The sequence below is a fragment of the Ochotona curzoniae genome, unplaced genomic scaffold (assembly GCF_017591425.1).
Source record: "Ochotona curzoniae isolate NIBS_2020 unplaced genomic scaffold, NIBS_Ocur_1.0 contig_908, whole genome shotgun sequence".
NCBI classification, from domain to species: Eukaryota; Metazoa; Chordata; class Mammalia; order Lagomorpha; family Ochotonidae; genus Ochotona; species Ochotona curzoniae.
Window position 1 is genome coordinate 21,934,212 of NW_024466607.1, and position 132,028 is coordinate 22,066,239.

The following is a 132,028-nucleotide window of genomic DNA, read 5'->3' on the forward strand; positions in this document are numbered from 1 at the left end:
TGGGGCTTGTATGCTTTGACACATTCACAAGGGGATGAGAGGTCAGCAGTGGGCCTCTGGGCAAGGGTGGCAAATTCTAGGGATGGCACTAAGAGCTGTGTGGAGGTGTGAAAGCAGAGGAGGGTAACGGCCACTGCCGCGGGCTTGTTCATTCAGGCTCATAGAGCCGCACAGTGTGTCAGGGAAGTCCTTCTCTGGCCTGGGTAGAGGACGCTGCTCCCCAGAGAACCTGCTCACGGCCCCTCCCCTCCTGTAGTTACACCTCCTCCCCGGATTCCTGCTTCAGATCATGAGCACCCCAGTGGCATAGTCCTTTTTTTTTTTTTTTTAATGATTCATTTATTTGAAAGAGTTACAAAGGGAAAGGTGGGGAGACAGAGATCTTCCATTTGCTGGCTCACTCCCCAAATGACCATGATGACTAGGGCTGGCCTAGGCTAAAACCAGGAGCCAGAAGCTTTCTCCTGGCCTCGTATGTGGGTACAGGGACCCCAGGCCTTGGGACATCTTCTGCTGATTTTCCAGGCGCATTATCAGGAAGCTGGAGCTGAAGTGGAGTGATTGGGATTCAATCCAGCACCCATATGGGATACCAGCACTGCAGGTGGCAGCTTTATTTGTTAAGCCATAGCAGCAGCCCCCAGAGAGGCATATTCTGAGATGGCATGTCATTAACTCCTTTGATAGGAAGTGTAGATATTGAGATTTTAGGCGGGGATGGCCATGGGGGTGTGATTTAGAAGGAGCATGCTAGCAAGATCTTGGGGCTGGTGTTGTAGCACAGTGGGTTATGGCCACTGCCTGGGATGCTGGCATCTCATGTGATCGCCGCTTGCTGCTCCACTTCTGATTCAGCTCCCTGCTATTGCGCCCGGGAAAGCAGATGTCACCTTTACAGGAGACCTCGATGGAGTTCCAGGTTCCTGGCTTCAGCCTGGGTCAGCTGCACCATGGCGGCTATTTAGGAAATGAAACCAATGGATGGAAGATCTTTTTCTCTGTATCTCTCTCCCTTTCTCTGTCACTCTGCCTTTGAAATAAGCAAAATCTTTAAGAAAAAAGAAAAGATCTGAAGAAAATAAAGGATGTCACATTACATTGTGGAGCCGGTGGTTCTCTGATGAAGTCAAGTTAACTCCTTTAGCCGAGGAGTTTAGAGGTGCACAGGTGCTGGGGGAGGGAGGTGGTGTGTGTGTGCCTGGGGAGTTGAGGGGGCCAGATCCCCTGCAGCTGTGTGAATAAGGGGCGATCCTGGGCAGGAGTTCACAGGTTATAAGGGAGCAGTGCTCCGAGGACTTGCGATGTGGCAGGAGACATACTGGGAGCTTGTGCAAAGCAGCCCATCCTGGCTGCTGTGGTGGGTGTAGGCTCAGGGGACAGGGGCAGCCCATGGCAGGGGTCCAGCTGGTGGTCTGGCATTTTGTTCTAAGCCATGCCCTGACAAGGAACAGGTTTCCTGTGCAGAGCAGGCACACTCTCTCCAAGTGCTTGTTGAATGGTGTGTTAGAGAAGGTTCAGGAAAGCAGACCCCGGTCCTACTGCTCCCGAATCCCAGCCCCTTCAGTTTCTGAGATCTGAATTTGCAGTGTGGTCTGCAAAGCCGTTTCTGGGCAGTCAGGGCTGGTCTTCTGCACCTGTAGGAGTGCAAGTAGGGGACTGACCAATGGGAGTTTAAAACAAAGAGCCATTTATTTTTATTTACAAGAATTCTGGAGGATAACTGCTGGCACCGACTTGGTCAGATGATTGGGTTATGGTCGCTAGGCTTTCTTTTTTTTTTTTTTTTTCCACATAACAAAATGGCTGCTGTGGCTGCAGGCATCACTTCCTCACTCAAGGCAGGAGGAAAGAAGGGACTGGGAGGTGTTCGCCATGCCTCTTTCATCAGGAAAGCACACGTTTCCCAGAAGCCCCTGCGGATTTCTCTCTGGTTTCATTGGCCATGCTTGATCACATGGTCATGCCCAACTTTAAAGAAGGCTGGGCTAGTGAGAATTTGGATTTACAACCTTCGTAGCAGGAAGTAGCTAGAGAGTGAACCTAGGGGCTGCCATGGCTCGCCTAAGGGCTGGCTGTCCCTTCTACCGCTGGGTTTTCCTATCCGTGACCTGCCGCCTCCAAGGAACACCTGTGGGCACCATCCAGGAGAACCCCCTGGGAAGGGGCTGCTTACTTCCAGACACCCCATCTGGTTTGTCTTCAGGTAGGCCTCTCGGGGAACGGGAACCGGGAAGCCTTTATTTGGGGATCGTCCATCTTCAGCATAAGCCCCACCTGGCCAACACTTACACCGCGGCCTGGGCACGTCACATTACATTCTGGAGCCTTCCGAACTCCACTTACTGCACATGCGCACACAACATCCACACCTTATACTAGGATGGCGCACAGGGAGGGGACGCAACCTGGATCTCCGTCAGCCCACCCAGGAAGGGGTGAGAAAGGGCATCTGGCAGTGGTTCCCGCTGGAGGTGCTGGTGATGCGCCTGCTTGCCCAGCAGCCTCTCACCGTCAGCACTGTGGGTTTACAGAGCCACAGGTAGGGGCCCACTCCTCAAGCAGGAAGACGTGGTTTATTCCATGGATTCTTGAAAATGGAGCAAGTGGGAGCAGGAGGTTAGACTATCTGGGGTCTGTGAAGGAAAGGTTTTTTTTTGTTTGTTTTGTTTTTTGTTTTTTTAAGGAGACAGGTAAATTGCAGGCACTGAGCTGGCTGAGGCAGGAGTAGGGGTGGGGTCCCGGTGAGAGGTGGGGAAGAGGCAGGGGGGCCTGTGCGTGAACGATGAGGCCATGGGACCACAGCGTCTAATTGTTTTCCAAAGGTGAGAGAAAAAAGGTGAAAGTGTTTGCTCCTTTTGGCTAGAGTTGTATGGAGGGGTCTCAGCGGTAGGAAACGCAGATTGGCAATTACCCCCAATCTCTGGGGAAAACACTCGCCCCGTTGGGTAGGAGTGGAGGGATGGCCGAAGTGGGGGTGGGGGGTGCTGCACAGAGGGGCTGGGAGAAGTCCAAGCTTTCAATATGGACCACCCTGGTGGGTTCTAGCCTTGCCTCCTCCTTGGGCGCTCAACGGCCAGGCCGACTCAGGAGCCCTGTTGCAATAAGAGCCCTCGTGACTCCTAGCACGAGAAAGTTTGCGGCATGCTAGATGCAGGTGTGGTTAGGTGGGCGGGGAGAGGGGAAAAGCCGAGCCTAGGCGTGGAGGGGCGGGGATGCGTGCAAGCCCTCCGAGGCCTCCGGGAGCACCCTTCCCTGCCACTGCGGGGAGGGGAGGGGGGGACTCGTCCTGTTGCGACCCTCAAAGCGGACCCCTCTCTCCTCTTGGTGGCTTTCAAAGCAGGTGACTTGGAAGCTGAGCTCTGCTTAGCTGTCCTCACCTGACTGCTGATGCAACCCCAGGTGAGTGAAGTTCTCCGGGAGTTGGGCTGCTTTAGGCCTGCAGGGCTCCAGGTGGGAAGGCCTGGACAGAACAGCAAGCCAGAGGGGCACAGGTCCCAGTTCTGCAGGGGTGCGCGCACCTACGTGAAGGGTTACCGGCAGTGACTTCCCTTTGGGACGGGAGGAGTGCAAGCTCAGAAGGGAACAGCTGGGGCGTTCAGGGGTGGTCAGCTAAGAGGACCAGGCTGTGTGCTGGCGTGTTCTCCGGGGAGCTGGTGTGACCGCCACCGGATGCCCAAGGCTGCGGGGCCCGCCATCGCTCTACAGTGCCCGCTCTTCGCTGGTCAGCGTGGCAATCCTCCGCAGGTTTTCCTTGACTTTAATAAACTCGGGTGGATGCTCCTCTTCCTGTTCCAGGGGCTTTTCCAGCTGCGAGGGAGAGAGAAGCAGCAGTGGAAAAGTGGGTTTTTAGGACCCTGGGGTTTGTTCTAAGCCATGAGACGGAACGGGCTGGGAGGGCGCAGTGAGGTTCAGCTTGTGAAGCCTAGTACACTCCACTGACCTCATCCTATCCTCGCCCCCCCCCCCCCAGGTGGCAGCCACCTGGCTCCTCAGGGGCTGTTGTGAGTGTGACATCAGAAGTGCCTTGTGGCACCTTGGGCCAAAGAGGAAATTAAGGTTCAGAGAGGGAAAAGCACTGCTCCAAGGTTCAAGTGGCAGAGCTGGAGCGTTGTGCTCCTTTTGCTAACCCCTCCCCCTCACTTGCCGGCTCTGGGGGGGTGGGGGGGCCATGCACAGGTGCACTCAGGCCTGGGGCCTGCCCCTCCCCGCCCCTCCCCATCTCTCTCACCTGGTTCAGCCTCTGCTGCCTTCTCAGCAGCTCCTGCTCGAAGGGGCACTGCAGCCGCTTGGCCTCCTGCTCCTCCTTCTTCTTCTTGATGAGCTGGTTCCGCCGGCGATGCTCCAGCACCCGCTGCAGCTCGGGCTTGCTGTCCACACCCAGGCCCCTGCGGGGTGGGGGCAGAGCGTCAGGAGACCCTCCCCCCCCCCCAGCTTTGCCCTCCTGCCTTGCCCAGGCTCAAAGCTACACCTGGGAGTGGATGCCAGCTCCACCACGGTCTCATGCCATCCTCCTGGCAGGCCTCGGGGGTGGAACTTTTCACTGTCCTGTGTTAGAGAAGGGAAGAGGGGCTGGCTCAGCTGAAGACACAGGTCTGAGCCCCCGCCACCGAGGGGCTCAGGGATTGTTTGAACCCATCTGTTTGACTGCAGAGACGAGGCTTGAAGTGACAGGCCGAGAAAGAGAGCACTCCCCTTCACAGATTCACTCCCAACATGTCTGTGATGGCCAGGACTGGACACGGGATCCAAATCTCCCATGCGGGGGCCAGAGCTGTCACCTGCAGTCTCCCAGGGGCTGTGCTAGCAGGAAGCTGAGTCAGAAGCCACTACTGTGGGCATCCTCTCCATTGAGCCAAACATACGACACTGGTTACCTTTTCTAATACATCTCGGGCGGGCTGGCGTCTTTTAGAAGATTTTGGTTACTTGTTTCTACCTAACCCTTGGCAGCCTGTGCAGGCTCTACTTCTGTCAGCAGCGGACAAGAGCTTCTGCTTCTCCCTTCCTACCACTAGCCAGTCTTTTATCTTTTGGAGTCTGGTAGCTAAGGAACAGCACGGGTGTGGGGGGTGTGCTGCATTGTGGCCCAGGGCGTTAGGCGGCTGCTTGTGACATTGTCATTCCATGTTAGGCTGCTGGTTCGAGGCCCAGCTGCTCTACTTCGGAGGCAGCTCCCTGCTGAGTGCCTGGATGAGTGCTTGGGGTCCTGGCACCTGTCTTCCCATTGGGGAGACCCTGAAGATGCTGCAGGCCCCTGGCTTTGGCCTGGCCCAGTCCTGCCTATTGCAGCCATTCGATGAGCAAACCAGCCAATGGAAGAGCTTTCCTGTCTTTCAGCCAAATAAATTAAGTCTTAAGTATTTGATTTTCATTTATTTCTTCACAAAGAATAGGCTTTGGAAGGTTCAGGGACTACTAGTGCTTGCTCTTTTGTGACTCAACTGTACATGCTTTCTGTTTATTTGTATTTTCCTTGTGCACCTTTTTAAGGCTTTATTTTTACCTGAAAAGTGGAGTCTGAGGAGACAGAGTAAAATCTTCCATCTGCTGGTTCACTCCCCAGTGATCCCACCAGCCAGAGCTGAGCCCATCTGAAGCCAGGAGCCTGACATTTCATCCAGGTCTTCCACGTGTGTGCAGAGGCCCAAACACTTAGGCTATGTTTTGCTGGTTTCTCAGGCTATTACTAGGGCGCTAGATCAGAAGTAGAGCAACTGGGACTCGAACCACTGCCCATATTGGATGCTGACGCTGCAGGTGGAGGCTTAACTTGCTGTGCCATGATGCTAGCCCATCATGTATTTTTAAGAGATCTGGTTTTACTACTTTTATTTCCCTGCATATATAACTTTTCAATGTAATCTATTTATATTGCTTCTGAATTTGATAATGGGAATAATTTTGATATTAAAGAGGATGCCTCTGAAAGGCAACCAGAGGAAATTCTCATGTAATAATGCTGAGTGAAGAAAACTGCAACCAACAGGGTCCAAAGGGATGTCCACTACAACATTGGCCACAACTGAAAACATAACAGATCTCAACCGGCTCCAGTACCACAACCGGCCAGCAGAGGGAGCAGCAAAGACGCTGCTGCGTTCCTCCTGGTTCTGCAGCGCCCAGGCCACCCTTTCCAACAGTTGCAGAGTCCCTGCCCTGCTGCCACTTCTTTGCCCCTGGAGCTCCTCTTTCTGCTCTTAATCTGGGCCTTCTGCTTCCTGCTTTCACCTTCCAGTTCGGCAAGTGCACCCCTCCCAAGCCAAATCTAACCATATCATGTGCTGCTTCTGCTGAAAGCTTTTCCCACTCCAGAGTTCTCCCAGGCTGTCCCCTCAGCCTCTCCCCAGGCCTCACTGAACTGCTTGTGTGTCCTGCCCGTTGCTCATGCTAGTCCCTATGCCATGCAATGCCCACCTCCTAGCCTGGCTCACTCTTCTCTTGCATGACATTATTTTGGATTGCTCTGGGGTTCCAGGCCTAGTTGTGCCCTGTCAAAGCCCCACTTGATGCAGACCCCATAGAGGAGCAGTCGGCAGTCCTGGCTCCCCTCCTGATTCTGCCTTCCTGTCAGTGTGCAGCCCAGGAGCTAGCAGGTGATGATTTATGTACTCCGGTCCCTGTCACTCCTGTGGGACTCCTGGGTTGAGTTCCTGGCTCCTGGTTTCGGCCTGGTCCATCTCCGGCTGTTGTGGGCATTTGGGTTTCTATCACTCACTCTGCCCCCGATATAAGTTAAGAAGCTCTTATCTCCTGCCCGCTTGTGCATGCAGCTCCTCTGTAGATGCAGGAACTGAGTCCTACTCCTTGTTGTGCTGCTAGGCCTGGGTGCTCTCTGAGTGCTCGGGATGGTTGGGTGGGCATCCGGGGCTTGGTGGGCCTCTCGGAGTCTGTGCTGACCACTAGGGGCGTCCTTTCCCACCCTGAGCCTGGATGAACCCAGAGTGAAGCTGGGCTGCCTTGCATTGGGGCACCTGTTCCAGCCCAGCCAGGGCAGCCCAGTGCTGTCCCCACCTTCTGTGGTTCATGAGCAGCTCTCGGTGCAGCTCCTGGTGACTCCGCGATGCCTTCACGGGGTTCAGCAGCTTCTTGGGCTTGATGAGCTCTGGGTTCCACTCTCTGTAATCAGGCCGGGACATTAGGCCCCCGATGTCTGCCCGCTCCCGCTGGATCTCAGAGTACATGGAGGCTGTAGAGATGGTCAGAGGAATCTGTTAGTACTGGGTGTCCCGGTCCCGCCCAGGCCTACCACAAGTAGTTGAAGGGGATTTCATGTCACAGGGTCCTTGGACACCTGCCTCCATGTAGACCTGGACAAGTCACTTGACTTCCTAAACGTAGATGGACTCTTCTGTAAAATGGAGATGATAATCGGACCGATGCCCAAGGTAATAAGGATCAGAGATGGTGTTTGTGAAAAACCCGGGGCAGAGAAGCGAGTGACACCAGGTCACAGCGTGTGGGTTGGCACCCACATGATCTTGGCCTGGTTACAAAAATCAGTTTCTTCCACCAGAAGAACTCTATTGGGGTTCCTGTGTTTCAATGAACTTGGTAACAGAAAAGGGAAGTGATATGCACTTGTTAAAGATACTTTGGGCACATGCAGTGATGGAATGAAAATGTTAATCCCTGTTGTGCAACTTCTCCATCCACAGGTCCAAGTCTTGTGGTTGCAGCATCTGAATTTTCACTTTCTGCACATCGAAGAGGAGAAGAGCCAGGGGCTGTGCCACTAATCACAAGGACACAGACGTCATCATAAATGCCAGCGTTTGCCTGCTGAGCTGGTGAGTGGCTTATTCACTTCTATCATAGCAGTTTGAAATGTGTCCATTTGCTTGAAATTCAGGTGGAATGGTTCTCAGCTCTACAAGATGGTTCATGTTTCCTTGGAATGTCCAACAGCAAGAGAGAAGGTGGAGGAGGAGAGAAAATAGTTCTGTGAATTTTTTAAAAAGGTTGTGATGTATTTGAGAGACAGAGCCCCCATCTGCCAACCCCTCTGCTGGTATCTGCAGTTTCTGGGGGAAGGTCCAGAGTTGGGGTCCAGTGGCTCCAATCCAGGCCCTCCCCACAGGTGCAGGACCGGAGCTGCCTGGGCCACTGCCAGTGCCTCCAGGGGCTGCTTCAGCAGGAAGCTGGAGAGGGGGCTTGAGCCCCAGACACTCTGACATGCAGTGGGAGCATCCCAGCCACAGGTAGACCACCCAGCCCAAGGCTTCCTTTCAAGAACAATTTCAAGTGGGTAGACATTGCCTGACCATGACCTCCTTCTGGGGAGTTCAGCGAAAGCTGATGTATTAGCTCTGTGCCCTATCCAGCCCAGCTGCGTGCTGTGCTAGGCACTGCAGGTGTCTGATCGGATATACACAAGGCTCTCCATCGATTGTCTGTTGATGTTAGACAACAAAGCTTTGGAGGTTTGGTCTTGGGGAAATGGTATTCTCCAAAACTTGTGGTCGCCATGTGGCTCCTAGAGGGAGCTGGTTCTCCCATCATGCACTGGGCTGCTGAGAGGCTCGCACTTCCAGCCTGGGCAACAGGACCACAGCTGCCTCCCGCCTGGAGCAGGCGTGCGGGGGGCACAGGAGTTCTCTGTGTCAACTAGCCAGGTGTGGTGGTCTGCGCGGTGACCTGGAGGTGGTCGCTGTGCTCAGGTGACACAAAGGCAGCTGTCTGAGGGGCTGTGACTTGTGAGGGGATGTGTTGGTCGCGGGGGCATCTGAGGGGAGGCTGCCTCACACACACGAACAGACATCTGGCATTTCTGTTGCTGCCCATGGCCGGGCTGTGAGCAGCTCAGAGTTGAGACCCCGTGCGTAAACTGGAAAAGTGTTACTTATTGTAAGCTATTGTGGATGCAGTCTGTTAAAGTGTCAAAGCATAAACACCTCCATGCTAATGTTTTCATGAATTTGCATTCTCAGACCCATTTCTAAAGTGGGAATTCCAAATAACTATCTTCTCCTTATCTCTTTATAATGTTTGTTTTCAGTTTATAGCCTTTTGAATTTTTTGGTACTTAGCAAGTAACCATGATACTGTTGGGTAGTTGCTTAAAAAGGGGTACTTGACAAAATAGATAGTTGGCTAACCAGAGCAACCTCCTTAAAAAATTAGTCTAATTTGCTTGAGAGGCAGAAATACAGAGAGAACTCCCATCCTCTGGTACGGCCCCACGTGCCTGCCTGCACCCTGCGCCAGGGACTCCGTCGTGTCTCCCATGCACACAGTAGGCACGCCAACACTTGCACACCTGCTCACTTCTAGGGTCTGCACTAGCAGGAAGATGCAATCAGAAGCAGAACTGGGACTTGAACCAGGCACTCCGATGTAGGATGTGGCCATCCCAAGTGGCACCTCTGCCCCAGATGCAGACCTAACTTTTTTTTTTCGAGGCGGGGGAGTGTGGGCATTTTCTTGCTCTGTGGGACCAAGTTATCTGGGAACCAAGGCCTCAAAAAGCACTGAATCACATTGGAATGGGTTTCTCCTCCTTTGCTGCCTGTTACTAAATTCCACCAACCCTTGAACAGAATATCCCTTAGCTGTGCCCTTTCCGTCCATGTCCTCAGTTCTTGTCCTATTGCTGTGACCGCACACTAAAGTACCGAAGCTGCCTGGTGATAAGGCAGAAAGCTGAAATAATTTGTGTAAGTTTAGGAAATGAGAAGGCAGAAGTCATCATTGCAAAGGATTAGCAGTATCGCCCAGATTTCAAAATGATTAGCAGAAAAGCATTTGGAACCCAAGATGGAATTCATGAGCAACGTGGCCAGATACAGAGTAAGCACAGGGGGCTGGTGTATGGCACAGTGAGCGAAGACATTGCCTGCAACAGCCACATCTTGATTTAGAGCCCTGGTTCGAGGTGGTTCTGATCCACCTTCCTTCTAATGCACCTGGGAAAGCAACAGAGCACCCGAGTGCCTGGGCCCCTGCCACCACGTGGGGGACCCAAGATAAACTTGCAGATTTCTGAGCTTGGCTGGTCCAGCCCTGACTTGTGAACCAGAGGGTGGGATATACATTTCTGTCTGTCCCCATCACTCTGTGTGTATAAATCAATCTTTAAAAAGGCAAGTCCCTAAAACCAGGAGCACCTACCTGACAGCGATGACCACGAAGAAGCTAACACTAAGAAAAAGGTCATGCACTTTGTAAATGTTCATTTGGTAGACCTTGAAGGGTCCTGCGGTACATCCAGGACATACAGAGGTGACCGGACAGGCAAGGGGCCTGTTCTTATGGAGTGGACACTCTACGAACCTAGCCAATGCATTGCTAAACACGAGCATAAAGCAGTTAGAAGCACCTGATAACAAATGGTGATGCACTTGATGAGGGAAGCAGGCTGCTCTGCAAGCGACTACTGAAGGACCTACCTTTGGCCAGCTGGGTGCAGGAGAGGGCCTTGCCGAGGTCTGACGATTGGAGGGGAGGGAGAAGCTGCTGGTGAGGGGTTGGGGTGGCTATGGACTGGCCAGTGTGACTCATGCACCTTGAACAAGCTGGGTCTGTTCGGGGCACACAGAGGCACTGTGTGCGGCCCAGGCATCCACGGTGCCCTGTGAGGGTGTCTGCTGTGAGGGTGGCCGGTGGGCCTGGGGTGTGTGGGGCGGGGAGAGCACGTCTCAGTGCTGAAAAGGTCATTCTGGCTGCTGTGTAGGGAATGTGGTCAGCAAGTTTGGGGAATTTTTATAACTTGAGTTTCATTCACTTCCAATGGGCAGACTCTGTGTCTATCCCGCTTCCCCGCCCCATTAAATTCCAGAAGAAAACCCTCTGATTGGCCTGGCTGAGATCCTTCTTCCATGGGTCACCAGGCACGGCCACGGGGTTGACTGCATCAGGTCCCATGCACACTGGCCTGCCAGGGTCACAAGGGGGGACCCTATGCAGTTTAAACCCGTCCTGTTGCCGTGACATTCTTTGCATCTCTCCAATGAGTGGCCTTTTGCTGAAGGTCCTGTGGATAACAGAGCCTGTCCTGGGTCAGACTGAAGCCAGGAGCCCAGAACTCCAAGCAGGGCTCCTATGTGGGTGGCAGGGACCCACACACTCAAGCACTGCCCCCAAGGGTGCCTGTTGGCAGGAAGCTGCAATCAGAAGCCGGAAGCTGGACCTACACGCAGGCTCTCTGATGCAGGATTTGGTGGTCTTCATCCCTGGGACAGATGCCTGCCCCTTTAGTGAGGCCTCGTGTAGGGAGGAGTGTCCCACAGGGCGTGGGACAACAGAGGCAGCTCTGCAAAGCACAGAGCCAGGCCCAAGGAGTTGGTGCTGTCCTGGGGGGCAGCTGAGCCTTCAGGGGCAGATGTCTGGGGTCCTTCCTAGAGGGGCTGGGGGTCCCTGAGAGGTTGAAGCCCCAGCACCTCTGGAGAAGTGGCTGCAGGAGGCGAGGTGGGCATCTCCCCAAGGAAAAGACAACAGACTCCAGGGGAGAGCTGGCCGAGGGGAGGATGTGGCTGTTGAACCTTCCAGAACGGCTCTGAGTTTTAGCTGTTTCCCTTCCTTAGCTTAGCAAGTTAGCAGCTGCCTTCTGGAGCTGCAGTCTGACAACTTCAGCTTTGGACCAAACTCCAGCTCCTTGGCTCACAGCCACACCCACTCCTCACTCACTAGCTGGGGCTGCTTTCCGGCTCAGAGCAGGGCTGAGGAGGAGGGAGAGCTGCTTCCGATCTGCTGTTTTCTGCTCTCTAAAGCAGGCCTTCTAGTAGAGCCGCTTTTCATAGGCTTTTGTAGAACAAATGAGGGGAGGCTTGCCAAGGCATTTGGCAAATACCTGGTACAGGGTTGAGATCTCAGTGCTGGCTGGCTGGCTGGCTGGCAGGGCTGCCACACTCGGCAAGGGAGGTTGTGCACTGCACAACTCCAAGCCTTGAATTCCTGTAGATTAAACCATGAAGGAATACCTGGTATTGCTGTTAACAGTTCCTATCAAAGAAATCTCTGTGTTAGTTCCGGACTGAACTTTCTCATTCTCCTTAAAAACCACATGGGTTAAATCAGTGGCTCTTAGCCTTGATTTCCATCTCGTCATCACCAGGGGAAATTTTAAAGACATCAGCCTCTGACCTTGATCCTGGGAATTCTGATTTAATTGGCTTTGGGGGCATCTTGGCATCAGGAGTGATAAAGGCTCCTTGGCATTTCTAGCCTCATCTGCCAAATCAGCCAGATTTGCTCACCATGGAGTTAAAAACAACAGGAACAACAAAAGAACAGAATAAAAGCAGCCAGCTTCTAGGTGTTCGCCTGTTTTCAGCTGACTGCATTTGGCTTGGCTGTTGTAAGTGGGTCTGTTGAAGGTCACAGTTGATGGCAGGTGCATGACTGTGGCAGGTCTGTAACTTCTGAGATCCTTTCTAGAGAGCCACGATGCTATGGGCCTGGTAACATCCTGGGAACAGGGTAGAAGAAACAGTGGCCAGGAGCTAAACCGATCCATTGATAGACGATGGCACATAATTCTCATTAATATGTGGATACAGGGCAGAGCTCATCTTTCAAGGGTTGGGAGCCCCTTGTTTGGTTTTTGCCTCACAGGACAGGGGCCCCATGCCAGGCAGGGCAGGTGTGTGCTCAGCTCGCTGTCCTGCAGGGTGTGCTCAGCAGGCTGTGGAGGTGTGTCAATGTTTGGGGGGTCAGCTTTGATGCTAAACAATAGTGGACCATGGCTGCAGGTCATTTAGGAGAGATGAAACAGGAGCATTGGGGGAGTACCAGGTCCCAGCTTATCCCAAGAATGGCCATGGGACCCCTGGCTGACCATGGCTTTAGTGTCCCCTCCATCAGCTTCTCCCTCACTGTGGTACGCTGGTTCTTTCCTTGATGTGAGAGATGACAAGTGACACACGGGCGAGTGCAGCAAAGTGGTAGAAGCAGCTTCTTCAGAGGAGATGCTGGGTTTGAGTGACAGGGACTGCTCTTCCCAGCTGGGCGGCCTTGAGCAAATAGTTGACCTCTCTGGGCATCATAAAGTGGGGACATCGGTCGTGCTTATTCACAGGGCCATTTGGAATGTGGATGATAGGATGTATGTGGTATGCCTGACCGAGTTTTGCTCACTGAAGGTAAACTGTGTCCTCCTATCCAGAAGGGGCATTCGAGCTGGGTCTCACAGTTGCCCTGGGAAGCAGCCAGAGCATGCCATTTGTTGGCTGAGAAAACCAAGGCTGAGAAAAGCCAAGCTCCTTGCCCCCCGACACACAGAAAGGAAATGACAATGCTACTGCAAATGTAGTGCTCTTTCTACCAGGATACTGTCTTCCAGGTGCAAAATGTCATTCAGTGGCTTACATGTCTTTGTATTTCTCTGGATGCTCAAGAAACCCCAAGAAAGGGGCAGTTTGAGCCTCTTTTAGAGATGAGAAAATGGAGGTCTCTTAACTAGAGGATGATCTATAAGTCAAACTGGCACTGGCAATTGGCAGCCTGTCGAGACAGAGGCCGCCTTCCCTCCTCAGGGCTGTGGGTCTCTCCTTTGCGCCCTGTTGCTCTTCGTGCTGCAGGGGCCTCTCAGTTTGCATTTATTTAAGGGGTGGCAGGGCACAGAGAGGAAGAGATGCTTTGCAAATCACAGCTGGCAAAGGAGAAAGAAGCATTCAGCAGAAGTGACAAGCGTGGCCTCCAAATTTCCCCACACTTCTTGCTGGCTTCCTCCCATTGGAAAGAATGCCTGTTTCTATCTCCGGGGTCAGCAATCCAAGAGCAGTGTGTTTGGGGGCTGATGTCTGAACCCCCTGTCAGAGCTGCGTGCCTGCCTATCTGGATGCAACAGCTCCAGGACAAACTTCCCACACCTTTGGCCCTAACTGCCCCATTTGTGAGGAGCAGGCGTGAGCAGGCAAACTCTTGGGAGTTTAAAATCCATTCTATGGGAAAGTCTGGAGCTAGCCACGGCAGTGGGGTCCTTAGCGAGGCTGCTGGAGCATGTTTTGCAGTTGATTGGGGAACAAGCATCAGCAGACCAGAGGTACCTGCTGGCCCACCAGTGGCATCATGCCAGACGCTGCATCCACAGACAGCTCTAGGGGGAAGATGGCTGCAGGTGCTTGATGGCACAGAGCTAAGAGAGCCACCCGGATCTAAGCAGCACATGGCCACCTGGGTGCCACGACTGCCTCATAGCCAAAAAGCTACCTGCCCTAGCAGTTCCAGAAGGCAACTCACCCTGACTCATAGCCCAATTCCAGACTTGCCATGGACCATAGGGTGCTAGAGCCAAAGTCATCTGAAAGGCAGGCAGGGGTGGCATGGCCATTGCTCTCTGGTGTGGAGGAATCCAGGAGGCTGAGAGGGACCATCTTGTCTCCCCAGATTACAGAGCCGGGGAAGGAATGGGCTAGAGTCTGAGTTGAGCTCTGTGTGTATCTGGAACTCGGGTTCTCTCAGCTGTGCCACCTGCTGCACTTGGGCCTCTGTGTACCAGTTTATGCGGAGAGCCCCTGTTTTATGTAACAGTGGACTTAGGTGAGGCCAGATCACACATTAATTCCATTCACATGAGAACTTGGGAGGAAAAAAGATGAGCCATGATTCAGGGCTGATTGGGAGGGATGTTATTTTGTCTCTCCTTTTTTTTTTTTCAAACCCAGCATGCTGGGAGGCAGCCCCTGGATAACATCCCAGACGAAACAGACCCCTGCCCCCAAATTCCAAGTGCTCAGGGCCTGCCTGATAGCCCACCACAGGGCTCAACAACTGCCCTCCTGTCCCTCGACCCCCCCCCCCCGCCCTCCCGGGGCAGCACCCAGTTCAGCAACAAGTGAGACAAAATTGAAAGGCTCTTACTTTTCAGGCCGAGTCCTCAGGGAGCCAAGTCAGGAGAGGTGTTTCTGCGATCCTTGCTCCACGGGGAAGTCCCAGGCTAGCATGGAGGGCCGCCTCCACAGGGCGGTTCTTAAACCCCCAGGGATGGGAGGCCCCCAAAATGTGCCAACAAGTGAGGCAGCTTGCATTCCTGTTTATTCTGGTATCAATAAAAAAGAACTGTTGCTATAGCAACAAGTATTTCACTTGGTGCGTGGCCACTTCTGCGACACAGAACACCGTGTCCAGGCCACCCGCTTGCGTGGCACAAATAAATACGGATTTTGTCAGACGGGTGAGGACGCAAACATGCCAAGCTTTGTCCTGAGCAAGGCGGTTCCACGGAAAGGAATTTCCCTTGTTTCAAGTGGGAGGGTCAGGCAAGAATTCCGGCACTCCCCGATGGAAAGGGAAGCCACACTTCCTGCTGGAGCCAGGGAGCCTTGAAGGAGCAATGGCTCTTGGGGTATAAGAGGATGGGGAATAATGACATCCTTGGGTCATTCTGGGTTACCCTTTAATGAAGTGAAAACTGTCAGCACAGAATATGCTCTGTACTCTGAACTGCATCTGAACCTCAGGGAGGAGCTCTCAGAAAATGGCCCAGGGCAGAGAGTGGGGGACTCGGAGATGACCATGCAGGTCCATGGGAAAGCTCTGGCTCTGGCCCTAGTCCTTCTGGCAGCTACTCAACACCTCTGAGCCTTGGCTTCTGCAAATATCAAATGTGGAGGAGACTGGGAGAGAACATAGGGTCAGGTGATGTTACTGAAAGCATGCAGACCGCATCAGCATGTGCAACCTCCTGAGCAGAGAGAACTGAGCTTGTTGTGACCAAAGGCTCAGCGCCAGCACACAACACTACCTCTGGCAGAATCTGTATTCTGTATTGTGGATCCCTAACACCAGGCTGGGGTTTTGCCTTCTCATTTCAGAATCAACTCTCATTCAAAGATTTACAAGTGTTTTCTAGCTCACAGCATGGGCCTAAGTGCCCCAGTGAGGAAGTTGACCTTGACTGGTCAAATGAGGCCTTTGTACCAACTTTACTTTCTCATAGTCTTGGTTGGTTGGAAGGTGCTGATGAGTCACAAGACACACGTCAAACGTGAAATAAGGTGTTATAAACTCAAGTGTGTGGCCTCTTTGGCTTAGAACATTCGTTCATGTAACAAACATTTTAGTATCCACTGTGTTCCCCGCACTGTTGAGACTATAGTGTGAAAGTGACAGACACGAAGATGCTTGTCCTTGGAGAATCTGCATTTAAATGGGCAACTTGGGCCTACATTATGGTATTGTGAGGTAAGCCTCTGCCTGTGAAACCAAAATTCCACATGGCCTTTGGTTCAAGTCCTGGCTGCTCCACTTCCATGCCAGCTCCCTGCTAATGCACGTAGGAAAAGCAACAGAGAATGCTCACGTTCTGGATCCCTCAACCCACATGGGAGGTCTGGAAGAAGCTTCTGACTCTTGGATTCAGCCTGGTCCAGCCCTGGCCATTGCCATTTGGGGGAGTAGAGCAGCAGATAGAAAATATTTATTTCTTTGTAACTCTGCCTTAAAATCATTTTCAAAATGGAACGAGGTATTCAGACAGTGAATAAGGAGACATGCAAGAAATATATGCGATAAATGCTGTGATGCCAGTAGGAAAGCTCAGGTGAAAGGTGCTGATGGGAGCTTGGGAAAGGTGGACCCAGAGGATGTAACATTGGAGTTGCCCACGTAAGGAACAGTCACATGGGAGAGTTTTCTAGAGAGCAGTGGTGGGGGAGCCCCAGGGTGGAAATAAGCTGGGTCCTGAGGCCTCCGGGGCTGCAGTGTTGGGGAGTCAGGCAGGGGCGGCCTGTGAAGGTCTGGGGGACATTGGCCAAAGCAGCCATTTGACAGTCATGCCGACCTAGAGGGTGACATGTTCTTAGGTATAAAAGGATGTTCCGGAAATAAAGCATGGCTCCTTTTTCTTTGTCTTAAATTCTACCTCTCTTGATTTGCCTTAGAAGCCTCCCTTCACTTCCTACCCTGCTGTGCCTTCACTTTGTTAAGCTCTCTCACTGCCCCTGGTTCCTTCCCATGTACTGTCCTGCTCTGAAAATGAGCATTTTCCCGAAAATGGGCATTTCCCCGGCTGGTAGGAACCAATTTCAGGGCCTCTTGACAGCAGGAGGAGTAAGAGGGAATCCAGAGGTGGGGACTTCTGGCACCTTACACTTAGGGCCTACAGAACACTAGGATCCAGGGGCACATGTTTGATGCAGTGCTGTGGTGTCCCTTAGAATGCCTGCATTCTGTATTAGAGTGGCTCCCAGCTGGTTAATGTGCACCCAGGGAGGCAGCGGATGAGGGCTGGGTCTCTACCACCCTGGATTGAGCACAGGGCTCCAATTTAGCCTGGCCCAACACTGGCTGGTTGCAGGCATTTGGGGGAGTGAACCAGTGCACGCAAGATGTCTCTCTGCCTTTCAAATAAAAACAAAGCGCATATTCCTCTGTCCCGCTCACTCAGAGGAGGGATCTCTGTGAGTCTCTGGGGTAGCAGTGGCCTTCAGCTCCATCTTTATTGTGTTAACTTTATTGCGATGAATGCTATGATGCCAATGAGGCAGGGTGAGGTAAAAGGGGGTGGTCAGGAGCTTGGGAAGCCAATGACAGCTAGTCCAGGACAGCTGCGAGTCAAGGAGTGTTGGGCAGCAATTGCCCAAGGTTGGATGCCATTTGCCCTAGGCAGTTGGGTCTTTATTGTATTTCTTGCATTAATGCTCTTCTGTAAATCCAACTTGCACACAGTCTCGTGAGACTGCCACCAGCCTGCCAGCCTGAGGGCAGAGGCCTCACCTTAGTCTTCCTGGTACTGTTATTCCAGGAATAAGGTACCTTGTGACAGGTATTAAACACAAACATGAGATGACTGGTCAACAGCCACTCTGTCCTTGGCACTTTCTCTTTTTTAAAAGATTTATTTTTATTGGAAAGGCAAATTTACAGAGAGAAGGACATAGAGAAAGATCTTTCATCTGTTGATTCACTCCCCAAGTGGCTGCAACAGCCAGAGCTGAGCCGATCTAAAGCCAGGAGCCTGGAACTTCTTCCAGGTCTCCACGCAGGTACGGGATCCTGACTGCTTTCCCAGTCTACAATCAGGGAGCTAGAAAGGAAGTGGAGCAGCTGGGATATGAACTGGCACCCATATGGGATCCTGGTGCATCAAGGTAAGGACTTTAGCCACTAGGCTATTACACTGGGTCTGCCACAACCCCATCTGGAAGGAATTATGCCTCTGACCTGTTTATTGAGCTAGGAAAGGTGCCCCTGACACATGTAGTGGAAGATCAAACTGTGAAAATCAGAAAGCTTGATCCTCCACCCCTCCCTACTCCATCCTATCTTTTTGGAAAGATAAAACTGTTAGTATGGGTGGTTCACGATTCACAATGGTTTGATTTACAATTTCTGACCCTCTGGTGGTATAAAAGTAGGAAGCCTATTTCTGGTTTTAAGATCGGCTGCTTTCCTGGGGTGGTCCTATCCTCTCTTGATGGTCACAGACATCCCCGTGGTCACAGGTGAACAGCGAGACTGTACAGCAGCCTGTGCTGCCAAGCTTGTACATAAGGTAGGTTATGCCTTAAGATAGTTTCAATGTGTGACAGACTCATTGGGATGCAATCCTATTGTAAGTCAAGGAGCATCTGTATATATATATATATATATATATATGAAGAGAGTACCAACTCTTTTGTTTGCAGAGTTCATTTTGAAATCACCATATCACAAATATCACCTCTAGACGTTATCTGCAAGGAGTGTTGTGATGCAGCAGGTATAGCATTTGCTTGACAGGCCCACATCTCACATCAGAGCACCTAGGTTTGAGTCCTTACTAAGCTTCCAATCCACCTTTTTCTTGATGCATACCCCGGGAGGCAGCAGCTGATGGCTTAAGTACTTAGGGCCCTGTTACTCATGTGGGAGACACCAGTGGATGCCTGGGTTGGTCCAGGCATTTGAGGGAGTGAACCAGCAACCCTCTCTCTTTTTCCCTTCTTCCTCTTATCCTGCCTCTGACTCTATCTCTTGGTCTCATCAAAGTGTTCTGCCTTCTAGATAGATAGATAGATAAAATTTTCCCCTAAAAAGAAAGGAATGCTCAAAATGAAATTGGATGGGGCATGGTGTTGAATCTCTGTATCAGAGCCTTTGAGAGGGGTTTGGGAATCTGGATTTTAAGTGAATGCTTCCCTGAAGATTCACTTACATGAAAGGGTTTGAGCGTCACTGTTCTGCAGCATAACCTTACAGGGCCTCCTCTTCAGTCTCCTCTCAAACACTTCTGCAATGTTCATAACTTAAGAAAACTCCCAAGCATATATTGCTATTGTTACTAGAAAAAAAAAAAGCAAGCTTAAAATGGGAGAAAAAGCGTCCTTTTCCAACCTGTTAGAGCTGGTCATGTGTGGTCCAGTTATTGCTCACTTGAAAGACACAGATCTATAGTGAGACAGAGATCTCCCATCTGCTGCTTCTCTTCCCAAACGCAACAGCCAGGGCTGGGCCAGGATGAAGGTGGGACTTGGGAACTCAGACCTCCCAGGTGTGGGGCACCTCAGCCACCTGTGCCATCACCACTGCTTGTCAGGGTGCCCATTAGCAGGAGGCTGCACTGGAAACAAGGGAACTGGGACTTGAACCTGGCACTCTGATGAGGGATGCATGGCATCCCTAGTGACACCTTACGGCACGGAGTTCCCGTACTGCCACCAGTTTGAATGTGGCACTCTGAACGAATGAGTCTCCCAGGAGCTCCCTCCAGGTAATGGCCGGATTCCAGCTCAGCAGCTTTGCTGCCTCTTCCTCCAGTGCCTTCCAGTTTTTCAAAAAAGAAGGCCTCTGCAATACCAGGAGCTTGGGGATCAGAATTCTTGCTCTGTCCCTGGGCAGACAGGGAGATTGAAGCACACCTTTCCCTCACTCCCCATCTTCTGGCCTTGGTAGGTCTAATTTCTTGGAAACCAGGGATGCCAAAAGGTGGGAATGTGGGGGATACGGAGGAAAGGGTGGGAATGCAGAAGACCCTGGGAAGGCAGTCAGGAGGCAGAGATGGAGGTGAAGAAATTTCCTGCATCCATGGTGGGCTAGGCTGGGCTAGGCTATAACTTGCAGGGGAAAATAACAACAAACAACCCTAACGGCTTCCTTTTCATTGTTGCCTCCTTTTCTGCAAACTTCTGGGTGCCAGGGGCAGCATGTATGGGCCCCACACACAGCCTGACCAGAAGTTTCCATGACAACCCAAAACTTCCTCCTGGGCTCTGTTATTCAGTCCGAGTCTCCCAGGCCTCAATGAGGTTTCTGAGAAACCACCCACAGAACAACCCCAGGATCAAACAGCGGCTCCCCGCCCCGTTGTCCCCTAAACATGGTCAGCTGAAAGGACATGGGGGCGGGCAAGAAGCTTTTCTGGCAGAAAAACACGTCCCAGGGTCAGTGGGGAGAGCTGTCTTTACAACAGTTTTGAACCAGGAAGAATGGACTCAGTGGAGGGATGTGAAGCATGAAGATAGAAAAGTGAGAGGGGTGGGGGAGGGCAGCCGGTCGTGTTAAAGCAAGCTGGCCCCTAGCGCAGCTGCAATTAGCCATGGCTCACTGGGTCTCTATGCTCTAGAAGGACTCGGGAGTGCCCTCAACCCCAGCACATTTGAATTCCCTTGTAGCCAAATAAATAGGTCCTAGTGGTTGTAGAGGTGGGGAGATTGTGCGAATGTGTGCGCGTGCAGACAGGAACCTGGGCATGTCTTAACTTGTCAAGCCAAGCAGACTTCTGGGATTCCTGCTAGTATGGTTTCTAGATGCAGCAAATGAAGCTGCAGCATGTCCAGTTTAATCTCAGATAAGCAATGCATTGTTTTTACAGTGTAAGTCTGCCCCCATTGCAGTGTTTGGGGCACATATCCATTAAGCTATGGTTCACTGTTTCTCTGAGATTCAAATGTGATTGGATATCCTGCATTTCACTTGGCCACCTGACCCGGCAGAGGGAGGGACGGAGACCCAGGCTTAGTCCTCTGGCTGCAGGGAGAAGTACGAGCTACCCTTTTGTTCATGCTTTAGAGAGATGCTCCCTTCCCTCCAGGTGCCTGGCCTGCGTTGCAGGTGGGATGCAGGTAGCACCCCTCTCCTTCACTAAACAGGACTAGGTAGCTTTCTAAGTATGGCCATGCAGCAGGTACTCCACAGAGGTGACCCTTCCAGCCCAGTGCTTAAGAGTGTAGGCTCTGGGACCAACTCAGATGCCAGTCCTGGCTAGGCAACTAGGTGATCTTTGACCTTGTATTCCAGAACATAGGTACGGAAAGCCCTTCACACAGTGTGTGTCACAGAGTCAGGACCCCATAAGGGGGCGGCAGTTATCTTCACAAGCCATTTAAGGGCTTGTCATTCAAGTGAAAAAAGTGGAATTTAAGAACAGGGTCCATATCATCTTGGCACTACATCTTTCTCTCTGTATGAAGAGACTCACCCACAGTGCCACCAGTGGCTGCCTGTGGTTAGTGGGGGTTTCCTAGTAGGCTTCCTCCCTTTATTCTCAATTTCCCACAGATAGCCGTGGGGAGCTATGTAATACTTTACTGGTAAGGTATTATTTGGGACAAGCACTTTTCCAAAAGTATTTGGTACTTGGTGCAGAAATTGGGGCTGCTATGGATGAAAGCAGCCCACCCTCTTGGGTTGGGGCTTTCCTAAAGGAAAGCAGTGTTTGCCTTTTCACCCAGTGAGGGAACTGGCTTTTCCCTCCCACACTCACTTTCCCTGCTCCTTGAGGGACACAGCCTGAGTAGTGGCTCCATAAGCACATGGTTCCGAGCTTGAACCTCCGCAATGCCCCACCTGGCCATGTGACTTTAGACAAGTCATGTTGTCATCTGCATGCAATTTCCTTGGGTTGCCATTGGGTGTTAGAATTACCTCCAGGAGGGGAGGCTCATATCTGATTTGTGAATATATCCCTGTGCCACACACGGGGCCCAGTGTATAAGAGGGCAAGAACTATTAGCTGAGGGAGCCAGTGAATGGAGCTGAGATGACAGGTACAGCATGTGGCGGAAGGGTAATCCTGGGTGATCAACAGTCATTGGCTGTTATTGCTGTTTTCAGAGGGGTGCGGACTTTGGCATGGAGGAGCCCTTTGTGGGGGAGGAAAGGTCCCTTAGGTTACTGTGCTTGGGCTCCCTGAGCTTCAGTTCCCTCTGTCCCTGCCTGGCCTGCAGCTGTGTGAGGTGCAGTGGTGGGACAAAGATCCTGTGGCCCCTGCCCCTCGGAATGCATTGGAAGCTGACAACTTCTGATTAGAAGGGAACTCAGGACTTCAGATCAGGGGCCACCTCTCTGCAGCCCCGTTCCGGAGAAGAGAAGCCCGGAGTGGACCCTTAGACACAGTGGGGGAAGTAGCTCCAGCGGGTGTTTGAAATCCGATTCCTGGGATTGTAAAGTTCCACACTTTGGCCTCCCCTGACTCAGCCAGATTTGAGAGCCTCCCCCACAGGATGGCGGCGCCAGCAGTCCTGCAGTCCTTGGCAGTTCTGGCTTAGAGACTTAGAGATTCGTTGTTCTAAAAGTTCCCATCCAGGAACTGGGGGCGGGATCTCCCAGAGGGAGCGGGAGGAAACTGGAATAAGAAAGATGGTCCGTGCTGGAGAATAGCACTCCAGTACTGGTAGCAGGGTGCCTGGCTTTGCCCTCTCTGGTACAGGGTTTGATGGGTGGGTTGTGCAAAGGGTAGCTGGCCCTTGAGCCCAAGTCCCTGATCACTTTCTAAATAATGCCCGTAACTGACAGAGACCTGGATCTGCCTTCCTCAAAGGGCCCTCTCCAAGCTCAGAATCCAGCATCCTGAACACTTACTGGGTGGGCTGAAGGGAGAGTGTGGTGGGAATAAGGGGGCATTTCTGTTCTTTTCCCTCTCATATCTATGTTTTCCAGTTTTCACTGATTCCGTATGACGTTGATGGCATTTTTCTAATCTGGAAAGCCTTTCATTGCCCTAAAATAGACAAGTAATAGGTGTGGACTATAAACCAGCAATCAGAAAGACTAGAGAAAAACACCTGCTAGCCCAAAGTCCGGTCATCTGATAAGTAAAGCCGCCGATGACGCTGACTCTCCCATCCCGCAGCACACGCAAGCAGAGGAAGGCGGCTCCTCACACACTTGGCACTGCTCTCTGCTGTGCTCAGCAGCCGGGACGCTGTCAGGGTCCTGCCCAGCCGCTGCCAGCTCAGGTCCTCTCTGCCCCACCGCCTGCTTCTTGGCTGTGCCTATTTTCCACTCTCTTGCCCTGAACTGCGCGCTCCCGAATGCCTCGGCTTGGGGGACCCGCCAGGAAGTGGACCTCGCAGGACTTCTGTAGGCGAGAGCCCGAGCGAGAAGGAGAAACTGAGTGTAAAGGCTTGAGTGTGAGAGCGAATGAGTGTGAATGTGTGTGAGCTTAAACACGGGAGCAGCACGGCATAGTCAAGTGTGGATGCCTGAGAGGATGAATGGGAGAGAAAAGAGGAAATGAAAGAAGACAAGAGAAAGTGATTGAAAAGAATTTCAAAGGGATGGAAAGGAGGAAAACTCCGCCATGAAGGATGCTGCGCCCACCGCGCGCTCTTCCCGCCCTGCACATGGCACGGTGGCTTGGCGCCCGCTTACCTGACCTGAGCAGCACTGCTCGGTAGAGCCCTGTGGCCTCGGCAGGTCCCCGTGCCCACTCGCCCAGCCTCTGCGCCATGCCCTGCGCACCGGCTGACTTGGGAGCTGGCACTGCAAGCCAGAGCAGAGTGCCCAGCTAGAGCGGCTGCAGCCGCTGGAGAGCAGTCCCCAACAAAGCGCCTGGGGCTCGGCGACTCGGCCCAGCCTCCCAAACCCCACTGCGGATCTGGTTACAGTGGAGCTGGTGGCCCGAGGGACGGACGTTGGGGCGCCAGGAGGGAAGGCGGGCAGGGGCAAGACCAGGAGTCAAGGACGGGGTGGGGGGCAGGCAAGGCACTGGGGGCGTCAGGAGTGAGGACTGCTAGCTAGCCCCGAGGTGCCAGGGTCAAGGCGAGAACACAGTGTTCTGACTCCTACTGTCTGTCGCCCGCCTACTGTTTTCCATTCTTGGATGCTGCAGGTCTGTGTGGCCATACCTGGGAAGTGCTGTACCTGGGATCAGATCCCAGCGACATGAAATCACAGCTAGGTGACTCCATGCTTTAGTTTCGGCAAAAGCTCAGTTAAACTCATTTGTAAAGTGGAAGTGGCCCTAGTATTTCTCTTACAAGGGAATGAGTGCTTAGAACAGCCCCTGGCAGAGCACACACCCCACCGACCTAGCAGTTAAGACATTCAGAGTCACACGCTTGACTCCCTGCTTCCTACGCCAGCTGCTTGGCCACCCGGGAGGCCACAGTGATGGGTCAAGTCATTGCTGTCCCTGCCGCCCACGCGGGAGACCTGAATTGAGCGCTCGGCTCCAGCTGCTGAAGACATTTGGAGAGTGAACCAGTGGGTGGAAGATCTTGTCTCTCTCTGTCTCAAGAAAAAAAAAAAGTGGTTCCAAGGTATCCCAGGACACAAGAAGGCTGAGGGTGCAGGCTTGTAGGACCCTGAAAAACTGATTTTTCTAGCTTTGTGGAGATGGGAGGTTCAATGGGAGAGTAACCATGGGGTCAAAGTCCGACAGCATATGGGTTGGGAGAAATGAGAGGCTAACAATTTTGGTGATCTTCTCTGTGTCTGGTGAGGTGCTATTTTTCTTTTTTTAATTTTTTGACATTTATTGAATGCTTCATGTCTGTTTTGTCTAATCTCTTAAACCCTTTGAACTGGGATTCATTGGCTTTCAGTTTCTCAAATGAGAGAAAATTGAGGCTCAGAGAGGTTAAGCATCTTCTGTATAGTCACACAGCATGGAACTAGGGTATGAATTCAGGGGGCCTAGAGATCAACTGCTCTGCTCTGTTAGCTCTCCGGCTCCCCATTTACTCTTCACAACAGCCTAAAGGGTAGCGATCACCTCCAGTAAAGAGGGGAGGTTCCTGGGACTCAGGAAAGTAGGGTGGCTCCCTCATGGCTGCAGGGCCAACACCCACCCCAGTTTGCCACCCACAGAACCAGGACCCAAACTTGGATGGCCACTCTTCAAAACTGCCTCAGTGGTCAAGGAATCAGCCTTAGTCATGCAGTACCATCTCCCTCTGCCTTTGCATCCTGCCAGTCTTGGAGCTTCCTAGGCCAGCTGCCGGCCAAGCCCTCTTTGGTTGGTCCTTGGCCACTGCCTAGGCCCAGCCTCTGTTCACACTCAGAGGTTTCTGTGTCCTGAGGATTCATATGATATTCCTCAAACCTCACCCAGGGTCCTGATGTGATGCTTCATTTTTGGAGACCTTGCTAGTTGGCCAGACTGACCATCGGCAATCAGCCTTCAGGGACACCAGGCATGATGCCAAGTATTGGGCGTTCACTATCTCACTTCTTTCTCCAGAGGATGTCGTCCTATCCAATTCATAGTTGATCTCATTTAGCCCACTCAGTCATTCTTTGGGGAAGGTAATGGTATGTCTCTTTTAGAGGTAAGGAGAATAAGGCTTGAGTGATTTGCACAAGATCACATCGCTAGAATTTGGACCCAGATGGTGGCAAATCTGGGGTCAGGGAGGGCCGGGCTCTGGAAAGGCAGCCAGGGAGCTGCTGTGCCAAGTGAGAATCAGGAAAGGTGTGGCTCAGGGGACTGCTGCTGGGGAGTGTGGAAAGGAGGAACTCCGACTGTACCCACAAGGAGCTCTATCTGGCCTGAATTACTTGAGCCAGATTGACTCTGCTGCTCATTTTCACTCGGAAGTCTGACCTGGGGAGGGATTCTCTCCGTGAACAGAAAGAAAGCGGGTGGAGGTGAAGACCTCTGCCTGGGATTGGGTGCTGAAATGGTCCTCGGATCCCTAAGTCTATTGGCTATAGAAGGGGGTTGGATTCTCTGCTGAGAAGCAAATCCCTGCAGTCCTTGGCATGTGTGTATATATGAAAGCAAGAGAGAGGGAGGGAGGGAAGGAGAGGTAGGTCAGATCAGATCATGTTCTCTTTACAAATATTTTCTTTGAACAGTTTTAGATTTAGAGCAAACATAGCAAGCTGGGAATACATTCTCCTGATACTGCACACACTGGATTTGCCTGTGGTTGATATCCTTCCATGTGGGAAGATGGACAGCTTTGGAGGACAGTGCTTTTGTTAGAATTAATGAACTGCTATTGATACATGATTACTAACTGAAGTTCATGCTTTATTCAGATTTTCTTAGATTTTGCTCTATGCCCCTTTTCTGTTCCTGGTGTTCCAAGACCCCATCTAAGATCCCATCTGACATTGAGCCATCCTGTCTCCTTAGGCCCACCCCATGACTGTTGCATATTGTCTTTGTTTTTGGTGACCTTCACAGTACTGAAGCGTAGCCCATGCTCTCTCCTGCTGAGTTCATGTCCATGCCGTCCTGTGGACCTCAACTGCCTTCTTCCCATCTTCCTGGGAAAGTCCTTTTTCTTCAAGGACCAATCCAGAATGTTCCAGTGGTTGGTGTTTAGGATCAGCTCCTGGACTTTTCTTTTTCCTCTATGCTCTGAGGTCTTTGAAACCAAATCTAAATGCAGACTGTTCCTTAGCCATGACCATGGTCAGTCACTTGACATCTCCACTTGAAATTCACTGTGGCCCAAATAGGATTCTTGTCCACCTCAGTCCCCAATCCATTCTTCCTCTGTGTTTTCCATCTCAGCAAGTGGCTTGTCTCTGAAACTGGGACTCTGTCTTGCCAGAACCCCGGAAGCCTGGTACCACTTAGATGTGGCAAGCCCGCTGCCTAGCCAGTCTTCTTGAATTCTTCTTCTGTCCACCAGCCCAGGTACTTCTACCATGTCTCTGGAAACCTACAGCAGCTGCTCTCCTTCAAGCCATTCCCCATACAGACATTAGACTAAGATTAAAAAAAAAGATTTGCAAACCCTGACCCTACCCAATTCATCAGCTTGAGCCTATGAGTCAAACCCTGCTGCCCAGGGGGTTCTCCCTAGTGAAGGAGAGGTGAGTGCAGCTCTTAGGATTTGGGGAGTTAGCTGCTCAGGGAGGATGTCAATAGAGCACTGGGGTTGGGTATGCCTGGCCTGTTCAGGAAACAATGAGGAAGCTGGGGCAGATGGAGCCAAAGGTCAAGAAACAGTGAACTAAGAGGAGTTCATTGCGGAAATGGGGGCAGCCTCACTATCACCCACAGTCCAATCACTCAGAGCCTTTGGACACCTTACAAACAGAGCTTTCTCTCACCTCTCAGGTTTTGCACAACTCTTTCTTCCACCCAGGACATACCTTCAACCCTGCCTAAAACTCCTTCTCCTTAAGGTCTTTGCCAGAAGCCCACTTGCTCAGGGAGGACTCCTGGTGATCCTGGGCTCCCACTGCACCCCAGACTCCCCTTGTGTTACCAGTCCCCACAGATGGTGATTCATTCAGCACTGTGTCCCCTACCACACTGTCCTCACCTTGGTTGGGGGGGCAGGGGTGGAAGGTGTCATCTTCATAGTGGTGTCCCCATGGCGTCATCTGGAGCTGGACCTGGTGTGGATACCCAATAAAGGTTCATTAAAGGAATGAATGAATGAATGAATGAACGAATGTGCCCACAGAAGGAGTTCTGGGCTGTATTAGGAAAGTGGGTAATTTCAAAGAGAATAAAGCCAGGGTCAGACCCAAGGGAGGCCCCACCTGCTGTTTGCCCAGGGATTATCTTAGTGGAAGGAGAGGCCTGGAGTCCTAATGTTTCCCCTAGAGGTTCTTCCTTTAAAGCACTGCCAGCAAGGAGGGCCTGGAGAAGGAGGGTGTTTGGGGTTGAGCCAGGTCTCTCTGTGTGTGTGTTTTAAACAAAAGCATTGATGGGCCAAGTAACCTTATCTGTGGAAGAAAATTCTAGGACCTAGGAAAAAAGACCTATCCCAGAGGGTTTGGGGATCTGAGCTGCTTGTATGTCCTGGCTTGGGGGCTGGGCAGGTGACGCAGGGTCTTTGGCACCATTAGCATTACAAAGCCAGGATGTCTTAAGGAGTGGCTCCCAGACCTGGGGTTCAAAGAAATGTCCCTTTGCATACCTGCCAAGCCCCTTTTAGTGAAAGACTTGTGGGAAAATCAGGTCATTCTGTGTTCAGTGACACCTCAGTGACCAAGGGATTGGGGTTTTGCAAATGACAAAAGCTGTTTGTACAGACCAGTGGTTTGCAAAGCCACCTCAGTCTTTGCTTGTTATTGCAGGGAACTGATCATTTCCAAGAACTGTGGTGATACCTGGAGCCAGCTCCTTCTTGGCACACCATTTAGTGTTGGAAAGGCTGCCTTGGTTATAGTTTGGTTAATGAAAGTTAGCAAATATAACCTCCAAAAGGAATGCAAGAGTGCTTCAAGAAGTACATGGAGAAATGGAATTAAGACAAATTTATTTTGGTGCAAAGAAAATTTGAAACCCATGCGTAGTTTTTTCATTACACACATTTTCACAAGTTTTTGGAAGACCCCTTGTACTATTGCATGGTGTTCAATATACTCAAATATAATGATGGAACGTTAGCCTTGGCAGAAATCCTAGACCTTCACATCTCATCCTTCTGTGACCACCTGCTTCCTGGTCATGCCCTGGTTGTTGAGAAAAACCTCTTGGGGTGGGTCACCGGATGATCTTACATCCAAAGTCTCCTCTTCCCACTGCTTCCCCTAGAGATTGATGCCTTGATTAGAAGTGCCAGCAACACTAACGACTGGATCATGCATTCTCTGTAACCCTCCCCGGATGCCATGTCACTCGCAAGGGACCTTGCTTTGCTTGTTTGTAAACTTCTAAAGCACACCAGTCTAAAATGTGCAGCTGAATGAAGATTTTCCACCCTCGTAAGAGCAAGAAATGAGACATTTCACAAACGCCAGAAAGCTTTTTTGTGCTTCTTTGGTGATCTCCCCTCTACCCCCCGTGTGAGCAGTATTCTGGCTGCATGTACCTATGGATTGGTTTCTCTTGTTCTACAGAAATGGAATCCTGAAATTCGCTCTCTGGGGCCTGACATCCCTCAGTCAGAGTGTGTTTTAGATCCACCAATGTTGTTATCCATACTTCATCTTTCATTCTGTGGAATGGTTGTCTGCTTTCCAAGCGTATCACACTTGGGTTGTACTTTACTCTGTGAGCGGACATTGGGATGGTTTGCAGTTTGGGAAATAAGCTGCTAGGCGAGTCTTTCTTGAATTTTTGGGTAGATACAAGTCTTAGCTTTCGTTGGGCAGATACCCAGCATTAAGACTGAAGGGGGTGAATGTGTAGCTATAGTAGGTACTACCAACTACCAGTAGTGATTGTATTAATTTAGATGTTCTGTTTTTGATGTTTTCACAACTGAAGAGTATTATTTTTTGACAAATTGAGGTCACTTCTAGATGCAGTGTTTTGGAAGGCAGAACATTTTTTTTCCCTCTCTTTTCATCTACCTGAAAAGTAGTGTGATGGAAAGAGAGTACGGGGCTGGGGTGATGACTCAACTGATTAATCCTCTGCCTGCATCCCATATGGATGCTGGTTTGTGTACTGGTTGCACCACTTCCCATCCTTCTCCCTGCCCATGGCCTGGGAAAGCAGTAAAGGATGGCCCAAAGCTTTGGGACCCTGCACCCCCTTGGGAGATCTAAAAGAAACTCCTGGCTCCTAGCTTTGGATTGGCTCAGCTTTGGTCATTGTGGACACTTGAGGAGTGACTCAGCAGATGGAAGACCTTTTTCTCTGTCTTTCCTTATTTCTGTAAATCTTCCATTTCAATAAAAATAAATAAATTTAAAAAGAGAGAGTAAGGCACAGTGTGGTAGCCTAGTGGCTAAAGTCTTTGCCTTGCATGCACAAAGATTCCATATGGGTGCCAGTTTGTGTCCTGGTGGCCCCACTTCCCATCCAGCTCCCTGCTTGTGGCCTGGCAAAGCAGTGAAGGATGGCCCAAAGCCTTGGGACTCTGCTTCTGTGTGGGAGATCAAGAAGAGGCTCCTGGCTTCAGGTTGGCTCAGCTCTGACTATACAGCTGCTTGGGGAGTGAATTAATGGACAGAAGATCTTCCTTCCTCTCCATCTCTTGTCCTCTCTATATATTTGACTTTCTAATAAAAAAAAAATAAACAATAAATCTTAGGAGTGAGAATGGGTGAGAGAGAAAGAGGTCTTCTATACACGGATTCTCTCCACAAATGCCCACAGCTGGCTGGGTCAGACCAAAGCCAGGATCCAAAAACTCCACCCGAACCAACCATGTGAGTGACAGACACTGATGTGTTTGAGTCATCATGTCCTCTTAGTCACATTTGCATGAAGCTTGATCAGAAGTGGAGCAGTCAGGACTCAAACCAGGTTCTCTGATATGAGTATTTCAAGCAATGACTTAACTGCTGTACCACAGGCCCACCTCAGGCTAATTTTTAAAGCTTGAATCTGTTCCTTAGTCAAAGAGTACTTTGTCTTGATTGTAGTAGTCTTTATTATTACATTTTTAAGTTTTCTTTTTAATTTTCTTTACATAATTGAGAGAGATGCATGCCTACTCAGGGCTCTGAATAGAGTGGAGGCCGGGAGGCTGCAGTATGGCGGCAGGTGCGTGGGACAAATGTTTCTTTTTCTTTCTTTCTTCTATGTTTTCTGTGTTGTTTTTTAAAGATTTATTTTTATTTCTATTGCAAAGTCAGATATGCAGAGAGGAGGAAAGAGAGAAAGAGCTTCCGTCCGATGATTCACTCCCCAAGTGACTTCAATGGCTGGCACTGTGCCGATTCGAAGCCAGGAGCCAGGAACTGTTCCAGCTCTCCCATGCGGGTGCAGGGTTCCAATGCTTTGGGTTGTCCTTGACTGCTTTCCCAGGCTACAAGCAGGGAGCTGGATGGGAAGTAGAGCTGCTGGGAGAACTGGCGCCCATATGGGATCCTGGTGCATTCAAGGCGAGGACCTTAGCTGCTAGGCCACCATGCTGAGCCTATATTTGTTGTTGTTGTTGTTGTTGTTGTTATTCTGTGTCTGCAAGGGAGGAGTAAGAGTGGTCAAACTACCTTAGCTCCTAGGGATGGGGAATGGTCATTTGATGACGCCTTAGAGGCCCTGATGTGGGGAAGAGTGTTCTGAGGGTATTGCTTAGGTGGTTTTAATAGCTCTGAGACATTGTTGGTTTCATTGCTCCAACAGGATAGAGAAAATCATTCCAAGGTCTATTGGTTGACACAGTCTACCTTAGTGCATTCACAGACCCAGGAACATGGTGCAAAACTTGGTCAGGAGAATTGCCCAACCTGTTCTGCTTTCCATCCTTTTAGGAGGTAGTTGACATCTAGGCCTGCTGGCCTAGATGAGCTGGACATTATGTTAACTGTGTGCATCTGGACATGTTGTCCACTGCACCATACATCAGTAACTGAGGAGGCCTAGTCCCAACATATGCACTCCAAGGTTAGACCACACAACCTGTGATTTTTTCCTCTGTGGCTAGAGCGTGAGTCCAGCCATCTAGTTGAGGAGTCTTCCAAGAGACCACACTTGGGCTGGTCTCAGACTGAACTGTTGTATGTACCAGCCAGTGTATGGTCAGGTGTGGTCCCTCACCTGTACCAGCCAATGCACAAATCTATGGGTGCTGCAGCCTAACCCAGCCAGTCACCATAGACCTGTTCCTCAAGTATCTCAGTGGGTGCCATGGCCTAGTCAAGGCAGTCCCCAATAATCCTCACTAGACCAGCCCTTGTTTTTGGTTTTTATACATGCCAGCCTTTACTGCAGCCTAGCCTGACCAAGCCCACATCTCATCTAGCTCTTGTGCACACCCATGGGTGTTGTAGTATATTTCAGCCTGCCCCCCTCCCAGACCCATCCCTCATGTATGCTGACAGGTGCTGCTGCTTTGTCCAGCCTTGCCCACCCCAGTCCTGGTTCTCATACTCACCAGTAGTAGGTACAGTCTAGCAGGGGAGTGTGATTATGGTAGTCCTTATAATAATAAGTCTTCTGTCCTCCAATTTTCTTTAATATTCTGCTGCTTTTGCTTCTCCATATAAACTTCACAATCAGTTTTTCAATATCCTCAGAATAACTTGCTGGGATTTTGACTGGGATTGTGTTGAATTAGTAGGTCAAATTGGGCAGAGCTGATATCTTGATAATACTAGCTAAAGTTCACATTATTAAGATCTTTGATTTAAAAAAAAATCTCTGATTTCTTTCCTCAAATTTTGTAGTTTGTCATTGAGATCTTGTGCCAATATTTTTAAAGCTTAGGAATGAAAAATTTATTGTTTGACAATTAAAAACTGAAACAGACTTAAGAATTATATATGTTAGTGGGGATACCGTGTGGCATTTTAAAAAAGATGTATTTATTTTTTTTATTGAAAATTCAGGCACACAGAGAGGAGGAGAGACAGAGAGGAAAATCTTCTGTCTGCTGATTTACTCCCCAAGTGGCTCCAATGGCTGGAGCTGAGCCAATCTGAAGCCAGGAGCCAGAAGCCAGAAGCCAGAACCCTCTTCCAGGTCTCCCATGTGGGTGACCTGGGCCGTTGTTGACTGCTTTCCAAGGCCACAGTAGTGAGCTGAATGGGAAGCAGGGTGGCATTAGAGCCTGCGCCAACATAGGATTCTGGCACATGCAAAGCAAGGCTATCATACCATCACCACCTTCCCCCCCCCCCCCCGTGGTATTTTGATACACACATATATTGAATGATTTTCAGTTAGGATAAATGTACCTGTCTCCTCCAAGGTATAACATGTTTTTAGGGTGAATATTTTTAGGGCAGAACTCGTTGCCCTTGCCCTTGAGCTTGCAGCCACTGGATGTCACACTGACCACGCTTAGCTGCTGCTGGTTGTCTCATTCTCACAGAGCAACTCCTGCTACCACTCTTTTCTCCAGGGATGGAGAGAATCAAACTGGCCAGTCCTTCCTTTAACAAGCTGGCCACTATCTGCAGCAGGTGCCCAGCCCTGGGACTTGTTCCTTTCTAAGGGTTCACTTAGACCACACTGGTGTTGAGTTCTCAGCCAAGGTGCTGCTCACGAGGGTCTTCTCCTCTTTCCATTCATTCAGCTCCTCAAGGCCCCAGAGGCCCAGAAAACTGCCTCCTGGAGCCCAAGCTGAGGCCTTGAGTGAGAAACTGCCTGCTCTGGTTGGAAGGCACCAGGCAGTTGTCTTCTCCATACCTGGTTGGTGGTTAGGGATTTGATTTTCCCCCTTAAAAGATTGCAAATGGCTCACACAATAATAGTTATGTCCAGTTTTTGCTTCACCTCATTTGCACAAATATTTTAAAAACCAACATTTTTCCTTTTGGTCCTTACTGTCCCAGTTGAGCTTTGATCTTCACTCCTTCTTATAGTTCCCAGTGTTTTTGATGCTGTGAACATGTTTTTGTTATTTTTCTGTGCTTTGCTCTTATTTTGCTTTGTCTATTTATTTGAAATTAGAGTTTACAGAGAGGAAGCAGAGGAGAGAGAAGAAGAGGAAGAGAAAGAGAACAAGAATGAATGAATCTTCTATCTAAAGGTTCACTCCCCAGTTGGCTGCCATGGCCAGGGCTGAGCCAGGAACTGCTTCCAGGTCTCCCACATAGGTGGCAGGGACCCAAGCACTTACACTGTCCTTTGCTGCTTTTTCCAGATCATTAACAGGGAACTGGGTCAGAAGTAGGATAACCAAATGGAATGTTGGTGTGGCAGATGGTGGCCAGTTTGGTTTTTAAACTTTACAAATGTCTTAGAGATACTTCTATGTCAATACTCATAGATCTACCTCACCTTCTTGACCTACGAATAATAAACATGATAGTGCGTTGCTGCATCATTTTGCTGTTTTGAAACTGGTTCCCTTTTGTTGAACACTGAGGGTGCTTCCAGTTATTTTTTTTTTCTTTAAGATGTATTTTATTTTTATTGGAAAGTCAGATCCACAGTGAGGAGAGGCAGAGAAAGATCCTCTGTCTGTCAGCTCACTCCGCATGTGGCAGTAATGGCTGGAACTGAGCTGATCCAAAGCCAAAAGCCAAGAGCCATTCCTGGGCCTTCCACTTGGGCATAGGGTTCCCAAAACTTTGGGCCATCCTTCTCTGCTTTTCCAGGTCACAGGCAGGGAGCCGGAAGAGGAAATGGAGCAGCTAGGACATGAACCGGCACCTACATGGGATAACAGTCATTGCAAGGCGAGGATTTTAGCCTCTAGGCCATCTGCTTGACTCAATTGCTTCCAGTTTTTACCATGCAAAAAATTCTGTTCTGAGCATCCTTGTATTTGCCTCTGAGGCAGACACTGATTTGAAATGCTTACTGAGAAGTGTTTGTGCTTCGTTCATTTATTTCTGACTTTCTTCCTTTTAAACAATTTCTACTTACTTATTTGCTTATTTGAAAGGCAGAGTGACGAGGAAGGAGATATATAGAGAGACATCTTCCATTCTCTGGTTTACTCCCCAAATGCCTGTAACTGCTGGCACTGGGCTAGTCCTAAACCTGGAGCCCAGAGTTCTATCCATGTCTCCTGCTTGAGTAGCTGAGATCCAAGTGCTTTGAACCACAGCCTGCTGCTTCTTAAGTGCGCTTTGGCAGGAAGCTGGAGGCAGGAGCCGAGCCAGGGCCTCCAACCCAGATATCCTGCTATGGAATATGGGCATTCTAAGCAATTTCTTTAACCACCGTGACCAAATGTCTGCTCCTGTGAGTTTAATGCTGTAACATAATGTTGCCAAATTACCCTCCACAATGGTAGCACTACTTCACATATCCATCATTAGTATTTGAGAGTATTAGATTGTCTGTACCCTCACTAACATCTAGGTTTGTCTACTGAAAATGGGTTAGTGGTGTTAGAGTAGTGGTTGCACTTCTGGGGACAATGTTGGATGCAAGGGACCCCAGATGGCTTCTGGGTGCTGTTGGCTCCTTGGTTCTAGACCAGAGTGCTGGTTACACAGGTTTCCGGTTTCTCTAAATCTGTTCAATATTATGCTTATGACAGGGGCCTTCCTCCATGTGTGCAAGGGGACTGCAGGAAGATCATGGAAAATGTGCATTGCAAATGTGGTACATTTCAAATTTTTTTCACCAAAACAGACTTATCATTTAATTCCATTTTCCATAAACTTCCTGAAGTGCCCTAGTACACTGTTCTTTAGTAAAATGTTCAGACTCGCCTTCTGCACTCTGTGTGGGTGATACAGCCTTACACGATTAATTTATTTTGCACATTGAGCCCTCTTTGTTGACATGTTGGTCTTCTGGACTTCCTTTTTTCCAAGTATTTTACTCCAGGGTCTTGTCAGTGCTTTGCCCGACAGAGCAAATCCCTTGAAGGAGGGGGAGGGGGACTTGGTGACTAACTTAACCACAAGCTCCCAGTGGATGATTTTAAAAGAGCACGTGAAAGAGAAATGTGGGACTTTTGCACTGATTTCTGAGGGGGTCTCCACTATTACCCGCATTCTTCCCTGGGGAGTATCTCTGGGATGTCAGTCCCAAATTCCTCTAGAAGCCACAGTTCATTCTGGTGAACCCTGGGGCATAAGTTTCCTTGCTGTTAAGGGGAGGCCTGCATTTGGGCTTCCGCACCTGGCATGGCCTGGGAACCCCATGGAAGTCCTTGGCCAGGTGTTTGGGGTCTGCGTCTTTTCCTCTTCCTCGGAGACAGGGTCTTACCTGGTTTAGCACTGAGGCCACTGCACCTTGGCAGGCCTTGGAGAGAACCTGCCAGAATCCAGGTTGGCCCCAGTGGGGCTGTTGTGTCACAGGTGGGGCGCAAGTTGGACTTCCTCCCCAAAACTCCATGCAGCCAAGAGCAAGCCTGTTGTCATAGGTTGTGCTGTTGTGCAAGGTGTCAGAGAACACCTTATACATGCCTTTCTGTCCAGTTGCACCCACTCAGCGGGTAAGTCCTGATCAGGGGCTGTCCTGGGTCAGTGGCTGGGCTGTTCTCAACTGTCGCAGGCCTTGAGACAGCACAATATCATATTAAGCCTCTGGAGAGCTGGGCTTTGAGAGAATGTTCTGGTAAATCCTTCTGAAAAGATCTTTAGGGTCATGCTAATAATCACTTCTGGAATGTCTTTGCTGGGCAGGTTTGGAATGTTGGAGAAAACAGTTTTTTTTTTTTTTTCCTTTAAACAGATCTAGTTTCTAAAGTTTCCACTGCATGGGTGTAGAGGGGGCCAAGGTGAAGTTTTGGCAGGGGGACCCCTGGAGTTCAAGGAATTGGATCCCCTCTATTCCCAACTCAAGTTGGCTGATGGGCAGAGGGCAAAACCCCAGCCTTCCCAGGAAGCCAATTTTGTAGGAAGCAGAGCTTTTTGAGAGCCTATGAAATAACACACCGCGGGGCTGAGGGCAGGGAAGGGGAGGAGTGGAGACACCCAGAAGGGACTTGCCAACAACCGGACAAGGGCAGTGCTCAGCAGATGAAATCCAAGCGGCCCACAAACGTAAGGAGATGCTTGGCCTCGCCAAGAGCCAAAGAAAACGTGCACCCAAGCCACAATGGAGCACTGTATTATCTTTCGTCTATCAGATTGGCAGAGCTGAAAGCTTGAGACCTGGTGTTGGAGAGGGTTCAGGGAAACGGGCTCTCTGTTCTACTCCTGGAGGCCTGGCTGAGAGTGCTGTGATACCATGGCAAGACACGTGGTACGAAGGCCCACGGACCGTGCCTCCCTGTATCTGGGCTATGCTGTATGTCTGGTGTTTTAAGGAAGTGACTGAACAGATGCACAAAGATGCATGGTCCAGGATGTGTATTCACCAGCATTCTACATTAGCAAAGACTGGTGAGAAGGTCACCCTCCAGAGAGGACTGGCAAAATAAACTGTTGTCTCCACTCAATGTAAGACCAATGGCTAGGGTCTGGCACAGTAGCCTAGTGGTTAAAATGCTTGCCTCACACGCCCAGGATCCCTTATGGGTGCTGGTTTGTATCCCGACTGCTCTGCTCCGCTTCCAGTTTCCAGCTTGTGCCCTGGGAAAGCAGTGGAGGACAGCCCAAAGCCTTGACACTCTGCACCCACGTGAGAGATCCAGAAGCTTTTGGCTCCTGGCCACTGCAGCCCACTTGGGGAATATACCAGCAGGTGGAAGATCTTTCTCTCTGTCTCTCCTTGATGCTATAATTCTTACTTAACAAAACAAAACAAAAAAAAGAATTTTTAAAAAAGAGGTCTGTGGTTAAAATTATTGCTGTAGACCTAGGTTTATAAATATGGAAGATGTTTCTGCACTGTGAAAAATGACTGAAAAGAGTTGTGAAATTCTGTGTACATATAATGATATACATAGTGTTATATATTTAAGATCATTTAAAAATATTTGTGTTTATGGATACACATCCATAAATATATGTATTTTATATAATTTATGCATCTGTTTATATGTGTAGACAACTGTATATATGTGTTTGAATTTATGTGGAAAATATCTGGAAGGATATGGTTTTTAAAAATGTCTTCAGTGGTTATACTCTAGTGGTGGGAATTTTTTTTTTTAAGATTTATTTTTATTGGAAAGACAGATATACAGATAAGAGGAGAGACAGGAAAATCTTCCATCCATTGATTGGCTCCCCATGCAGTCGGAACGGCCAGAACTGCACTGATCCAATGCCAGGAGCCCGGATCCTCTTCTGGGTCTCCCATGTGGGTGCAGGGTCCCAAGGCTTTGGCTGTCCTTGACTGCTTTCCCAGGCCACAAGCAGGGAGCTGGATGGGAAGCAGGGCTGCTGGGATTAGAACCCCTGCCCTTATGGGATCCCGGTGCATGTGAGGTGAAGATTTTAGGCGCTAGGCTACCACGCTGGGCCCAGGGAATTTCAGTTGTTCATGCACACATATTTGTGATTCTCTACCTTTCTTGATTTTTTTTTTTTTCTATTTTACTGTATTTGAAGGACAAGGGGAGGGAGAACCCAAGTGAGTAAGAGATCTTCTACTGATCCAGCCCCAAATGGCTGCAACAGCCAGAGCTGAGTCATGCTGAAGCCAAGAGCCAGAACCCAATCTGGGTCTCCCAGCTGGACCAAGTCCAGGGTCGCAGGGACGCAGCTATGGCCTGCTGCCTGCTCAGTGTCCATCAGCGGTACCGAGGGTCGGGGACAGAGGAGCTGCGACTCCAAACCAGTCACTCTGATGTGCGTGTGGGCCTTCTGAACTGCTGCGCCACCGTGTTCACACTGCCTTTAGGCTTTTTTTTTTTTTCATTTTATAATCAGAAAAGTAATCAGTTTTGGGGGGCAAAAGAAGCTGGTACTGTTTCAGCTGAATTAGCTGGGGCGTCTGCAGTGGTTTCCTCTTACTGAGACTGCCTGACTCCTGTGTCTGACTCTAGGACGATTTTTAACGTGATGATAACAAGAAGCAGAGGACAATACTGTGTCAAGAGTGCTTACTCTGCATTGTTTAAAGTCATTCATTCGAAAGGTAGATATATATAGGAAGAGAGAGGGAGAGACAGAGATCTCCCTTCTGCTGGCTCGCTCCCCCAAATGGCTGTAACAGCTGGGGCTGACTCAGGTCCAAGCAGGAGCTTAGGACTCCACCAGGGTCTCCCACATAAGTGACTGGGTCTCAAACACTTGAATCATCTTCGGCTACCTTCCAAGGTGCCTTAACGGGGAGCTAGATTGGAGGTGGAGCAGTCAGGATTGTAGCAGCCTTCATGTGGGATTCCGGCATTGAGGTGGAGATTTAAGATGCTGTGCCACAGCACTGCCCGTTGATGGGTGGTTTTTCTTTTGGGCAGCCTGAGTGTTAAGTGTGGACATTGCCTTTGGACTGCCTCGTAGTAGGAACCCGAACTTCGGTCTTTGTGTGAGTGACCAACTGAGGGAGAGCTCTCTTGGGAATCTGTAAAGGTGGGAGGAAGGGAGTGGGACATGGCAGAAGGTAAGGACAGGTGTGGGTTTCATTGATGTCTAGGCTCAGCTGGATTCCATGGGGAGTCTGAAGTATGAGTGGAGCCACAGCTTGAGCCATGGGGGATTGGGTTTTTATTCCTTTCTCTCAGTTGGTCACTGGCTATACGACAATGGAAAGTGTAACCAGGGAGGGGAGCTCATAGCCCAGGTACATCTGGGTGAGGCTCCTCCCATCAATCCCATGCCCTTGTTCTGAGAAGCATGCAGCTGTGGGAGCCAGCACTCCTAGCAACAGGGGATAGGTGGACTGGACCAGCAAAGGGATCTGAGTAGAGCCCCAATCTCCTGCCGCTGTATCCCCAATTTACAGATGGGGAAACTGCACTAGAGAGGTTAAGTCACTTGCCCAAGCGTACCGCCTCAAAGTGGGAACTGAGTTTTGAGCTCAGGTCTGAAGCCTACAAGCTCTGATGGTAGATTATCTGACAATTCTTAGAAAACAGGTAGGAGCTTCGCATGGGGGTCCTCCCCTTCCCCCCACCCCCCGGGGCTTCCCTCCACTTGCTTTCTGTGGATCACATTAGCATCTCTGCTGAAAACACTTTCTGCTCGTGTTTTTACAATTTTTAATTTTATTTGCAAGACAGAATGACAGGAAGAGATAGGGAAAGAGAGCTTCCATCTGGTTTGCTTCCTGTATAAGCCCAATGTCCAGACAAGAAGGCAGGAGCCTTCCCCTTAGTCCAGGATTCCTGCAATCAAGGAGATGCAATCAGCAGGTGCATTTATCCATCCCAGTCCTCTGCCACTGAGCACTATATCCCTTTCCCTTTGTTCTCTAGTCTTGGCACAATGTGGCACTCATGTTTGGACTCTAAATTGTCCCTTAAATGTCATGAGTTGCTGTCCCCTGGGAGTCACTTTCCTTGGCCCGAGCTATGTCTGGGTGTCTGTTACACAAAAGTAACATTTTCCAGTTGCCAGCCTGGAGTGGTGGTTTCCCCCAGAGGCAAAGATGGGGATGTTTAGGGAAGACAGGAGCAGGCAATGGTAGGAAGAGCTGAGTGAGTGGGCAGGGGCCGATGTAACCTTTCATGGCCCCCAACCCCTGTGGGTCACACCCTGGCATGGTCCCTGTGCTTTTCTGACAATGCAGTATAGCACACATGTGGCGTCTTCATGATTGTGTTCATAGGCATGTTCATGTGTTTAGGTCTACTTACATGTGTGTGTAACTGTCCTGCTAGCACACACTGGCATGAGAGTTTCCTTGAAGGATCAATGAAGTAGGCAGCTAATATGTGACAAGGAACTCTGAGCAGCCTAGGGGGTCTGAGGACAACCTCCTGTGAACAGCCAGAAAACCTTCTGGGCTCTTAGTCCTGGAACTGCAAGGCAGTCAATTTCCGGTTGAACTTGGAAGTGTGGTCTTCCTCTGTTGAGCCTCCAGATGAGAATGAAGCCTGACCTAGTTGAGCATAGTCTTGTGAAAATCTTGGCTGACTCTTGGCAGTTAAGCTGGGCTCCTGCCCATGGAAGCTGTGATAAATGCCTGCTGCTTTAAACCCTTGTATTTGTGGAATGAGAGTGTTTTAACACAGCCATAGGAAAGCAGGATGACAGGCTTGGGAAAGTGAGAGACCCAGGCTTTCTCTGTGCCCCTGCACCAGTCTTGAGACCTCACATGGTTCAGACCTTGGAACCTCAATTGTCTCATCTATGAATGGGACAGGAGTGAGTGACTCAAGTCCTTGGGTCTCTGGCACCTTTGTGGAAATCTGAATGGAGTCCTGTCTCCTGACTTCAGCCTGGCCTAACCTCAGCTATTACAGGCATTTGAGAAGAGAACCAGCAGAGGGAAGATCTCTCTCTACATCTGCTTCTCCTCTGCCTTCAAAATAAAATGAAAACAGGACCTGGTGCAGTGGCTCAGTTTGCTGATCTTCCCCCCTTCAACCACCAGGATCCCATTTGGGTACCTGCTTGTATTCCAGCTGCTCTGCTTCCCATCCAGTTCCCTGCTTGTGGCCTGAGAAAGCACTTGAGGATGGCCCAAAGCTTTGGGACCCTTCACCCCTTGAGCATGGGGACTTGGCACATTGTAAGTGCTCAATAAATCATAGTAGTTAAGAGTCATGATATTCTGCATTCATTTTTCTAAATTTTCAGTGATGATTGTGGGTTACTTTGATAAACAGGAGACAAATGGGCTTCAGTTGTAAAGGTTGGAATAGACTTTCCCGGGTCCACTTGATGAGGCAGGCAGGCAGCCAGCCAGTGAGCCAGCACCTCCAAGAGGCCCTTCCTCCAGCAGTCCCTTCCTCGGGCTTGCGATGCCAGCAGCAGTTACTCTGTGGACCAGGTTCTTCCTCCACACCACACCTCCCCATTTTCCAAGTCAAGAAGCTGGAGCTCAGAGAGTGAGTGTCTCTGCCCGAAGCCCACTGTTGGGGCTTTGGTCCCTGCATCTGGAAGGAACTACCTAGCTCACAGTATTCAAGCCTGTCCTGAGTTTCTGCCTTAGAGCCTCCTCGGGGTGGCACGGGGGACCCCTGGGGCTTTCTGGACTGGGACAAAGGAACTGAGCCTGGCCCAGATCCCATTACTCCTGGTGAGATCACCTTTCCCCATTCGGGCGCCGTGAGTAGGGCACAGGCATGGGCAGGCAGCCACTTCCTTGGTTATTCAGGTAGAAAATTACAGGTGCCCAGAATAGCCTGTGCATTCTTTTATTAATGAATAAACAGCGAGTAGTAGAGCTGGAAAAGGAGGGTAAGGGGTGTGACGCACATCTCTTTCCGCTGGCCACGTTCCTGGGATCAGCAAGGGCTCTTTCAGCAGCTGGGGAGGGGGGTGGGTACTGGTAGCATTGGGGTGGAGAGTGCTTTCCGGGCCTGGTCATGAAAACATGACCTGGAGATGAGAACCCATCAGGCAAGAACTGGAAATGGTCCTGGGGCCTGGCTGCCCAGCAGGTGCAGGTGGTGGATAGCTGACTTGAGTTCAGCTCTGCCATTCTCTTCTAGCTCTGTTACATTGGCCTTGGGGCTTTCATTTCCTCTTCTGTGAGACAGGGATGAGCCCTAAACTTATACAGAGAAGGCTATTTTCTCCTGACTGTAAAATTGACACTTGCTCAGCCTAGGCAATGTGGAAAATAAGAGGGGACGAAACAAGGAGCATGAAGGTGGCCACTGTAACTTCCCCAATTGCCTCTAATACCTGGGCCACTTTGCTCTAAAAATGCGACCATTACTTTCAGTCAGCAAACATTAGTCAGTCAACAAACATTTACCAAGGAGCGCCCTGGGCCCTCAGGTTCCCCCCAAGTGCCCCTGCATCCTTTTCTGTTTCCCAAGCCCTGTGGCTAAGACTCCCAACCCCGAGTCTTCACTTCGCAGCCTCTAGGGGCAGGGGCAGGTAGGAGTCAGGCCCAGGCAGAGGTGCACCTGCAGGTTGGGCTGGACCTGAACAAGTCACTCTGTGATGTCTTCCACTCTGCAGCAGCCTTCACTAGGCTGATCCTGGAAAAAGAGTCACTGGAATTTTCCACTGATTGCAGCCTGGCTCTGGACCCAGAGGAAGGACAGCTTGCAGCTGCTTCAGAGTTGAGCATGTCAGCTGTGTTGGCCTGGACTAGACCCACAGAGTGGGCAGCAGCCTCATGGCACACAAGTACAAAGAATTTCAGTAACCCCATGTCTTGGCTGTGAGATTTTGGTGTCTTATCTGGGTTTTTTTTTTTTTTTTTTGCATATATGTTTCTGAGTTGTGATGTGTTTTTCCTTTCACTGTCCTTGTTTAATATTGATATCTGATGTCAAAATTATTTTTAATCAGGATTTTCCATTTATCAGAATTAACAAAATGAGGAGGAAACGGTGGCCTTGTTTCCTATCATCTAGAAGGCTTAGCATAAAACCAAGTCGATGGATTTCTTTAAAGTTTACTAGAACTCATCTTTAAAATTGATGGCCTCATGGTTTCTTTGTGGGACAAGCACATTACAATGTACTTTCTTTAAATGTTAGAAACTATTTCTCCTGAAGCTGATTTTGTTCAGCCACACAATGGAGCTTTAAAATGTTCATGGAAAAATGGAATTAAAAGATATATGTATTTTGGTGCAAGAAATTTTGAATTTTTTCCAAGTATAGACTCATAATGTAAGATTTCCATGAAATTTCCGAAGCATCCTCATAAATGCTAGATATTTCTAGAAAGTTCAAAATAGTATAGGCATTAAATCAGTCATATCATTCTCTAAGGCAGAGTCTGAGAGAGAGATGGATGGGAGGGAGGGAGAAGGAGAATGAGAGAATCTTTCATCCTCTGGTTCATTGCTGTTATGACCCCAACAGCCATGGCTGAGTCGGGCTGAAGCCAGTAGCCTGAAACTCAGCCACTAGGCTACTGCTCTGGGCCCAAATAATACTGTAATGAAACACCAGTGTAAATCCATCAGATTTGTAAAATGAAAAAAAACATGCAACAGGTTTCTGGCCTAGTGGTTAGGCCATTGATTGAAATGCTTGCATCTCATGTTGGAATTCCTGGGACTGTGTCCTGGCTCTGCTCCTGGTTCCAGCTTCCTGCTAAAGCATAGCCTGGGAGGCAGTGGATGATGGCTCAGGTGGTCAGATCCCCCGTGTAGGAGGCCTGCATCAGCTTCCTGGTTACTGGCTTTGGCCAGGTGTAGGCCTGGTCCCAACAAGCAGTTAGGGGTGAAACAACCGATTTCTGTCTCTGTCTTTAAAATAAACTAATTTTTTAAAAAAGGTTTATTTTTATTTGAAAGGCAGATTGACAGAGAAGGAAAGACAGATCTTCCATCTGCTGGTTCACTCCCCAAGTGGCTACAACGGCCAAAACTGAGCTGAGCTGAAGTCAGGAGCCAGGAACCAGGAGCTTCTTCTGGGTTTCCCATGCAGATGCAGGGTCCCAAGGCTTTAGGCCATACTCTGTTTTCCCAGGTCACAAACAGGGAGCTGGATGGGAAGTGGAGCCACCAAGACAGGATTCGCTGACTGGGGCTCTTGGAGGTGAGAAGGCTGTGGCTCCCAGACTGAGAACACACAGACTGCTGGACAGCCTCGAGAATGAGTGCAGGCCGGACAGCTCCTAGATATCAGCTTCTACTTTCCAGAAGCCTGGGACTAGAACTTTCTGCAACTTCCTGTTGAGCTTTAATGAGGGCAGCTGCAGCCAAGTGAACATACCACTTTTCAGGACAGACTGTGGTCCCAGAGTCCCGGATCTCCGGGAGCACCTGTCCCTTCAGCTATTCCCCAGGGTCCAGCAGGTGGAGAGTCCCTCCCTGGCAGGGCCCCACTGGGAGAAATCTCTTTAGAATAGGATGTCAGTTACAGAACCACACCAGGTCCTTCCGGCTTCCCTGGGCAGCCTCCATAGCTGGCCGGGATGGGACAGCTTAGATTTTTCAGGGACAAAAGCAAGCCCCAGTGACTTGCACTTTCTGTGCACCCCAGGCCCTGGGATCCAATCTCCCTCTTCTAGAAGCTTCTTGCTCAGGGACACAATGTTCTGAAATTTGATCCCGGGGTGCAGGGAGGGAGCTGGGCTTTTGGGCTTCTGCCTGCGTAAGAGCCCAAAGCCGGCTTTTCATTCAATCCCCTCCCGCCTCACCTCGGAACCCTATTAAGACAGAAATTAAATTCTTTTGAACTTTAAGGCCCCTTCTCATCCAGCATCACTCCTGCTCCCGGTAGGGACAGAAGCCACCAGCCACCATTAGCTCTGACCAGCAAGGTGAAGATCTAGTCCAGCCAGAGAAAGAAAAAGCTCAAACCCCCACTAGTTGAAAAGCAAACCTGTGAAAACTTGGATAAGGAGCCATGGGGACTTGGGTTCAAGTCTAGGCTCTGGCGCTTGCTGGCTGTGTGATCTTGAGCAGCAAACCCAACCTCTCTGAGTGCAGGTTTCTGCTTTGGTGAAAAGGGGAAGTTGACACCTTCGTGGCTGGGGTGGGGGTGAGGATTCCACAGGCATCATCTAGTCACTAGAAGGCATTCTTAGTGTTAGCACCAAGAGGTGTCCATTTTACAGATTAGAACAGTGGAGCCCCAAGAGAGCACTGAACTGCCTTGGCATCTGCCTTGGTGTGGTTTCAGCCCAGCGGAAGGGGTTAGGTAAGGCTGGGCTGTGCCACGCAAGGTCTGGCAGAGGCCTTGTCCTGTATTTCGGTGAGTGGAGTCTGAAGAGCGTGACCTTCTCTGACATTTCACGGCCATGGAATTGGGAAAGGTGCATGTCACATTAGCTGAGAGTGGCTAAGGACATCACCGTCCTGAGGTCCTGGTCTTGGACCTGGGGCAGGAGGGTAGCTGAGGACCTCTGGGGTGAAGATGTGTTTTATGGACGGGAAGGCTACACGCTGCAAGGAGGCAGATGAATGAAACAAGGTCAGGGAATTCAAACCAGAGCCGTCTTCTCTCTGCCATCTCAGGCACAGGGCATGTCCCCAGGTCTCCTCGCTCTGCTCTTGGAGGAACTTTGGGTTGTCATCTCTCTCTTTCTTAACCTTTTCCTCTTAGTTCTGCTTTGAAGGATCAAGCAGTAAGTAGTTGTGTTCTCCTGGACCGGAGCTTGAGGAAGATTTCCTGTTCTTCTGGGGGAAGGGAGTGGTTGGTGGGGCTTGGGGGCTGTGGTGGCACTGAGTCAGCCAGGGAGGTTCTGTCCCCAAGCCTCAGAGCCAGGAGCTGGGAGGCCCCATGAGGCTCTGGAGGAGAGCTGGCTTATGCTGTGGCCTCTACTCCCCCAGACCTGGTCAGATGCTGTCTGAGCCTGATGCTGGCTTCTTCATCCTTCCATCCCCATGTGGACATCCAGGAAGGCCACCATGATTGCTCTTCCCTCCTTGTGGCCCTCCTCTGTATGTCCTTTCTCAGAGTTCCTGGCACCTGCTCAGTCACTGCCAGAGGTCATTTTCTCCCTCTTTAGGGTACTCACTCCATGGGCAGAGCCAGGTCCTATTCACTGATCTGTATCCTTTGCTTGGGACCATGGGGTGCCCAGTCAATGTTTATTGAATGAATGCTCAATAAGCAATGAGAGGTTCTTGCATTTGGCCAGCAATCTGTGCAAGTGGACAGTGTGTGTGTGTGTGTGTGTGTGTGTGTGTTTGTAGGGGGCAGGCAGGTGAAGGCAGAGCAGGAAATGTGGGGATTTGGATCAGACACAGAGCTGTTGGAAGGAAAGAAGGGGACATGGGGACAAAACCAAGGGTCCCATCTTCTGCCCTGCCCCCAGCCTGAGGCTCTGCAGGGCTCCCCTCCATGAGCTCTGCCTTCCTTCATGGGAAATCTGCCTCCCTCTCGCTTCCTTCCCTGAGTCAGTTGGTTGCGCACCTACTATGTGCTAGGCCTTGGGATCACACCGGAAAGTGAGTCAGTGTAACCTCCCTGGGTCATGGATCAGTGCAGAGCCACACAGGGTGTCACGTGCATGGCAGGGGGGTGGAGAGCCATGAGGGCAGCCAGCATGTGACAGCATTTGCCTTGGGCCTGGCCAGCCTGTGGTGCCCTGAGCAGCTTGCCCCCTTCTGGCCCTCTCCCAGCAGCTCTCAGTAATCCTGCAAATCCAGCCAGCTCCGTGGGTCTGATTATGCAAAGGCATCTCAGAGACAAGCTCACCCTCCCACTGCCCTTTGCTAAGTCCCTGCTTGGCAGACATTTGAGAGCCACGTAGAAAAGGTCTCCTGCAAGAGGTATCCATCAAGCTTGCATCTTCCTTCCCTTCTCCTTCAATTCCCCCTCCTTCTCAGGTTGGGCTTCTAGCCTTAAGGGAGGACAGGGAGAGTTTGCGTCTTGGCAGACATGACAGTGAAGAGCAGAGCCAGCATGAACAGGGCTGGCTTGGCTAGAGAACTAGCTGGACTTCCATTCCCACTAGCTCTGCCACTGGCTGCCTCTGTGCGCAGTGCAAGAACAGAATCCCTGACCCAGGCAGCCCTGCGCCTTCAGCCCCTGACAGTAGCCAAGGACAGAAGAGGCCCCAATGAGAGGCCTCAGATGGCAGGAAAGCTGAACCCCTCCCTGTCTCCCAGGGCTGCCCTGTGTGCTGCTGTCAGTCTTTCTCCTCCCTACTTCTCACCCCCAAACCCTGTCTCTGAGAGGACTTTTCTGGGAAAACAAACAAAAAAACAACAATTGCAATGCTAAAACTTTCCCAAGGATTTCGACCCAGGCCATCCGGCAGGGGGTGGTACACGAAGACAGGCAGGGAGAGCTCTCAGTGAAGTGGGGAGCAGTGAATTGACCACTTGGCTCAGGCCTAGGAGGCCAACATTAGGGACTTGTATGACAAATACAGGTCCACGGGTGAGCCTGGAATCGAATGTCCAAGTCCAGGTTCTGGGAATTCATGCTCCCAGCTTCAGCCCTTGTGTGGTATCCAACCCCAGAGCTCCCCAGAAATGTGGCCTTGCATGCACAGGTGCCACGCTGTTGGCCCTGAGGCTGGTGGCCAGCTGTCTGCGGGTGGGGTTGGGCAAGGCCTGTGAAGCCCCCAGGACCCTGAGCACAGAAGGTCCCTGATTGGCTGAATGCTCTGCTGCTGCCATGGTGAAGTTCTTAACAGTTTTTGAGCCAAAGGCCCCACGGTTTCTTTTTGCGCTGTGTCCTGCGAGGGGCAAAGTGCTGAGGTCAGCACCTTGAACTTTGCAGGGTGGATGGAAGCCTCAGCTGCCGCATTGAGGCCAGACAAGCAGTGTCCAGGGTAGATGCTAACATGGGTACAACAGCTTGTCTCTTGCCAGCCTGGGGGTGCTGGAGGGAAAGAGTTCAGTGGTGGCCAGAGGGGCTGGTACTCCACCACCAACATCCTGAAGCTCCCTCCTCCTCTTCCTGCTCCCAGTCACCAGCTTCCCTGTCCCTTGGGATCTGCCAGTTGGAAGTTGATGCACACATGCTCTGAGACATGCAGGAGCAAGTGGGGCAGGTCCTGGGCCTGGCAGGCAGCCAAATGAGGGGCAGTGCCATGAGTGCAGGCCACTGGAGGGGCCAAAGCCCAGAGGTAGGGTGATCCCTGGAGACCAGATCTAGCAAGGGGGTCACTGGCAGGAAGAGGGTTCTACCCTGGCTGGGGGAACACAGGAGCTCACTCCTTCTCCTGAGCTTTGGCTGTGGGACAGTTTTCCTTGGAGAACACAGCACTGATGGGCGGGGTGCAGACAGGAGATGCAGTGATGGTACTGGGGTGCTGATGAGGTCTTCCTGTGTAGCTGAGCTGGGCTGTCTTGAGCACCCAGCCGGTCCATTCCTCCCTGGGCCAGGGTCATTGACTGGGGAGCCCTAGGGCCTGCCCGATGCTTGGGAATTGAACTCAGTCAGGAAACCCACGTGTAAGGATGATGAGTAGACAGGGCCAGAGTCAGGGGCCAGAACTCCTTGGGAACATGAAGAACTGGCTGGTGTGGAACCTGGAGGGGCTTTGTAGACAATGTCAAGCATCCCAGCCTTTGGGGTGTGAGGCTGTGGGCTTGCAGATGTGGCTGTCTGCCCTGGTGTTGCCAGGCACCTGCAGCTTTTCCAGCCACTGCCTGTCCCCGCTAAGCACCTGCTCTGTGCCAAGCACCTCACTCCTCCTACTGTGGAGGTTCATGCAGGTTAGGCAAGCTGCTCCATTGTGGTGCCGGGAGGCTTTGAACCTCCACCCAGAGCTCACCACAGGCTCCCATCAGGTGCTGGAGAGCAGTTCCCTGTGGGTGGGGTGGGCATGAATGAAGATGAAGTTAAGCACCGGAAGAGAGTGAGGAGGATAGGGCATTCTGAAGTTTGGAGTCAGGCAGATTGGGGTCAAAATCCCATCCTCTCCTTAGGTGGGCTCCATGTTCCAGGCTAAGAAATCACTTCTTGGAGTGGGTGTTTGGTGCAGGGACACATGCATCCCATGTAGATCTTTGATATTAATATAATAATTCATTTATTTCCTCTGAGCCTGAGTTTCCTCATTCTATTTTAATTAATGTGTTTATTTGAGAGCAAGAAAGAGATAGAGCTCTCCATCTGCTGGCTCATTCCCTAATACCTGCTAGGGCTTGGCTAGGAGCCTGCAACTCCATCTGGGTCTCCCACATGGGTGGCAGGGACCCAAGGATTTAGGCCATCCTCTGCCACCTCCCAGGGTACATGCAAACAGGCAGTTGGGATGGGAGTAGAGCTGGGACTGTGCTGTGGGACGCCACTATCCATCACTGCATTAAACACCCATCCCATGTCCCCACATCCCTCCTGCAGTGGGTCATCTCGGGTGTTTGAGGTCACAATCCCCTGTCTGTTGGGCAGAGCTAAGCACTTCACAGGCACTGTCCAGCCCCATCATGCAGACAGTGGCCTAAGGTCCAGAGAGGGGTGCAGGTTCTGCCACTAAGATGGGCGGGACTGGGCCCTGGCAACCTGACCGCATGATTGACATGCAGGCCTGGGACCCTTGGGGCCATGAGCACGTGTGAGTGATCAGTTGCAGAGTCCCTCCCCCACTAATCCTGGTGGACCAGAAGAAGGCCAGATGGGCTCCATTCCTGCCTTGTTTGTACTGCATTACACAGCTGCAGGGGCCACAGTGCAGAGGCCCCCACAGCAGAGAGCACAGACTCATACAACCACGGGTGACAGTGCGACTAGAGCCTTGGTACTCACAGAACATTATGTGGGTCCAGTCACCTGGCCCAGGGGCATTCCATACTCTTTGCACAATTGGAGTCCCTTCATGTTGGTCATAGGAAACCCCCCAGGTGGCAGTGTGAGGCAAAAGGTGAAATGACTCACCCATCTTCTGCCTTTGGTACCAGCCCTTTGGCTGGTGTTATTATCACCATTACTATTTTTTCATCTCTTTCCCTGCATCCACTTGCACTGGACACACCCTCCAGGCCATAGGGAGACGGCGGCCAGGGAGCTGGTACTCGGGTCCACAGGAGATGGGGCCACCCCTGGAAGGCTGGCTTTACCCTGAGCCCCGAACAGCTTTCCAGGCGCAAATTCCAGCTGGGAGCTGGGGAAGGAGGCAGGAGGGCAACACTGGCTCTGAGGTGGCTGGGGGTCCCTTCTCCCTTCCAGGACTCTAAGGGGGAGGAGGAGGGGGCAGAGCTCGTATCTTCTTCCCCTCTACGGCTCCCATGGCTTAAGGCAGGCACCAGGCTTGGGTGGGCTGCAGGGCCCTTGCTGGGGTCCTCCCTGCTGGCACTGATCTCAAGAACGGGCGGGGATGGGATCGGGCATGGAAGGTGAAGAGGGGCCACAGGGGCTCTCTTGTGCCTCATTTTCCCAGGCACAAAGGCGGCTTTCACAGCTGCTCCTAAGCCTGCTGAGCATCAGGCAGACTTAGGAAGATTGGTCCTGACACGGAGAGGGGCTGGTGTCAACAGGCTGCCCTCATGCTGCCCCCACCCCGCCCCATTCCCTGCAGCTGTTTCTTCCTAGACCGCTGATCTCTCAGGAAGAGAAACCTGGGAGGCAGCAAGAACCCGGTGGTCCTCTCCTTGTACTCCGATGGTGGCTCAGCTGGGGAAGCTGACCTACAGCCAGTCCAGTGGGCAGACAGCTGTGCTGCACACCGCTCAGCAGAAGGGGCTAGACCACGCAGGCGGCCAGGCGTGGCCCGAGGCATGGCTCAGGGCAGGCGGGTGTGGGGACTTCAACCACGGGCCAGGATCCTTGCAGATCCTGAGGCTGATCAGCATATGGTCTCTGAGAGGTGACGCCTGCATTCATCTGGGGGGCTGGAGGGAGCGTGCCCTGTCTGCCTAAGCCAGGGAAATGTGTGGGGTCCAGGGAGCCACCATCTACAAGTGCATCCTCCCCTCCGAGCCACCCCCTTCCCTCTCCTTGTCACTGGTGTGGGATGGAGACGAAGGCTGCGGTCATCTCTGTCCTGTCCCTCACAGCCGTGTGACCTGGGGGCACAGTGGACCTCCCTGAGCCTCTGTCTCTTTTTTGGTTTAAGATTTTATTTATTTATTTGAAAGGTGGGATTACAGAGAAGGGGAAGGGAGGGAGGGAGAGAGAAAGACTGATCCTTCACCTGCAGGTTTACTCCCCAAGTAGCTGCAAGTGAAGCCAGGGGCTGCTTTTGAGTTTTCTTTCAGAAGTCCAGGGGCCCAAGCTCTGGGCCATCCTCTGCTGCGTTCCCAGGCACACTAGCAGGGAACTGGATCCAAAGTGGAACAACCAGGACTCAAGCCAGCATCCATGTGGGATGCTGGCACTGCAGGCAGAAGTTTCACGTGCTGTGACCTGCGGCTGGCCCTCTGTGTTTTCTGTGCGGCATGGGCAGGGAGCCAGTCATGCAGCACACGACTGGAAGGGGGCAGGTGTGTGGTTGTGATGTGCATTTTGTTGTATCAGACTGTGTCACTGCCCATCTCAATCTTAGCCTTGACCAAAGTTGGGCCAACTGTGACCGCACCCCTCGGTGGGCTGTGCTGAATCAAGATCAGTCATGAACACCATGTCTGCGTGGTAGCTGAGTGCTGTGGTCACTGCACTGTTCATAACACCAGGGGCAAAGGCATGGTGCCCTGGGGAGCTCCTGCCAGCTAGTTTGATCAGCATAGCGCCCCATTTCCCAGAGGGGCACTGGTGGGGACACCCTGCCACCCAGCGCCTGCGGGCAGTAGGTGTCAGAAGTACAGCCACGGTTTGTGAAATGGCAGCTGGGTGTGGACGGTCAAGGATCAGGCGTTCCAGATCCTGCTTTGCTGCTAGAATAAATCCCCTGTGAGCCATGGGGACCTGGGAACTCACTCCTTGCGCTCCTGCCAGCCCAGGGCCTTCACACTCGCTGTTCTCACTGCCCAAGTGTTTCCCTTGGACCCCTGCTCCTTGTTTCTGATGTCTGCATGACTTTCCCCCTTGATCCTCAGTTATCACCTCCTCTAAGATGTCTTCTCTGACCTCCTGTTTCAGCCGCCCCATAAGCTGTCTCGTTATTTCTATTACTATTATTATTGGTGCTCTTCTCAGCAGCTCTGGTTTCTGTGTTTGCTGTTGTGTCCCTGCCTGGGTGCGACCCCATCTAACCCCTTGCCTGCTCTGTGCTCCGAGTGTAGGGCAGTGCTCTGCACATGCTGGCTGGTGCACAGCTCTCTGGAGGAGTGAGCGATGAAGGAGAGCAAGAAGTCGTGTCCGAGTGCAGGTGCTCGGCACAGCCCTGACCCATGCTCAGAGCTTGGCCATCATCGAGCCTGGGCTGGCTGCTGTGGCTGCTGTGTTTCTCTCCAGCCCCTGTGACCTCCTCAGCCCAGAAAACATGTGGTGGCTTTCCCCTCGTCCTCCCTGGCCAGTCCCCTATCCCTCTGCCTTTTCTCCCCGTTCTGGTCATGGCTTTCCTGTAAGGAGAGTCCACGACACTGCAAAGGGTGGGCTGGTATTGCACTGGCAGGCGGCTGCGGCTGGGCAGGTGCTGTCCAACAACCCCGAAGGCTAAGCTCCCTGGGCAGCTGTCTGTGGTTGCCCCTGGCATGGTTCCTGCTGGACAGGAGGGGGCCGAGGAGGGGATTTTCCACCTTGAGTCATGTCCCCCCCCCCCGACTGCCTGGAGTCCGCTGAAGATAAGACCGGTGAGTGGCATTGGACAGACACCTGGCCGACTGAATCCATTAATGCTAGACTGTGTAAGGGTCTGAAATGCAACTGTCAGACTGCATGGCACAGGTGGCAGGGAGCCCCGAGCTCGGCACGTGGCTGGCCCAGAGTAGACCCTTGAGACACAAGCTCAGATGACTGAGGGGCTGACAGGCGGGAGTGGAGGTCCAGGGGTGGGGTGCTCTGTGCCCCTTTGCCTCATCTCACCATGTGGTCCAGGTCCAGGTTTTAGCCTCAGTTTATCCATCTGTAAAGTGGTGCTATCACCTGCTCCTTCTCTGCTCTCGGCCTTATGGAAGGAAGCCAGGCAGACACCTGGGAGGAGTTCCAACCGCACTGTCTAACCCACAGCTTGCTCTCCTTGTCCAGCACTGATGGTGGCCGTGGAGGTGTGGCCTCAGGATCTGGGAGATCTCAGAGGTTCTGAGGCCTTGGCACGAGGGGCAGTGGCAGTGGAGGAGGGAGCAAGAGGAGGAGGAGGACCACTGGCTGCCTCCAAACTTTGTCAGGTCTGTCTGAGTAGCTATGGGGACAAATGGATCCAGTTCTCACCTTCAGGTAGCCTCTCTGTGTGACTCTGGACAAGTTGCCTGACCTATTCCGCATATTCCAGTGGGCACCGAGGATGGTGGCAGGAGGAATGGGGGTGGTGGTGGTTAACGCTGGTTCCCACCCAAGGGCTCAGGGCAGGAAATGAGGTCTCTCAGCGGCCCAACTCTGAGCACAGCATCTGGGAAGCAGGGACAGCCCATCAATGTCAGGTGCTTCCACGAGGCCACTCTTAGTCCCTGCAATCAATCCACTGTCTGCTGCACAGCTCAGGAGATGCCCTTTGATCTGCCCAGTGCCCTTTTCCACCCTGGTGCATAGGTGGAGAGTGGTGCCACCTTTCCTGTCTGTGCTGGACTGCCCCTGCTGGCTAGGACCAAAATTACAGTGCTGGCCAGCCATGCAGCAGGAGATTGGTGCCCAGCCTGGCTCCTGCAGTGGGAATCTGACTCATGTATGTCAGAAGGGAATGGGGGGTTAAGTGTTAGCCCCAAATGGATGTGGCTATAATTGTCTTGCTGAAGTTTAAGGACAATACTGCCTCCATGTCTTAGGCATGGAATTTCCTGAACACCCCTGGGCTGTGACCCTTTCTCCTATGCCCTAACAGGCCATGACACTGCAGCCTCTTCCTTAGCAGGTCTCCCTTCCTCCATGCAGCGTTCCTAGTTTTCTTCAGATGAGCTGGCCAGATCGTGCCATCGCCCAGCTTAAATCTTTCGCTGTTGTCTTGTGCCCTTCTTGGCCGCTATCTTGCCCCAGATGCTGAACAGATCTTGGCGACTGTGTGTGTGTCAGGAGGAGTCCCTGTTGGGCCACAGTGCCCCTGAATGACGTTGAGACCCTACTGGGCTGGTGTTGTGGTGCACTGAGCTAAGCTGCTGCCTACCACTCTGGCAACCCATTTGCGTGCAGGTTTGAGTCCCGTGTCCGATCCGGCTCCCTGCTGATGCACCTAGAAGCAGAGCATGGCTCAAGTGCTTGGGTCCCTGCATCCACGCTGGAGACCCAGATGGACTCAGCCTCAGGCCCAGCCTCAGCTGTTATGGTCATTTAGGGGAGTGAACTAGCAGACAAAAGATTTCTGTCTCATTCTTTGTCACTCTCCTCATCAAATAATTCACTCAATCTTAGAAAAGAGGAGTCTTTATTGGTTCTTTCTAAATCATAAAAAGGTATTCTTGCCTCTTACAAGGAACAGTTTATGAGCACACAGAGGTGTTGGTGGAAATAATGGAAAATTTCTGCCACTATCATTCCCAGAGTGAGGCTGATCCTGTGTGTGTGTGTGTGTGTGTGTGTGTGTGTGTGTGTGTGTGTGTGTGTGTGTGTGTGTGTGTGTGTGTGTGTGTGTGTGTGTGTGTGTGTGTGTGTGTGTGTGTGTGTGTGTGTGTGTGTGTGTGTGTGTGTGTGTGTGTGTGTGTGTGTGTGTACAAGGTAGACAGAGGAAGATGACCAGCTGGCTGCCCTCACAATCCCATTGACACTTAACCCTCTGGCTGAGGGATCCCCAGCTCTGTCCTCTCTGTCCTTGCTCCTCAGCATGTGGAACTCTTCCTGTTCCCTGGGTGAGGGAGCTGGTATGCTCCTGCACTTCAGGCTACTGCAGGCAGCTTGTTGTCCCCTCTTTGTGCCTGGGGTAATCAGCCCTGAGCCTGGGAACCAACTCTTCTCTGAGTCCCCCACCCCCACCCCCAGGCATCACATTCCTTGCCTGCTCCCCTCTCCTCACCTCTGCCAATTTTGGCATGCTCCAGGGGTCCATCAGCAGCTGCTGTGGATGCAGACAGGAGGTGTCTGGGACTTCACATCAGCTCTCTTGTGGGGTACACAAAGATTCCTAGACAAGCCTGTTGGGACTTAGCCCTAGCATGCACAGAAGGAACTGGGTTGACGGATCCTTGATCACTTTTCCTGTCTCACTCCTCCCCTCCCCTACTGATGGTTCCCGGAATCCCCTCCCAAGTAAACTGCCTGCCTCCTACTCCTGTCTGGGGTAACCCAAGGCAAGTCCAGAAGCCGGCTGCTGGAAGCCGGCTCTCATCCTGGCTGTTTTCCCTCCTTTTCTTTCTTTCTTTCTTTCTTTCTTTCTTTCTTTCTTTCTTTCTTTCTTTCTTTCTTTCTTTCCAATCATTTCTTTCTTTCTTTCTTTCTTTCTTTCTTTCTTCTTTCTTTCTTTCTCTCTCTCTCTTTTTCTCTCTTTCTTTCTCTCTTTCTCTCTTTCTCTCTTTCTCTCTTTCTCTCTTTCTCTCTTTCTCTCTTTCTTTCTCTACCCCTCTCTCTCTCCCCCTCTCTCTCTCCCCCTCTCTCTCTCCCCCCTCTCTCTCCCCCCCTCTCTCTCCCCCCTCTCTCTCCCCCCCTCCCCCCCTCTCTCTCCCCCCCCTCTCTCCCCCCCTTCTCTCTCCCCCCTCCCTCCCCCCCTCTCTCCCCCCTCTCTCTCCCCCTCTCTCTCTCCCCCCCTCTCTCCCCCTCTCTCTCCCCCTCACTCCCCCTCACTCCCTCACTCCCATTTGTCCTCCCACTATCCCCCCAGCCCTGGAGTCTCTCTAGCCCTGGGTTGAAGGGCAGGTTGTGACGACACTCCCTGGTTCCTATCCTTTGCTTTTCTGGCCTTGTCAACCTTATGCTTACTTTGGGCAGGAAGGATTCTTTCACACCTTCACGAGATCCCTGTTCTACCAACAGAGACACCAGAGCTGTCACAGGCCTGTCCCCAGCCCATGATCTGAGTCTATACCATTTCTATCCCAGGGAGAAACTTGTGGAGGTTGGGAAAGCTTATTCCACATCAATAAAAATAAAATTTAATTCTGCTCAAGTGTGGGCTGTCAGTCCCCAGAGGAAGCACACCTGTGCCCTCCCACACACAGTGGCTTCCAGAAGGATCCTCCAAAGCTGGGTGTCTCTCAGGCCCACTCAAGTTCGTAGGGGCAGTGGGAGGGTTCAGGTTCCAAAGACCGGAAGTGAGTTGCCATGTGTGCAAGGATTACTGGCAACTCTGCAACCTGTGCTGTGTCCTGCTTGGTGTCTGACTCCTGGGTCTGGCAGAAGCTTCTCAGGCCCGCCACCCAGGGACAGCTAAAGTCGCCCTAGAAAACCTTCCTGGGCACACAGCCCTCCATCTCCAGGAGCTCTGGCCAGCCTTCATATTTGTTCGTTTCTGGGCTGTTCTTCAGGTACTGGAGAAGAGGAAACAGAGAAACACAGAGTTAAGATGAACAGGGAGGCTGCTTAGAATCCCTGCTTGCGTCTGGACCGTGCTTTTTCTTAAATTCTTATTTTGAATTTTTGAATTATGTGGTACATTTTTGTATAGACTTTGATTCCCACCCCTGAAAATCCCACCCCATGACAGATTTTCCCCATTTTGCTACAATGATATAGTCCTTCGTAAGGAATCACAACTCCATCAGTCTCTTATTTAAGTGGACTCCGACATTGCTGGTGCAGACAATGTCGGACTGGACTGTGCTTTAAAACTGGTGGTGCAGAGGTCTGGCTCATGCCGGATGTGGGCATTACATGGGGCACCAGTTTGGGTCCCAGCTGCACCACTTCTGATCCAGCTTCCTGCTAATGGGAAAGCTGCAGGAGACGGCTTCCCAAGGTGGGCAGGCCACTTTGGGGGCCAGGTGGCTCTCCCTATTGGCCTAACATAGGGACCTGTGCTGGGCAACTGTCCTTCCTGCTTCCCCATCCCAGCTCCCTGCCTACCTGGGGTCCTGAAGCCCGTGCCCCTTCCCTGGGTAGGGAAGGCAGCCGAGCACCCACCTGCTCAAAGGGGCTCTTGCTTTTGAGGTCTCGGGCCCCCAGGAAGACCCAGCTGTCCCGGAAGCCTACATCTTTTGCATAGGTGCTGCCCAGGTCAGAGAAGTGCTTCCTGATTTCCTCGGTCATCCTGCAGGGGGGACAGAGAGGATGGCTGGGGTGTGGGATGGGCTGAGGGGACAGCCCATAGCAGCATGGGCACAGGGCGGGGTCACACCGACTCTTCCCGCCATTTGCTTTGCACTCAGGAGGACAGTGCCAGGGAGCCAAGCCTTCCCCCTCCAAAGGCCCTGGGCAGGGCTGAGGAGGCCCCGTTTGCTTCTGTTTGTCAATGTGAGCCAGCTGGCATTGAGAGCAGGGGTCAGGAACATCTGGGCTGTGGGCTGTGAAATCTGCTCTGCCAAGACAACCACAGGGGGGACATGAAATGCAGAGTCCACAGCAGGCGGGTTTTGAAGTGGATAACTTGGAGTATGGCCCATGGTTTTGTGTTCTAAATATCCAAACAACTCTTGGCAGAAAAAAAGTCTCCCTATTTCCCAATAGGACATCACCAGGAAGTAACTGACAAACAATTCCTCCTCCTCTAGACACAATCAGCATAAGTGGCTTAATGCAGTCATGCAGCTCTCAATCCCAGATATATTCTGAGAAACACAACATCGGGTGACTTCATTATTGAGCCAATTGTTACAGGTGCAGTTAGCAAAATAGGCAGCGAAGATGTCATTGGGTGATAGTGTCACAGCATGTGGTTGGACACAGAGCAACAACACGTCACTGGGCAGTGCATGACTCAGCATTATTTACTTTTGTAGCACTGGAGGGTAAACATCTTTCCGTGTGCTTAGACATTTGCTTTTCTTAAAAAAAGAAAAAAAATCCACTTATTAGAATGGCAGAGACCAAGCCCTCCCACCTGCTAGTTCATTCCCCAAACACTTGGAACAGTTAGGGCTTTGCCAGGTCAAAGCTGGGAGCCAGGAACTCCATATCTGGCTGTCCCTACAGCCTCCTCCTCCAGGGCATACATCATCAGGCAGCTAGAAGGGGAAGCCAAGCCTGGCTTGAACCCATGCACCCTGAGATGGGACGGGGGAGCCCTGAGTGGCGTCCTAGGTGACCACTGTGCTCAATGCCTGTGCCCTTCACATAGTTTCTGTTCCATCACTTTGGATGCAGAACATCTTGAAGTGCATGTAATAATACAAGGGGTCTTCCAAAAGTTGCCAGAAAATGTGTACTGTGCAGCAACTAGGTGTGGATCTCAAAAACATTGTGCACCCAAGTAAACTCACCTTTGAATTCTACTTTGCATACACTTTTTGTTTTCTCTAAATATCAGAACCTCCATGACCACCCTGCCCAGAGTGGATGGGGAAGTTCCAGGTTGGTCCTGCTCTGAGCAGCCTGTGAGGAACCCCTGGAAGATGTCAGTGCATAAACGCCTCATGACTTCCCTAGAGAAGCTGCCAGAAGGCAGAACCGGCACGCCCGGCACAGAAGTGTCTGGCCTGCGGCACTGCACAGTGATGTGGCCCAGCAGGGAAAGCTCCCCACTCACTTGGTCCCCGGGTCATCATAGGAGGCCACCAGCACCAACGTGCCGCCTGGGATTTCTGTAAGAAACTGCAGCAGTGGCTTGATGTCTGGGGGAGAAAGGAACACAGCGCCGGTTATTCAGGGGAAGTGTCCGTCGCACTCACACTCTTCTGCTGTCCTGCTGCTTGGGGTCAGCCTGGGGCAGGTTGGCACCGAGATCAGAAGCCCTTAGGAGGCCTCTGTCCTGGCTGGGCAAGGGAAAGGGAGAGACGAAAAGAGGGGGGCATTGGGAATGACATGCGTGTGGCTTTGGTCTCTGGAATGTCAGGGTTTCATGGGTGATTTTCACAACACTGCCCATCAATGTCACCATTTCAGTTATCAGTTGCTCATCACAGTTAATGGTGTGGGGCCAGTGGACCTCGATGGGAGTGTGGAGGAAACTGGGGTCCAGGGGATGCCCGCTGTCTGAAGTTGTGATTCAGAGACCTGGCCCAGGCCACACTAAACCCCCACGGGGTATGAGCCAGAGAACGAATGGAGGCTTCCAGCCCTCAGCCCTTGGCCTGCCCCCTTCCCTTCCCTTCCCTTCTCACCCTTGCCCTAGCTCTGTCTGGAATCAGTGGGGGCCTTGCAAACCTACACAGGGACAGTGTAGGGGCTTGTCCAAGCTCTGGCCACTGCTTAGCTCCAAGAACAGTGCTACCATCTTGGAGGAGGAGCACATTTTTGGGTATTTGGAAATATACATGTTCAACACCCCACAGTGGCCAAGCCTGCATGGGAAACTGAGGTCAGATGGCAGGCTGCCCTTGTAGGGCCCATCTCCCTGCCTGTTTGCTAAGGGCTGGCCAGCTGCTGCACTGAGCCATCAGCAGAGACGGAGCTGAAGACCCCACTTTGAGAGGTACCAGGAGATAGGGCTGAGGGGCCGGCCAGTTCCCGAGGAAGCTACTATAGGAACATGGATGCTGGTGGGACTCCAGTCAGGGGAGGGCCACGCCCTGGCTGCCCCTGCAGCGGGGAGGAGGCGGTGACTCCCCAGGGTCAGCAGGGAGAAGCCTGAGAAGCGTGGCTGAGCGCAGGGTGGAAGGGCAGCTGCAGGAGGCACAGGGTGCTGAGAGCCTCACAGAGCGCCTTCCTGGCCTCAGGAGTCTGTGACCTGCCCTCGGGTGCTTGAGAGATCCCTGAGGCCTGGAATCAAGCACCTGCAAGGGTGGGGCCGTCGGTACTGGTCCTTGAACTCTGCATGTCAGCACACATACTGCTTCAACTAGCAGCTCTGGCATTTCTTTTCCTTAAAAGTACACTTAGGCCTGTAGATTCAACTTGTACTCAGGCAGTGCTGGGCAGGAGCAAGGGGTTAGGGGCTTGAGTGCCTGGTCCCCTCGCCCCCCTGGGCTCCCTGAATGTCTGACGTGGGTTCTACTTGCACCGCAGCGAGGCTCTGGACACACTCAGTGTAGGCCTCCCTCCTTGTCTGGCCCCAAACTCGTCTGTCTGCCCAGACCCGGCGAGCACACCTCCCACCTGCGCCCTTGGGTCCTTGTCTTGAGACCTGCACATGGGAAAGCCTCGCTGGGCCAGCGGGAAGGCAGTCTACCTGGAGTTCAGGTGCTGTCATCTCCCATGAGAGCAAGCGCCAGCAGCCCTCTCCGCACTCCCTGGTCCTGTCATGGTGGGGTGTGTGTGCATGTGCCACACGGGCTTACCTCCAGAGTACATGTCAAAGGAGCTGTGTCTCAGCAGCAGTCCCGTGGTTCCTGGGGTGAGAGAGCACAGGGATTACTTCTGCAACGTGGGTCATGCCACGTGCCATTGTGCCAACAGTGGCTACATGGGCTAAGGTCTAAGGGAGACAATGAGGACGAAACAACATCTAGTCGGACAGCTGTGGCTGAAGGTGAGGGTGAGGCCCATGTGAGACCACAGGCTGGAAGGGCTTTGGATTTGAAAAGGAACAGAACCCATCCAAGGCTGTGTAGCACATGTCTCAGCGTGTTCACCTCAGTCTTGGACAATGGGCTGTGGAAACTAATGTTAAGTTTTACTCAGTGAGTATAGGACAAATTTAATCAGCAAAGCAGTAATAAGAATGATAGTTGTCATCATTATTCCCATTTAAATGGAAAATCTGCAGGCTGAGCCTTCCAACTGGCAGAGGCTTGTGCTGGGGTGAGTGGTCGCCCAGAGTGCAGGAATCTGAGTTTGGCCTTGGGTTTTGTGGCACAGTCCTGGTCCTCCAGGGAATGGGCTGTTTGGGAGGAAAGGTGCAGTTCTTGCGGTGTGCCACTAGATGGAGGTGTTGCAGAAGGGATGTCAGCTGTGTGAGTGACTTTCTCACCAGAGTGCTACAACCCCCTGAAAGTGCTTCTGTGACTGCCTGTGCTGGTGGATTTTTCTGGAATTGGAGCAGGGGTGTGGGTGTGGAGTGCTCCAAGGGGAGCTGTGCCCCACTGCAAGCTGCGTGTCCGCGTTGGCAACCCTCTGCTTGCTCTGGCTCTGAGCCCCAACATCCTGCACAGGACTCAGCCCAGCCTGCATGCAGTAGGTGCTGCACACATGCCCGGTCAGCCCGAGCTCGGCTCACACTGACTTGATTTTGTTGGCTCTGTGACTTTGGGCAAGTGACTCAACCTCTCAGAACCGAATCTCTCTCCTTGAAAATGGGGAGTATTGGGCATAGCTCTGTCCTCACACATATAAAGTGCTCCACAGATGTTACTGCGTCATGCTGTCTTTGGTGCTCACTGTGAGGGGCCTCGACCTGCGGGCTCACAGCTGACCCCGGTGCCCTGCATAGGGCCTGGCCCACAGTAGCTGTTCTCCGTGATTCTTGAATGAGTGAGTGCTGGTGTCCACCCAGTGTGTTTCTACACAATGTCCCCATTGGCCTCGTGTGTTTGTGTGTGTGGGGGGGGTGGGCTTCAAGGTGAATGGCTTTGAGGATGGACCACATGTTCAAGGAGAAGTGTGTGTTCTCTTGTTTGGTACTCCAAGTAGAAACAGGTGTTTGAGACTTTGGTGCCACCTCTTGCCCCAATACCAGTCATGCTTCCCCTCCTGAGTGCCATGGGACCACCCCAGGGCATGCTGGGAGTTAAGCCAGTGCATTTGTCCCGGGCCCAGCCATGCGGCCCTCCCCGTGCTGACTGTGGGGAGGATTTCCTAGCCGCTCACCGTTCACCAGGGCGATGTTCAGGCCTCTGCCCACGTTGTTTTTCACCGGACTCATGATGCTGTAAGGATGGTGAAGGAAATTAACCCCAAACGTCACACTGCATGGCCCTCTGCGTCTGGGGCTGGGGACCCCCGAGGAGGCCTGTCTTGTGGCTAGCTGGCTGCTGGGATGGGGCCCTCGCTCTCCCTGATTGCACAGCCAGAGCCTCCTGGGGGCCCTGGCCACAGTCCTTGGCCCGGGCATGGCCTCGTGACGCAGGCCCAACACTGGGACCCAGTCTTGGCTCTTGTGCAGTAGGTGTGAGGCTAGGCTGAGATGCCAAAGCAGCTGGCGGCCTCTCGCATTGATCATACAGAGAAGTGCATTTTCTGTGTAGAAAATGACGACAGTGGACAGAGGCCTCCAGAGCTGAAGATGGTGTGAACGGGGCCTTGGTGATCACGGTTGTTGATTCCCTGGGCCCAACTGGTCCTGATGTCTACCACTGCCGGCCCCTTCCATGAACGAGCCCACAGGCTCTTGTGTTGAGTTGGCCAACTGTGGTCAGGTGTTTGGAGTCTGAGGTGAACTCCCACCTCTGCCCTCTTTCACCGGGTAATGCCAGTGTCCCAGGGCCTTGCCTGCCTCGGCTGGGTAACAGGCATAGTCTTCCTCTTGCCTCTGGGTGACACCCTGGTACCTGCTACATCTGGCTTTAATACCTGTTTCTACCCTGAACCCTCCCCACAGGCATCCCCATTTGGAGGTAAACGCATCAATTTGACTGTCAGACCCAAGTTCAAGTCCTGGTCCTACTGCAGACCTGGCAGCTGACCCGGGCTGCCCTCACATCTCTGTGTCTCCCAGGGTCTTGAGTGGGTGTGGCTGATCTGGCTGCTGTTTGAATGCTAGCTGTTGTGGCTTATACTCCTGCCAGAAAAGGAAGCCTGGGACGATGTGGGCTGATTGCCCTAGCCCAGCCCCTGCAGTCTTAGCTTTTTCTTGCAGATAAAGGAATGAATGAATGAATGAATGGAGAGAGACCTGGATGTCCTTCAGATACTTACATCTGATTTTCAAAGCACATAGAGGGGCCCACGACGTTGGCAGCCCCACTGCTGATCTTAAATGCAAAGAAGTTGGATGGGCAGGTCTTGCTGAGGCCACACTTAGTCTTTGGGGTCTCTGTGGTGGGGAGGGAGGTTAAGAGAGATCAGCCTGGGTGGGTGGCAGCAGCCTGGGAAGGAGCAGCAGGAGGGAGAGAAGGTTTCCAGTGTAGGCCTGCACTGACCCTGTAGGGTACCCCACCGACCCCATCACGCACACATGGGCAGGGCTGCATGTCCACCTACTACAGAAGCAAGTGGGGGGCCCGTACATCCCAGGTGTGAATGAGTGAGGGCTGACAACCAGAGTCCCCACGAGGCAGGCACTCTGCTGAGAGCCTCTCTTGGGGTGCTCACTGACAGCCTCCAGTGGGCCCTTGCCCAGTAGATGGGAGCGTCTCTCTGGCTGGGTTCGGCTGGCGTGTGGGCCGCCTCCTCACTTCATCTTTGTCGGGTGGTGCCTTCCCCATGGGGATAAACAAGGACTACATGAGGAGGGTTCCAAGCTGACATATTGATTCCCTTGTGGCTCACTTGCTGAGCTCCTGCTAAGCACCAAAGCCCGGGACACAACAGGGAGCAAAAGGGAACAAGCAGGAGGCTCCGTTTATACCACTGAGTGCTCAGGGTGGTGAGGAGCCCACGGGCAGTCAGTGTGTGCACCTCTGCTGGCCATGGTGGTTGCTAGGACCTTCAGAGGGCAAATCCAGGAAGCCATGATTGGCAGGAGCCTCGGTCCAGACCTTGAGATGCAGCTGGAGCATCCCAGCCCACTCTGGGACTTCCATGGGCAGGGATGACACCTGTGCTCACAGCGTGGCAGGTTCTTTCCGCACCACCTAGTGGTTGACCAAGGCCATGCTGGGGAAGGGCTGGTGCACATGCAATTACAGAAGAGTTCCCCCTCAGGTATGGTCCCGACTGGGCAGCCTTTCCATCCCCAGCCGCTGGGCCAGGCATTGGGCCCAGCTCCCCACTGGAGCATGCTCATCTGCTGGGCCCACGGTTGCTTAAGAGAAACCCACTGCTATGGGCTTGCTGTGTGCCAGGCCCTGTGCCAAGTACTCTATACTCAGTGTCTCATGCAATCGTCCCAGCAGCTCCTGGACCAGCACCGAGCAGGCACTCAAGAAATCTGTGTGGGATGAACACAGGCTGGGGTCTTGTTTAGAGGGGTGAGGTATGAGCCCAAGGCTGTGAGGGCTGTCACAGCACGCAGTGCCACAAGCTGGGTAAGCTTGGGACAGGCTTGAGTTGGCAAAGGCTCATGTGGGGTATGATGCTGGATTTGGCTTTCCTGGCCTCAGTGTACCTGGGGATCGCCATGCAGACAGTGGGGAGCAGTCCCCGGGAGCAGCTGTGCAGCAGGGAGAGGGTTGGCGGCCTAGTGGACCTGCTTCTTCCCTCTTCCCCTTGTGACGCTTGTACTTGGGGTTGTGTGTGGGACCCCATGTCATGCTCATGAGGTGCTGAATACAGCATCAGGCAGCAGGCGCCCCCAGCTCACCCTCGCTTCACCTCTGGCTCTCAGCAGCAGGTCCTGGCTGATGTCCTGACACCCACTGTGGCTGCACCCAAGACCCCTATCCCACCAACTCCCACTCCCACCTTGCAGGCTCTCTCACTGTCATTCCTGTCTGAGTCGCCAGCCCAGCTCTCCACAGGAACCCCACGTGTTCCTGCCTCTAATTTCCGAAGGCCATCTCCCTGGGGAAGCCTCCCCTGACTCCCCTCGTTGAATGGGTGCCCTTCAAATTCAGAGCATTTCTCCTACCATTTTGGGCTCATCTCACATTTCTACTCCAACAATAAGCACCTTCTGTTTGTCTCTTGGGGGGTCCTAAAGCACTCAACATGCCCACCTCTCATCCTTGCACTTGAAGCAGAACCCTGAGCTGGCATGGAGTGCCTAAGTCAGGCTCCTATCTGGCGGGGGTATGAAAGAGTGTAGGCAGTGGCTGGGTTTGGGCCAGGCTGTAGGTGGGACATCCTAGGGCCAAGAGGACAGTCCAGCTTTACTCATCTGACCTGCATGGTTGAGCATGCATCTGCAACCAGGATGTGGGGAGGGACTGCAGAAGGTACCACTGGCTAGGGAGGTGAGGACAGCTGCTGGGACTCCCAGGGCTGGGAGAGACACCCTGGGCCACCTGGTCCTGCGGCATGGCTAGGAGCTGGTCAGGAGGTGGAGGGGTGGTGAGGTGGGTCAGTACTCACCAGTCTCCTTGGGGTTCAGACCTGCTGGAGAGAAGACCAAGTTTATTAGAGAGAGAGCACATCCTGGCCCTTTCAGGATGTAAGTTGGAGCTCAAGGAATGGGCTGAAGGGACTTTAAAAAAGGTGCCACTGCAGTAAGCTGCAAGTCCCACCCACCTTGCCTGGGAGTCCTCTCCTACAGGTCCCAGCCATCCCTTCACACACACACACACACAGCCATGCGCATGCAGACACTTAAGATACATGTATACACATATGTGCACATGCACACACACACACACACGACTCTCCTGTACAGAAGCTGGGCTCTGTCCTGAGACCCACCGAGCTGGAGCCCTCACCCCAGGCTGTGGCTGTGTGTGCCATTGACCTTGCCTGAGCCTTGGTTCCCTTGCCTGCCCGTGGAGGCCCTCACAGCCCCCTTGTGGATCTGTGGAGAGGAGCTGGTGTGTCAGTTCCTCAGGAACTCAGCCTAGGGCTGGCCCAGGGTCCCTAGACAGGGTCCATGTGTGTGGCGGTGGCTGAGCTGTGTTGAGGTAAATCTTCCTTGACTGCCTGTAGTAGCTACTACCGGTGTTGGGCTTTAGGGCCCTGGACACTTGTGACACTTCATTTTCTATTGTGTCCCACTTGGTAGTCTAGTTATACATCCAGTCTGCCTACTAATGTGTGCGCGCACACACACACACACACACACACACACACACGTTGCCCCTGCTCCCATCTCCAAGACCCCTAGCTGGGAAGGACTGAGAGGGGCAGGAGCAGATGAGGCAACACACAGACACTCGCCTGCCTTCCCTCTCTGCCACCTTTGCTTCTTCGCTCAGTCCGCCTTTCCTGGGATCACTTCTCTGAAGCAGACCCATGCCCAGGCTCAGGTGCTGGCCACAGCCTTGGGAAGCCTTCCATCCTTCCCTGTTCCTCATGGGCTCCAGCCTGCCTGACAGCCTGTGGTTGCCTCTCTCACATCCTGCCTCCTAGGATGGCAGGTTTGCATGAGCAGGTGCACACCTTGCCATGACTGGCTGCTTCCCAGGTCACCCGGGGATGAAGGAAGGAATGGGGTCCTCAGCTCCTGGGAGAGGGCTCCACTTACCGATCCAGCGCGGCAGACGGATGGTTCTCATGGTGAAGTTGATGTAGCTGCGCACAAAGATAAGGGTGGTGACCAGGACAAAGGTGACGGCCAGCATGCGGAGCAGTCCTGTGGAGCAAGGAGAGGCTGCCAGGAGGCCACAGCACCAGAGCCCACATGGCAGGTGCAGGCTGCACTGTATTTCATCAGGGCTGCAGGACAACAAGTGAATCTATATGCCATGGCCGAATGGTGAGGTCCTGCTGCCAGGCCGTGTTCCCCAAGGCTGGTTCCCTGGGGGAGAAAGTGCACCTGCTAAGGCTCTGCCCTCCATAGTGCTCTACGCATGAGGCCTGGGAAGATGCCCTGGGTGCTGTGAAGCAAGGGAACGGTGCCAGGGGAGCTGGAGGCTGATACTGGGGGTGAGACCTGGGACAGGAATCAGGAAGGCTGCTGGGTCCTTGGGTGGGAGCTCAGCCTCTAAGCTGGAGTCCTTTAGTCACTGAGGAGACATGGCAGGGCCTTGCACTGGATTTGTGCCTTGTTGGGGAGAATGTGAGAGTTAGCAATAGCAAGGCAGCCTCTGGGGTGCCTCGACAGCAAGGATGACTGGCCCTCCGCATTTTTCCATCAACTCCTCTCAGAGCTATCACCACTCCAACTACTCCATGAGTTTCTGTGCAAGCCATGGCCCTGGCCCCCTACCTAGTACAGGGACGGTGGAGCCACCCAGAGCCTCCTGCTCCCTTGACTCTCTGTCTGAGGAGCAGCACTCGGGCTCCCTGACTCAGTTCCCCTCTGCCCCGTGACCCAAGGTCAGCAGCTTCCTTCTGAGCTGGTCTCAGTGGCTTTGTACTGGTTGCTGGCTCATTGGAGGTGCAGGCTGTGGTCCAGGGACCTGAGTACCAGCTCACTGTGGGTGGGTGGATGCCTTGTCATCTTGGGCACCAGCTCACATTCATTCAGCTCTCACGCTGTGCCAGATCTGACTCATTTCCCCCATTCAGGTGTTTGAACCCAGAGGAACGAACAGACTTCAAGCCAGGGCTCCTGACTTCTCCCAACTGGGAATGAACTCAGGGCGGGTAGGAAGGGTGTTGTGCCTTTTCTACTTGATGCCTTAGTTTCCCTTTTAATGCAAAGGGGTAGAGTGAAGGTGACAATGAGAAGAGCTTTGTCTTCCTTGTGCCTTTTTGTCTGAAGAGTCTAGAATAGTTCCCATTGAGGTCAGAGTTTTGTCCCAAATTTCCAGGCAGGGCCAGGTGTTTCTGAGATGGGGCCCATCCCCAGGGCCAGTGCAAGGTACGGCTGCGGTGCCTGGGTCTTCCCACCTTGGAGCCCAGAGGCAGGAGGTCATGCCAGGCTCCCCTGGGTTGGTTGCTCCTGGATTCCTGACCTGACCCTGAGGACAGGCACACCAACCCTCCAACCCCCTTGCATTGCACGGTGGGCAGTCACAGCTCGCAGGAAGCGACCCCATTGCCTGATCCTACCTGACACTCTCATCCTGCGCAGGGGAGGGCAGCTTGGGGTCAGCGGTAACCTAGGGAGAGAAGAAAATCAAGTGGGCAACTGGGATCTGGAAATGGTCGAGCCTGAGGATGGGGAGCAGGTGCCTGCCTCTCTTCTCTTGGAGGACTGGATTCACTCACTCACCTGTCCCTCTGCCCACCCCGTCTGTCCCCATCTGACCTACACATAAAAAACTCTGAGCTAGCTCCTGAGCTCAACCATCGGGAGGGAGGAGCCAAGTGTTCCTTGCTGATGGACCAAAACGGAGAGCCATCTGACTCACAGGTTACAGATGTGGGGACACCGGTGCTGTGTATGGATGGAATGCAGTATCTTCCTCAGTGGGCACAGCCTGCACTGTGGGGATGAGTAAGTGCGAGCCACTGGCTCAGCCCAAGGCTACTCAGCTTGCAAAGGTGGGAGTGAGAATCTGAATGCTTGACTAACCCTTCCCTTCCAGTCCCTCCCAAGGCCAGAGGAAAGTTTTTTTTTTAAGATTTATTTTTATTCGAAAGGCAGATATACAGAGAGGAGGAGAGACAGAGAGGAAGATCTTCCATCCGATGGTTCACTCCCCAATTGGGCACGCGGGTGCAGAGTCCCAAAGCTTTGGGCCGTCCTCGACTGCTTTCCCCGGCCACAGGCAGGGAGCTGGATGGGAAGCAGGGCTGCCGGGATTAGAACTGACACCCATATGGGATCCCAGCGCGTGCGAGGTGAGGACTTTAGTCGCTACCCCATCGTGACGGGCCCCAGAGGGAAGTTTTGAAACCAAGGTTTCCTTCCTTCTTGAGTCCTGTGTGGAGTGAGGGGCGCCATCTTCCCATCTGGCACTGTGGTGCTTGCATATGGTAGCAGTTACCGTGAGTGCAGCTTTAAAAGCCCCATGAGGGTGGGGAGGAGGGAAAGGAAGGGGAGCAGAGGGGCCGGGATATCAACCATGGGGTGGGAGGGTTCAGAGGAGGGAAGGCGAGGAGTGAAAGGGAAAAAGGGGAGACAAATAAAGGAAGAGGGGATGTGTCTGGCTCAGTAGCCTAGTGGCTTAAGTTCTTCTCTTGCATGGGGCCGAATCCCATACTGGTGCTGGTTTCTGTCCTGGTGGCCCCACTTCCCATTCAGCTCCCTTCTTATGTCCTGGCAAAGCAGTCAAGGACAGCCCAAAGTCTTGGGACACTGCACTTGTGTGGGAGACCTGGAAGAGGCTCTGGGCTCCTGGCTTCGGATTGGCTCAGTTTCAGCCATTGCGGCCACTTGGGGGATCAGCGGATGGAAGATTCTCCTCTCTGTCTCTCTCCTCTATATCTGCCTTTTTAATAAAAATAAATACATCTTTTTTTTTAAAAAGGGAGAGAGGATTGGGGAAGGGGGAAAGATAAAGAGGGATAGAGAGAATGGAGGTTTCCTGTCCCCTATTCTTTGGGGCCAATCTGCAGCCTTCTCTGCCTGCTCGCTGCCTCTCCTCTGGCGTCTGCCACCCCTTTCCCCGCTCTGCTCCTGTCCCCCTTCCTGACCTGTTTTAGAAAGCACCTCCAGAGCCCAGCTGCCAAAGAGTCAAGCCTGACATGGGAGAGCAGCACTGAACCCCTGGCTTTTGCGAACACCACCTCTGACCCTGGCCACATCCCTGGGCCTCTCAGCTCCCTACCAAAGCACCTGGCAGGATCAGCCGTGCCTCTGTCAGTCAGTAGCAGTGGCAACTGCCAAACCACGTTTCTCCTTTCTTGGCTTGCTAATTATGCAAGTCCTCCCACCTGTCCTGACCCTGCTCCTCCCGGGCCTTAGAGGTCAGAAACCCGAGCTGTATCTGGTCAAACTTTAACTTCCTGAAATTCAAATCACCACCTTTGGTTTCCCATCCGAAAGCACAGTATAATTATGTGACCAGGGGTGAGCCCCCATGGGTGAGACTCGGTTCCTTGTATGTGGAGGAGCCAGGAGAACTGAAGGCCAGACAGGATGGAAGGACATACAGGGCTGCTCAGGGCACAGAGACGGAGCCCACTGAGGGACAGCACTCAGAAGGGGCAGGGGAGGGGCAGCGTGACACAAAGCAAAAGCAAGCTTGCCTCATGTGCACACACACAGCAACATTCAGAGACAGGACAGAGAGCTGGGGGCGTGGTGGGGGTGGGCCACATACCTGGTTGGGAGGCTAGTCTTGGGCTACCCGGTCCATGCTCAGCCGGGATTCTGGAAGTGCCAGGGCCAGGCCTGGTTGGTTGAGGTGGGATCTGCGGGCCTGCTATCCTTCCCCGGCTAAGGCCTCACCTGCCCACCTCACACCCGCAGGGCTCCCTGACGTGCTGAGTGTCCAGCTGGCTCCCCTGGCAGTCTGTGGCTGAGCTGGCGTCAGGACCGGGCCTGCTGCAGGCCAGGGAGGGGAAAGCCACCTGGGGACAAAGATGCAGGGTGGGGCAAGAAATCTCTCTGTACCCACCCAGACCCAAAAACATTTTGTCTTCCTCCTTCTGGTCAGAGATGGCCACACCTGTTCTTCAGGTTAGAGCTGCTGGAGAATGCTCCTGCTGCCCCTGACGCTGGCCTGCCGACCTCAGGCCCAGGGAAGAGGGCCCCGGGGTACTTGCCACCTGCACCAGTGGGATGGCTGTTGCTTTGATCCTCTCCACTCTGACCCAGCCTACCAACCTACCGACCTACTGGGAGAGCCCACTGCCTGCCTTCACTGTCCTGGGGCCAGCTTCCTCTGTCCCGCCTCTCCCCCTGCTTCCCACTGCCAGGCTGCTGTGTCAGCCACCTGCACTGAGTACACCATGTGCTTGACAATTTGGAGACTGAATGAACTGCATTCTCACAAATTGCTGGAAGGGGAAGGTGATGAAACCTCTACTGGAGAAGGAAGTGCAGAAGGGGCAGGTTACTCATCGAAAGTCACACAGCTAGCTGTGGATCTTACTCTGGGAGGGTTCTGTGCACATCCGTGAGAAAGTAGGTGGAGCCTCAGGCTGGGGGGGCCACGGCTGTGAGAGTCGTGCCCTGGGGTCTCACTGGGTCTTGTAATTGCAACTCTCTGGTCTGAACATGGGTCCCCTGCCTCTTTCCTGGACCTCATGCCCATCCTTCTGGGAAGCTTTCCCTGGCCTTCCAAATCAAGGTTGAATTCCTACTGGGTGGGAACACATCCATCATGGCATCCCACCTCGACACACAGGCCCTGCCAATCAAAGCTTTGAGATTTCCTGCAATAGTTTTAGGAGTAAGCATGTGACCCCAGCATGGCCAACCAGAGCCATTCCCTGGGATGGACAGAAGGACACTGGGAGAGAGACCCTCTCTGCTCTGTGAGAGAAGCTGTGATAGACACGCCTTCTAGAGATGTGGGTGAGCATGTCGAGCGGAGCATGTTGGCCTTGAGAGAGCCAGACAGAGAAAAGCCTGTGGCACAGAGGGAATGCATTTGGGAAATAGAACTATATGATGAGAGCGATGCTAATTCCTGTTCTGGAAGGCGTGCTGGTCAGTGAGCAACCTGCCTGGAAGGGACTTGCTAGAGACAGCGTCTATCCCCGCTCCTGTCTCCTGGCAGGCCTCAGGCATCCCTGCTACTTGCAGCTGGATTCCTACCTGGGTGTTTGCTCTTTCTGTAGCCTCCCCCAGGGCCATCCCAGCATCTCCCAGTCTGTTTGTGACATTTCTTAATGGCACTACCAGGAGCCAGCACGTTAGCTTTGTCCTGGTTTCTGAGCCTTGCGTATACGGATGCCTTCCAGCTTAGCTGTGACCTGTCCCAGCGCCAGGAGGACAGAGACAAGCTTATTGCATCTTCAAAGCTTGCAGGGTTGAGTGGCGCCTCCTCGGGGAGAAGTGTGTGTGTGCATAAATTCCCTGGCTCCTGCTGCCTCCAGACCCTTCCCTGGCATTCCCCAGAAATGTGCGAGAAGGCGCCTTGTCCTGCTTCATGGTCAGCCCTGAATTGCCCTGCAGGCAGGGGCTGTCCTTGTCTGGACCCCAGTGCTAGCGCCTAGGCTCAGGTAAGATGGGCTGAAAGTGAGCTTGAAGGAAGGAAGTGGCTGACTCCTTGCATCTGCATGGCTTCTTCCTGTTTCCTGCCTTGCCTCCTGTAAACCCGAACTGTATCCAGGGCTCTCACTGAGAGTTTAGACTGCAAGAAGCCACTTCTGGAAGTTGTGGCTGCAGCTGTGTTCCCCCTCACCCCTGGATATTTGGCAGTCACTGTGGGGTTTCAAAGGCATGGCTGTGCTTTCGTTCTCCTCTCCCTCCAGGTGTGCTAGCCTGCCTGCCAGGGCAGGGATTCACCACGAGGAATGAATAGAAGGCTACAGGGGTAGGATGGGTTACAGGGAAGAAACAGAGCCAGTGTGCACAGGTGACACACTTGAATGGCATGCTGGGCTCCTGGTTTTAGCCTGGCCCAGCTCCGGCTCTTGTATGGGCATGAGGAGTGAGTCAACCAAGGAATGCAGGATCTCTCCCCCTCTGCCTTTCATATAATAATAAAATAGATGGTAGAAGGAGCCACCCACACCAGGCCCAGATTGTAAAGGGTCCCACTTAGAACCTGGGGTGTGCACAGCCCTGCCCAGTTTGGGTTTACTCCCCTGCCCCCAGTTTCTAACCATCCCTCAGAGCTGCTCTGACCACCCAGGCTGATGGCCCAGGCCTGTGTGAAGTTACTAATGTAAACAGCAGTTGGCTTTCATCGCCTAATTGTCCTTCTTGTAAATCCCCGATATATATCAGCAATTATTGATCATGTCTCCAATACACAGGGTGATAAACAGATTAAATCCATAAACAATGAGGCTGATGGCTCAGACAATCTGTCCCCATGACATTTACTTGGGAAGGAAATAAGACCATTATTTGCATTCTGTGCTTTGTTGCTTTAATATGGCTTTCCCCAAGCCTGGCCTGGTAGGACTCTTGGGCCTTGCAGATGTACACAGTGTGAAATGTAGGAGTGGCTAGGAACAGGGTTGGGTCAAAGAGGATCTTACCCCCATGGTCCTGAGGTGGTTCCCAAAAATAGATGGCTCAGACTCCGCTCAGGGACATTCCCCAGCCCTACCAGTTTCTTAAAGCAGCTCCATGAGGAAGCTGGGAAGGCAGGCACAGAGTGGTCAGGCTGCGCTGCTGGTAGGAGGCATAGCTCCTTGAGCGAGGTGTGGCAGCTTCTGTGGGTAGTAAACACGCTGGGTTTTGCAGGCCTTTGTTCTCAGTTGTACCAACTGTTCTGTGTTCCTCAGATGGGACAGCAGCCATAGAGACTGAGTGAGTGAATGAATGATTATGACTGTGCAACAATCCAACTCTATTCCTGGAAGCAGGTGGCAGGTTGTATATGGCCTGCGGGCTGTAGTTGACCAGCCCCCACTCTAGCAGAACCCCTTTTGGTTTTCAGGCATGCATAGTCCCACATGCTGCCTTTTTGGGGCCTCATCTTGCCTGGGCTGGCTCTGCAGGGGTGACAGAGAGACCCTCGGGATAGGACAGAGTTGCTGTGATTCCGTTTTTCTCAGGACAGTCATTCATCACCTGCTGCTCATTTCTCATCCACGCATGAGTTGTCAGGGTGGGCTGGTATGCCTGCTTAAGGTCATTGCCCAGAAGTAGTGGGAATATACACATAAAGGTTTATATGGGGGGATGGTTGTTGAGTGGGGCCTGGAGTCCTGTCTGGCTTTTGTTGTGACACTCTGGACGCAGCCAACTCTCAGTCTCAGTTTCTTCTTCAACATGTGGCCATCCCAATTGTCTATTCCCAGTTGAGTGGAGATGAGATGCCGGCCAGCACCCAGTCCATGGTACCTGGGATATGTGAATGACAGGTTTGGTACTCTGACCAAGGAATGGGCTTCTCCAAGTCTCCATGGAGTGGGGAGAGTGGTGGAAGCCACACACACAACACTTTTCCTGTTCCCTACAATGTCTGAGAGGATAGGCCACCTCACAGCTGCTGGGCATCTTTGGCTCTGTTAGCCTCCCCAGGCCTATTTGTGCTGCCAAATTTTTTCTGTGCCAAGAGCGGGGTTGTGCGTCATCGGGAAGGATTTGCTCAATGGAGGTGGAGCTACCTGGGTTCATTTGTTGGGTGTGGCAGGCTTGTTGAAGTCATTCCAGCCCTATAGGCATGCAGGTCACAGTGCACTCCCTAACTTCTCAGCTGCTTTGATTAATGAGTGAAGTGGTGGCCTCTGCTGTGAACTCAGTAAGGTCTTGGCAAAGCCTTAGGAGCTAAGCCTTACCCAGGAAGGCACAGGAGCCAGAGATCTCCTTGAAGAAATAGTTATCACAATTGTAATGAACATAAGTCTTCTTCCATTGACTGAATCCTATGTCCTTTCATTTCCCCAACTATGTGGTCACACAGATTCTTTCAGTAATTCCATGTCACTGATGAGAAAACAAATGCTCAGAATTCTAGTGACTCACCATCCATTCTTTGCGTAACTGTCTCTGAATAAAGTAGGATGGGGGGAGCAAGGGTCTGGTAGACATCACCTGTTGTCTCGGTCCTTAGTCCAGCACATGTTCCTCCTTCTAGTGCTCCCCTCCTCCTGCAGAGTCAACCCGTGCTTCCCACACTCCTGGGTTGGAGTTGATCCTGTTCCCCAACTCTAGAGGTGGGCATGTGTCCCGGGCCCAGCTGGTGAGCTTGCTCCATCCGTTGGTTACAGAGATGGGATTAGACATGATTCCAGCCAAGATCAGAGCCCTCCCAGTGCTTCTGATGCCCTTTCTACTGGGTTGTTGAGTCGAGAGTTGGAGCTGCAGCTGCTCCTGGGTGTCTATGCAGCCTGTGAGGTCAGTTTGCCTGAGAATAAAGCAGCTGGAAGAAGGCACTCAGTGCTTGAGACAAGAGTCAGGGGGCTGGATGGGGTGGGGGTGTCCTTTCAGCCTTCAGACCCCCAGCTCTGTTGGAAGTTGGATTTCCCTGGGCTTCTCTGTCCTGTGTGCCAGGGTAGATCCCTTTCCTGTTGGACTGGTTTGAGTTGGCTGCTGTTGCTTGTGCCCCAAAGAGTCTTCCCAACCCCCAATATACAGGAAGCTTCTCATTTCAAATCAGAGTGACATCTGGAAGAAATCTCAAACTCACAGTGCATATCTATCCCTTCCTTATGAGGTCCGAAGACCCCGATTCCTTGTGAGGCCTAAATCCCAGGCCAACTCTTGGCTCCTTCTCTCTGTCTTTAGCTACATCGCCTCTGACATTTTCATCAGAAGTGAGTTCCTTAGCCACAGAACCGGTCATGCCTGTGGAGGGCTCCGAGTTTCTGGCAGAGGGCCTAACTTTCAGCCTCCTGTTCTCCATGCTGGGTGACTCCAACCACCCACCTCTGTGACTCTGCTCATGCAACCAGGGCTACATTCACTGCTTCTTGGCAGAGGAATTTCACGCTTTGGACAGTATGGCCTCCCTTGTTAAGGTCTTCCTGGAGCTAGATTGTCTATCCCCAAAACCTCTCTCAACCATGTGTGGTCCTATGGTCTGGATATCAGTTGGGGTGGGTCCTGGAGGTCCAAGTGTTAGAGGCTTGGAGGCACCATAGGGAGCTGGGAACCAATAGGAGATCCTTAGGTGTTGGGAATGCGGGTGCCCTGGGAAGGTATCCACGCAAGGGGAGTGATTTTCAAAGACTACAGTAGGCCCAGCCACTCTCTCTGCTCTTACCACATGACCCCTTCTCTTTGCACATGCTCCAACACCACCATCCCCCACCCTCACCATCCCCCAAGCCAAGGGGAACCATCTGATCTTGAGTTTGAATCTTCAGATCTGTGAGCCACACCAACCTTTTTTTCTACATTTGTTCCCTCAGGCATTTTGTTACTGTAATACAAAGCTGGCTGACATAGCTTGCTGCCTTGGGGAACTAATTCTGTTTCTTAGGCCTCAGTAGTTTATATGTAAAGTGAGAATGATAAGATCTACCTCTTAGAATTGTGATACTTGAATGAAGCAATGCATGTAAGGTGTCCAGCACCACTGAGTTAACTCTCCTAGCGCACATTAAGGTGACATGTACAGATCACTTAGAATTTGATGTTGCTCTTTGACAGTGTCTAACTCCCTTCACTCTCCATAACTGATGTGACTGTCATCTGATAAACCATCAGCAGAGAGCCTGGTACAAAGTAGGCAGTAGGCTTTGACATCAGCCCCACCCTATGTTCTGCACCTACTGTGTGCCTGGCACCATGGTTGGTACTGTATATACCTCTGTGTTTAAAAATTCCTATCAGGCAAAACTCACAGGAATTTATCCATCACCCCATCCTTCTGTGATTGGGAGAATCAGATGAACCCATCAATGAGACCTTGCTGCAGTTGTCACAGCTGGGACAAATGGAAGAGCAGGGATCCAAAGATAGGACCTTGCAACATCTATCTTCTTCTCTCCAGGCTGTACCTTTTGGGGGAGCAAATCTAGGAGTGCCACCCAGTTCTCCAAAAACCTCTCACAGCTAGGGAATGATACGGATCATAGGAAGTGGCTGTTCCCTCTTCTGGGGACTCCAGACTGGACAGGGAGGGACTGGCATTCCTCCATGCAGACTGTGCACTGCCCTCTAGGCCTGCCAGTATTAGGCTGGTCTCATCCCATCCCAAGAGGAGCAGCTGCCCCAGCCTGAGGAGCACTGACAGAGCCACCCACCTTCCAGCCCCTGGATGTGCCATTGAGCAGTCAGGCCTCTTGGCTCTACTGGCATAGAGCACCGGGGGTAGATGGGGCTTGAGTTCAGAAAGAGCCATGCATGGTCACTGTGCTGAGCCTCTGAGCCTGTAGATGCGGAAAAGGCTGAAAAACTGACTGATGGAGCCATCTCAGCCCACAGCTGGGCTTGACCTTGTCTGCCTTATGGGCCTTTTATTGATATCTGCAACCCCTCCCCCTTGCTCCTCCCTTGTCCTCTCCTCCTCTCAAGAGTCCCAGCATTTCTTAGCAAGTTTCATTTCCATGGAGGTCTGCTCTGTTTGCAAAACTATCTCCATGGCAGGCTGCGTGTGAAGTTGTGTCTCGCAATTTGTCTAGCACCATTGGTGTGTGTAACCCCGTGTTGTTACAGTGTCTCTCTGTACCTGACATTCAGGAAGTGTTCAATACATGCTCAGAGACTGAACCTTCTGGAAGGGATACTCTGGTACTCACGCCACCTGCCTCCAGCCATGGACTTGGCATCAACTTCATCATAGAAACAGTATCGCTTAGTGATCAGGTGCACAAATTTCATAGCCAGTCCGCCTGGGCTGGTTACTGTGATGTGTGTGTTAAGTGTGGCAGCACACAGAAAGCACTTAGAAGATGGGCTTTTGTGGTTTAGTGGATACCAGAGATGCCTAACCAATGAGAACTACAAGATTGGAGAGGGGATATTCAGACTGGCACTCCCACTTCACAGAAGACAGAGTCTCAATGAAAGCAAGGGACTAGCCTGACATCACACAGCAGGAAATGTCTCAACACCAAGCACCTTTGTCTTAAAAAAAAAAAAAATAGAAATAATTTGAAAAGTTCAGAGCAGAATGAGATTCTGGACCAAAGACCACATCCTTTCCTTCTTTATTTATTCTCAGAATATCTGTGTGGCCCATAATTGATGCTCAAATGTGGTTTTTGTTTTATGATGAGCAGGTGAGGGACTGATGACTACATGTGGAGAGTTCCCATGGTTCAGGGAAAAAAAATCTTGCAGCAAAGGTTATCCAGGCCCGACTAGCCTTCCCCATATCTTCTTGTGCTCAGGGCAGACATAATTAATCACTGTACACCATTGCTGGAATCGGACTCAACCCCAAACTCTTCTCACAGTCCTCTATCAGCCATTAGGAAAATTTGTTTGCTTTCTTCAATCAGATCTCAATCTCTTTGACCTGTTTTCTCCCTTCCTTTCCTTTGCTTTTCTGTCTCAAGCTCTTATTCCTTATCCTCTCATTCTCCACTGCCACCCACCACCATTCTCTTTCCTCTCCATGATGCTGTCAAGAAGCGTGACCCTTCCCATTCCGCTGGTGACATACCTGAGATCTTAAGGCTTCCTGTCCAGCTTCAGGGGAGACGGTCCGATGGTCCAGGTGGGGCCCAGGTCCTGGCCCTGCCAACGGGTCACCTTGACTGGCTACTGAGAGTCCAGCCTCCTGTAGGGACCCCAGAGGGAGAGGTAAGGTGGCTCATGGGTCCCTCCAGTGGGCCAGCTGCTCCGGGCCCTGCCCAGCTGCCGCGTACCTTCAGGGAGGTTTGCCATAAATGCTCCTTGCCCTGTTAAACAATCTCACCAGGAAGGAGGAAGTTTAATCTGAGTGCTCACCCTGGAGCAAATGAGGCTAAGGTCCTGCCTGGCGCCTGTTCAGGGCAGGGGAGCAGCACTTAGCAGTTCCTGTCTCCACAGCTCTCCTGGCCTGGCAGGGGACTTGGGCAACTTAATCAGCAGTGATATCCCAGAATCTGCCTAAAATAGCCTTAACCTGCTCCTCCACAAAGAAGGCCTATCCATAGGAGCTAGGGCTGCAGGGCAGGACTGGTAGAGCCAGCTGCTCTGGGTAGAGGCTCTCAGAGGGAGCCTGTTGGAGCTGCTATGGCTGTTGTGAGGAAGGAGATGAGCCTGCCAGTGTGAGTTGGGGGTGGCCAAGAATCAGGGGGTCAAGGGCCACTTAGAGAGACCAGACTCTGGAGGACGGAGGAGAGCCAGTCCTCCTCCAAGAGCGAGGAAAGTGGGGAGAGGAGGTGGATTTGGGTTGGGGCATGAATTATGTTAAACCTGGAGAGAGGAAAGAGGGAAGGATTAAGAGAAAGGGTTGGTGGACTCTGGGTAAGAATATGCTCAGTGTTTCTCTCCCTAGGGCCACCAGGCACTGGGCAGGGATGAGGCAGGGGTGGGGGGGACACAGTTTAGTGTCCTGTACCGCTCCTGAGCCAGCACCCTGAGATGGCTGTTCCCATTCCAGAGCTCTTTCTCTCAGGACCAGCTGTGACCAGGAGTTCCACCTTCCACCCTACATAGGTACCCAAGAGAGGCAGGCCTTCCCCTCCTGTTTACTCACCCTGCCTGCTTCCGAAAAGGATGTGTGACTGCTGGCAAATGCATATGCAGGGACATCAAGTCCAGGAGCTGATAAGGAAACCCAGATAGCCCCAGGAACTGGCAGTACGGACCCTGGCGACCCCAGTCCTGCCGCTCTGGGCACTCCTCCCTTAGGGGTTCAGCCCTAGAGACAAGCGTGCTTTTCTGGTTCTGACAGGTTTTAGATGCATCATTGCCACCTCCTTCCTGTCCAGACAGTTCTACACTCAGCCCTGCCTGTTAGCCTTCAAGAGCCCCCTCTTCCCTCAGCCCTTCCCAATGTCAACAGGTAAACAAACAAAGAACTTAAAGTTGTGCTGGGTTCTAGGAAGGAGTCTACTGAAAAGGCTATAGAATTTCCCCACAGTCAGTGGTCAGGAAGGACTTCTCCAAGGGAGGGGTCTTTTCAGTGGGCTGGGCTGGTTCATCAGGGCTGCTCTAGTCAAACACACCTGTCTGCTAGCTCAAAAACAACTCAGCTATGTTGTCTGACAGTGCTGGAGGTCAAAAGGCAAGCCTGGGTCTCAGTGGGCTAAGACCAAGGCGTGGGCAGAGCTGGTCCCTTTCTGGAAACTCCAGGGGAGAATCCACTCCTTTCTTTTCCAGCCTCTATGGACCACCCTCCATTCTCTGGCTCATGGCTCCTTGTTCCGTTGTCTAAGCGAGCAATGCTGAGCAATACTGTGTCTGTTTCTCCTCCCTCTCACTTCCCAGTCACCTTCCTCCCACTCCTTCTAGCTCTATCTTCCACTTCTTAAAGTACTTACACAAAAGAGTTAAAGATTTCTGTCCACTGGTTCACTCCCCAGATGGCCTCAACAGCCAGGATTGGGCCGGACCAATTCTGCTTTGTCCCAAAGTGTCAGGTGTTCACAGGCAATTAGGATAGGGATGTCTTTGGGAGCCATGATGGGGTTAATCACAGATGTGAACCTGTTTCATTTCATCGATAGCACTTAGGGCAGCTTACGATGCTGTTTGCTCACTAATGTAGAGGAAACCTGCTCATCACAAAAGGTCATGCTAATACCTCTATTGTGAGAGAAGTGTTGATAAGAGAAAAGCATAATGTATTAGAACGCATATGTACACTAGAGCCACACACAAAACTGGTAAGTTAAGGCAGGGGCCACATGGTTGAAGTTCAGATCTTTTCATAAAGGAGTGGTGGCACCTGCCACAGCAAGGGGAGGCACAGAACTTCAGTGGGAACTGAGGGCGGTTGGTTGTGAGGATCAAGTCTCCCAGGTGATGTTGGGAATCACCCTCAGAGGAAGGAATTAAAGCCAGAATGGGAGCCGTGAAAGTCTCCTCCTTTCTCTGAGCTTCATCTTCAGTGGTTATTGGACAGGATTCCCAGGAAATGAGGTGGAGACAATTGCATTTCTTTAGAAAATATTTTCTCGGATAAGGGAAGTTCCGAGAGAGGGTGAGGTCAGTGAAACCTTGATTTCGGGGCAATTTGTCCAACTCAGCAGGTCAAAGTCCTGTGTGCATGGGGATATTGCTTTCTAGGTCGCCACGATATTTGTTGGCTTGTGGCTGTCTTTATCTGTGGGAGAGTAAAACCTGTGAGAGTGGAGTCCTTAGTGGTGCTGGTACTAGAACAGTGTGTACGATGCAGCAGGTGCTTGATGCAGATTTGCAAAGAATGAATGAGCACTGGCTCATTTCTGCACCTCTATCAGTACAGATAGCGCTGGCCCAGGAGCTGGGAGCTGAGGTCTTCTACTTTAGCCTGTGAAGTTGGGGAACCCTCCTTCTCCCAACTCCTCACAAATAGCCCTGTCTCCCTGAGGACTGTGCATTATGGAGACACTAGTTATAATCGTGACGTCATCCCTGTTGTCCTCCTTATGGCAGAAGCCCCACCGAAGCATCAGCGGGGTAGGTGTCTGGGGATGTTAGCCCATTGTCTACTTAGAGAGGAGTCTGCCTACGGGATCTTGGTGCTGGTGCTGGTTCCTGTGTGTGTCAGCTGCTCTCTGCGCCCACCTCATTTGCTCTATCTACCATGTAGGCAGGTGGGCCTGGGTATGTGTCCTGGCTCTGTTGCTGGTAACCTGTGTTTCTTTAGTGAGTGACAAGTGTGACTTTTGCTTCCTAAACCTTGGTGTCCTGTTCAACAAAAGGGGATAATTCACCAATACAGTGTGGTTATGAGAAAAAGATAAGCAAGTGCATTGGAAGGGCCTGCCCTGCAGTGACTGCTCAATGTCATTGCCACTTCTTGGTCCAATATCATCTGTGAACTTGACTCCCCTGGAGAAGGCGGGATGGGATTCTCTCGGATGACCATGCTGAACCCGTGTGGGGTCCAAGGGGCTCTGAACAATGAGGGGAGAGTTTAGTCCCAAGTACTAATGTAGTCATAAAGAGGAGGGAATTTTCAACGTTGTGTTGATGACAGACTGAGGCTAATGAATGGCTCTGCTGTCAGCCCACTCATACATGTTGAGGGAAGTTACTGCTGCAGGTAAGATTACTCCTCTAATTTCATGATAAAAAATAATCTCATCCTTGAAAAACATCAAACAGTACAAAGGGGAACGAGAACAGGCAAAAGCACTGTCCCCTGGGAGTGACGGTGGCAAGAGGCATGCTGGCTTCTTGACTGGTGTTCCTGTGCATCTGCCCTGTACTCTCCTCTTGCCCTGCTCCTACAGCTGAGGCCTTTCCCCTGGTCGTGGGAAACATGGAGAGGAAGAACGCTTGGTTTCTTCACACCCACACATGACTGCACGTTGGGTGGTCCCATCTTCACTTACCTTCCACGGCTGCTGTGCACTCAGTTTCCAAGTGTGTGTGTGTGTGCTTACAGACAGGCTGCAACGAATCTTTGCAGGTGTATCTTTGACCTTTGTGCTTCTTCATTTACTCCTTCCCTTTTAATAGACCAATAATTCCAGCCATCCCACTCTGCAAGGTTTTATGAGGCTCAAAGAAAGAAATGGATATCAAAAGACATCTAAATGCAGGGACAGATTCTGAGCCACCTCTTCAAGCTGTGTGTGTGCATGCGTGCACATGTCTCAACATTTGGGAGATTTTCAAATGGGAGAGTAAGTGTAGAAGTGATGGCAGGATTTGACATGTCTAGAGCACTCACTCTGTGCTGCTTGCTCTATTTTTTTAAATTCTGCTTTTGAAAGGCGCAAAGAGTGAGAAAGAAAGTGAGCACTTCTATGTGTGTTGGTTCACTTTCCAAATGCTTGAAGCAGCCAGGACTGAGCTGGGCTGAAGCCTGGAGTTTGGAACTCCGTTCTGATGTGAACCTCAAGTAACTGAGCCGTCCTTTGCTGCCTCCCACAGGAAGCCGAAAGCAATGCAAAGGTGGGATCCGACCCAGTGGCTCCGCCATGAGGTGAGAGCATCCCAGGCACATCCCAGGCTGGGACTTAACTACTGTACCAAACGCCCATTCCTGCTGCATGCTCCAGGAACGTTTTGGATTCAATCTCACAGCCACCCTCTAAGGAAAATAGTGTTACATACAACTTTAAAATGGGGAAACTGAGGCACACACTGATCCAGTAATTTGCTCAGGGTGACACAGCTGCTGAGGGAGGAGCTGAGGAGATCCCCTACCCCCTCCACCATCTTCACCCTTGCCCCATTTCCGTGGCATCACAGCAGGTCCCTGAGGTTTCAGAACATCTAGTACCACCAGTGTTTGTACTGGAAAGTGCTTTTGTGTTTATGGGGCACAGTTTAAGGATCATGGCAGGTAGACCAGATATCTAAAGATGATCGTCCCAGAATGCTGCATTTGAAGGGAAACTCCCAGAGGAATAAGACTGGTCTCCAACCTGTCTGGCACCAAAAGGCAAAGTGGAGCCACTGTGTGATATCCGAGCGTGGTCTCCACAGCACGCACGTGTGTATACATGAGTATGTATCTAAGTTGGGGCATGGAGAAGCCTGTGTGGGTGTGCACACATAGGGACATACAAATAGGTGTGTGTCTTTGACCTTCTGAGTTCCCAAAGTCAGGAGAGCTGGCTCACCAAAGAAATAAAGATCCACTGCACTGAACTTTTTTTCTATTCCTTCTTTAAAAAGTTACACTTTTGTGTATTTGAAAAGCAGAGGGAAACAAACAGAAGCTCTTTCACCTACTGGTTCATTTCCCTAAATACAATGGTCAAGGTTGGACTGGGTCTAAGCTGGGCGCAAGGAACTCTATCCTGCAGGAGTGGCAAGAACTTAACTAGTGGTGCCACTGTCGGCTGCCTCCACGCATTATCAGGAGCCTGGAATGAGGAGCAGAGTCAGGACTCGAACCCAGGTACTATGCCATGGATTGGAAACATCTCAAGTTATCCACCAACCACTAGGCCAAATGCTTGTCCATCTAGATTAGAGGGTCATTATCCATCTTCAAGAAACTGGACCAGGTGCTGGGCAGGGCTTTGCATTCCCCTCAGCACTTTTCACAGCAACCATGGGCCTTGTAACAGGAAGCCGGTGTGCTCTGAGGCTGAGGCCAAAAGCACCATAAATGACCTACCCACAACTTAGAGTTTTCATCACCCCCATTAGTTGGCCAAATCCAGTGTTGCCAACTGTGCCTTATGCTGATCTGTTTATGATAAAATAAGAATTTTGCCTGAGCCAAAATTAATAGGAAGTTGGAGATTTCTCTTGCAAACATTAATTTATTTGTTCATTTCTTTAGGAGCAACCCCTGGTCCTTTGAATAGCAGCCAGAGCCAACAGTGGGGATGGAAGCCTTTATCAATGCCACGGTGGAGTGGGTAGTGTGGGCACAAGCTCCTGGGTGCAGGGGCATTGTTCTCCCATGGCCACACTGGGCAGTCCACAGTGGGACTGTCCACCCTTGAAGTAGAATACAGTGTGAAGGGCCTGGTGCAGTAGCCTAGTGGCTAAAATCCTCACCAGGCACTTGCCTGGATCCACTGGTTCTAATCCTGGCTGCTTCACTTCCCACCCAGCTCCTTGCTTGTGGCCTGGGAAAACAGTTGAGGATGGACCCTGCACCTGCATACCCACAAGAGGCTCCAGGCTCCTGGCTCCAGCTCAGCATTGACCACTGCAGCCACTTAGGGAGTGAACCAGCAGATGGACAGATCTGTCTCTCCCTTTCTCTATATACATCTGCCTTTCCAAGAAAATAAATAGATCTTTAAAAATAATTGGGTTTGCAGTCTGACTCAGGCTAAAATCATTGGGTCAGTGCCCATGCTCTCTTTTCTTAAATTCCAGGGAAATTCATTTCTTGCCTTTTCTGTTTTCTATTCCCCTTCACTTGCAGTCTCTGCCTTTACCTTCAAAGCCAATGATGTGACTTCCCTGTGGTCCTTCTCCCATCATTACAGCTCTTTGCCTCTCCCTTTTGTGTGTGTCTGCTCCTTGCAAGGGCCCTTGTGAGAACATCAGACCCAGATGAGTAACTTAGGGGCCTCTTCTAGGTTTGAGTTCAGTTGCTTTAGCAACCTTAATTGAATCTGCCAACTTTAATTTCTCCATTTATCACATAAGGTAACTTATTGATAATGTTGGAAGTAGGTAAATCATTCCAAGCATTTTAGAAATAAAACATTAGTTTCTACAGTAATATAAAGCATTATATTAAAGCATGTTTTGATATAAAATAAAATGATGCGTATTCATGATAAAGTACTTGGAACAGGGCAGAACTCCCTGAAATGTCTAGTTAAACACCCATCTGTGCTGTCCAAGATGGAACCATGTTTACAATTATGAAATACCATTCAAGAATTTTCCACATATATGCAAGTATATATGATGGTATTTCCAAAAGGTTGTGGAAACTAGAATTAAGTTTATTTTAGTGCAAAAAAAATTTTGAAATCTAGATATACAAAGGATCTTCAAAAATGTATGATGAAGAATGAAAAAAACCACTTGAGTCTCCACAAGTTTTCTGCACCAAAAGAAGCTTATTTTTAAGTTATGGGGTTATTTCAAGGAGTTTGTAGAAAATCTGTGTGTGTCAAGTACTGCTGTTCTTAATTTCCACTTTATCTCCATGTGTCTTAACCATGCTTTCATCCACGCAGCCATCTGGCTGGTATGAGGATGGCTTTACGCCACAATAAAAGTCATCCTCTTCTTTTACGTTATTATCATTTTATGATACAGTTCCATAGGTCCTGGGATTTCCCTTCTTTTCTCCCCAAGTCTCCCCCCCAACTGAGTTCCCTGTATTATTACTACAGTATAGGTCTTCATAAACAGTCATATGTCCATCATTGCGGGCATGGACAATGGCAGAGAGTCCAGCATCCTATTGTCAAGATACAGTTAACAGTTTCATTGGGAGTCCATCTCTGATTTAGAAGTAGAGATGCATATGGTCTCCATTACATAGTTACTATGCACCCCCATAAATGAAAAGCCACCATACAAAAACAGGAAGAAAAATAGAAATTTATAATGCCATGAAGTTAAATAACATGCTACTGAATGATTAATGTGTCACTGAAGAAAAAAATCAAGAACCTTCTTGAAAAAAATCCTATATGGTGTATGAGTCAGTGAAGAATTTAATGAGAAAGTGTTTTGAAGAGATGAAACTAAAAAAAAAAAATCCATGAGATATAGTTTCTACTGATCTTTGTTGGTGAGATATGTCTCCTGTAGGCAAAAAATAGATGGGTTTTGTTTTTTTAAATCCAGTTTACTAATCTGACATTTGAATGAGTTTAATCAACATTTACATTCAGGGTTAATATGGATGGGTGGTAAATTGGTCCTGTCATTTTAGCAAAGGGTTGTTCATTGATTTAGTCTTCTGTTGTTATTTTATTGGGATGTTCTTCACATTTGCCTTTGGTTTTGGTGGGTGCTATTCCTTTTATCTGTCAAGATAACATCTTTAAGTATCCTTTGTAGGGCAGGTTTGGAAGAGGCATATTCTTCTAACTTTTCTTTACTGTGGAAGAATTTTATTTAATTTTCAAAGACAAAGGAAAGCTTTGTTGGATACGTTATCCTGGGCTGACAATTTTTTTTTGTACACGTTTAGAATCGAATATGTCGCTCCATTCTCTTCTGGTCTGTAGAGTTTCCTGTGAGAGGTCTTTTGTGAATTTACTTGGCATTCCTTCATGTGCTAATTTATTTTTCTCACGTGCACATTTAAGGATCTTTTCCTTATGTTGGATTGAAGAGAGTTTGAATATCATGTGTTGTGGTGAAGATTGCTTTTGGTCAAGCCTGTTGGGAGTTCTGTGCCCCTCCCAGCTAGTCCATATTATTTCCCCTATGGGACTGGTGCAATGCAATGAGCTCAGTGAGTTCACTCCCAGCTCAGCGCATGCACAGCTCACTGTTGTCCCTTCAGTCTTTTTTTGCCACACTGTAGAAAATGTGTCACTACTAGAATTCTTGATCTGCTGGCCGTCAGGTCTGAGGGCTACCCAGATCTATCTCGGGTGGAACCTGTAGGATGCCGTGTTGTTGCATTTCACTGACCAGAGAGGAGTTCACTCCCAGTTCAGTGCATGCACAGTGCTGTCCTAGCCTTTGCCTCCCTACACAAAGTGGCACTCGATTCAGCTCTAGGGGGTGGACTGGGCTGTGAAATCCAGCTTGTTCACACACCACCCATCTGAGACCTGTCGCTCTGTCTCTGCTCCTGGTCAAATCAAACAGACCATCAGCTAAGCAGTTCTTTCTCTGGGTTCACCTCCTGAGCTCCCAGTGAAATTCCCTTCCCACCTTGTTGCTGGTGCAGTTCTGGCTGCTGGTGCAGTTCAGATCTGCTGTCGTCCTGTCCTCTCCTATTTCCTAAAATGTGCCCACTCTGCTTCACATTGGCTAATGTTTCTCTGACTGTTTTAAACGTGTCCTTACTCTATTTTGCGATCTTGATTCTACATCTTATTTCTGTAGTTTAAAAAAAAATCTGTTTATGTTCAGGGAAGTGTTGGACAGAGAGATGCAGCGAACTTCTGCCTGCTAATTCATTCCCTAAATGGCCACAAATAGCAGAAACTGGGCCAGGTCAATGTTAGGCACCTGCAATTCCATGGGTGTTGCATGCGTGTGGCAGAGGCCCAAGCACCTGGGCCATCTTCCACTGCTTTCCCAGGTACACAGACTGGCAGTGGGATTGCAAAGTGGAGCCGACTGAACTCAAACTAGCCATCGTATGGGATGTCAGTGTCATATGTGTTGACCTAGTCTACTGTGCCACAACACTAGCCACAGATAAATATAAGTTTCCTAAATCAAATTTCACCCATCCTATTCTAAGTTCAGTGCCAAATGTAAATTCTGAAACTCCTTTCATCCTTTTTGATATTGGCAAAAAAATGAGGATGGGAAGAGGACCCTAGAGATCTTGGGAACAGAACCTCCTTTCTTTCTTGCTGTAGAAGCACAGGTTATTAAAATAGTTCTTGTGAACAGTTCTGTGTGGGAAGAAATCAAATACAGAGCCAAGACTGCAAGCAGGCAAGCCAAGTGCAATAATAGCTGTGCCTTGCTTTGTAGATTTGGACAATGGTGATTTAAATGTTCAGTGTGATACTTAGCTCGCCCCTTTACCTCACTTCAGATATCATTTTATAGTCACATAGTAAAGTTTATTATAAATTCTCTAGGTACCTTCTATACCTGCCATCCATCCCTTCCAGTTGAGTGTTTGCCCAGTGCTCCATAGTCAAGCCCTCCCTGGGTGTGGTCCCAGGTTTAATGAACAACATAGAAATTTCTGGACTGCGAACTGGAGGTGGCCCTTTCTTCATGTCCCGAGGCTTTGGGGAGGATCTGGGTGGAGCAAAGTTCTGAAGGCCTGGAGTCTTCATGGCCATGTCATGTGTGTGTGTATATACATATAGGGGTTCATGTCTATAGTCCTTTTCACCTTTTCTAGCTTCCTTAGCTGGGCTGACTCTGAATCTGCTCTTGTACGATGGGATCTCTGCAATGATTTAGGAGTGGTAGAGATCTGTTCTGGGTGATCTGGTCTGCCCCATCCAGGAGTGCGCTCCGAATGGGTGGGCCAGGCAGGGCTGTGTTGGGCCCTCTACTGGGCAGGGGTAGCAGCTCAAAGGGAGCAGGCACTGCGTACATTTGCGAGGTGTCTTCTACTTGTCCTCATACATCTTTGGAGAAGGAAAAAGCAAGCTGGTACTGGATCTAAACAGCCCTTTGGACATTCATCTGCCCAAGTATTCATCAGCAAATATTTAATGAACCCGTCTCTGGGTCTAAAATCAATCTGGAGCCTATGAAAGCAAACAAAGACAAGGACTGCTTCCTGGTACAGCATGGGGCAGGTGCAGTCCTAGGGGCTCTGCCATGTGTTTTCTCCTGCCTGTCTTGTTTCTACCATGTCTCCCATGCATCCCACAGAAAGCTTCACTGTGTAGTCTGTGGTTATTTCTGTGCTGTGGATATTCTTGTCCTGGGCAACATCCAGCTATCCCCTAATTGCAGAGTTCTTGAATAGTTTAGTCAGATGGTTCTCCAGCAGACAAAATCACCACAGATCTCGGCACATTCCTTCTCAGGAACAGCTTGCCCCGTGGTGCTTTGAGGTTTGAGCTCCTTTTCTTTCCCATCACCTGCCTGTCTGTTTCTTCTGGTTTGCCTAGTGCCACTTTGGGCACCTAGTCACTGATTGCGCTCATGAGTTCTTCCATAGTTTTAGTGACAATTGTCTAATTGCGTCTTAAGAGCTTGTTCTGGACAATGCTGATAAATGAACAAGTGCAAGTTAATTTGGTCTTTATAACCCATTTAGGACAATTTCAGCCTGTCTTCAGAAGCCTTAATCTAGAGAATGTGGTTAATGGGTCCTGTTGTGAATAGACGAACAGGAACTGCAGCCCAGGTATACACAGACGGTGCCTTTGAAATCCAGGGAGGCACCTCAGGAAGTTCACGGGAAGTGGAATGAAAAGATGACTTGGTCTAAAAGAACTAAGTTCATGCATACAAGGGGACACCAGGCAGTTCATGAAGGAGCTGGTGGAGTGGTACAACCTGAGCCACTGGCATCTCATGAGCACCGGTTCAAGTCTGGCTGGTAATGCGCGTGGGGAAACAGTGGAAAATGGTTTAAGTGCTTAGGCCCCTGCCACCCATGTGGGAGGCTCACATGGAATTTTGGGCTCCTGGCTTCAGTGTGAACCAGCTCGGGTCATTGTAGAACCAGTATGTGGACTGTCACTCTGTGTGTGTGTTTCTGTCCTCTGTCATTCTACCTTTCAACTATATAAAATAGATTATACAGTTCATGAAAAATGTATTCTGAAAATCATAAATTCTAACTTTTTGCAGTAAAATGAATTCTGATCGAATTTTCCACAAATTTTGGAACCCCCACTGCACATTTCCCAACCCTACTCACCAGGCTCCTAAAAACATTTTTACCTCTGTGTGCTCCAAGTCTGACCCCTCCGTGACTCTGACTAGCTTCTCTGGATTATAAGTGTTTGGGTTGTAGCATGATGGATGTGACCTTGAATGTTGGTTAGACAGCTCTGAGTCTGGTTGCTAGCTTCAATGTTGGCTTGTAAATTACTTCACTGCTTTGTGCCTTAGATTCTCCACCTGTGAAACAGATTTTATCATACCAACTTCATTGTGGGGACTCCAGAAAATTACTTTTAAAAGGTTTTTATTGGAAAGGTAGATTTACAGAGAGAAGGAGAGACAAAGAACTTCTATTTACTGGTTCATTCCCTAAGTGGCTGTAATGACTAGAGCTGATCCAATGCCAGGAGCCAGGAGCTTCTTCCAGGTCTCCCACGTGGGTGCAGGACCATCCTCCACTGCTTTCTCATGCTACAAGCAGATGGTAAATGGGAAGTGGAGCAGCCAAGGACACAAATTGGTGCCCATATGGGATCCTCGTGCATGCAAGGTGAAGATCTGGCCACTATGCTATCATGCGAGGTCTGAAAATGGCATTTTCAAATGCCTTATTGAACAGGGCATATGCTATGCTTTGTTGATTCTCAGATGTACATTTTCTCCTCATATTTCAATATAATCAAATTGGGATGTGACTTATAATTTGGTATGTAAGCAATATGTCATGTTCAATTATAGCTTTGCTGTTTCTTGATGGTACACTAAATGATGTGTCTTAGAGTATACCTACACTTTTTTATATACATAAAGGAATGATTCTTGTTCAAAAAGCAGAGTGTTAGGGAGAGAGAGAAAAATCTTTTGTCTGCTGGTTCATTCCCCCAAATGTTTGTAACAGCTAGGGCTGGGCCAGGAACTCTATCCAGTCCTCCACGAGGGTGGCAGGATCCCAAGTATTTGGGCTGTCATCTGCCTTCCCAAGTGCATTACCAGAGAGCTGGACATGGGTAGAGCATCCACAACTCACACTGCCCCTCCAATAAGGGATTCTGCCATCACAAACGGTGGCTTACTCCCACTGTGCCGCGACATCAACCCTGAGATGTCTAAGTACCACGTGTTGACCACATGCTGGGCCCTATGCTATGCTCTCCGTGGGTCCTCTTGTGGTGGATTCCCACACCTGTATGAAAGGCACTATCTCTAAGACGAGGTGAATGAGGCATCTTGAGATGTTTGATAACGAACAAGGAACACAGCACCAGTGAGTGGAAGAGCTGGGAGATGGTGGTGGTGTGTCTGAAGGGAGATTGTGTAGAGCAGTCTAGTGAATGCTGAATGCCTGTGGGCTGGCCGCAGGACATAAGCCAGAGTTCTGCCTCAAGCAGCTGCTGAAGTCCTCTGATCTACTGGTGAAAGGAAGAGGCACTACAGCAGGGGACTTCAGTACCATTAACAATGTCAGTGCCCACTTCTGAGTATCATGGAGGATGTTACTGGATTCCTCTGGTCTGTGCCTGCAGAGAAGGGTCCTAATGCATTCTTTACAAAATGGTGCTGTCCACCTGCTCCATCACATTAGGCCTCAGCCACGCCACTCCTATGAGGCCCACTTAGCCATTTCCACATCATCTCCAAGACCACAGCTGGCACCTCTGAATGGCTGCCCATAGTGCAATAAAGGCTGCGTACACTTAACACTTTACGAAAATGCTGGAATGCTCCATTTACTCTCCTGCTCCAGCATATGCCAGGGCTGTCTTTGCACATCATATGGATGCAGCACCCCCACACTGCTGCAATTGTGCATTTTAAGTCTGTGATTTCTTGATAGCTGTCTGTGAGAGTGGAGGAGTAGCCTTTGGGGTGATGTTGCTAGGTTCTTTCATTAGGTGGCAAGGGGACTAGGTGATAGCCTTGGTGCCCTTATTAAAATATAGTCTCCAATATCAGGGTTTCTGATGGCTCCTGTGCAAGTGTCTTAACACCCATGAAAACACAAACTGGAAACACTGAAAGCAAATGTTTTCAAAGATTTCTGTAGATGGAGCTGGATGTCTTCAGATTATAGGGCTCGATCATGGCCAAGTACTTTTCTGTCCTAATTTCCTTATACCAAGCACATGCTTTAATGTTGGGTGTACTTTCCTTATCCAGAACCTGGTTTTATGAGACCTAGGGGTTTTCCACACTTGTGGAAGGGCTTAGCTTTCCACCTCAGTCATTTACATGTGCATTTGTCAGAGGAGTTGAAAAGCACACAAGGGGCGGGGAGATCACAGGTGTTTGGACAGTGACAAAGTTTCACAGTAAATTTTTAAAAGGCTGGGCCCTTCCTGAGGGGCAGGCGGGCTTGAAGGCCAGGTGTTGCAGCTGAAGGCAGGGGCTCAGGCCTCTCGGCTGCCTGGTGAGGATGTTGCCCATGCACTTGGCTGCCCCATCCATGGCCTTGATCCTTTGGCAGCTCTAAGACCCCACACTGGGTCCAAGGTGCCTGAGACAAAATGATTGTATTGTATATTTTGGAATCTGGTTACTAAAGGTGATGAAAGGGGTTGGGCTGTGGTACAGTGGGTATAGCCGCTACTTGGAATGCTGGCATCCTATGTCAGTGCTGGCTTGGGTTCTGGCTGCTCCACCTTTGAACCAGCTCTCTGTTAGTTGACCCTGGGAGTAGCAGTTGATGGCTCAAGCATTTGCATCTCTGCCATCCATGTGGGAGACCTGGATGACATGCCTGGCCCAACCTCAGCTGTTGCAGGTATTTGGGGAGTGAACCAAAGGATAGATGTCTCTCTCACTCTGCATTTAAAATACATATGTAAATCTTTTAAAAAAATAAGGATGCAGGCCTGGTGTTGGCAGTCTAGTGGCTAAAGTCCTTGCCTTGCTTGAGCCGGGATCCCATGTGGGCACTGGTTCGTGTCCCGGCAGCCCTGCTTCTCATCCAGTTCCCTGCTTGTGGCCTGGGACCCTGCACCTGATTGGGAGAACAGAAAGAAGGTCTTGGGTCCTGGCTTTGGATCGGCTCAGCACTGGTTATTGCAGCCATTTAGGGAGTGAATCGGCAAGAAGATCTTCATCTCTGTCTCTCTTCCTCTGTATATCTGACTTTGCGATAAAAATAAATCTTAAATAAGGATGCATATTAAGCAGGTACCCCAAATCAAACAGTTCTGAGATCCAATACTGGCATGTTCTACACTCAGCTCAGCTTCTTCCTATGAGGGGATTGGCAAGATGGGTATAGGGCTTCCTTCCTTCTCTCTTCTCAGTCCTGTTGTACTAGTTACCAAGTGCTATGTAATAAGTTGCCCTAAAATTTGGGTTTATAAGTATAATAAGTATCCATTGCCCCTCACAATATTGGTAGGAGACTCAGTAACAGGCTAGCAGTGTGATTTAGTTCAGAACCTTAATGTCTCAAAGAAGATATAGTCAGAGTTGGCAAGAGCTATGGTCATTGGGAGATCGGGCTGGAGCTGGCTGATGCTCCCTGAAGGAGGCCTACTTTAGGTGCCTGGCTGGCGCAGGCTGGCTGTTGGCCAGTGGCCTCAGCTCCTCACTTTCTGGGATCTCTAAAGGGCTCCTTGGGTGTCTCCATGTCCTGAAGAGTGACCCCTGGAAGAGCAATGTGGAGGCCAGGGTATCTTGCCTGGAAGGGCCTGGGAAGTCATATTCCACTCTGACACAGGTCAGTTTGATGTAGTGTGAAGGGACCACATAAGAGCTTGAGTGCCAGGGGGTCAAAATCATTGAGCTGCCTGGCAGGTGCACTGTGACACTTGGCTCACAGGCTCACACCATGTCAAAATTGTTCTCTCCCATAGATCTTCACTGTTTTCTTGGGCAGTATAAAACCCAGGAGTGATTACACCTGCAAAGGGGTCCTCCTGCATGAGACTCCACACAGGGAGCAGCTTAGAGAGGATGCTGACAGGGATTCCTGGCTGCATGGCACACACAGTGAAGTGAAAGCATGCCTGTGATACTCTGTGTGTCTCAGGAAAGGGATGTTGAAGTTAATGGAAATGAACACCGAACATAAAGAGGCTTGTGGGAAAAAGTGAAGTTAGCCGGATGATACAGAGAACTTCTTAAGTGCTAGGCATTGTACTGAGGAAGTGAGGGGCTCCTGTGAGCACGTACAGATGAGGCACCTCCCCTTTTTTTAATTGAGAAGGGAAACAGGCGGACAGCTGTATTCTACAGCTAGGAAGTAGAAGGGCTAGTGACTGAACACAGCAGTACAGCTTGGAGGCCCCCCCTGCCATCTGCCCATTCATTTTGTTGCTTTTGTTGAAGGGAGATGGTCAAGTCAGGGTTGTTAGCCCTGCCCAGAGGGCTGAGCAAGGGCTATCAGCCAGGCTTCCTATCTTAGCAAAACCACAATTCAAACCTGGAGTCTTTGTAAATGGCCAATAATACATTATACAGTTTACAGATGGATCGCTGGAAAATACTTAAGCCAGAATGCTTTTTAAAAATTATTAAAATGAAAATAAGATCACATTTTATTTGAAGGCAGAGGGAAGAGAAGATGCTAGAAGGAGTGGAGGTAGGGAGGGAAAGAGGGAAAGGAAGAGAGAGACAATGAATGATTATCTTCCACCCTCTGGTTCACTACCCAAATGCTGGGACAGTCTGAATCACGAAGCTAGGAACTCAATCTGGCTTTCCCATATGGGTTATTGGGGACCTGAGTAATCAAGTCATCACTTTGTTTTCTGTGATGTGCCTTACTAGGAAGTTGGAGCTGTGATCAGAAGCAGGCACTCAGGAGATGAGGGCCTTAGCTAATTCAACCACACAATAGCCTTAAATGCCTGCCTCTGCTTTCAGACGGCATAATCCATTTATTTGAAAGGAAGAGTGATTGGGTTGAGAGAGAACCAGAGTGAGCTAGTGGCTGACTCTCCAAATGCCTTGAACAGCTGGTGGCTGGCCTGGCTAAAGCCTGAAGTTGAAAACCCAAACCAGTGTCCCAAGTGGGTGGCAGGAGCTCAACTCCATGAGCTGTGGCTCAACGTCAGGCACCTGCTCAGTGACACCTAAGCATGTACATGTGAAACTATCAACTTCTAGAAGAAAATATTTGTGATCTAGGATGATCTGAAATGATTTTAGGCATTACATAAGATAATCTGTTAAAAAAATTAGATAATTATACCTCACTAGGATGAAATACTTGTATTTCATCAAAGACCCTGCTGAGGAATATAAAGACAAGCAAAGACTGGCAAAACATAGTTGCAGGTCACAAGTATGTGGATTTAGAATCCTTATAGAGAACTTTCTCAACTCAGTAGTAAGGAAACAATCTCATTGGTCAATGAACAAAACCCTAGACATTTAACCAAAGGGGATACAGAGAAATTGAGATAGAATAGAAGTTCAAGATCATTAGCCACTGGTAAAACAGGAGATAAAAATGTCACGATGTGTCATTTTTTATTAGAATGGGTAAAATACTGACTATATCAACTGCTTGCAAGGGCATAGAGAAACACGATCACTCATATATTCCTGGTGGGAATGGAAAGTGGCTGTTCTAGAAGTTTGGCAGTTTCTCATAAAGTTAAGTCTATATTTGCCAAAAGCCCAGTAATTATACTTGTACATATTTGTCCTGGGGAAATAAAAGTGTTTGTTCACGCAAAAAGCTACATGATTGCTCACAGCAGCTTTGAATGCCACCTATCAGAAATAGTTCATACATCCTCAAACAGGAGAATGGTTAAACTGCGTAAAATCTATACAACTATATTCTACTCAGCAGTATAAACACATAAACTGTGTCAGAGGCAACACTTTGGACTGGCCTCAAGAACATTATGCCAAATGAAAAAAAAAAAAAGCCCACCTAAAGAAGTAGCACTTACTGATACACAACCTCCACGAGGGACAAGATTCCAGCCACAGCAGTTCTGTGGCTGGCAAGAGCATCACGATGGCACGGATCCCATGATGAAAGAATCATTGGGGACCATCTTGGAATTTGGCTTGTATAACTAAAGAAGAAATCATTGCTCTTCCTTAAATGAACAGTTCACATTCTTAAATGGCTAAAAGAGCATTTTCTAGAGATTGTACTACCTTCTTATTTGCAAGAAGCAACACAATGCTATGGTCATCATTTCTCCACTTAAAAAAGTGTTCACTGAAAATGGGTGCAGGGAGACAGCTCCCATTCACAGCTATCCCCGTGTCTAGCTCTCAGATAATTGGACTGCCTTCTCTCTGCACTTCTATTTCATTCTCCTCTTTGTGCCTTCTCTTTTAGTGCTCTCTGCTACAGCCTGTTCAAGCTGCACCAGCCCTGGCTTTCCACCCATGAGCCCAGCAGAGCTGATTACAGGCCCTGAAGAGAGAGAATTTGATCCATTTGAAACTCCCATGGTCCCCAAGCACTCTCCTGACATCAGGTACTGGGGTCAGGAGGCAGCTGCTGCCTGGCTCTTTGCTCCTTCCTCATGGGCAGTGTAAGAACTTCTTTGAGAAGCAGGTGGAGGAATTTCCTGGGAGGTGTTCTTGTTAGAGGAAAGGATGGCTGAGCAAACACAATGGACTCAGCTCACCTCTGCAGGTAGCCACAGCTCGTTTGGGAAGGCTGTTGGCATGCGGGAGGCTTCCCCTTGGGTGAAATGAAAGCCAGGACCCATGTGGGTCAAGTCCCAAGAAGGTGTTGCCACTGAAAGCACACAGCTCATGCCATCAAATTGGCTTCTATAAATACCTGTGGTTCCTTATTTGTATTACACTGACAGAGTTCCCCTGAAAGCCTTGCAGTCTGGTCTGATGAATCCTTGCTGTCCACTTTTGTGCCATGCTGCTCTCTCTACCTGTTCTATGCACAGCAAAGCCTTCTTCAGGTCTTACTCTTGCTGTCTCAGGTTACCTGACTTGCCCCTGATCCTCTCAGTTATCCCATCCTAGAATCCAAAAATTCGAAGAAACCACTTGGCAAGACCAAGTGTTCTTTGGAGTGTAATCAGGAAGAGTGTGACAGTCAATTGTGTGTATCCATTTGAGCCATGGTACTCAAATATTTGTGCAAACATTACTCTGTGTGTTTCTAGGAAGGAGTTTTTGGGATGAGTTTTCATTTAAATGGCAGGTCTTTCTTTTTTTCTTAACAAAAGTTATTTACTTGAAAAACTTCTCTGGCACTGCTACAGAGAAAGAGGAGAGAGGTTGATCCTTTATCTGCTGGTTTACTCCCCAAATGGCCACAACAACCAGGACACGGCCAGGCCAAAGCCAAGAGGCTGAAGCTTCTTCCAGGTCTTCCACATGGATGAGGTGCTAAGGCACTTGGGGACCATCTTCCACTGCTCTCCCAGGCACCTTAGCAACAAACCAGATTGGAAGTGGAGCATCTAGAATGTGAACTGGTGTCCCTATAAGATGCTAGTGTCACATGGATTAACCCACTACACAACACTAGCCCCAAATACTTAGACTTTTGAATAAAGCAATTGTCCTCCATCATGTGGATGTGCCACATGTAGTCTTTAGTAAGTCAAAGATTGGTCTCCATTGACCTGGAAGGAACTCTGCCAGCAACAACCTTTGAACTTGAACTGTAACTCCTCCCTGAGTCTCCAGCGGCCAGGTTGCTCTGTGGTTGTTTGGATTCGCCAAGTTTCCACAATATTGTGAGCCAATTTCTTAAATTATTCTCTTCCCATACAGACAGACATACCCCACTGCTTGTTTTTTCTCTGGAGAACCCTGGCCCAAATAGGAATCCTTCCTTTGTGAGTAGGGGCTGAAGGAAGTCCGGGAATCCAATAACAGTGAGTTTGAATGCATGACAGGTGGGAAATGTCATTTTGCTTTTTCAGCTGCAGGTCAGATATTCTGCCCTAAGCAGATTCCACCCTGGGCAGACATTGAGCACACAGTGAGCTGCTTCATGGAGCACTAGAGACATTGTGTCCTTTCTAAGCTGCATTTTGTTCCCAGTGATAACCCCCAAGGGCCCAATCTTGGCCTTAGCTCAGTGATTCTGAATGAGTGTGACTTTGCCCCTCGGAGACATTTGGCAACATCTGGAGATATTTTTGAGGCTCCCTCCCAGGAAGTGATGGCATTACTCGTATCAGCAGAACCAGGCAGGAATGCGGCTATATATTCTATAATGCACAGCAAAGCACCACTGCCACCCCTCACGGAGGATTAAATGGCCTTAAGTGACAATAGTGTCAAGGCTGAGAACCCCCAATAAAGGCAGCTACAGTAACTATAAGTAGAACAGGCCTATCTTCCATCTTAGCTTCCAGAAGATGTGCATATTTGTCCTCTGTCTTTCCAGTGTCACTTTGTGAGTAGAGAATTGCGGTGACACTGAAGAGAGCGCATTTCATGTTACTGTATCTGTTCTCTAGCACCTCAGTGCCAGACCATGTCTGGTCTTTTTTTTCCCTAAAGATTTATTTATTTATTAGAAAGTCAGATATACAGTGAGGAGGAGAGACAGAGAGGAAGATCTTCCGTCTGATGATTCACTCCCCAACTGAGCGCAACGGCTTTTGCTGCCCATCTGAAGCCAGGAGCCAGGAACTTCTTCCTGGTCTTCCACACGGGTGCAGGGTCCCAAGGCTTTGGGCCGTCCTCTATTGCTTTCCCAGGCCACAAGCAGGGAGCTGGATGGGAAGTGGAGCTGCTGGCATTTGAACCAGTGCCTATATGGGATCCTGGCATGTTCAAGGTGAGGACTTTAGCTGCTAGGCCATGCCGCCGGGCCCCATGCCTGGTCTTGTGCCCCAACGTAAAATCTGTAAGACTTATAATGCATGCTAGGAGATGCTGTATAAAACAGGGGTATGACTTGTCAAGGTTCTTTCCTAATGTCAACAGTCTTTTGGGCTGTTTGTGGGCTTTTGTCCTGTTAACAGAAGTCCAGGGGAGACTGTGGTTGGTCTAGCAGCTGAGACCCCTTAGCCCATGTGGGAGTACCTGGATTTGAGTCCCTTCTACTGCTCTAATGCAGATCCTGGGCAGGAGCAGTGAGAGCTCAAGGTCATGTGTTCCTTCTACCCATGGGACATGTGGATTGAGTTCATGGCTCCTGGTTCAGCCTAGTCCACCCTGGCTCTGAGGGCATTTGGGAATTGAGCCAGAGAATGTCTCTGCCTGTGTTTTTTTTTTTTTTCTGCCTCAAATAAATACATAATGAGGGGATCCAGTGCAATAGCCTAGCACCTAAATGTTTGTCTTGCAACCACCAGGATCCCACATGGATACTGGTTTGTGTCCCATCTGCTCCAATTACCACCATCTAGGTCCATGCTTGTGGCCTGGGAAAGCAGTCGAGGAGGGCATTAGTGCTGGAACTCTGCACATGGGAGAGTCCGAGGAGGTTCCAGGATCTTGGTTTCAGATCAGCTTAGCTCTGGCCATTGTGGCCACTTACGGAGTGAATCAGCAGACAGGATCTTTCTCTTTGGAAAGGCAGATGAGCAGAGGAGAGACAATCAAAATAAACAACATAAGAAGGTTGCTCTTCTGGTGGCACGTGTGATCTTCGCAGCAGCAGGATTCTCCCTCGGCTGTTCCTGCCCCTCCCATGCCAGCACAGCCTCCTCTTGAACCACCACCTGCTCCACCTTTACGACCTTCTGGACCACCTACCGACCTTACTCCCAGTCCAGCTCCAGGGACTCCTGCATTCCTGACACCCCCTGGAATGCCAGGACTCCCAGGCTTTACCCTAAGGTTTATCCCCAGCTCCTCCTCCAAGGTCATCCTCCTGTCCCTCTGCCACCACGGCTAAACCTCTCGCTCCACCTCCAGGCATCCCAACAAGCCCCTCTCATGCCAGCACTCCCTCCTCTTGGACCACTACCTGCTCCCTGGGGACACCTCATCCAGGAATGACAGGCCCACCTTCGGTGCCTCCACTTGGACCTGCCCAACCTGAGCTTTTCCCACCAGCTCCCTTCCCGAACCAAAAGGTTTTGAGTGCCCCATCCAATTTGATTCAAGGACACAAAGCGAATGAGATACAAGCGCAGCCACCATGAAGAAAGCCACCGCAATCAGCCACAACTCACTAATCACAAGGCAAATGTCCTCGATTTGTTCCCACTGCACTGAGGCTCAGGAGAATAAAGGGGCTTCTACTCCCTAGACAGTATCAGAGGATGACTGTGCTGTGCCTCTGGCCAAAGCAGTCCCCGAAGCTGGTCCTGCTGCTCCTGCGACCACACAAACTATCATGATGCTTCTGAGGATTTCATCAAAGACATGGAAGGGCTACTGTGACAGGGGAATCTTAATTTGTTCTGACCTGTGTGTGCTGTGGGCACTGGAATAGAGACTCGCAGAGAATCAGTGTATCATCTTCCCTTTTGTGTTTGAGTTATTTTTAATAATTTCCTGTAAATATTTTGTGTTACCTGTAGTAAAATGGATCACGGGAGCAGAGGCTGAGAAGAAAGGCTGAAGATGCTGAAGCCCAAGGAACCCCCAAACTCAAGCTGACACGGGAGTGCAAGGAGAGTCCACGGCGGCTTCTCCAGAGATGCCCTCCTGCAGCTTCTGCACAAGTAAGGTGACATTCTCCACCTGGTGTGTTCCAGAAGGAGGCCAGGCACGGCTGTGGTGGAGCTGTGACTGTCAAGGCCGCGGAGCTGGCTGTGCAGCATGAAGTGGGCCTGGTTGATAACCCACTGAAGATCTCCTGGTTGGAGGGACAGCCCCAGGGTGCCGCAGGCTACCCAGCCAGCCAGGACGGCCAAAGGGCTGGTTGCTGTCGGAAGGGGACTGCAAGAACCTGGTCCTGATGCGCATGTGTCAGGCTGCAGAGCAGCAGCAGCTGATTGCCCAGATGCAGTGGGCGGGGGGGGGAGGGGTAGGAGATACAGAAGGGCCGCCCACTTAGCCTCCTCCCAGGACCCCCAACATACAGCCCTTTCCAGAAGTACCTGCAATAAACTTCTGTTTGTTAGAAGTCAACAAGTGCCTTTTACTATTAACAGAAAAGACAGGTTCCTGGAGAGTGCAGTTTTAATTAGCTTAGTTTTTCTGGCCGGTTGCTGCCATTAGCATGAGACTTCAGAGACCAAAGCCTTTGGGGGCACCCAAAGTAATGTCCAGATGAGAGCATGCTGCTTACAGCCCCACTGGGAAATGCAGAAACTGGGGTGGCTCCAGAGACAGAGCAGACCTACCCAAAGGCCCCAAGCTCATGACCAAGGCTGCCTGTCAGTGCAGCTCACTCCTAGCCCAGCCCCTACCATCATGTGCTTGGCTACAGCAAACAGGACCTCGCGGTAAAACACTGGGATCAATGCCCCTTTCACTCTCCACGAAGGGGCAAGACGGCACCTTACTTTCCAAGCCAGAAAAGTTTCCAAGAAATAAAGGAAATGGTGTCACCCAAAGGAAACAAATACCAGTTCCTGTGTTCTCTTGTATTGCAACTGCTGCTAGACCAGGGAAATTGTTGACTTGAGCTTTTCCATATTTCCCCCTACCGCCCCCGAGAAACAAGGAGGAACAGAATATGGAAACCATGATCACACCCTCTTTTCCCTAACCCTTGATCCCCGCTCCGATCAACTATGTTAACATCATCTAAACTTATTAATTTAAAATTATTTTTAAGTACAAATGTGAGTCTTCAAAATGACAGCATTGTCACTCATCTGCTCCAAGGGGTCCGGGGGTTTCAACTTCCACTTAACAATGAACCAGACATTGATCAAGCCTTTCTTTTACAAAAACAAACTGGAAACAAAAATCTGTACTTCAAATCATCACAACGGCCCTGCCATTAAGGCCTTGAGGGGCCAAGATGACAGAGCGATCGGCAAAGCAGAGCTGAGCTGACTTTCAGCGCCCGCTCTCCCCTCACAGTGGCCGACAGCCTGAGCGTGTTGAGAGGGTCCTGGAGAAACGAAAGTCCTGAGCCTGCCAAGGGGGGAAGGCATCGCTAGTCACTGCCAGCTTGTGGGCGACATGTACAGCGTGCCCTAGTTACACCGACACCATGGGTTCCGTGGTTCAGAATTCAGACTTGGAACCCACTGAGCTTCCATCCCTGAGGGGACTGAGTGAACGACCCCGCCCTTAGTGACCTCGCACAAATACAGCTCTCTGCGTTGGGAGGTAACACCATGCAGAGCCCCGATTTAGCCCTGACCTTTTTTCCCCAAAATGTGGTCCATAAATACTATGCATACTCAATACACGCAAAAAATGACCCAGGAATAAAGCAGATTCCACAGGAGAGGATGTGTACCGAGAAGCACAGCTGCAGCGTACCACAGGGGGGCGCCACAGAGCAACCTGAGGCATTTAGCCTCATGGTTACCACTGATCATTGTGCCAGCGTCCCACAGCAGAGCGACTAAGTTCAGCACCGGGCTCCGGCTGCTGACGTCAACTTTCTGCTAGAAGCAGGTGGGAAGCAGCAGTGGTGGGGTAAGTCGCTGCATCCCTGCCACTCACATAGGAGACTTGGTTTAAAATACCAGAGGACATAAGAAATCTGATCAAAGTACAAACTAGTAAAAAAAAAAATAAGCACATCAAAGCTATTGTACATTATAAAAACTGAAAAAATCTGTAAAACTGATGGATTGTTGTAAGACTATCATAAAACAGTAAAGGAGGCAAAACTTGTCAATATTAGAAATGAAAATGGGGTACACAGCCACATGACTAAAAAAATAAGAACTGAATTGTGACCGTCTGACAGAATGTGAGAAATTTTAGGTAAAATGAATATATTTCTAGAGAAATACAACTTACCGCAACTAACAGAATTAGTTTTAAAAAAAAAGTTATAAAGGGTCCAGCACACTTGCCTAGTGGTTAAAGTCCTCACCTTGAACGTGCTGGGATCCCATATGGACACTAGTTATAGTCCTGGTGGCCCCATTTCCTATCCAGCTCCCTGCATGTGGTCTGGGGAAGCAGTTGATGACAGCCTTAAGCCTTGGGACCCTGCACCCACGTGGGAGACCCAGAAGAGGCGTCTGTCTCCTGGCTTCCCATCAGCACAGCACCAGCCACTGCAGCTGCTTGGGGAGTGAATCAAAGAACCGAAGATCTTCCTCTCTGTATAACTCACATTCCAATAAAAATGAAATAAACCTTTTTTCAAAAGGGTTTAAAGATGTGATAGCTATTACACAGCTACCAAAAAGAAATTTAAAATTTCTTAGAAAAGTCCAAATCAAATCAACTTGACTAATGATATCGTCCGCCTATTAAAAAACATAGCAATCCCACACATAACTGTTCCAGGATGTAAGAAACAGGAAACACTTTCTAAAACACTGTATTACCTGGATACCCAACGCGCTAACACAGCATGCCCTTCTTTCTCTTTTTTCTTTAGGTGAAAGAAATAAACCTGCATCCCCTCCTCTCGGGTCACCACCTGCTCCGACATTACGACCTTGTGGACCACCTACCATCCTCCTCTTGGTCCAGGCTCCTGTTGGGGCCTTAGGGTTCGCCCAAGGAGGTCTTGGCATCTTGCGGCTCCAGGCAGGACGATGGAGGTTGTGTGCAATGGCCGTCTTGGGAAGAAGGTCTGGGTTAAGTGCAACACCAAGGAACCATTGGGGACTTTGAAGTAGCTGACTGCGTCCCAAACCGACACCCGCTGGAACGAGATTGTTCTAAAGCAGGGGTGCACGATTTTTAAGGCCCACGTGGGGGACTACAGCATCCACGACGGGATGACCCTGGAGCTTTGCTACCAATAGAGAACTCCTCCTGCCCCACCTCCCACAACAGTGTGCTTGCTTGCTTTTAAAACTCACATGCATAAAAGCCTCCATGCTAAAAAGAAGAAAAAAATGGAAGTATATTTTGTATTGAGAATTAGATGTCCTTTAGGATGGTAAACAGCAAGAGGCCTCCTCCTTTCCTTTCTAAATAAAGCATACTTTGCAAACTACTTTGTTTGCATGAACATTCTTTCATGTGAGACAGGAACCGGGTTGCTGTTTTGTTTTTTTAACGTCCAACATGCTACAGCATGTTTGGGTTTTCTCCCCCATGTCTCAAATCCCCAGAGCGTGTTTCTCTCAAGGGCATCCTGTTGCCTGGAGAGACACGGGGCGGACGTATCACGCCCGCACCTGGAAGTGGCCTAACCGATCTCATCGCCAGGCCACTGTGAAGGAGACAGTGCCTGAGTGACCAGTTTGTAGTTAGAAAGCGAATGCGTAATTTACAGATCCCACCCTCCTAAGACTTTTTGTCTCCGAGCCTGGCGCTATGGAGAACAAGTTTTTTCCTTCGCCTTCAAGAAATTATTTTGAAAAGGGATCTTAAAGACAGCATTTCCACCATTAACATGCAGGGTTTTTTTTTCCTTCCTCCTGCAACAATGACAGGAGCTCTGGGCTTTTTCCTCAGGACGCATGGAGTTCTCTCCTGCCACCACGGCAGGAGCCCTTTTTACCCAAATTAATCCTGCTTTGCGAATTGGAATTGTAATGGGGCATCTCGCCATTGGTGGCTCACACCTGCTTGACAGCAGACAGGGTGTCAGGACAAGCCCTTTGTGCAGCCCCTCGCATCAATCAAGTTAATCGAAGGAGCGAAAAGTGTCCTCTGCTCTTCCTCCTGCACCATTCCGAACAACCGACAGCACGGAAATTACTCAATTACTCCGAGGTTCTGTGCCCCTGGCCTGACCTGCCTCCTGTAGGTGAATTAGCTGTGACTTTGGGCTCTGGTATTTCCTTCCTGCTTGAAACTTTGTCCTGTGTGGCTCTCAATCTGATGGGAGCACGAGAGCTGAAATACCCCTGACTTCTGCGCAGTAGCTCCTGGAGTGTAGTGAGAGCTGCTGTCACCAAGCTTAGGAAATAAAGACGCCTCCTACCATCCTACACTTGGGTGCTTGGTGATTGCTCTCGCAACCCACAACAGAATTGTTCGCATGAATATGCTGCTTTGGTGAGACAAGAAACGAGGTTGCTGCCATGTTTTGCATAAAACACCCTACAACAGTCTCTCTTTCTCTCTCTGGACAAGCAGGCCTCAGGGAGCTAACAGATCTGAAGATGCCCTATCATCTCAAACACTGTAGGGAACAGGAAAGTGCTGTGTGTGGCTTCCACCAACCCTTCCTGCTGTGTCCGGACTTGGAGAAGCCCAGTCCCTGGTCAGATACCACACCTGTCACTCACAGAGATCAGGACCTTGGCATTTAAACCAAAACCCACCTACCTGACACCTCCAATCTGAACCAACTCCCCGAGTTCAGACAGAGATTGTATGGCTAGTCACACCACCGAGTATCCCCCTGCCTCTGTCCTGCTGTGAGCACCAGTGTGAGGGTCCTTGGGGGGCTGTGGACCCCGAGTTTACAGGCACCTGAGAACAGCAACTACAAGTCAGATCCCAGAGAGCCGACGCTCTGCCTCCCGGGGCTCAGACCTGCATGGGTGTTCCCTCCCTTCAGCCAGAGCTTGACAGTGAAGGACAGGGTGGTCAGAAACCAATTCCGGAAAAGGCTGCTTAAGCCGGACTGTTGACAGCGGCTGGCTCAGGCTTAGCTGTAGTTGATTCAGCTCCTGGCTGGCTCCATGGTGGGCCTTCGTCTGGAATAATCCCCTGCCCAGCACAGGTGAGGACCTCTATTCTCAACACAAACATGGGAGGGGACAGAGACAGGGGAGTGGGCATCTGGGACCCGGGGGGACACAAGAGGGAGGGGAACAGGGAAGAAGCAGGTCCACTAGGCCGCCAGCCCTCTCCCTGCTGCCCAGCTGCTCCCGGGGACTGCTCCCCACTGTCTGCATGGTGATCCCCAGGTACACTGAGGCCAGGAAAGCCAGCATACCCCACGTGAGCCTTTGCCTACTCAAGACTGTCCCGAGCTCACCCAGCCTGTGGCACTGCATGCTGTGACAGCCCTCACAGCCTTGGGCTCATACCTCACCCCTCTAAACAAGACCCCAGCCTGTGTTCATCCCACACAGATTTCTCGAGTGCCTGCTCGGTGCTGGTCCAGGAGCTGCTGGGACGATTGCATGAGACTGAGTATAGAGTACACAGGGCCTGGCACACAGCAAGCCCATAGCAGTGGGTTTCTCTTAAGCAACCGTGGGCCCAGCAGATGAGCACGCTCCAGTGGGGTGCTGGGCCCAATGCCTGGCCCAGCGGCTGGGGATGGAAAGGCTGCCCAGTCGGGCCATACCTGAGGGGGAACTCTTCTGTAATTGCATGTGCACCAGCCCTTCCCCAGCATGGCCTTGGTCAACCACTAGGTGGCGCGGAAAGGACCTGCCACGCTGTGAGCACAGGTGTCATCCCTGCCCATGGAAGTCCCAGAGTGGGCAGGGATGCTCCAGCTGCATCTCAAGGTCTGGACCAAGGCTCCTGCCAATCATGGCTTCCTGGATTTGCCCTCTGAAGGTCCTAGCAACCACCATGGCCAGCAGAGGTGCACACACTGACTGCCCGTGGGCTCCTCACCACCCTGAGCACTCAGTGGTATAAACGGAGCCTCCTGCTTGTTCCCTTTTGCTCCCTGTTGTGTCCCAGGCTTTGGTGCTTAGCAGGAGCTCAGCAAGTGAGCCACAAGGGAGTCAATATGTCAGCTTGGAACCCTCCTCATGTAGTCCTTGTTTATCCCCATGGGGAAGGCACCACCCGACAAAGATGATGAAGTGAGGAGGCGGCCCACACGCCAGCCGAACCCAGCCAGAGAGACGCTCCCATCTACTGGGCGAGGGCCCACTGGAGGCTGTCAGTGAGCACCCCAAGAGAGGCTCTCAGCAGAGTGCCTGCCTCGTGGGGACTCTGGTTGTCAGCCCCTCACTCATTCACACCTGGGATGTACGGGCCCCCCACTTGCTTCTGTAGTAGGTGGACACGCAGCCCTGCCCATGTGTGCGTGATGGGGTCAGTGGGGCACCCTACAGGGTCAGTGCAGGCCTACACTGGAAACCTTCTCTCCCTCCTGCTGCTCCTTCCCAGGCTGCTGCCACCCACCCAGGCTGATCTCTCTTAACCTCCCTCCCCACCACAGAGACCCCAAAGACTAAGTGTGGCCTCAGCAAGACCTGCCCATCCAACTTCTTTGCATTTAAGATCAGCAGTGGGGCTGCCAACGTCGTGGGCCCCTCTATGTGCTTTGAAAATCAGATGTAAGTATCTGAAGGACATCCAGGTCTCTCTCCATTCATTCATTCATTCATTCATTCATTCCTTTATCTGCAAGAAAAAGCTAAGACTGCAGGGGCTGGGCTAGGGCAATCAGCCCACATCGTCCCAGGCTTCCTTTTCTGGCAGGAGTATAAGCCACAACAGCTGGCATTCAAACAGCAGCCAGATCAGCCACACCCACTCAAGACTCTGGGAGACACAGAGATGTGAGGGCAGCCCGGGTCAGCTGCCAGGTCTGCAGAAGGACCAGGACTTGAACTTGGGTCTGACAGTCAAATTGATGCGTTTACCTCCAAATGGGGATGCCTGTGGGGAGGGTTCAGGGTAGAAACAGGTATTAAAGCCAGATGTAGCAGGTACCAGGGTGTCACCCAGAGGCAAGAGGAAGACTATGCCTGTTACCCAGCCGAGGCAGGCAAGGCCCTGGGACACTGGCATTACCCGGTGAAAGAGGGCAGAGGTGGGGGTTCACCTCAGACTCCAAACACCTGACCACAGCTGGCCAACTCAACACAAGAGCCTGTGGGCTCGTTCATGGAAGGGGCTGGCAGTGGTAGACATCAGGACCAGTTGGGCCCAGGGAATCAACAACCGTGATCACCAAGGCCCCGGTCACACCATCTTCAGCTCTGGAGGCCTCTGTCCACTGTCGTCATTTTCTACACAGAAAATGCACTTCTCTGTATGATCAATGCGAGAGGCCGCCAGCTGCTTTGGCATCTCAGCCTAGCCTCACACCTACTGCACAAGAGCCAAGACTGGGTCCCAGTGTTGGGCCTGCGTCACGAGGCCATGCCCGGGCCAAGGACTGTGGCCAGGGCCCCCAGGAGGCTCTGGCTGTGCAATCAGGGAGAGCGAGGGCCCCATCCCAGCAGCCAGCTAGCCACAAGACAGGCCTCCTCGGGGGTCCCCAGACGCAGAGGGCCATGCATGGGCTGTGCAGTGTGACGTTTGGGGTTAATTTCCTTCACCATCCTTACAGCATCATGAGTCCGGTGAAAAACAACGTGGGCAGAGGCCTGAACATCGCCCTGGTGAACGGTGAGCAGCTAGGAAATCCTCCCCACAGTCAGCACGGGTAGGGCCGCATGGCTGGGCCTGGGACAAATGCACTGGCTTAACTCCCAGCATGCCCTGGGGTGGTCCCATGGCACTCAGGAGGGGAAGCATGACTGGTATTGGGGCAAGAGGTGGCACCAAAGTCTCAAACACCTGTTTCTACTTGGAGTACCAAACAAGAGAACACACACTTCTCCTTGAACATGTGGTCCATCCTCAAAGCCATTCACCTTGAAGCCCACCCCCCCCCACACACAAACACACGAGGCCAATGGGGACATTGTGTAGAAACACACTGGGTGGACACCAGCACTCACTCATTCAAGAATCACGGAGAACAGCTACTGTGGGCCAGGCCCTATGCAGGGCACCGGGGTCAGCTGTGAGCCCGCAGGTCGAGGCCCCTCACAGTGAGCACCAAAGACAGCATGACGCAGTAACATCTGTGGAGCACTTTATATGTGTGAGGACAGAGCTATGCCCAATACTCTCCATTTTCAAGGAGAGAGATTCGGTTCTGAGAGGTTGAGTCACTTGCCCAAAGTCACAGAGCCAACAAAATCAAGTCAGTGTGAGCCGAGCTCGGGCTGACCGGGCATGTGTGCAGCACCTACTGCATGCAGGCTGGGCTGAGTCCTGTGCAGGATGTTGGGGCTCAGAGCCAGAGCAAGCAGAGGGTTGCCAACGCGGACACGCAGCTTGCAGTGGGGCACAGCTCCCCTTGGAGCCCTCCACACCCACACCCCTGCTCCAATTCCAGAAAAATCCACCAGCACAGGCAGTCACAGAAGCACTTTCAGGGGGTTGTAGCACTCTGGTGAGGAAGTCACTCACACAGCTGACATCCCTTCTGCAACACCTCCATCTAGTGGCACAACGCGAGAACTGCACCTTTCCTCCCAAACAGCCCATTCCCTGGAGGACCAGGACTGTGCCACAAAACCCAAGGCCAAACTCAGATTCCTGCACTCTGGGCAAGCACTGGCCCCAGCACAAGCTTCTGCCAGTTGGATGGCTCACCCTGCAGATTTTCCATTTAAATGGGAATAATGATGACAACTATCATTCTTATTACTGCTTTGCTGATTAGATTTGTCCTATACTCACTGAGTAAAACTTAACATTAGTTTCCACAGCCCATTGTCCAAGACTGAGGTGAACACGCTGAGACGTGCTACACAGCTTGGATGGTTCTATTCCTTTTCAAATCCAAAGCCCTTCCAGCCTGTGGTCTCACATGGGCCTCACCCTCACCTTCAGCCACAGCTGTCCGACTAGATGTTGTTTCGTCCTCATTGTCTCCCTTAGACCTTAGCCCATGTAGCCACTGTTGGCACAATGGCACGTGGCATGACCCACGTTGCAGAAGTAATCCCTGTGCTCTCTCACCCCAGGAACCACGGGACTGCTGCTGAGACACAGCTCCTTTGACATGTACTCTGGAGGTAAGCCCGTGTGGGCACATGCACACACACCCCACCATGACAGGACCAGGGAGTGCGGAGAGGGCTGCTGGCGCTTGCTCTCATGGGAGATGACAGCGCCTGAACTCCAGGTAGACTGCCTTCCCGCTGGCCCAGCGAGGCTTTCCCATGTGCAGGTCTCAAGACAAGGACCCAAGGGCGCAGGTGGGAGGTGTGCTCGCCGGGTCTGGGCAGACAGACGAGTTTGGAGCCAGGCAGGGAGGGAAGCCTACACTGCGTGTGTCCAGAGCCTCGCTGCGGTGCAAGTAGAACCCACGTCAGACGTTCAGGGAGCCCAGGGGACAAGGGGACCAGGCACTCAACCCCCTAACCCCTTGCTCCTGCCCAGCACTGCCTGAGTACAAGTTGAATCTACAGGCCTAAGTGTACTTTTAAGGAAAAGAAATGCCAGAGCTGCTAGTTGAAGCAGTATGTGTGCTGACATGCAGAGTTCAAGGACCAGTACCGACAGCCCCACCCTTGCAGGTGCTTGGTTCCAGGCCTCAGGGATCTCTCAAGCACCCGAGGGCAGGTCACAGACTCCTGAGGCCAGGAAGGCGCTCTGTGAGGCTCTCAGCACCCTGTGCCTCTTGCAGCTGCCCTTCTGCCCTGGGAGACTTTTTTTTCTGCCAAGAGTTGTTTGGATATTTGAACACAAAACCATGGGCCATACTCCAAGCTATCCACTTCAAAACGCGCCTGCTGTGGACTCTGCATTTCATGTCCCCTCTGTGGTTGTCTTGGCAGAGCCAGATTTCACAGCCCACAACCCAGATGTTCCTGACCCCTGCTCTCAATGCCAGCTGGCTCACATTGACAAACAGAAGCAAACGGGGCCTCCTCAGCCCTGCCCAAGGCCTTTGGAGGGGAAAGGCCTGTCCTCCTGAGTGTTCAGCAAAGGGCGGGAAGAGTCGGTAAGACCCCACCCTGCTGCCCAGGCGTGTTCAGGAAATTCCATCCCTAAGACATGGAGCCAGCATTGTCCTTAAACTTCAGCAAGACAATTATAGCCACATCCATTTGGGGCTAACACTTAACCCCCCATTCCCTTCTGACATGCATGAGTCAGATTCCCACTGCAGGAGCCAGGCTGGGCACCAATCTCTTGCTGCATGGCTGGCCAGCACTGTAATTTTGGTCCTAGCCAGCAGGGGGCAGTCCAGCACAAACAGGAAAGGTGGCACCACTCTCCACCTATGCACCAGGGTGGAAAAGGGCACTGGGCAGATCAAAGGGCATCTCCTGAGCTGTGCAGCAGACAGTGGATTGATTGCAGGGACTAAGAGTGGCCTGACTTGATGGGCTGTCCCTGCTTCCCAGATGCTGTGCTCAGAGTTGGGCCGCTGAGTGACCTCATTTCCTGCCCTGAGCCCTTGGGTGGGAACCAGCGTTAACCACCACCACCCCCATTCCTCCTGCCACCATCGTCGGTGCCCACTGGAATATGCGGATTAGGTCAGGCAACTTGTCCAGAGTCACACAGAGAGAGGGGCTACCTGAGGGAGAGAACTGGATCCATTTGTCCCCATAGCTACTCAGACAGACCTGACAAAGTTTGGAGGCAGCCAGTGGTCCTCCTCCTCCTCTTGCTCCCTCCTCCACTGCCACTGCCCCTCGTGCCAAGGCCTCGGAAGACCTCTGAGATCTCCCAGATCCTGAGGTCACACCTCCACGGCCACCATCAGTGCTGGACAGGGAGAGCAAGCTGTGGGTGGAGAATCCCCTCCTCGGCCCCCTCCTGTCCAGCAGGAACCATGCCAGGGGCAACCACAGACAGCTGCCCAGGGAGCTTAGCCTTCGGGGTTGTTGGACAGCACCTGCCCAGCCGCAGCCGCCTGCCAGTGCAATACCAGCCCACCCTTTGCAGTGTCATGGACTCTCCTTACAGGAAAGCCATGACCAGAACGGGGAGAAAAGGCAGAGGGATAGGGGACTGGCCAGGGAGGACGAGGGGAAAGCCACCACGTGTTTTCTGGGCTGAGGAGGTCACAGGGGCTGGAGAGAAACACAGCAGCCACAGCAGCCAGCCCAGGCTCGATGATGGCCAAGCTCTGAGCATGGGTCAGGGCTGTGCCGAGCACCTGCACTCGGACACGACTTCTTGCTCTCCTTCATCGCTCACTCCTCCAGAGAGCTGTGCACCAGCCAGCATGTGCAGAGCACTGCCCTACACTCGGAGCACAGAGCAGGCAAGGGGTTAGATGGGGTCGCACCCAGGCAGGGACACAACAGCAAACACAGAAACCAGAGCTGCTGAGAAGAGCACCAATAATAATAGTAATAGAAATAACAAGACAGCTTATGGGGCGGCTGAAACAGGAGGTCAGAGAAGACATCTTAGAGGAGGTGATAACTGAGGATCAAGGGGGAAAGTCATGCAGACATCAGAAACAAGGAGCAGGGGTCCAAGGGAAACACTCGGGCAGTGAGAACAGCGAGTGTGAAGGCCCTGGGCTGGCAGGAGCGCAAGGAGTGAGGTCCCCGAACCCCGTGGCTCACAGGGAATTTATTCTAGCAGCAAAGCAGGATCTGGAACGCCTGATCCTTGACCATCCACACCCAGCTGCCATTTCACAAACCGTGGCTGTACTTCTGACACCTACTGCCCGCAGGCGCTGGGTGGCAGGGTGTCCCCACCAGTGCCCCTCTGGGAAATGGGGCGCTGTGCTGATCAAACTAGCTGGCAGGAGCTCCCCAGGGCACCATGCCTTTGGCCCTGGTGTTATGAACAGTGCAGTGACCACAGCACTCAGCTACCACGCAGACATGGTGTTCATGACTGATCTTGATTCACCACAGCCCACCGAGGGGTGCGGTCACAGTTGGCCCAACTTTGGTCAAGGCTAAGATTGAGATGGGCAGTGACACAGTCTGATACAACAAAATGCACATCTCAACCACACACCTGCCCCCTTCCAGTCGTGTGCTGCATGACTGGCTCCCTGCCCATGCCGCACAGAAAACACAGAGGGCCAGCCGCAGGTCACAGCACGTGAAACTGCTGGCTGCAGTGCCAGCATCCCACATGGATGCTGGCTTGAGTCCTGGTTGTCCCACTTTGGATCCAGTTCCCTGCTAGTGTGCCTGGGAACGCAGCAGAGGATGGCCCAGAGCTTGGGCCCCTGGACTTCTGAAAGAAAACTCAAAAGCAGCTCCTGGCTTCACTTGCAGCTACTTGGGGAGTAAACCTGCAGGTGAAGGATCAGTCTTCCTCCCTCCCTCCCTTCCCCTTCTCTGTAATCCCACCTTTCAAATAAATAAATAAAATCTTAAACCAAAAAAGAGACAGAGGCTCAGGGAGGTCCACTGTGCCCCCAGGTCACACGGCTGTGAGGGACAGGACAGAGATGACCGCAGCCTTCGTCTCCATCCCACACCAGTGACAAGGAGAGGGAAGGGGGTGGCCCGGAGGGGAGGATGCACTTGTAGATGGTGGCTCCCTGGACCCCCACACATTTCCCTGGCTTGGGCAGATGGCACCTGTGTCTCTCGGCACAGTTGTGGACTGGTTACGGAGTATGCCAGACTGGGCTAGACTCCATCACGCATTAGTGCTGTGGGAACCAGGGTAGGTGTAGATGAGCTGGGCTAGGTCTCTGTCCCTGCTGAGCCATGTGCGAGCTGTGTCTGGATGTGGACCAGGCTTTGCTGGGTAGTAGCACCCAACAGTGAGAACTGGAATGAGTGATTGCTGGTCAGGAAAAGCCACTGTTTCTGCTAGGACAGAAGGTGGACTAAGTAGGTCTGACCTGTGGATTCACTGGAGTGTGTTAGATCTAGCACTGGAAGAGGTTTTGATGGAGAACCTTGGGAAACGCCTCTGTTGGAACATTATTCCCGCAGGTGAGTGCAACAACCAAGACAGAGAGCAGCCCAGACCAAACCAGATATTGATACCCACCGGCATACATTTGGTACATGTCAGGGGCGAACCAGGCTGGGCCAGTTCATATGACCCACTGGCGAATCTGAGCTACAGTATGCAGTGTGGGTCAGGCTGGGTTGGGCTGCAACACAAGCCAGTTCATATGAGGGCTGGGACCAGGGGCTGGCTGGACTGTGCTAGGCTGTGCCCCCCACCAGCATGAGCCAGAACTGGGTGTGGCCTGGGCTACAGCACCCACTGGCAAATGCTGAAGTGAGGCAGGCCATGCTAGACTGGGACGCAGCACCTGACCAGTACACGTGAGACCTGAGTTGTGGGAGGGAGCAAAGCTGGTAGGGGGCTATGGAGGGCTCCCCTCCTGGCCCACCACTCTCACTGGTGAGTATGAGAGCTGGGATGGGGGCAGACGAGGTTGGGCAATAACCCCTGTTGGCCTCACGTGAGCTGGATCAGGAGAAAGCCAGACTGGGTTGACTGTCCCTACAAGTGCATGTATAAGCCAGAGTGGGTGTAGGTTGGTTGGGCATTGCTGCAGCATCAGCTGGCAGATGTTGGCATGGGGAGCAAATTCTGTCAAGTTAAACTGCAGAACCACCTGGAGAATGCAAGATCTGCGAGTGGGAATGGTCCCAGTAAGGAGACAGTGGTACCTCCCTCTTGGACTGCAACTCCCACTGGTGAACATGAGAACCAGGACTGGGGCAGATATGGCTAGAAAAAGAATGGCACCTGGCAGCACATGTGTGGGCTGGGTAGTGAGACTGGTTGGAATAAACTAGGCTTTGATGCCCATTGACATGTATGAGAGCTAAATGGGATGCTGGACAGACTGGACCAGTCTGCTGTGCATACTGGTAAGCATGGGAACCAGGGCAGGGGGCAGGTCTATTGGGGGTCATCTGGGGTTGTTCCAACTAGGCTGCAGTTCCCACTGGTTTACATGAGGGCCGAGTGTGTGACGGGCAGGATCGAGTTGGGCTGCAAAACTCATTGGTTTGTGTAGAAGACGGGGCTGGAAACAGAACACAGCCAGCAATGGCAACTAGCAGTGTGTGCGTAAGCTGATTTGGGCAACAGACTGTGCTGGACCCTGTATTGGCAAGCACATGCAAGAATCTGGTCTGGGATCACCTCAGATGAGGTTTCTTTGGGGATCCCCCTCAACTGAACCACTGGACTCAAACCCCACCCATGGAGAGAATTGCAGGTTCCATGGTCTGACCGTGGAGCGTATGTATCAGAGCTGGGCTTCCTCAATGGTGAAGACAGAGCAGTGGACAGCATATCCAGGTGCACATGGAGGATATGGAAGTACATTGGAGTCTGCAGAGGACACGTGGCAGCACAATAGAGGATGGAGGACAGAACAAATCAATCAACTACCCCAGCCAAGTGTTGGCAGTGAAAATCCGGGCAAGTGGAGACGCTAAGTGGACTATGTCAGCCAGTGGACTGTGGAGAGATTTTATCATGCTTCGAGTGGTGAGGTCAGCAGCAATTCAGAACTGTTGAACTATCAAAACCTCTTGAGCAGCGCCCTCGGAGCATGCCCCACATTGGGGATCCTGGAGTGCTGTCCAGTGACTTCCCATCATCTCAGGGTGCAGAGGCGTTTGGGAGGGTGGGTGTGGCTTCTAGCCTTATCTCTGCCCTTCCCCAGATACAGGAAGAAAAAAAAATGTGGAAATAATGGTCTTACCCACCTTCCTGTAGCTCTTGACCCTACTTATCCTAATTAACTATATAAAATCATCATCAACAAATAAATAAACACATAAAAAAAGATCAGATGCTGATGTCTGTAAACTTCCCCCCTGGTCATGACGAGATGGAAATCAAGGCTAAGAGCCACTGATTTAACCCATGTGGTTTTTAAGGAGAATGAGAAAGTTCAGTCCGGAACTAACACAGGGATTTCTTTGATAGGAACTGTTAATAGCAACACCGGGTATTCCGTTCATGGTTTAATCTACAGGAATTCAAGGCTTGGAGTTGTGCAGTGCACAACCTCCCTTGCCGAGTGTGGCAGCCCTGCCAGCCAGCCAGCCAGCACTGAGATCTCAACCCTGTACCAGGTATTTGCCAAATGCCTTGGCAAACCTCCCCTCGTTTGTTCTACAAAAGCCTATGAAGAGCGGCTCTACTAGAAGGCCTGCTTTAGAGAGCAGAAAACAGCAGATCGGAAGCAGCTCTCCCTCCTCCTCAGCCCTGCTCTGAGCCGGAAAGCAGCCCCAGCTAGTGAGTGAGGAGCGGGTGTGGCTGTGAGCCAAGGAGCTGGAGTTTGGTCCAAAGCTGAAGTTGTCAGACTGCAGCTCCAGAAGGCAGCTGCTAACTTGCTAAGCTAAGGAAGGGACACAGCTAAAACTCAGAGCCATTCTGGAAGGTTCAACAGCCACATCCTCCCCTCGGCCAGCTCTCCCCTGGAGTCTGTTGTCTCTTCCTTGGGGAGATGCCCACCTCGCCTCCTGCAGCCACTTCTCCAGAGGTGCTGGGGCTTCAACCTCTCAGGGACCCCCAGCCCCTCTAGGAAGGACCCCAGACATCTGCCCATGAAGGCTCAGCTGCCCCCCAGGACAGCACCAACTCCTTGGGCCTGGCTCTGTGCTTTGCAGAGCTGCCTCTGCTGTCCCACGCCCTGTGGGACACTCCTCCCTACACGAGGCCTCACTAAAGGGGCAGGCATCTGTCCCAGGGATGAAGACCACCAAATCCTGCATCAGAGAGCCTGCGTGTAGGTCCAGCTTCCGGCTTCTGATTGCAGCTTCCTGCCAACAGGCACCCTTGGGGGCAGTGCTTGAGCGTGTGGGTCCCTGCCACCCACATAGGAGCCCTGCTTGGAGTTCTGGGCTCCTGGCTTCAGTCTGACCCAGATGCAACCATTGTAGGCAATTAGAGAATGAACCAGCAGATGGGAGCTTGCTAGTTCTCTCTGCTTCTCAAATACATATATATATATACACATATATATATTTATTTTTTTTTAACTGAAAGGCAAGATGGCCGGAGCCACAGTTCTCTATGTCCCAGGGGCTCCCAGCAACACACCCCTGACACATTTGTGCTCATGCATATCACCTACCATTTGCTGGAGTCCAGCCCCTAAGCGGCAAAGGCAAACCCAGCTACAGACCCAGCCAGATCCTTGTGGGTCCCTGCTGCAGCCAGCTAGCCTCAGAACAACTCAGTCTCCCGGGGCTGACCACGGCTTGGCCTGGCGGTGCAGGACAGGCTCTGTCATCCACAGGACCTTCAGCAAAAGGCCACTCATTGGAGAGATGCAAAGAATGTCACGGCAACAGGACGGGTTTAAACTGCATAGGGTCCCCCCTTGTGACCCTGGCAGGCCAGTGTGCATGGGACCTGATGCAGTCAACCCCGTGGCCGTGCCTGGTGACCCATGGAAGAAGGATCTCAGCCAGGCCAATCAGAGGGTTTTCTTCTGGAATTTAATGGGGCGGGGAAGCGGGATGGACACAGAGTCTGCCCATTGGAAGTGAATGAAACTCAAGTTATAAAAATTCCCCAAACTTGCTGACCACATTCCCTACACAGCAGCCAGAATGACCTTTTCAGCACTGAGACGTGCTCTCCCCGCCCCACACACCCCAGGCCCACCGGCCACCCTCACAGCAGACACCCTCACAGGGCACCGTGGATGCCTGGGCCGCACACAGTGCCTCTGTGTGTCCCGAACAGACCCAGCTTGTTCAAGGTGCATGAGTCACACTGGCCAGTCCATAGCCACCCCAACCCCTCACCAGCAGCTTCTCCCTCCCCTCCAATCGTCAGACCTCGGCAAGGCCCTCTCCTGCACCCAGCTGGCCAAAGGTAGGTCCTTCAGTAGTCGCTTGCAGAGCAGCCTGCTTCCCTCATCAAGTGCATCACCATTTGTTATCAGGTGCTTCTAACTGCTTTGTGCTCGTGTTTAGCAATGCATTGGCTAGGTTCGTAGAGTGTCCACTCCATAAGAACAGGCCCCTTGCCTGTCCGGTCACCTCTGTATGTCCCGGATGTACTGCAGGACTCAGCAAAGTCTACCAAATGAACATTTACAGAGTGCATGACTTTTTTCTTAGTGTTAGCTTCTTTGTGGTCATCGCTGTTAGGAAGGTGCTCCTGGTTTTAGGGACTTGCCTTTTTAAAGACTGATTTATACACCAGAGTGGACGGACAGAGAGAAATATATCTCCCACCCTCTGGTTCACAAGTCAGGGCTGGACCAGCCAAGCTCAGAAATCTGCAAGTTTATCTTGGGTCCCCCACATGGTGGCAGGGGCCCAGGCACTCAGGTGCTCTGTTGCTTTCCCAGGTGCATTAGAAGGAAGGTGGATCAGAACCACCTCGAACCAGGGCTCTAAAACAAGATGTGGCTGTTGCAGGCAATGTCTTCGCTCACTGTGCCATACACCAGCCCCCTGTGCTTACTCTGTATCTGGCCACGTTGCTCATGAATTCCATCTTGGGTTCCAAATGCTTTTCTGCTAATCATTTTGAAATCTGGGCGATACTGCTAATCCTTTGCAATGATGACTTCTGCCTTCTCATTTCCTAAACTTACACAAATTATTTCAGCTTTCTGCCTTATCACCAGGCAGCCTCGGTACTTTAGTGTGCGGTCACAGCGATAGGACAAGAACTGAGGACATGGACGGAAAGGGCACAGCTAAGGGATATTCTGTTCAAGGGTTGGTGGAATTTAGTAACAGGCAGCAAAGGAGGAGAAACCCATTCCAATGTGATTCAGTGCTTTTTGAGGCCTTGGTTCCCAGATAACTTGGTCCCACAGAGCAAGAAAATGCCCAACCCCTTGCCTCGAAAAAAAAAGTTAGGTCTGCATCTGGGGCAGAGGTGCCACTTGGGATGGCCACATCCTACATCAGAGTGCCTGGTTCAAGTCCCAGTTCTGCTTCTGATTGCATCTTCCTGCTAGTGCAGACCCTAGAAGTGAGCAGGTGTGCAAGTGTTGGCGTGCCTACCGTGTGCATGGGAGACACGACGGAGTCCCTGGCGCAGGGTGCAGGCAGGCACGTGGGGCCGTACCAGAGGATGGGAGTTCTCTCTGTATTTCTGCCTCTCAAGCAAATTAGACTAATTTTTTAAGGAGGTTGCTCTGGTTAGCCAACTATCTATTTTGTCAAGTACCCCTTTTTAAGCAACTACCAAACAGTATCATGGTTATTTGCTAAGTACCAAAAAATCCAAAAGGCTATAAACTGAAAACAAACATCATTATAAAGAGATAAGGAGAAGATAGTTATTTGGAATTCCCACTTTAGAAATGGGTCTGAGAATGCAAATTCATGAAAACATTAGCATGGAGGTGTTTATGCTTTGACACTTTAACAGACTGCATCCACAATAGCTTACAATAAGTAACACTTTTCCAGTTTACGCACGGGGTCTCAACTCTGAGCTGCTCACAGCCCGGCCATGGGCAGCAACAGAAATGCCAAATGTCTGTTCGTGTGTGCGAGGCAGCCTCCCCTCAGATGCCCCCGCGACCAACACATCCCCTCACAAGTCACAGCCCCTCAGACAGCTGCCTTTGTGTCACCTGAGCACAGCGACCACCTCCAGGTCACCGCGCAGACCACCACACCTGGCTAGTTGACGCAGAGAACTCCTGTGCCCCCCGCACGCCTGCTCCAGGTGGGAGGCAGCTGTGGTCCTGTTGCCCAGGCTGGAAGTGCGAGCCCAGTGCATGATGGGAGAACCAGCTCCCTCTAGGAGCCACATGGCAACCACAAGTTTTGGAGAACACCATTTCCCCAAGACCAAACCTCCAAAGCTTTGTTGTCTAACATCAACAGACAATCGATGGAGAGCCTTGTGTATATCCGATCAGACACCTGCAGTGCCTAGCACAGCACGCAGCTGGGCTGGATAGGGCACAGAGCTAATACATCAGCTTTCGCTGAACTCCCCAGAAGGAGGTCATGGTCAGGCAATGTCTACCCACTTGAAATTGTTCTTGAAAGGAAGCCTTGGGCTGGGTGGTCTACCTGTGGCTGGGATGCTCCCACTGCATGTCAGAGTGCCTGGGGCTCAAGCCCCCTCTCCAGCTTCCCGCTGAAGCAGCCCCTGGAGGCACTGGCAGTGGCCCAGGCAGCCCCGGTCCTGCACCTGTGGGGAGGGCCTGGATTGGAGCCACTGGACCCCAACTCTGGACCTTCCCCCAGAAACTGCAGATACCAGCAGAGGGGTTGGCAGATGGGGGCTCTGTCTCTCAAATACATCACAAACTTTTTAAAAAATTCACAGAACTATTTTCTCTCCTCCTCCACCTTCTCTCTTGCTGTTGGACATTCCAAGGAAACATGAACCATCTTGTAGAGCTGAGAACCATTCCACCTGAATTTCAAGCAAATGGACACATTTCAAACTGCTATGATAGAAGTGAATAAGCCACTCACCAGCTCAGCAGGCAAACGCTGGCATTTATGATGACGTCTGTGTCCTTGTGATTAGTGGCACAGCCCCTGGCTCTTCTCCTCTTCGATGTGCAGAAAGTGAAAATTCAGATGCTGCAACCACAAGACTTGGACCTGTGGATGGAGAAGTTGCACAACAGGGATTAACATTTTCATTTCATCACTGCATGTGCCCAAAGTATCTTTAACAAGTGCATATCACTTCCCTTTTCTGTTACCAAGTTCATTGAAACACAGGAACCCCAATAGCGTTCTTCTGGTGAAAGAAACTGATTTTTGTAACCAGGCCAAGATCATGTGGGTGCCAACCCTCACGCTGTGACCTGGTGTCACTCGCTTCTCTGCCCCAGGTTTTTCACAAACACCATCTCTGATCCTTATTACCTTGGGCATTGGTCCGATTATCATCTCCATTTTACAGAAGAGTCCATCTACGTTTAGGAAGTCAAGTGACTTGCCTAGGTCTACATGGAGGCAGGTGTCCAAGGACCCTGTGACATGAAATCCCCTTCAACTACTTGTGGTAGGCCTGGGCAGGACCGGAGCACCCAGTACTAACAGATTCCTCTGACCATCTCTACAGCCTCCATGTACTCTGAGATCCAGCGGGAGCGGGCAGACATCGGGGGCCTAATGTCCCGGCCTGATTACAGAGAGTGGAACCCAGAGCTCATCAAGCCCAAGAAGCTGCTGAACCCCGTGAAGGCATCGCGGAGTCACCAGGAGCTGCACCGAGAGCTGCTCATGAACCACAGAAGGTGGGGACAGCACTGGGCTGCCCTGGCTGGGCTGGAACAGGTGCCCCAATGCAAGGCAGCCCAGCTTCACTCTGGGTTCATCCAGGCTCAGGGTGGGAAAGGACGCCCCTAGTGGTCAGCACAGACACCGAGAGGCCCACCAAGCCCCAGATGCCCACCCAACCATCCCGAGCACTCAGAGAGCACCCAGGCCTAGCAGCACAACAAGGAGTAGGACTCAGTTCCTGCACCTACAGAGGAGCTGCATGCACAAGCGGGCAGGAGATAAGAGCTTCTTAACTTACATCGGGGGCAGAGTGAGTGATAGAAACCCAAATGTCCACAACAGCCGGAGCTGGACCAGGCCGAAACCAGGGTTGAGCCAGGAACTCAACCCAGGTGTCCCACAGGAGTGACAGGGACCTGAGTACATACATCATCAGCTGCTAGCTCCTGGGCTGCACACTGACAGGAAGGCAGAATCAGGAGGGGAGCCAGGACTGCCGGCTGCTCCTCTATGGGGTCTGCATCAAGTGGGGCTTTGACAGGGCACAACTAGGCCTGGAACCCCAGAGCAATCCAAAATAATGTCATGCAAGAGATGATACCTCAGCTGAGGCTCAGAAGAGTGAGCTAGGCTAGGAGGTGGGCATTGCATGGCATAGGGACTAGCATGAGCAACGGGCAGGACACACAAGCAGTTCAGTGAGGCCTGGGGTGAGGCTGAGGGGACAGCCTGGGAGAGCTCTGGAGTGGGGAAAGCTTTCAGCAGAAGCAGCACATGATATGGTTAGATTTGGCTTGGGAGGGGTGCACTTGCCGTACTGGAAGGTGAAAGCAGGAAGCAGAAGGCCCAGATTAAGAGCAGAGAGAGGAGCTCCAGGGGCAAAGAAGTGGCAGCAGGGCAGGGACTCTGCAACCTGTTGGAAAGGGTGGCCTGGATGCTGCAGAACCAGGAGGAACGCAGCAGCGTCTTTGCTGCTCCCTCTGCTGGCCGGTTCTGGTACTGGAGCCGGTTGAGATCTTATGTTTTCAGTTGTGGCCAATGTTGTAGTGGACATCCCTTAGGACCCTGGTTGGCTGCAGTTTTCTTCACTCGGCATTAGTACATGAGAATTTCCTCTGGTTGCCTTCCAGAGGCATTCTCTTTAATATCAAAATTATCCCCATTATCAAATTCAGAAACTTGAAGGCAAACCAGGGGAAATAGTTGCAAAAGGAATAGATTATATTGAAAAGAGGTATAAATGCAGAAAATAAGTAAAACCAGATCTCTCAAAAATACACAAGGGCCCAGCGTTAGGGCATATTAAGACACCAGCATCCAATATGGGCAGTGGTTCGAGTCCCAGTTGCTCTATTTCTGATCCAGCTCTCTACTAATAACCTGAGAAACCAGCAAAACATAGCCTAAGTGTTTGGGCCTCTGCACACACGTGGAAGACCTGGATGAAATGTCAGGCTCCTGGCTTCAGATGGGCTCAGCTCTGGCTGGTGGGATCACTGGGGAGCGAACCAGCAGATGGAAGATCTTGCTCTCTGTCTCTCCTCTGACTCTGCCTTTAAATGAAAACATACCATTTCTTTTAAAAAAAAATCATACAAGGAAAATATAAATTAACAAAGTAGGTACAACTAATTCACAAAAGAGGAAATTCTAGTCACTCCTAAATGTATCAAAGCCTATTCTTTGTGAAGAAATAAATGAAAAGCAAATATTTAAGATTTGGTTGAAAGACAGGAAAGCTCTTCCATTGGCTGGTTTGCTCATCGAATGGCTGCAATAGGCAGGACTGGGCCAGGCCAAAGCCAGGAGCCTAGAGCATCTTCAGGGTCTCCCCAATGGGAAGACAGGTGCCAGGACCCCAAGCACTCATCCAGGCACTCAGCAGGGAGCTGCCTCCGAAGTAGAGCAGCTGGGCCTCGAACCAGCAGCCTAACATGGAATGACAATGTCACAAGCAGCCGCCTAACGCCCTGGGCCACAATGCAGCACACCCCCCACACCCGTGCTGTTCCTTAGCTACCACCGCCTCAGACTTTATCAGCATCGTGGCTGTGCCTGATTTTACGTAGATGAGGCAGACTCCCACCAACCATCATCTTCCCTTCCCTTGGCAGTGACACATAAGATCCTGAGCTTTTATTTACACCTTCAAAACGCAGCCTATGCTGAGCCTCTGTCCCATGCCAAGCCCCATTCCATGTTCACCATCCAGCCATTTCTCAAGCGGACTCCAATGAGCTCCCAACCCAAAGTCTCCTTTTCTTTGGCACTGAATCACAGCCTGTGCTAAGAAGCAAGAGTAACATCCCCATGATTCCTCCCTGCTCCCCACCACGCCTTCCTGCTTCCCACACACCTCCCTGCTTCCCACACGCCTCCCTGCTCCCCACACGCCTTCCTGCCCCCCACCACACCTCCCTGCTTCCCACACACCTCCCTGCTTCCCACACACCTCCCTGCCCCCACACGCCTCACTGCCCCCCACCACGCCTCGCTGCCCCCACCACACCTCACTGCCCCCACACACCTCTCTGCTCCCCACCACACCTCCCTGCTCCCCACCACGCCTCCCTGCTCCCCACTACACCTCCCTGCTCCCCATGTCTGCTCTGCAGGTCAGGCAGGTCTTAACCTTTTGACCTCCTAACTCCTGACTTCCAGAAACACCCTGAAAGACTCATGCTCCAGATTCCACATGCTTACTTGGCACACCAATGAGAGGGTGCTCAGAAAGCATTGCTGCCAACAGTTCGTTTCCCGTTTCATGCCAACTGTCAGAGACCAAGCCAGCTGATGTAGTGCAAGTTCACCACCTCCACGTCGCCCAAATGGCTGCAACCACACAACATCTGGCCATGCTCAACATCCCAGCAGGATTCCCAGACCTTCCTGCCTCCAACAAACCACACATTGCCAGTCAGGTTGCTTCCCACGTGTGCCTGTGCCCTGCTTCATGTGTCTTACAGTTGTGTTATTTTAATTCCCATTTGTTTGGCAGCTTCTTACAATGTAGGAATGGGGACTGAGTTCTGGGTGGTGGTTGTTGAGTTTGCATTTTTGGCCTGTGACTTACTACTGGGCCACGAAGAAGATTCAGATCAGTGAGAATTGCATGTTGAATCCTACCCAAGTTTCCTGAACTCTATATAGAGTATTGCAGTTTAATCCATTCATTCTTCTCTCTCTCTCTCTTTTTTTCTCTCTCTCTCACTGCACCCTCTTTCTCCCTTCCCCCCAAGTCTGCATGCTCAGTATGTCTGGCCCTTGGTCTCACAGCTGACCCCTGACAGCCCTGGTGTTTCTTCTCTCTCCTACTCCACATGTGTACCATTTCATCACTTCCCCTGCATGCCTCTCTTCCGGCCTAACCATTCTAGCCACATCAAAAAACCCTTCAAGGCAGCACTGGCAGGTTAAGCTGCTGCTTGCAGGGTCAGTCTGTCATACTGGACTGCAGGTTCTGGTTGCAGCTTCTCCACATCCACTCTAGCTTCTTCCTACTAATGCATGCTGGGGGAAAGGGTGAGGTCAGATGATGGCCCAAGTGCTTGGATCTGTACCGCCACCCATGTGGGAGACCCCGATGAAATTCCTGCCTTCTGGCTTCAGTCTGACCCAGCCTGTCCGCTGTAGGGATTTGGGACATGAACCTGGCCTATTAAGGAGAATGGGTTATTGAGGGGTGGGGTGGTGTTGAAGGATTCCTGACTTGTAAGCAACAGATAACATGAATCCCATAATTCACAGACTTGCTAAATGATCAGGCTCCATCTAGAAGGCCCAGGGATCCAGGCAGCTTTAGGGGGTAGTCCCTGGAGGAGTGGGGTGTGCAAAACAGGGAGGACTGCTGGGCAAAAAAAGCAGGTGCCTATCTGGGCAGTCTAGAAGCATTTTCGCTGCTGTTATTCCAATTTCTTTTGTCATCTCTTCTTGACCGCCTCTTTCTGTGTCTCACTGCATACCACTTGCAGCTACCCACAGTCCACCTAACAGAACCCAGCCGCTCCACAGCCCACACATCCATGCCTCACCCAAGCAGTAACTCTCAGAAAACCCCGAGTGAGGATTCTGGTTGGCCACCAAAACTCTTCTGTGCATGAAGGTAAGGAGTTGCTTTTGTGCTGAGCCAGTAACTTGAAGCTGTCTGCCACAGGTCTTGCTATCTACTTATCACACTTTATTTGCACTTTTTGAAAGAACCTCGTTTCAGTTGAGATTTCTTTGTAGGCATTGAAAAATAGAAATAGATGTGCTTCACGCTGCCAATTTTAAACCGAAATAGGGTGACCAGGCTTTTTTTTTTTTCAACTTCAGTGATCATGAACTTGAGCACTGGCTGTCAAGTTTTGTTCCTTAGCAGAGACTCCTGCAGAAACTACGAATCATCTATATTGTTTCATAACAGGATATCTATTGCATACATCATTTATTTTTGAATCCAGAAAAGTTGAAAAAAGAGAATTCTTACCCAGAAAATTCTATTTTCTCTTTCTCTCATAACTATAGTTAAAATGAAATCATCTAACTGGGTCTAGAAACCATGATCATTTGTACAAACGGATTTTCTGATTGAGGATCATGAGATTCACTTTGGCAAGTGAGTTGTCCAAAGGCAGCTGGGTGTGGAGGGGAGAAGGCAATCCATGGTCCTCATGTGTGAGCCAATTCTTTTCCCACCCGGAGGAACAGATGTGAGGACCCATTCAACAGATTCAGAGCAACACAAGTCCCTCCAGGGGTGTCCAGAGGATGAGTTTGGGATTTGGTTCTCACTTGTCATTTTTCCCTCTGTTTTGCTCAGACACCATCTCTCTCCCTTCAGTGATGAACCCTTATACTTCAAGGAACAGTATTTTCCTGTTGTGTTTGATGAAGCACAACTGTCATTCTATATTCATGAGTGCAGTGGGAATGAGGAGTGGTCTCTGACCCAGTAAAGTTACAAAGTACTGGAGGCTTGGGGCAGTCATTTGCCTTCCCTGGACAAAGTTCTCAATAGCTTCAACAGACTCCCGTGCACTGAGAATTGCAAGGGAGGAGCAGGGTGCGCAACTCTCTGCAGATGGATTTCATCTGTAGAAGCCATCTTGAGGGCCTTGGCCCCCATGCCTGCTGCTGGTCACAACTCCAGAGCCCAGGCACCCTGAATCCTTTTCGCCAAGTTGGCTGGTTGGTTTGCGGATGATTGGTTGGTTGGCTGCTTTGCTGTTGAGCTGTGCAAGAACATGTGCGCTTATATACTGTTTGGTATCAGTATATAAGTGTATAACTTATGTAACTCATCAGTACATAAGTATGTGCACTGTTTGCTATTAGGAAGAAGTGTTTGGGCTTATTATATTGTTTCATTGTTTCTCCTTTCCTCCTTTATTTTGCCTAGATATTTCACAGACCCTGGCCAGGCTGTAACAAAACTATTCCTCAGATTCACTTTGCATCCAGAGCAGCAGGTGCTGCAGCCTGAGCACTCGCTCTGCCCTAGGATTTTGTCCCCTACAACACAGAGATGTTGAGCTTCATCTCTGAATTTATAAATAGATAATGCAGTTAACTGATAACAAAGTAGAACTCTAAATCAAAGTTCATTCATCATGCATATGTCAGCTTTACATCTTAATGAATATCTTGGTTCTGGTTTGCATGGTTTCAATATCATTTATCATCCCATTAAGTCAAAATAATTTGACTTATAAGAATTAAATGACCAATAAACATAGGCCACAGATAACACTAATTTTTACTGCTGACATATACTTGTGTAGTTAATCACCTGTAATTCCATGAAGCATTGCAGAAGTGAAGTGTGGGAAATGGTATTGATTGGTTTTCATCAGTCCAACTTATCATTGTCAATGTTTATGCTGAACCCGGCAAGATTTAAGCATATAAATTTGCTCCTAATAGTAGTAAGTATTGTCGATACTTTAACCTGTGAAACAGGAGAAATTATCTCTAATTTGCTGTTAGGGGTTGTTCTAAAGCATGAGAGGAGGGGTGTTCTTGGAGCCTTAGTAACCGATATAAGCAAAACCATCCAGGATTATTATTATTTTTTTTTATTTATTTATTCATTGGAAGGGCGGATATACAGAGAGGAGAGACAGAGAGGAAGATCTTCCGTCCGATGATTCACTCCCCAAGTGAGCCCAACAGCCGATGCTATGCCGATCCGAAGCCAGGAGCCTCTTCTGGGTTTCCCACGCGGGTGCAGGGTCCCAAAGCTTTGGGCCGTCCTCGACTGCTTTCCCAGGCCACAGGCAGGGAGCTGGAAGGGAAGCGGGGCTGCCGGGATAGAACCGGCGCTCATATGGGATCCTGGGCGTGCAAGGCGAGGACCTTAACCACTTGCGCCACCACGCCGGGACCTGTTTTTTTTTTTTAAAGATTTATTTTATTACAAAGTCAAAGTCAGATATACAGAGAGGAGGAGAGATAGAGAGGAAGTGGAGCTGCTGGGATTAGAACCGGCGACCATATGGGATCCTGGTGCATTCAATGTGAGGCCCTTAGCCACTAGGCCAAGCCACCAGGCCCCTCCCAGGATTACTTGATTTACAAGATTCAGGATGGGGGTCCGGCGAGGTGGTCTAGCAGCTGAAGTCCTCCTCTTAAATCACTGGGTTCTCAAATGGTTGCTGGTTGTAATGCCAGCAGCCCTGCTTCCCATCCAGCGTCCTGTTTGTGGACTAGGAAAGCTGGTGAGGACGGCCCAAAGCCTTGGGACCCTACTCCCACGTGGGAGACCGAGAGGAGGTTCCTGGCTCCTGGCTTCAAATAGGCTCAGCATCGGCACTGCGGTCACTTGGGGAGTGAATCATTAGATGGAAGAGCTTCCTCTCTGTCTCTCCTCCTCTCTGTAAATCTGACCTTGCAAGGAAAAATACAAATTAAAAAAAAGATTCAGCATAACAACTTACTCTTTATTTCTAATAATGTGTAATCCTAAAATACAATTATAATAACAGTGGAGTTCCAGTAATATTTACGTAAATCATATGGAATTAGCATCAAGTTTTGCCTTAGGACTTTCCAAACCACAGATTATCTGAACTAGATAAGATCCATCCAAATGTCCTCATTTGTTTTTCGTATTACCTTCAAAAGCAGATTCAAACATTTTAAATCTTCAAAACTGACAAACCTCTGAACCATCTCATTTGAAGAAAGAGCTTCCTCTTAATCCTAAAACCCTTTGAAACTGGCCAAAGGCCTTGATAGCATTTTACTGTGGGCCATTTTTATTAAGCAGTCTTCCCAACCCCTCAACAAACACGCCATACTTATCTTTTCTTTGACTTTTCAGTCTCTAGAAAGTTCTAAAATCATCTGAGAGTGTAGGTCTGGACAATCAACCTTATCTTTTCAATTCACTTACTTCAAAAGTGTTTAATCTGTTTAGCTCAGGTACTCCTCAAGAACATCTACCATTGTCAAAAGAAATTCAAGGGAGAAAACGAATTTCCCTAAGCCTAAGGATCCAGGGATGTTCAAACCCTAACCGACAGAGAAAGTCTAAGTGCAGATTCTTGCTCCCATCTGCTCTGATCAGAAAATACATTATCACCGAAAATGTCTATGCCTTAACATATAAATAGCATAACTGTTTGTGTTTCCCTAATTTCCAAGATCCTTTTGCTTGTTTAACCTGTTTCAGTCTAATATGTAGCTTTTTTATACCATAACTGCATTGTATTCTCTGGGCATACTGGTTGCCTTGCCTCTCACCTTGAATAGTCCCACCCCTGAGCTGTGACCTAACCTATTCTCATCTCTTATCTTTGCCCTTTTACTTCTTATGGTGATACAATAGGGCAGCTGGGAGAGCCCTAAGGGCATACAGTAATCAGTGACATTTGATAGTTTCAATCAACAAACTAAATTTCATTTGCTGTGTTTTCTGTGGGCCAACCCGATACGTTTCCAACAACCTCACTAACCACCAAGTGTCATTAATGACAATAAAAATCGGGAAACATTTCATTTTGTTTTCCGTTCCTCCTTCTGTCTCACATACCACTGAATTTCTGCTTGGGTGACACATTATCTTCTTTGTTCATGAACAGATTAACAAAGAGAGGAGGATTAATTGAGTGACCATGAGTAACTAATCAGAGCTAGTGTCTGGTCTCATGACTAATGTATCCATGGGAAATGCAACTGAAGGCCCCTCTATGTGGATTTCCATCATTTTTGCTCCAAAATAAACTTAGCTTTAATTGCATTGTGCACAGTTTCAGCAGCGCCCCCTTGTGGTATAATTCAAGTCGCATGAATGTGGGATCTCTCCCCCTCCTCCCTCCCTCCCATCTCTGTGACCTCAGTACCGTAAGTAACTGAAGCCACACAAAGTGGAACTTCCTGCAAATAAGAGGTTATATTTGTGAGTATCAATTTTATTCGTGATATAGTTTCATTAAGGTAAATCCTCTGAGGAGATGATGAGGTTCTGGCACAGTGGCGCAGCAAGCTAATCCTCTGACTGCAACACCAGCATTCCATATGAGCACTGATTCAAGTCCTTTCAGCTCTACTTCCAGTGCAGCTCCCTGCCGGTGATGTGGGAAAGCAGCTGAGAATGGCGCAAGTCCTGGGGCTCCTACACCCAAGTGGGAGACTGGGAAGAAGCTCCTGGCTCCTCGCTTTGGCTGCATCTCAGATTCTTCTGTTGCAGCCATTTGAGTTGAACTGCAGATGGAAAAATCTCTATTGCTTTCTGGTAAATCTGCCTCTCAAAAAACATCTAAAATTCCATTAGGAGATTATGGGCTTGAATAATCTGGGAACCTCACCAGTGAGTGATATAGGCTCTTGGTGATATCACCTGTTGTGCGGGGAGGGGAGGAGGAGGTCCACCTATCTGGGGTTGTTCGGAAGGCTGAACACAGCTTAATTCCTACAACCATGTCTGGGGTTGACACATCACCGCAGATTTCTGCCTATCTGTCATCTGTTGGTGCGTGTGTGTCAGAGTCTGTCAGGTGTCTGTGTTCCATTGTTCTGTTTCCCTTTTGTCACCAATACGGGACAAAGTGTGTGGTCTCTTCCTTGGCTGTTTTCTCAGGAACTTCCGTGAAGTCAAGCAGCGCACAAGAGTTGTTTTTGACTTTCATAAATTTTGTGACTGAGAGTGACTTCCAATTTGTTGTTGTGTCTTTTGAGTTTTGTTTTGTCTTGCCCTAAATTCTGAACATGCAACAGAGTCAAAGTATGGCTCACCAGGTTTTTGGGTTCTCATCAGGTTTCTGAATTGTGAGAGTCTAGTGGCCACTGTCTGTCTCCGTGTCTGTCTTTTAGAACTGGTTCAACAAGTCCGGTACCAAGATAACATCTGCTAATCAGAGCTCTAACAGTCTCCTAAGGTATATGTGCATTTTGCAAAATAAAAGGCTTTATCTTACAGCAACACTGCTTAGCCTCTGCACTGCTTGAGATTAAATGAGGAGTGGCCTGGTAATAAATCTGGCTTATGCCACTCTTTTCCAATTAAAGTTGTTACAAAAAATTTTTCAAAACTGTTAGCACTAAAAGTGCTAATGTACTTGAGTGATGTGTGTTTTCTAAGTCATCTCTGCCTAGTTAGTAAGTATAAACTGAGCAAAGCTAGAAGACCACTGTTCCAAATACGATGTTCAATTTGGTATGTTCTTTCATGTAGGATTGTGTGTCCTCAGTGAAGAAAAGGATTCAGGAAAAGAAAAAAATCATGGATTTCTTATGAAATATTTTCCCTGCAAGAGAATGGCTACATTATCCTGGAATGTAAAGCATGGTAAAAAAAAAAAAATGACAGAAAACTTAAGAAATGAGTCTCGTTAGTATGCTACTATTTGAATTAGTTGATGTAAATGTGTTAAATTATTAATATCCATACAGTAAAATGGTCAAGCTCTAATTGTTTATGAAAAGCTGCAGTTCAGCAGGGTAACAGTTGCTTCTGGATATAAACTGACTTTAAAGTATTTGAGAGATCACTTTATAAGTGTAAGAATATGATCAGTAACCTATAAACTAACTGTAATCTATAACCTGACTAAATGGGTAAATGTTATTTTTGCTCGTGTGTGTATGTTTTAAAAAAATTTATTTTTATTGCAAAGTCAGATATAGAGAGAGGACAGAAAGAGAGGAAGATCTTCCATCTGATGATTCAGTATCCAAGCGAGCGCAACGGCTGGAGCTGAGCCAAACCGAAGCCGGGAGCCAGGAACCTCCTCCAGGTTTCCCACACAGGTGCAGGATCCCAAGGCTTTGGGCCATCCTTGACTGCTTTCCCAGGCCACAAGCAGGGAGCTGGATGGGAAGTGGAGCTGCCGGGATTAGAATCGGCGCTCATATGGGATCCTGGCGTGTTCAAGGCGAGGACTGTAGCCACTAGGCCATTGTGCCGGGCCCTCCTTTGTGTATTTGTTAGGTTTGGTTTCTCTGATTTGGGGATTTCCAGATGGGTCCCTGAAGATCTCAAAGTATTTAAAAAAAAAAAAAAAAGAAAAAAATTTGTGTCTTTCTCCTGGTAAATGTAATAACTAATTTGACTGTTTGGGTTGTGTGCAAAGTATTACCAAGATGTGAAATTATGCTATATAATCCTGTGAGGCCGTTGCACCCTTTATGTACAAGGCTTCGCCCTTATATCATATTAAGGAGGCCAACTCCATTTGTGCTCCAAGCAGAGTGTTGAGAAATTGGCCGAGTTAAAGGGTTCCTTCCTTAAATCATTACAGACTCTACAGATTGTGTTTTAGCAGACTCATGGTCTCTGGTAAAGGCAGCACATCCAAACTCAATGAGAACATTTGACTTCGATTCCTGTGAACTCCAGCTCGGGGACTTGGACTGAACAAACACCAGCCTGCCACTCTTGACCCGCACTGAACCGGACCCCTGCCTGGAATTCTGACTACTCCAACTGCAGTACAAGTTGCAAAACATCACTGGATCCATCACACATAGACTCGATGTTGCCAAGCCGCAAGTCGCTAATCACAAGGCAGAATTTCCTCGATTTGTTCCCATCCACCTGTCAGCCCTTCGCGCCTCACTTCAGCCAGGCTTTCTGAGCTAAGTCTTTCCCTCTTCTTTGGCCATCTCTCTGCAGAGTGTACATGACAACCTCTCTGAGAACAGCATGGTACCAAGGACCCACCTTAGACAGGAGGGAGAGCATGAAAGGAGAAGGCGGCAAATCCAGAGAGTCAGGGCTGTATCTCACTAGAAGACAAAGTCGGGGCACAGTCTGCCACACTGCATCTTGAGGAAACACCATGGGGGGAGAGGCGGAGCTGATGACAAGCTGACGCATAGGTCAAGTTCACAAGGGCGCAGAGCTCACTGCCCTCCCTTCCCATCACACAGCAGCAGGATTTCTATCTCATTCAGAATCAATCCAGCTTCCCACAGTAATGCTGGAGTCAGGACACCCAGAGGAGAAGCTAGCCAAGGCACATGCGCCTCTGGCACCCTACATTGTGAATAGTGAATGAGGCTCCGTGTGGAGGAGGAGCTAAGCCCGTAACACGCCCCAAGCACGGGACCACCACGGCTACATCTCCCCTCAAAACAGAATTCCTGAGGAAAGCACTGAAAAGATCAAGACGGAAGGAAGAACAACAACGAGGAGACATCTCGGAATGTCTCTGCTTTAATGAACTCTGAACCACCAACCAGAGGAGGCACAGGTTTAATTCCCCAGGTGTGCTCAAGCCCTGGACCACCAAGGGTTTCCGCTCCAGGACCACCAGTCTCCTAGCAGGGCAACCTTCTGCTCCTGGGTAAAACAGCATTTCATAGTTTAAGGGCGGCAAGGGAACCTGGGAACCAAGAGGCAAGAAATGCTTTTTTTTTTTTTTGCACAATATTCAATCCCTAGATTTATTGAGGCATATCTATAAAGAAAGGATAAATATCTAAGATATTAAAAAATTGTTATCATTAACCATAAGGTGTATCAGTACACACAGAGGTAATTATGGAAAATTCTTCATTTTTTTTTTAAACAAATGGGGTCTTTAGTAGGTACTAACTGGGGATCAACAAGACTATAGGGAACACAGACGTTAGAGTCACAGTAAAAGGCACGATCCGGTCCCTGAACAGGAGGCTCCAGCCAAAGCCAGGGGACCACGAACAGAAGACTAATATACCTATGCATTCGCTGCTTGACTAACACCACCAGAGGGGGTCCAGTGGGATCTGGGGTTAGAGTTAGTCGCTGGGCCCAGCTCAAAGCCGTTTGCCTCCGCGTTGAATCTGTTTAATTCCTTTTTCATGGCCACAGTGAAAAACAAGCAAATAGAAGCACCTGAACTGCTTGCCCCTCGACGAGCGCTCCAACAGAGGGAATGAGTTTTCTGACACAGAGATGAAATTAAAAGGTGACATTTCTTTCCACAAAGAGTTAGAAAGGAGACAAGATTCCAGAAGCCCCATTAGGGGCAATAGCAAGCAGCCAGGGGGACTTGTCTGAGGATAGCCACAAACTAGGGTGCAACTAGTGAAAATTTTAGCCTTTCAAAGCAAAGCGTAACCACTACCAGGCAAAAACCTTTAGCCTTTCAAACCGGGACCACACCTTAGCCCACTGCTGGGCAGAATCTATATTTAATCTTTCAAACTGAGGCGACACCTTAGCCCAGTGCCGGGCGGAG

At 50.8% G+C, this 132,028-nt stretch overlaps 2 protein-coding genes, 1 long non-coding RNA gene and 1 pseudogene across 4 annotated transcripts; 2 read left to right on the forward strand and 2 right to left on the reverse strand.

Annotated features, from left to right (window-relative positions):
* Positions 1-3,511: 3,511 nt before the first annotated feature.
* FAM107A (family with sequence similarity 107 member A) lies at positions 3,512-23,615 on the reverse strand. Its single transcript, XM_040994741.1, has 4 exons — positions 23,509-23,615; positions 7,012-7,186; positions 4,229-4,385; positions 3,512-3,807 (listed from the first exon to the last, which is right to left on the reverse strand). The coding sequence occupies exons 1-4, from the start codon at positions 23,585-23,587 to the stop codon at positions 3,700-3,702; spliced, it is 519 nt and encodes a 172-aa protein (XP_040850675.1). The 5' UTR covers positions 23,588-23,615; the 3' UTR covers positions 3,512-3,699.
* A 32,089-nt stretch (positions 23,616-55,704) lies between these two features.
* Positions 55,705-77,503, reverse strand: FAM3D (FAM3 metabolism regulating signaling molecule D). Of its 2 annotated transcripts, none has more exons than XM_040994740.1 (10): positions 77,300-77,503; positions 67,281-67,330; positions 65,809-65,916; positions 64,710-64,730; positions 62,454-62,571; positions 61,407-61,465; positions 59,939-59,989; positions 58,249-58,333; positions 56,688-56,814; positions 55,705-56,095 (listed from the first exon to the last, which is right to left on the reverse strand). In XM_040994740.1, the coding sequence occupies exons 2-10, from the start codon at positions 67,291-67,293 to the stop codon at positions 56,006-56,008; spliced, it is 672 nt and encodes a 223-aa protein (XP_040850674.1). In that variant the 5' UTR covers positions 67,294-67,330; positions 77,300-77,503; the 3' UTR covers positions 55,705-56,005. The 2 variants fall into 2 exon arrangements, with proteins under 2 accessions (XP_040850674.1, XP_040850673.1); XM_040994739.1 differs by having other exon boundaries at positions 64,710-64,733.
* Positions 77,504-102,167: 24,664 nt separating this feature from the next.
* Positions 102,168-102,523, forward strand: LOC121166035 (annotated as a pseudogene).
* Positions 102,524-105,675: 3,152 nt separating this feature from the next.
* LOC121166025 lies at positions 105,676-108,484 on the forward strand. Its single transcript, XR_005885334.1, has 3 exons — positions 105,676-105,782; positions 106,784-106,842; positions 108,255-108,484. It is a non-coding gene; the product is annotated as an uncharacterized LOC121166025 (long non-coding RNA).
* The last annotated feature ends 23,544 nt before the right edge of the window (positions 108,485-132,028 follow it).

Bases quoted from the DNA above. Each gene is read 5' to 3' on its own strand.
- FAM3D (XM_040994739.1), bottom strand. The intron at 64,734-65,808 runs GTAAGTGGAGCC...TCTTCTCTCCAG, and splicing joins CCGTCTGCCGCGCTGGATCG to CAGGTCTGAACCCCAAGGAG. The intron at 62,572-64,709 runs GTGAGTACTGAC...TCCCCACCACAG, and splicing joins TCTGAACCCCAAGGAGACTG to AGACCCCAAAGACTAAGTGT.
- FAM107A (XM_040994741.1), bottom strand. From the start codon at position 23,587: ATGGCGCAGAGGCTGGGCGAGTGGGCACGGGGACCTGCCGAGGCCACA. The intron at 7,187-23,508 runs GTAAGCGGGCGC...CCATCTCTACAG, and splicing joins AGCAGTGCTGCTCAGGTCAG to CCTCCATGTACTCTGAGATC. The intron at 4,386-7,011 runs GTGGGGACAGCA...CCCACCCCGCAG, and splicing joins CTGCTCATGAACCACAGAAG to GGGCCTGGGTGTGGACAGCA.